The sequence below is a fragment of the Chenopodium quinoa genome, unplaced genomic scaffold (genome assembly GCF_001683475.1).
Source record: "Chenopodium quinoa cultivar QQ74 unplaced genomic scaffold, ASM168347v1, whole genome shotgun sequence".
Classification (NCBI taxonomy): Eukaryota; Viridiplantae; Streptophyta; class Magnoliopsida; order Caryophyllales; family Amaranthaceae; genus Chenopodium; species Chenopodium quinoa.
This window is the reverse complement of record NW_018743292.1, coordinates 2241376-2361596: the sequence shown is the minus strand read 5'-3', so window position 1 is coordinate 2361596 and position 120221 is coordinate 2241376. Positions and strand designations below refer to the sequence as shown.

Below are 120221 nucleotides of genomic sequence, written 5' to 3'. Positions count from 1 at the left end.
AGTTCCCTGAAGAAAGGCATTGTTGATGTCGAGTTGCCTAATCGACCATCCACTTGAGACTGCTAGAGAGAGTAGCAATCGAACAGTAGCTGGTTTTATCACTGGACTAAACGTCTCCAAGAAATCAATACCCGGACGTTGCAAAAATCCTTTGGCTACAAGACGAGCCTTATACCGTTCAACATCACCGTTGGCTGTATATTTAACCCGATATACCCACTTGCAACCTACTAAATTGGGTGTGTCAGTTGGTAGAACAAGGACCCACGTTTGATTGTTTATGAGAGCATCAAATTCAGCTTGCATTGCAGCTCTCCATTGCGGGTTTTTGAGTGCTTGGGTGATAGTTGTAGGTTCAGTATGAGGGCTGGTTGTAGTGGTAGGATAAGCATATTTTTTTGTTGGGTTTGACAATATTGTTTTGGAGACGAGTGACAATGGTACGAGATGGAGGAGGGGCAGTAGGTTCGGGTTCAGAATGAGTGTCGGATAATGGGGTATTTGGTGATGTGATATTGAAAGAAGATGAGGAGTTTGGTATAGTTGGGGAGGCAGACGAGGGTGCAGATGAAGATGATTGTGTGTGCAGAGAGGTTGAGGGAGTAGGAGTAGGGGAGTGAGGAGGAGTAGTGTCTTCAACTGTAGGTTGAATGTGGCAGGAGGGTGAAAAAGGAAGATTTATACTTACCCATTCCTCAATAGTGGAGGATTTTGTGCAAGATGAAGAGTTGCTAAGAGAAGGAAAAGGGAATACATCCTCAACGAATTTAACATGACGAGATGTATAAATTCGATTGGTTGGAGGATGTAAACAATAGTAGGCACTTTGTGTGGAAGAATAGCCTAAGAAAACACATGGTAAGGATTTGGGGTCTAGCTTGTGTGAAGTGTAGGGTTTAAGCCACGGATAGCAAAGACAACCAAAAGCACGAAGCTTATGATAATTAGGTGGAAAACCGAATAGCTTATGATAAGGAGAGGTGTTATGTAAAGTCTTGGTGGGTAGACGATTGATTAGATAGGTGGCAGTGGCCAAGGCATGAGGCCACAATGTGAGGGGTAACGAAGCATGAGAAAGAAGGGCTAAGCCGGTTTCAACAATGTGAAGGTGTCGACGTTCGGCATAGCCATTATGTTCCGGAGTATGAGGAGGGGAAGTGAGATGTGAAATTCCATTTGAGGATAAATAATGTGTGAGTTTTTCAAATTCACCACCATTATCGGAAAAAAATTTTATAATCTTACGTTTAAAGAAATTCTCAACTAGAGCCCTAAAACGTAAGAAGACATTATATGTGTCCGATTTATTTTTCAGAGGATAAAACCATATGTACTTGGTATAATGATCAACAAAGATAATATAGTACTTGAATTTGTCATGGGAAAATACAGGAGAAGTCCATAGATCCGAGAAAATTAATTCCAATGGAGCATGAGACTTAAGAGTAGACGAATAAAAGGGAAGTTTGTGGCTTTTATTAATATTGCAAGCATTACAACCATTGATACAAAAATCAGAAATTGGAAGGCTAAAACTAGATTTTAAAGATTGAAGAACTTTATTAGATGGGTGACCTAAACGATGATGCCAAGAGTGTTTTGGAATGATGGTGGAAGCAAAAACACGAGGAACTCTAGGAAGCCATTCATAAACTCCGGCTTTAGTTGGACCTTGGAGGAGGGTCTTCCCCTGCAAAAGCTCCTTCACACGAAACAAAGAGGGTAAGAATTCAATAGAGGTGTTATTTTCTCGACAAAACTGAGAAATGGATAAAATATTACGGGAGATGGAGGGAACATGTAGGACATTTGAAATATTAAAAGTAGCAGAGGGAGTAGAGATAGAGAAAGAACCAGTATGATGAATAGGAAGAGTTGAACCATCTCCTATGATCAATTCCTCTGTACTATCATAGGGAGCATGAAGAGAAAGATTAGCCAAATCATTGGTGACATGATGAGAAGCACTACTGTTAAGGAGCCAAGAGTTTGATGCAGGGGACGAAGCCGTAGCAACGTTGGCTTGTGGAGCATGAAACGAAGGAGTTTGAGCCTTAGAGGGAGTGCGATTGTAGGTGGGAGTGGGAACTTGGATAGTAGGATATAGGTTCTTGAATATGGGGCAGTAAGTCAAGGAGTGTCCTTGAGTACGACACCATTGACATTTGCCAAGGAAGGGTCGTTGAGGAGAAGGTGGAGTTGGGGTTGCAGTGTTTGGCACATATGTTGATGAGGGTGGGGTGGATGTATAGGACATTGTTGGTGGTTTGGGGGAGGGGTTCTTGCGATGATGCATTGCATTCACTGAGGTAGGAAAAGAAGAGGGAGGTGAAGGTACATACACAGTGAGTTCTTTGGTAATTAGCTTTTCATGAAGTTCCTCAAAGGAGATGGGAGTATCTCGGGCATTAACTGCATCAATCACTGATCTGAATTGATCATAGTCAAGGCCACTTAGAACTTTGTCAATGAGATCTTCATTGTCCATAGATTTCCCCATAGCAGCAAGTCGATCCGAGCATTGCTTAATTGATTGCATATACTCGGTGATTGTTTGAGTAGTATGCGTGATTTGAGCAAGGTGAGCCTTGATTTGCTTGAAGTGACCACGAGAGGGATTAGCAAAGGTGGAGGCCAGGATATTCCAAGCCTCATGAGCCGAAGCAGATTGAGTGATTAGAGGCACAAGATTTTGAGAAAGAGTACCTACAAAGGCACTAAAGACCAAGCGATCTTGGCGATACCAGGTTGTGGCAGCAGGGTTTATCACAGAAGAGCTGTTCTTGGTGATTGTTTTGGGAGGAGACGGGAAGCTACCATCCACAAACTTCCATGCATCGTACCCAAGAAGAGTGGCCTGAAGGTGAGTTTTCCAGGCAACATAATTCGAGGGTGTAAGCTTGATGCAATTTTGGACATTGATTACTGTAAAAGGGGTGGCTGGGTTTTCAGTATTGGGGATGGTACCGTCATTCATGGTGATAGCGGAAGCGAGAAGTTGGATCAAAAGGCGATTGATACCATATAAGAGATATAAGAAATATGTTAATTGATTGATCTTCACAAGGCTTTTGGCAGCCATATATATAATATACAAACTTAACAAATTAAGTTAAACTATAGCCTAATCTATGCCTAAAATTATGGCTCCATTATAGGAGAATTGATTCTATCTAAAACAGAATAAGGAAAAGATAAATTCAAAATATATATACAAGATTATCTCCTAATATGTCATACTCATCTGTTAAACTCAAAGGCCACCTCTGAGAGTGAGACATTGTATTGTGTCTATGTAGCGGTTGGACAGAAACGTTCAACTGTGGCAGTAAGTCTTGTTTGGTAGATATGTTATTAGTGATCAATTTTTTCATTTACTTGATGACTCATTTGTTCTTTTGTCATTATGATTGAGTAACCATCCCTTTAACCAGTTACAATACTATTAATCAACCCTTTTTTATATCATTATAAGACCACATTAATAAACTAACATCCAAACTAAGCAAAAAGAATTTCTAACAAAAATAGAAAACCAGTCATAAAGAATAATTAATAGTTTTAAAGATTATAAGTTTTGTCTATCATACAACATAATATAACTTTAGATGGAATAGCTTGTTAACTTTGTTAGACTATCATACATATTTAATTAGTTATTTATGCATTCAATAAACATTAAATTACATATTCAAACTCCTACGCTATTTATATATTTGTAATAGCTAGAACAAGCGATGAAAACAATTACTAGTTTGATAGTAGATTAAAGGGCTAAGTTAACTCTCACTCGCTTAAGTAATAATTACCTTATTCCTTACTTTGTACTCCGTATTTATTAATAATCGATAAATAAATAATTCTCCTAAGATTGGAGTTCATCTAAGACAATGACCTTATATCCTTATTGATAATAAATACAGTAGTGATTTGAAAACGATTCTTGACCTATAAGTTGAGCAAGCATAATGAGTGTGCTTTAAAGAATGGGAAAAAGATAAATCGGATTTGAGATTTGGGAAAACTGCTGGAAGAAATGGACTAAAGAGAGTGAAGACTAAAGATGGTTACTACTTGTAAGCTGGCATGTCACATGGAACAACGTTGCTATGTCATGTGACTTCTTTTCTAACCTTTTTTTTGTCCCCTTTCCCACTCCTTAAGATACTATACCATTGCTCAATTGTATAAAAATGGTTCCACCCAAAAAGCTAACAAAAAACAATAAAACTCTCTTCGTCCGTTTTTATTTATTGTATAGAGATTTGTTTACTTTTTTAATTTTAACCATTAGTTAGATTGAGATGTGATGAAATTGACTCATACTAAATTATAAAATACAAAACTCAAATTTTACTAGAATTTGAAAATCACTTTACTCGTTTTAAATTGGTCCAACCTGAACGACCCAGCTAAATAATTCTAATTGGCAATAAGATCGATAATTACCCGATTCGAATCCGAAATCAACCTAAATAATTTTAAAAATGACTCAATTTGAACTAACATTATCAAAATCAAATCAATCAACCCGATTGTCACCTTGTATAATTCTCCTAAAATTTCGTGTAAAAGTTAATGTCACTAAAAAAAAATGAAACAACAACAAAATGAAGAATGGACAAACTGAAAAAGACAGTGAACTGCTAAACGTCGCTTCCAATTTACCAGGCGTCGCTCCCATTTTGACATGAAAGGACCATATTGCCCTTTCCATAACTTGGCCTATGTAACGCTCCACCACTTGGTTAAAAAGATTCCCGAGTATTTTAATATAATTCCCGAGCACATTCGATCCACCACTTGGTTAAAAAAATTTCTGAGCCCACCACATCCAACCCCACGACATCCAACCAAAAATTCCCGAGCCCACCACCAAAAATCCCATTTTTTTTTTAAAAAAATTTATTAAGCTTTAGTGACAGGTTTTAGACGATGGATGACGACAACAATCGTACACCGGAGGCATCGTCGGAGGATTATGTAAGTCCTCGAATTTTTTTAATTATTTTTTTGAAAAGCGTACATCCGCTTAAAATTTCCGATCCACCATGGAGGATCCATATTTTTTAGGCGGAAGTCCAATATATATATTTTTTTTGTTGATTAATTAATCAAAACGTTTTTTATTTTTTTGAACTTAATTAATCAAATTTATTAATGTAATTTTTGTATGATAATTATAATTTTATTGTGATTATTATTATTTTTGGATAATTTGAGTAATTAGTATTAGTATTATTAGTTAATATTAGTTATTTTTGTGAATTTTCTGTGTTTGTTTTTTTTATAAATTTCAGATTTTTAAGTTTATCGAGCATGAAATGTGTTGTAAGTGTCGTGAGTGAGTGTCGTGAGTATTTATATACAAAGGGTAAATACGAAATTTCAAGGAAAAAATACGAGCGACGCCTAGTAATTTAGGAGCGATGTTTAAACAACTCCCAAAAGACAAGGTGAGTAATAAACTAAGTAATAATAACAATCTAAAAGATGTGAAGGATGGCCACATTTGCCACAGAAACAAGCAAACTCTTCCATGAGCATCAATGGAAATTTCCTATGGTGCCCTTCCAGGGAGCTTGAGATATCACAATTGTGGACCACGTATACAAATATTAGGTGGAGCATTAGACAATTATAGTTAATTAATTCGTACCCAATTGACCACAATTATTGTCGAGATATGAGTAAAAGGTTCTTTGCTAAAACAGTGCATTTTTCTATTACGGACTTATGGAGTAGTATTGTACTACACTCAAGTCACTCTACTATCCAAGTGTGTACAGTGTACACTAGTGAATAGTGATGCATAAAACAGGGTGTGATAATTGATAAACACGTCTTCTTACACTTGGTAAAGCTTCGAAATTTTCACTACAAAATCAACCACGATTTTTTTATCTTCGAGTTATAAACCTTTTATCTGTTGTGAATATGAAAGAAAGAGAGCGATTTTATCATCCAAAGAAATAGGAAAATTAGTTGAATGCATTTCTTCAAAGATATATTGTATCTAGCTATCATTTAGCTATACGTAGGATATGTCAAAAGAAAAATTGTGTGCACATGCATGTATTTGTCAAAATAGCCGGGCGTTCATGTGTCTCATTATCGATCTCAAACCATCACCTGGCTCCCCCAATTTGATCATGTTTTATAACACATAGTTATATCATCTACAATGTAAAGTCAGGAAGAAAAATGGCATTATACTGAAATTTTTAGAGGTTGATCATGTCACTTAAATTTTAATAAAATGCAGTGAAAATTATATATGTACATATAACACATTGTACGCACATTGACAAAAAAAAAGATTAACTTATTATCTATTCACAAATCCATATGCATCGAAGAAGATGTTACCCAATGACCATGCGTTTCAAATGAAGTTGTATAGAAGGTTTAGTTGATAATGTTTTTCATGGAACACGAACAACTAGTGGAATTGGCGATATGAATTCGTTTCATATCCGTTAAAATACGTATCAACACTCAGTACAATTTGAAAATGCTAATCTAATCACAAAAAGAGATAAATGATGTGGGAAAATTTGATAAATTTTAATAACTTGAGACATTAATTATCATTATAACTTTGTGGGTTACCAAATGAACTCATAGTATTAATGTATCATTAATTCATCATGTGTTTAAGTCTTGAAAAAAAATATGTTATATATCTATTCTATTAACTATTATTAAAACAAAACATTGCTGACATCATCAACCCTCAAACTGTCCCACGTGTCATTTTCACATTAAAAATTTTCCCTCCAATTCTATGTGTGATGTCATCAATTATTAATGGTTTTTTTTTATTTTTATTTTTAATCTACACTTTTGATTTCAATTTAACCAAGTTTCTCTCCTAAATTATAGTTTCACATACCTAATTTGTTTGGCGTTTGATCGTTGTTTCAATTTTTTTTACTTTCCTTAAATGTAATTTAAATACTTTTGTATCTAATTCTAATCTTCATATAATATAATGCAACAGAATATAAATTACAAGAAAGATTTATTCAAATCGTGCATCATACCGGGATAACCTAGTATATACAACAAAAATTGATATGCAAAGAACACCTCCAATATAATTAGTATTTCAAACACTGTCATTTGGTGTCGTGTCAACTTGGAATAGTATTGCTCCATATCATAAGTAAATTCACAACATTCGAATATCAGTCTGTATTTCATAATCCAGTGCAACATTTATTTATAATTACAAAATAAAACGTATTTTACTCCGTGTCATTATAGCTAATTGGCATCATAATCACCACGTGTTAATTTTTGTGGCATGCGTAACAAATATCGATCAAATGGGAAGACTCCAATAAGGCAATAACATGAAAAAAGTAAGTCTACCAAATGTGCTTGCGATAGATAAACACATGTGACTCGTAGTCATTTAACTTGTGATTAAAATCGTGTTTTATATACAAGATTTTGATTCTTATTTTGTTTTCATTTAATTTAATATTTACGATATTTTTGTTTTTGATTTTGATTTTTTTTATTTTTTTAATTCGCAACACTATCTAATGATTTTGTAAAATTTTCACAAGGCCAAACATCAATTTCTCAAATCTTGACAACTATACTCGAGTAAGCAAGATCTTTCAAATGTGTTGTTAAAAAAATCAAATCAAATTTGAAAAGTACTAAAAAAATACAATAAAAATGGTTGAAAACCCATGAAAAATTCAAAAAATTACAGGTAATCGTGAAAAAGGCCGGTTGGCCCGGTTCACTCCCTCACTAACAATATTGCACGATTGTAGGGTGCCGATTAAATACCTGGGTCCCACATTCATCCAACATCACATCAGCGGGAAAATCCCAGTGGGCATTTTCGTAATTCAACTCTCAAATTTTAATTTTTGAATTAATCTCTAGTACGACGTGGACCCCACATTCGTATAATAAAATCAAACTTCCCACCTCACATCAAATCCTAACCGTCCAACACAAACAATCCGACGGCATCCAACGGCGCTTTACAAAAAAGGAGGGAAAAATCTCTGACCGTCAGATCTATCAGTTACTCCATCTCTCTTTCTTTCAAAAAATTAATTAAAAATAAATATTTAAAAAAAATTCATTTTCTTAAATTTTTTTATTTTCTCTCTCTTCTTTCTTTTATTTAGCCATATATCTAGGGTTCATCCTCTGCTTCACTCCTCACTTCTCTCTCTCTAGAATTTTTCTCTCTCTAGAATTTTCTCTCTTATCACTCTCGCATTTTCTGCGTCAATCGTTGGCGACATTCTCTGTAAGTTTTTCTACTTCGATTTTTGAATTTTTTCGTTGTTTGTTGAATTTCTGTATTTTAGTTTCAATTTGAAATGATTTTGTTTGATTTGATTGTTCATAGTTGCTCAAAATTTCTTGCATTTTGTTTGAATTCCTGCTGGTTTTTTCCTTCGATTTGTTTTCGTTTTTGTGTTGAGCTTCAACATCGAAAGTTTGAATTGGTTTGTTCGTCAATTTGTTTCTTCAAATGGCTCGCATTTGGTTTAAATCTGTTTATATTCTTATTTTTGACGAGTTTAAGCATCAGATCTCTTTGTAAAAAAAGCTTCGATGTTGATATTTGTTTGTATTATGAGGTTATAGTCATTTGGATGAATTATTGTTGAATCGGATGAGAGAAATGGCACTTGCGACCTTCAGATCAAGTAGATCGACCTTTTAATGGCGGATTTTGTAGGTAGTTTGAGCATGATATTAATTAAACATGTCGATTTATCTGGAAAATAATTAGAAGTTTGTGATTGAAGTTTTTTTAAATAATTGATTTGATGAGCTATATGACTATATCCTACACTTGTATTTTGAATATTTTAGGTTTTTATATTAGATATCTGGGACTGCAGATGTATGTATCTATGCCTGTTCATGTTTTATTGTTTGACTAATATGTATAATCAACATATTGATTAATGTCGGTTCGGAATTGATTGCAATTTGCCGAGGTTTCGTATTCCATATGTCCTGATGTAGTTGTTGCATTATTATTGATTAGGTATACTTCCTAGTAATGTTTGCTGAAATGTGATTTACTTGTTATTACAGTTCAAAGATGAGGGAAATCCTTCACATTCAAGGAGGACAATGTGGAAACCAAATTGGATCTAAGTTCTGGGAAGTTGTTTGTGCCGAACATGGTATTGACCCAACCGGAAAATACACCGGAACTTCTGATCTTCAGCTCGAGAGGGTCAATGTTTACTACAACGAGGCCTCTTGTGGTCGATTCGTTCCTCGTGCAGTGCTCATGGATCTGGAGCCTGGTACCATGGACAGTGTGAGGACTGGTCCTTATGGTCAGATCTTTCGCCCTGATAACTTTGTGTTTGGTCAGTCTGGTGCTGGAAACAACTGGGCCAAGGGACACTACACCGAGGGTGCTGAGCTCATTGATTCAGTTCTTGACGTTGTGAGGAAGGAGGCTGAGAATTGTGACTGCCTTCAAGGTATAACGCTTGTTCATTATGTCTAGTTATGTTATGAATTGCTCCAGAATAGTTGATTTTTGCTTATGCATTGGTAAACTATGAAATATGGTAAATTAGCCCTGCTCATTTTCTTGCTGTTATTCTTGTAGGTTTCCAAGTTTGCCACTCTCTCGGAGGTGGAACTGGTTCTGGAATGGGTACATTGCTTATTTCCAAGATCAGGGAAGAGTACCCTGACCGAATGATGCTTACTTTCTCGGTGTTCCCATCACCTAAGGTTTCTGATACAGTGGTTGAGCCCTACAATGCTACCCTTTCAGTTCATCAGCTTGTTGAGAATGCTGATGAGTGTATGGTACTCGATAACGAGGCTCTTTATGATATTTGCTTCAGGACTCTCAAGCTTACAACTCCTAGCTGTAAGTATACTTAAATCTATTTTTTGTTGGATAGACACTGTTGACTAGTTAATTATATTATATCAGTAGTTTTATCTTTTTTGCATGATACATTCCTAGTTGAGTTTCTATTCTATAAACTTTTCAAAGGAAATGTGATTGAATGATTGGGTGCAAACTTTTGTTTACCATTAAAATTTGTCATAGGATTGTTGCATTTTCACAAGTATGGTAAATTGGTAATTATTTTGAAATATGGAAAATGTCATCAAAATTTTAGCCTTGGCAAAGTATAGTAGAATATTGAAACTTTGATAGGGTGGCATTGCATATCAAATTTTGAATGTTTTTGAAGTTTGGCCTTTACAAACTGCCTTTTTGGATCAGCTTATGAGTTCTGTTATTTTTACACAACTTTTAAGAAATTTATTTTCATTTCGAAGTTGATTGTTGATAAAATTTCATTTTGCTCCAGTAATAACCTGGGTTTGTGTTATTGAGCTGCTCCATTGCTCCATGTCCAATGGTCAAATTATAAATTTGAGTGAATAGTCTTTTTTAATCAGAAATCGATTTCTTTCTGCTGGTTAACAGTTGATAAGGTCTATATTAATGCTGTATTGAGTGCTGACAGATTTTTTTGTTTACAGTTGGTGATCTGAATCATTTGATCTCTGCTACCATGAGTGGTGTGACCTGCTGCCTGAGGTTCCCTGGTCAATTGAACTCTGACCTCCGCAAACTTGCTGTGAATCTCATTCCCTTCCCTCGTCTTCACTTCTTCATGGTTGGATTTGCCCCACTCACCTCTCGTGGGTCTCAGCAATACCGTGCATTGACCGTCCCTGAGCTCACCCAGCAAATGTGGGATTCAAAGAACATGATGTGTGCCGCCGATCCCCGTCATGGCCGTTACCTCACTGCTTCAGCAATGTTCAGGGGTAAGATGAGCACCAAGGAAGTTGATGAGCAGATGATCAACGTCCAAAACAAAAACTCTTCTTACTTTGTTGAATGGATCCCCAACAATGTGAAGTCCAGTGTTTGTGACATTCCTCCCATTGGTCTCTCCATGGCTTCTACTTTCATTGGTAACTCCACTTCAATCCAAGAGATGTTTAGGCGTGTGAGCGAGCAGTTTACTGCTATGTTCAGGAGAAAGGCTTTCTTGCATTGGTACACTGGAGAGGGTATGGATGAGATGGAATTCACTGAGGCTGAGAGCAACATGAATGATCTTGTGTCAGAATACCAGCAGTACCAGGATGCTACTGCTGATGAGGATCTCGAGTATGACGAAGAGGAGGAAGAGGACTACCAGGTGTAGAGAGGAATTTTGCGAGCTTCTCAGTGATTTTTACAATCCTGAGGTTTGTGGTTCTGGCAGAGCTTGACTTCAATGCCGTTACCGCAAGTTGGAAAAAGCCCTGTTTTCCCCTTCCCTATTAGTTATAATATTAGCAGTTTAATTAGTAGTTTGGAGATATACTCAAATCTGCTATTCTATTGCCGAAGTTATACTTGGATTTAGAGCTGTTTGTTAGGCTCAGTGCATTTTAAATGGCATGGATATAGTTGTGTGATAAGTGATGTGTATTTTTATCATCGATTAGGACAGTTGTTTTCTGGCCATTGTATCGGGATTCAAATTTGAGGCAGTCGTTTGTAGTTTATGACCTATTTTGCAGTATTATTGCTGTTAAGAAGAGTATACAAGACTCATGTAGCGTATATGGAGTAAGTTCTCTTTTGTACAGCTGCTATCATCTTGTCTAACCTGAACCGAGCACCTATACCCTGATCCAGACTTGTACTGAAGAGGTCGGGTTGTATTCACGGGGCTAACATGTGATGGTGTACATACATTAATCATCTCAACATGCATCTGCACATGGCCGTTTGTTGTATGTTTTTGCATAGAGTTGCATCTGCACATGGCCTATATTGTAAGAAATACTTCGTACTCCATGAAACCTTTATTTGGGGTGCTCACCCCAATGTTCTCCATAGTTATTTCCATAATCAACTGTCATATCCAATTGCATTAACATTATTCCTGTAATTACTAGCATCATCACCATTTATGATGCTATCATTGTAATTGTTGAACCTAAAGTCACCCCCTGTTGATGGACACCAATGTTAGCTGCTGTGAAACAATGAAACGGCCTGCATCAGAGTGGTCTAATCGTTTCTGAACTCATCTTCATAGCCGTGCATTGCTATGGCTGAACTCATCTTCATTTTGGATGATGAATGTCATTGAGGCGTCACATTCTCCCCAATCGCAGCTTTTGGTGGTAAGATTGTAAACTCCACGGTTTCTGTCTGGAGTGCGTAAAATATTAAGTTTAATAATTTCTTTAAATACGACGGTCTTATGAATTACAGAGTACTATATATATACAAGTAGCATAGATAGTGAAAGTTTCCTAACCAAGTAAAAGGGGAAAAACAATAATGCAAATATTTTGACACAAATATTGGGTTTTTGCTACTGAATAGATGTTCGGATAATTGATGCAACATGGTAAGTTGGTAATTTGAAAGTTTTCAGTGAAGTAACGAGAAAATTGTGGAAGACGAAAAAGGAAAAAGGAAGAGGCAAGAATGCACGTGTATTGGGGGAGTAAAAGCATGCATCTAGTGACCCCAAATTCACATTATAAAGTTCATTATTCTATACCACTAGTAGTACTAACCTCACTTCCAATCTACCACCGTCCACCGACGTTTTTTGTTATTTCAATGAAATATTTTATTTTACGATATAGAGAGATAAAAAGCCGTTAACGATAACGATAAAATATACTCCGTAAAATATAATTCGATTATAATGCTGAAAATTGTCATTTAACAAAATTAATTAAGCGAGCTAATGTCTACATATATTAATGGGAAAGTTCTTATCTTATGAATTATTAAAAAGATATAATTCTCCAAAGATTAGGCTTTCTAATTTAGGGCTCGAAACCCAATGCTCGGCTTTATTTTTACATTCTTTATTACCACACCAGAGTTTCTAATGAGGATCGAACCCGATGTTTACTCTTTGACAGATTAGAGTAGCTACCATTGAATCATGAATAATTAAGAACAAAAGAATATCAACAGGCTGTTCACATGAGCAAGATGCTCTTCCAATTTTGATCTTCAATGATTGGGTTTAGCTACCTGATCCCACCATAAGACGTAATATTGGTTAATACATCTCTGTTGCCAGCTTTTCTATTAAAAACGCATACATCCATGTTCTCCAATCACCAAATCACTAGCTTATGCTAAAAATACATAATTGTCCCACGCAACTCGACAACTTATCACACTATATTACAAATGAGATAAGTCCCTACTCTCTTACATTGTATGTTAGCTAATATTTCAATAATACTAGACCCACTTCACAAAATAAATATATTTATTTTAGAGTTATTTATATGATAATTAGGATTTGCTATCAAATTATGACTAATTCGAAATTAGGCTGGTAAGACCTCAAATAAGACGGAAGTTCTCCTAACAAATAATATTGATGTGGTGATGTGTGCGCTTATGAATCAAATGTAAAATCTCTAGTTAGAAATAGCAGGGTATTACAGAGATTATAAGACTCTCTTATTGGTAATTTAAAAATTTTGTCAGTTATTTTTAATTGTATAATCTGATTTGGCAAATTTTTTTCTTTCAATTTGGATTATTACTATCTTTTCAAAAACCACAATCATTAGTTTTAGCCATTTACACAATAATTAATTTACAACTCTTTGTTTTGTCCATGTAATCTCCAAGGAACAACAATACTACCTCCGCCTCAAATTTCTAGTACAACTTTTTATTTAATAAAAATAGTGCCAAAATATACTCAACACAATGAAAAAAGAAAAGGATTTACATTCATTATTTGTAAACCAAATTATCATGACACACTAATTGTAATAAAAATTACTCAAATACCATCTACCATAAATAAAATAAGAAATTAAAATTTCTTCAAAATTATATGTTGGTCAAAGGTACTAATAGAGCTCATAGAGCCTATTACAAATTTACAATGTAACATGAAATTAGGGACAGCAAGGCCAATGTGGTAATATTGAGGAAGAGTTGACTGTTAAGGGCATTCATTATTTCATCCCTTTAAAAAGGTGGTAATGTGGCAGCTGCCAAATTCCATGTTCTTTATTCTTACTAGAAAACTAAATAGTACAAATCTTATCAGTTATCTCTAACATAGATATCCAACCAATATACTCCATTTTATCAAACAGTTCTCAAAAAGTGTATAATCATGAAACAGAGAATACTTGCCTCTAATAATATGCTCTGTTTTGCTCTGTTTTTTCTCTGTTTAATTTTACAAGAAATTCCAAGTATTGAAGCTTACAAAAATTATACAGTTGGAGATTCTTTGGGTTGGTATGATAAATCTTCCAAACCTAGTATTGATTATGAAAAATGGGTTTCTGGAAAATCTTTCTCTTTGGGTGATTTCCTCAGTAAGTTTATCATTCTTTCTCTGTTTTCCCCTGTATTTTTTTCATCATATGTTAATTTATATGGGTTCTTAATTGTTGTCTTGTTGATTTATTGAATTTATACATGATTTATCTAAAACTTCACTACATCTTAAGTGCTAATTTCATGATATTTATGTTTAATTGTGTGATTAACCTATAATTTTGTTGTTTATTTGATTCCATTTTATGTTTCATTGTTTTGTTATTGTGTGATAATGTTTCAAATCATAAGCTACAATCACATACTCTAAAAGTTTAAAACTTGTAGATCATAGAATTATGACAATAAACTTGTAGATCATAGAATGAATTGAGTTGATTTTGTGATCCCCTTATTTTTCATTTTGATGTATGAAAATACGAGAAAAGTAGTAATGTAGACCTGATTTGATCTAGCGTATAAGATGTCATCGTTAAATTTCAACTAAGGTAGTTTACTACTAATAGTCCAATAAGTACTCCGTACCTTTTAGTGATGATTGCCTCAATAACAAGCTTAACAAGCTATTTAAGTACTGGGGTTGCCATTTTATTCTTTTACCTTTTGGGTCTAAAAGTACATGTACTAATAAGTAGTAGAAGATTCAAAGCTTCAATCCACAAGCAAAGCATATGTTAATCATCTAGTTATAAAAGCCCTTTAGAAAACACGAAATAAAATACTTCGACTAAGGTTTAAGATTTAGACCATATATACTCGAAACTTTTTTTTACTGTTCCCTATTTACTGTGTTTTTAGTGAAAAAGACTAAAGAAAAAGTTTATGTAAGGTTAAAAAACTGTTTATAGAGATTAGATATTATAAAGTTTATAATTATATCTACTTAAATTATGTAGTTGTAGTAATTAATAAATAAATATAAAAAAGTAAGTGAAAGTACTTATCTTGTGAGTCTTATTGAAAACTTGACCCAGTGTCGGCATTATTAGCATATAACAACAATTGCATGTTAGGTGTCTAAGTTTCTTAGATATGGAGCATTAGAAAAATCTAAAAGTATTGCTCTAATAGGTGGATGAAGCAACCGTCACATGTAAATATAAAATTTTAACGCAATCCTATCAATATGAACATGGTGTATGTTCGCGTGCGCGCAGATTGCACAACACATATACAATATGCGTATAAACTAGTTTAAACTCGAATGTAAGGTTGAAATGTTGTATTAATTGAATTGTTATTATTTAAAGTTTGAATTTTTTGTCTGAATATTAATCATATTTTTTTAATTCAATACGTGCAGTTTTCAACACGGATAGCAATCATACGGTAATCCAAGCATTCAACTCAACAACATACACTTCATGCGATTCGCAAGGCGACGACAATGTGCAATGGTCAAGCACTGCACCAAATTCCACGGTTGTACGCCCTATAACAGTAGCTGTTCCCCTAATGAAAGAAGGTGTTTCATATTTTTTCTCAGGAGACTATGATGGAGAGCAATGTATGAATGGTCAAAAGTTTTCTATCAATGTAACTCATGGTAAAGGATTGCCTCCTAGCCTTAAGAACAACCCCGACTTCATGGTGGGTCCCGGTCCTACTCCCGCCTCAGGGGCAGATGCTGCCCCAGGGCCGGATAATCCCGACTCAGGGGATGATCAATCAGCCCCGGATACCATCATATCCTCCGATTTTAACCACCCTAAGAACGTACCGGAGGATAGTACTGGTGGTGGTGGTGGTGATGATGACAATGATGATGCTAAAAAATCCAACAATGTAGCTGCTTTTATGCCTAATTGGAAGATGTTCTTTGTTAGTTTGGTTGGTGGAATTTTGCTTCTTCTTTGATAACTTGATACATTTTAAGGAGGTTGCTAGCTTAGTGTTACCCAAATATATACGAGTACAATTTTTTTCCTACTCTTTTGCAGTTTTTCACAATATTTAATTTTCATATATTATAGTTGGTGCTTTGAACACATACTTTCATGATTCACATGTAATATATTAGTGTATCAATTTACTTGTATTTTTTATCATTAAATATGATTGATTTGTCAAATATTAATTTTGGTTCGTGCTCATTTAGATGATTGATCAAGATTCATTCATATTTGTTCAAGGGATTGAGGGGTCATTATGAAGTGGGAGCTTTCTTTCTCCTCGTAGGTAATCAGTAGTTTGAAGTAGCAAGTAGGCATCTACATTATTTATCATCAAGTAGTACTAGGTGTTGTGATAAGAATTGTATATCATTTTTGTGAGGTTGCGGAAATGAGGGATCAATCTCCCCATTCTCAAGGAGCCTTGCCTGTTAACTCGAGTTAGGGTTGATCAATGAGAAATTCCAGTCCATTCAAGCTCTATTTATCTCTAATTTAGTTTTACTTTGAAGTGAGATATCTACCGATTTGTTCACTTCACCTTAATAAAATATAGGATATTCTAAATTATTTTTAGTTACAACAATGCTTTTATAATTACGATAAGCTATACTCATTACTCAATGCATTTTAATATCCGTAGAAATTACTTAATTATGCAATATATTTAAGAACCTATTGATTTATATATCTTGCAAAAGACTACCCTACATGCAATGTAATTGTTGTAGAACTTATGTTTTGATTAATTAAATTATTTATTTTTATTTGAAGGAATATGTTTTGATTACTTGATCGATAGCTACAAGCCTACAATCCACGTAACATTTATTGGTTAGAACTTAGAATCGAACTCTTAGCCAATAGTAAAGATTAAAGGCTTGTGTATAATAGCTCGTGTCCCCCGTTTATAATGCAGTTGGTAAGGAGACACATATTATCACTCGTTTTTTCTTTTTGTGTAACAAATTAGCATTGTTGATTTCTTACTTTATAAACTGATAAGTAGGAAGAAAAAATCAAGCCTTGATCCTAATTTAATGATACGTAGATATTCTGCCTTAAAGAAGAGCCGATTATGAAGTATATTTATCTTTATGTAATATGAATAATATAAGGGGAATCTTCTTAAGTTATTAGTATATAAATAAGGAATATTGTAAATTTTTAATAGGACACAAATTTTTGCATGATCTTTTCATTTGAAAAATAACCTAATGTGTAGGGTAAATTGGTAAGAAATTTGAGTTAAACGGTAATAAATCAGGGAAAAAAAAATCTGCATCGAATTTTGGTAAATATCGTAACTTACGCAGTTATTCTTTACATTTTCTCTTAAAGTCAAATATTATAAAATCAATGAATGGTAAATACAGAAGTTTTAGGTTGAAAAATTATTATTGTAAATATAACTTGCTTCGAATATTTATGGAAACCTAAGTGTGTATGAGTATATATAAGACTAAAGAGATTGTATATATTGTGTCACAAAAAATTTTAGAACAGAAATTTTGAGAAATTCGGAGTCATTATTCAACATTTTTACAATGCTAAAAGAAGTTATGATATTTTGCTTGTTGGCTTTTGTTGCCACAAACAATGGTATTTTATTGCTATCTTTTGTCATATACTTTGCTCCTCTTTGAAAGTTTTTCACATATGATTTTTTTGGTGAGGCAATGATGAAGGAAGTAGTTAATTTTATGCAAATTATATTTGTTATATGGAGTACTAAATACTATCTCTAATTCTATAATTTATTTTATGATTGTTTATCTTTTTAATTATATTCAATTTGTATCTTTAATTATTGATATCTGTGATTGTTTGTTTAACACATACATTTACACATAAGCTATCTCTTGGTTCTTTTTGTTAGTTCATATGACTTTTATTTACATACAAATTAAATTACGAAAATTTAATAGATGAATACTACACATTGAAATAATTTTAGAAAAAAACCCATGTGAAAAGTTTTGTTTTGTACGGAGAATATAATCAACAATAGATGGTCAAATATAATACGTTAATTGATGGAGCAAGGTATGAGATAGTAGTCTGCCGATTTAAACATTGAAACTAGTATCATATTTACCTTGTGCTCTCATTAATATTGTGTTATTGTTTTGTTCATTTCTGTTCTCTTTTTTATATGCTCCATTAATATTGCATTATTTAAATAATTTAAATCTATAACTAATTTGGAATAATGTTATTCTTGATTTTTCAGTTGAAGGAAAAGTGCCGTTATTTCAGAGAAAATGGGCAGTATGCGATAATAGTTGCGCATATTTTAAGGATAAAGGATGCTATAATTATTGTGTCACAAAAGTTTAAAAAAAGCGGGTTTACAATAACTTAATGAATGGCAATGGCGTGCGAAAGTTTACATACGCAAGATTCTATTTTTTTCTCTCATGGGTTTGTATTTGATTTTTTTTCCTGCTCTTCATCTCTTTCCTCTGCACTTCTTCTCTCTCCTCTGCACTTCTTCTTTGTTCTTCAATTTCCTTCTTTTTTTACGATTATATCTTGATTTTGTAACAAAATTTTCCTATTTTGATCAATGATTCATCTTCTACAGCTAATTTCAAGGTATGTATGTTCACTTAATTTTTCACCCACTACGAAAGCCACCACTGCCGCGAGCTTGAGCCTCGTTAACAGTGATCTGACGATTGTTGAGTGTTTGGCTGTTCATTCCTTCGATCGCGGCATCAAGCTCTTCGTTCCTTGCTTCCGAAGGTAATGATGGTGACGATGCTTGTATGGTAATTGGAAGCAGTAGCAAAAATTTTGGAATCAAAATAAAATAATACTTGTCTGGTTTACTTTTGAAAAAAACAAAAAAAAACCAGTGAGATTTTGATACTTTGTTTTGCAATTTGCATACGTAGCTCAATTACTTTTGTGATAAAAAGGGTCACTTTTGTGAAAAAAGGTCACTTTTGTAAAAAAAAAAAAAAACACTTTTGTGAAAATATGGGTTACTTTTGTAATAAAAAGGGTCACTTATGTGAAAAAAAGGCCACTTTTGTAAAAAAAAGGGTCACTTTTGTGAAAATATGGATCACTTTTGTAATAAAAAGAGTCACTTTTGTAAAGAAAAATGGTCACTTTTATAAAGAAAAAGGGTCACTTTTCGCAAAAAAAGGGTAACTTTTGTGAAAATATAGGTTATTTTTATAAAAAAAGGGGGTCACTTTTGTAAAAAAAATGGTCACTTTTGTGAAAAAAAATGATCACTTTTGTGAAAATATGGGTCACTTTTGTAAAAAAAAAAGGGTCACTTTTATAAGAAAAAAGTGTCACTTTTCATAAAATGTTCGATGTACAATAAAATTATTGTAAACTGGGTGCATACAAAAGGTTTCCTTATTGTGTTGGCCTTGGTTATATACACGGTGGTGAATGCTACTACAATGGTGGCCCTTGCGGAAATTGTTGTTGTAATCCCAATTAAGCAAAGACTACAAATGTTTGCCTTGTAGTTGTTTGCAAACTAAGGAGCTAGTAATAATGATACTTATTATACTTATCTAAATAAGTTGTTTTTAGTAAGGGAATATACAATGATGAAATGGAAAATCTATCAATAATGAATTGATGTGTTTTTGTGTTCATATGACTAAATTAAACAACAAAATCTTTAAAGTTTTTCACGATTGCTAATTGATATAGTTGTTTTTGACTCTTTTCTTAAGTGAAATACAGTGATATAAGTCAATGGGGTGTTTTATAACTTGGTTATCAGCTAATGAACGCAATAACATATGATTTTTTATACACTTTCTTATTAGCTTAATGTTAATGTATATATAATGCAAATATCAAATTACTTGTTCTCTTACTTTAATATTTGGTAATAATTGTAGTTTAATAAAAATAATATAAATAATTTCATTCCATTAAAATTTATTTCGATGTTTTAACAATTAGGTGAAGAAAACATGACCTTAAGAATAAAGGGAGTAAAGAAATTAGCAAAATTATAGGCTTGCAATTGTGTTTACTGAGCTGACCTCAATTTAAATATGAAAATAAAAGGACAAAGGACAAGCTTGTACTCGTAATATTTTGAGATAAAATCGTTAACACCATTGAATTTACTTGCGATTTGTGAAACTGCTACAAAGTAGTTTTGCTATGGATTTCTCCTTACTTGATTTTCATTCCAATTTCCAACCTTGGATTTTCTTCGAGTTTTCCGAACACATTTTTTTTTTGGTTTTTATTTTGTCAATTCGTTAACATTAAGTCGAAAAGAAAAACAATCTGTCAAACCAACCAAATGAAAACAGTAATTGTTGTGTATTGCCAAACAAGAAACCCCTCTAAAGTCCAACTCAAAAAAAGCCCCAACTCCAAATTCCCAAAACCTTCTTCCTTCTCATAACTTCACTGCAAAACCATAAAACCAATACAACACCCAACTAAAAAGCTCAACCGAAAAATCAATGGCGGATTCATCGCAGTCTCCGTCCCCGGCGACGTCGACGTTGTTGTCGGCAATGGCGGCTTTATCAGACAAGGAAAGAGAAGAAATGTTGGAAAGAATGCTTACCAACTTAGCATTTTGCGACGATTCCAAGCTTCAAAGCTTACTTGCAAACCTTCTTCCTCGCGCTATCGCTTGTCTCTCCTCTCAATCAACTGCAATTCGCAACAAGGTCATCTAATTACTTGAATTTCTATTGTTTTTTCTTGAATTTTGATTTTGCTTTTAATTTTTTGTTTTGCTGATTGAATTTTATTCAAACTTTTAGTTGTTTATTGGAATTGTTTGTTTTTAATTTGAAGGTTAGGGTTTGTTATGATTAAGGATGGAAGTAATTGAATTTGGATGGAATTTGGTGTTTTTAATAAGTTAGCTTTTGTTAGTTGATGATTAAGGTTGATTTTAGTTAATAGTCGTATGATTGTGGTTGGAGGTGAACGGTGATTGATCATACTAGTAAAATGCGGTTTCTGCAATTATGCAACAAATTGTATGACATCGAGCATTTGCTTCGCTTTGAGGAGCTTACACATTTACACCTGTAGTGTGGAATTAGGATTCACTTGAGGTGATGCAAAGTACTGCAATTTCCTGAATTGAGAAAACAAGTAGTGTATTACGAAAAGTGATAACAATGTAGAGCATTTAGTTTCGCTAAGGTAAGGTCATTGGTCACGACAAGAGGATTGTCTGTATGAGACATTTGCGATGGGTCATACAAGTAAATGTTGCTCTAATGGTAGTATTGCTACTAGATTTACTGCCTAAGCAAGTTATTGGAATAGGTGTGCTTTTGTCAATGAAGCTCTTTGCATAAAAGTCTAGAGCATTTTCTATGCTTCATTGATGATGCGTAAAGCTGTTAAGTGTGTGGGGGATTGATGATTAGAAAGTGTATTCAAGAGTATACAAACATAAGAAGCTAGAAGGAGCATGATTATCTGACCTATGATATATTAATGCCCTTTTCCCACAAGAGTCTATTGGAATGCAGAGGGCTGTCATTTACACACAAAACCATCTTTGATATTCTCTATCATGAAGTGGTGACAATTGCTGTTGAATAATATAAATCTTCATAATTTTGCTTGGTTGGTAAGAGAAAGGTGAATCTTCATTCTTAGTTGGTTTCTATGTTGCTGCTGTACGAAGTAGGTACTTGAAATACTGAGTCATGTAAATAAGCGTGTGAAACATGAGGCAGGGATTGGCTTGCCATTATCTGAATTGTGGAGTATGTATTCTGAAGCTACCACTGCTCCAATGGTCCGGAACTTTTGCATCATCTACATTGAGATGGCATTTGAGCGTTCACAAATAGAGGTGTGATTTTTTTTTTTTTTTTTTACTTTGTCTGACTTTCAATGCTGAGAGGATTAATTGGCCCTCATATTTTACTCTAAGAAAACCCTTCCAAAAATTGTCACCTTGTAATGCTTCTTCACAGGTTCAGAAAAGTATGGCTCCCAATCTCTTAGTGAACATTTCAAAGCTTCCTCCTCAGCACCAAGCAATAATATTGAGAGTAGTTGTAAAGGTATTCTTCAATAAACCATCATCTTGGAGGCAAATTGTTTGTAAGTGGGAACATCTCCCCCCCCCCCCCCCCCCCCCCCCCCTCCAGCTCTGTCAACATCTTACTTTATCTACCATTGCTGGCTTCAGGTCATTGGAGAAGCCCATTCTGTTAAGATTGATGAAGAAATTGCTGCAAAATATAGTATGACGAGAGGTTCTCAGGACTCTGAAATGTTTGTTGATTTTTGCTTGCACACTGTGTTGTACCAACCTACATCTCAAAGGTCTAATCTAGCTAGCCTCCAAGGTTTTAAAATTTTGGGATTTTATTGTTCCTTTTTGATCTCTTATACTGAATTGATGTTTTATACTTTCAGTGGCGGATGTCCAGCCGGTCTTTCTATATCCCTGGCAGAACGTGTCACTGGGAAGCAACCACTAAAAAATGAGATTCTTTTGAGTAGGAAGGTGATATCAGCTTAATGCTTTATCCACTCTTCATTCTTCTGTTTCTGGCTGATATATATCTCCCGTCATTTGTTATAATTCAATTTTATACTTGGCATTATGTGCAATTGCAGATTTTTTTTAAAATAAAAAATTTAAATTTAAAATTTTCTTCTTCTTACAGTTAGGGATATTGAATGTCATTGAATCCATGGATCTTCCAGCAGATATTGTTTACCCAATATATCTAGCTGCCTCTGCAGACAGGTAAACTTACATACACAAGGTGTATATAGCTAGTGAACTAATTTCTCTTAAACATTGAATCTTTGTACGAGAGGTGTAGATCCTGATATTTTTCTGACATATGTCCATGCAAGTCAAGAGCCTATTGCTAAGAGAGGGGAGGTACTTTTGAAGAAGAAGGGATCTATGGCTGATTTAGATAATCCAACTCTTATCAAAAAGCTGTTTTTACTATTCAATGGTAAGATAGTTGTGTACTTGCATCTTCAACTCTATTTTATAGAGTAATACACTTCTCATGAATCTCATCTGCCCATATAACTCTGCCTGAGTTTATTAAACTAATTTAAGCATGATTTAGTATGATCTCTCATTGATATTGAACAAAAAATTATTCTAAAATATAAAAGAGCCATTTAAGTCTGATGCTATAAGCGTAAGCTCATTGGTTTGGTAGCAGGTATCGAGAAACTATCTACATCTTTCTACCCTAAAAGCTATGGCTGTATTCTACACTCATCCCAAATGGTTATTTAATGAGCATTACCCAAGATAAACTATCTGGTGAATATATGATGTTGCTGCAGTGTAAATACTTATTGCTAATGCTGTAGTGCATCACCTTAAAGTTATCTGGTGCAAGAATTTTTTTGAGAAGATTAGTTTTAGGAATTAGCCTAATCCATACTAATCTCTATGACATATTTTGTTTATCAGGAAATGCTGCTACTGAAACAATTGCTCCAGAGAATAAAGTTTCACCTGCATATTATCCTTTGAAGACTAGGCTGATGTCTGTATTTTGTCGGTCCATTGCAGCTGCAAATAGTTTCCCTGCTACTTTGCAGTGCATCTTTGCCTGTATATATGGTATATATGCTGTGTTCTCTTTCATTCTTGAATCAAAGCTTCTGTAAATCGTTCATCTTGTTTTCTATGTACATGTTGGATTCTAGATTCTTGGAAGAATGTACCTCGTTGTTGATGTGTATTGTGGTTAGTCTTTCTAAATTGCAGTCTTGTGTACAAATATATCCTCAAGTTTCCGGGCTTTGGGCTTGTTTGTGAGATAGCTTTTAGCTTGTCAATGTGGTCAGATTACAAATGGATATGCTTGGTAAATACTTGGGTTTTTCATTGAATGACAGGCTGGCTTTTTTAGACAAAATGAAAAGACGGTTGGTTTTAAAATAATTAGCTGGCATGTCAATTAAGAAGCCATTTTAGATATACTTAGGCTAACAACTATTTTTACCAATCATCTTTTTGATTTGCTAATATTACTCACGAAATAGAAGTTGTTAATCCATAGTCATATGGTTTTGTTTGATCTCAAGTAATTTGTTATACTTGCTGGGCCCTCGAAGAGAAATCACCTAGCATTCAAGTGAGGTTCTTTCCTATAAACATATTGTAATAGGAGTAGCCACAAACCTGGTAACCTAGTCAACTTTGTACCACTTTTTCGGTTCGGGATAATTTTTTTTCACACATATGGCATACTCTCATCAATACTTGTCTCCATATGTGTGTTTTAACACTACTCCATGATTTTAGTACACCCTTCATAGTGTTGGGGCCTACAACACTTCTCATGACTTTCATGAAATCATGAGACCTCACTAATACAAACGTAACAAAAAATATCTTTCTCCACATCACTTCTCTTGGGGATTATTTGTTGTCAAATTGCCATGTCCTTATCTTGGATGATCACACAAGATCTCCGGTTGCGCTCTCGTCACTTCCTTAGCTCCCCCTCACTTGCAACATCTTCGACTTCATCACATATTACCCTCTGCGACATTGGGCCAATTAAGGCAATCTATACTTGGCCAACATTTGTTGGGCCAGGTCATGTCCCAAGAACGGAAGAGAGGCCACTTAACATAGAGGTTCCATCCTAAAGCCATAGAGCAGTAGGAGTGTGCCAAAAACCTTGTTGGCTAGTCACCTTCATACCACTCTTCCAATGTGGGACAATTATTCTTTGCACACACTTGGGAAACTCCCACCAATGTTTACTTCAGTTCTTACAATTCGCTGTGTGTTTTAGGTCATACTGCAATGCTATTGATGTAACTCTGTTGTGAAGACTGTTGATTTCTCCTTGATGGAATAAGAATTTGTACCTGATGCTCTTTGCATAATTCTCTGTAACAGGAAATGATACCACTCCAAGACTAAAGCAGTCGGGAATGGAATTTGCTTTCTGGGTTCTAAAACATGTACGGGATATTCATATTGGTTATAAACTTTTCCCTTCAAGTTAAATGTTCATATTGCTTGCAAGATCTCACTATAATAGAATAGTACTAGTTATAGACAAGAGCCTTATTAATATTGATGTTATTTTGGATTTTGTGTTTCTTCAGTTAAAGGGAATAGCTTTTGTTTTGTTAGCCATTTAATTCCATTAATGCAGCTCCTGAGTCCTGACCGTAGAGTTAGGACCACAGAGTTATGCTAACTATTGCTAAGAGCTCTAGTGTTTTGTGAACTGATAAGTCCCTTTTGTTAGTTATGTTCTCTTCCTTGGTCTGAACAACTGACATGCATGCTTCTTAGGAGATGTTTCAGTTGCAGACTTGCAGCCCACTTGCTGGTTCTGCATAGCTCATATGCTGTGATTGTCCCTACTTGGGCTACCATCATTTTACCATATTCATTGATTGAAAATAAAAAATTTATGGGGCGCTTGGTTCGTAGATTTTAGGTATGAGGTATAGGTTTAGATTTTAGGTATGAGGTATAGGTTTAGATTTTAGGTATGAGGTATAGGTTTAGAATGGGTATGAGGTATAAGTCCCTAATGTTTGTTTAAGAAATTTTCACTTTTGAAACCCATACCTCAAACCCACAAGGTTCAGGGTTTAGAAACCAAGGGGAAAGCTGAAGGTGGGTATAACTCATACCACACCTCTAGATATAAATAAAAAAAATTTACATTCCCTAAGTTCCTAACAAAAATCAAACACAAGGTATTTAGAATTGAGTTTCAACCCCATACCAGCTTGTAATTTTAAACCCATACCACTTTGTGAACCAAACACCCCCTTACTCCCTTAGTATGACAACACGTACGTTTTTATATGTGCTCTTGCCTGTTTTTTCCCACTTGTTAATACCTAGTGAATGACTGTAATGTAACAAATGTGATGAAAAGGAGTACAGGTGGAGCATGGAAGAATAATAGTTGGTATTAAGATGGCTGGGGTGCTGCAATTGGAGAATGGAGATTTACTGCAGTACTTACTCTGTATAAATAATCATAGATTTTGGTAGAGGGTGATCCTATTCCAACATAGTGGCAGGTGCAGCTACAAGAATAGCAAAACTGGGTGATTGAATTTGGGTGACAATCATAGATTTGGAAAGTGGTTGATGATAAGACACCTAGAAAATTATAAATCTATAGTGACCTGTCTGGAGTCCATGAAGGAGCTGGAAGAGCTCCCATGGTGTTTTTGAGAACTGATGCTGAAATAGTGGACTTGGAGTCTTGATGATTTCATATGCACATGGGATATTGATTTAATAATTCAATGTTGGACAACAATTTTAATGATGTTTTTTTTTATTTATTTTTTATTTTTCTTTTTAATACTTTAAGTTAGTCAGCTGCAACTTACAGATGTCAGGACTCAGACCCAAGGAATGTACTAACAGAAAGTGATTTACTCTTATGCTCTTGAAATGCTCCTCCTTCCATTTACATATATCACTCTTGGGGGCCCTTCTATTGACTTGTTTGTGTAAATAATATAGTGTATTCATTTACTCCCAACTGAGATGATATCTCAATATCTCGAAATACTAAAGGGCTATTATGCTGTAGCTTTTTAAGTCCTGCATACCGTCTTATCTGGATATAGTTTATTCATTTACTCCCAACTGAGATGATATCTCAATATCTCGAAATACTAAAGGGCTTTTATGCTGTAGCTTTTTAAGTCCTGCATACCGTCTTATCTGGATGACTATAACTCAATCCAATGTACGAGTGCCTTGACTATAACTCAATCCAATGTAGACTACAACATGTTTTTATTATTTCATGCTCCTGTCTGTGTTCAGGCAAGAATGGATCAACTTAAGCTTATGGGCCCTCTCATATTGACTGGAATTCTGAAGTCTCTTGACGGGACAAACAATCGAGAAGCAGGTATAGTTCAATATTTTGAACTTTTTATTATCTGTATTTCAAGTAGTTTAACTTTGTCGTTTAATGGAGGCATAGTTTACCCATACTCAAATGTATGTTGTGTTTTTTTAGATTCTATATCTCGGGAGACCAGGACATTTGCGTATCAAGCAATTGGAATGCTTGCTCAGCGCATGCCTCAGCTTTTCAGGTGATCTCTTACAACATTCCTCCATTCCCCTTATTATTATTCTCTCCTTGGTTCTTTGGTATGAATTAGTCTCTCCTATCTTTGGTTTAACTGAAACTATGGCACCAAATTTTTTTACACTACTAATTTGGGGTGAATAAGAATCTCCCTTACTCTCATGAACATGTGCTCACAAGTTCACTCAAGTTTTTACAAAAAACTCAAAATACTCAACTTTTAAAATAAATCGTGACAACCTAAGGCCCTTCATAATCTCATATAGACTTATGAATCCTATGTTACCTAAGTATCCTAATTGCAATAAAACACAATCTTTTTTGTCACATGTAAAATCTTATTTTTAATGAATAAGGGAAGCCATGCAGCTTCCTTAAATTTTGTCTTACTTAAAATAAAATCCTACGTCTCATATAATTTGGGATTACATTTATTTGATAATATTAAACTAAATGTGAAAATACCCTGAATACCCTTAATATCAATATCACTCCTCCTCAGTGCTCATATCATAGCTGTTTTCTTACAGGGATAAGATAGACATGGCTGTTCGTCTTTTCGATGCTTTGAAATCTGAGTCTCAGCTTCTTCGATTGGTCATTCAAGAGGCTACAAGCTCCCTTGCCTCTGCCTATAAGGTGATCCTTGTTCCCCCTTTGTTCCTAGCTTTGAGGCTTTCGACATTACACTATTGCCAATTTACTTATTTTTATTAATCTTCTGCATGAACCAATTGTAATTTGGTGGTACTTCTTAGTTCTTAGGTATCTTGGTTGTAGATACTTCTGGAGGATGGGGGGGGGGGCTTTCTTGGCAATATTCTTGTCTTGTTATCGTGAACAACTTCTTTATTTTATTTGAATGTTTTCAAGTGGCTTGATGATCTCTATTGCTTTGGTAATGTTCATGAGAGCTCCATAGGTATGATATTTTCTCGGACTTCTTGTTTCTGGGCCCAGTATTTTTTCTCACTAAATTCTTCTTCTGAGCATCAGGGAGCATCTTCCAGCATATTAAAAGATTTAGAGCAACTCTTGCTCGATAACTCACAAGTGGTAATTTAATATTTTTTGTTTGTACTTCTTTCTATAATTGTTTTTCTCCTTGTCATTTTTGAATCTCAATCTCTCACCTATATGCTTTTCAAATATGTTTTGAAGGACAAAAGTGAGGTGCGATTTTGTGCTGTGAGGTGGGCGACATCATTGTTTGATTTGCAGCACTGTCCTAGCCGTTTTTTATGTATGGTTGCAGCAGCTGACCCAAAGTTGGATATACGGTACTTGTAGCTTTCAATTGTAATAGATATCTAAATCATGTATTCATGAGTATATTCGTTGTTTGTCAACTTTTTGAATTTTTAAAAATCTGCTCATTGTAAATTTTGATTTTTTTTTCCCTGCCAGAGTACACCTTGTCCTCTTGTTGTACTGTAAAATCTTTGTGCAGTTATATAAATAAATATTTGTTATATAATCATCATCTGTTCAATGTCCATCTGAGTATTGTGCTCTTGTGTTCTCACTAGCAGGTTCTCACTAGCTATTTGTGCTCTTGTTGTGATGATACACATCCCAACATACATAATACAATTTCCTTTTTAGCATACTCTACATTAATATTTTAGTACTATGGATCACATGCACACACATAGATACACGCACCACATTTGTTTTTAATGTTATCACACTTTTGTTCCCATCCAACAAGATATTATCTCCTAAAAGGACCATGAAGGCTATGTAGTTGCGTTGTTTCTTATTGAAAGTGTAAATAATTTTTATGACAGGATCGGTTTACTATTATAAGCGGAGGATTTTTCATAGGGAAACTCTTTAAGTATATGTATATTACAGTAATTACTCAGTGATGTGAGGTAGGCATTTGTATGTTAGAGAATGGAGGGTATAAAACTGTGATTGAGGAAGCTCTCGTTTATTCAATTTGGTTCAGCTCTGAACTTGGAAATCGGAAAATAAAAGCATGTCTGGACCAAAAGTGTACTGTACTTTATTCTTGCATTTACGAAAGAGGAAAGAAATCATCAATTTAAGTTGATGTGGCTATATTTTTCCATTTAGTTAATCTGCCCACCCTTGTTTCTGTGTTAATATTAAACTTAGCATGCCTAAGCTGAGTATGACTGTATAAATATTAAACTCTGTTTAAGTTAATGTAGCACTAGCTCGATTCCAATGAATTAAGATCAATGAGATCAGTATAGATTTGCAACTGTAATCAAGCTGAGTTCACGTATGACATTCTGTTTATGTATAGTTTTGTAAGTAAATGGTAATGTTTATGCTTTAATGTATCCGTACAATATTGTATTTTGTATTTAGGGATTGAGGAGGATAAAACAAGCTCTAGACAAGGACTAAATGAATGTAGGATGAACCTAAACAAAGCTTAAAACTGTTATGAAAAATGAAGTATTTATGAACAATAATAAACAAGTTGTTCTACAACAAAATGAAGACCATCCTTGGTAGCATACAGACCAGCCTTTGTTGGCTAATGTTTGTGACATATACTTATTTACTTTCTCTATGGATTTGCTTACGTAGTCATCCAAGTGTTTCTTTCATATTTTGTAACATAAAGTTCCATTATGTCATAGAATTTGAAGTGAAGAGGCACTCCTCAATGGTTCTTAGATGGCTGTTGGGAAATATTTATGGCTTTAGTTTTGCTTCCAGAGGGATAAATCTATTTTATTATATGAAACAACAATTAGATATCCAGCTTATGCCTATGCAGCGCACATTAAATTGTTTTAAGGCCAAGTACCTTACTGGTTGAGATACTGAGTGTCAGGATAGAGAAAAGCTGTTGAAGTGATGTTGTCCACTGTTTACTTATTACTAAATTTTAGGTCGCAGAAGCAAAAGTGCTAGATATCATTAGTTCAATTATTTCTGCTCTTTCTACTCTGATTTTGTCGTTTATTTATGTCCCTTTGATTCTATGCTCTCACTTGTAGGGAAATGGCAACTCAGGGGCTGTTCCCTGATGAAGGAAGATCCATTAGCCAAAAGATAGATCTTAAATATCCCAGAGTTAGAGACATGTTGGATTGTATCATCAAGCACCAACCAAAAGTGTTAGAAGTTGCAGATATAGAAATGAGGGAGCAACTCCTTTTTCCCTCCAAGACATATGATGCCATGATTAAATTTCTTTTGAAGTGCTTTGAGTCTGACATGCTACAAGATGACTCAAAGACAGCTGAATTCCAGCCTATTGTGGAAGCATTGTGCTCTCTTATTGAACATGCTATGGCTATTGAAGGTTCTGCTGAGCTGCATGCTAATGCTTCCAAGGCTTTGATTGAAATAGCAGCTTACTTTCCCGAGGTATCTATATTGGTCAATCAACTACTCTATGCCTTTTTTGCCTGCTCATTTTCTCCCTCTTTGCTCAAATGTTTTGCCTTGTGAATTAGGTCTTGGCATTACGGTATGCCTCAAAAATTAATTGGTTGAAGCAATTACTGAGGCATGTAGACTTTGATACGCGTGAATCTGCTGCTCGTTTGCTTGGAATAGCTTCGTCAGCTTGTCCTATTGCTGTGTCATCTTCCCTGATAAGTGAATTGACTGCTGTTATTACTCCTACTAGTGGACCACATAAAACGAGGTTTGCTCATTTATATTAGTGATTAAGTCGAGGTTTAGTATATATTTACTGATTGCTAGGTTGATTTGGTTTCAGATTTGAAATGCAGCATGGGGCTTTATGTGCTATAGGGTTTGTTACTGCTGATTGTCTATCTAGAGCACCTGAGGTTTGTGAGGTTCCACTCTTTGTCATTGTTTTGTTAGTCATTAGAGTTGTTAGTTGTTAGGTTATCAGGAGCCAATGTGCCATATTCTGTATGAGAAGTGAGCACTGAGAAGAGTTGGAGTTTGACACCTGGGAAACAATGAACTGATCATACCTGAGAAACAATGAACTGAACTAAATGAAATTCTTTTTAACCCTTTGTTGTTACTTGCTTTGTCTCTCCAATTCGCTATCTTTAATTGTCATCAATTTTGAAAATTCTTCCTGAAATTTGTTGCCGTTTGATGAGGCTGGGGGCTTTATTGCTGTAGGCCTATAGTTTGAGTTAGAAAGATTAAAATAATTGTCATATAACATAATCTCTTTGGTTCTAGACTCACTGCTGTCATTCTCACACAACCCTCCCTCCCACTCTTAAAAAATCATGTCACCAGCGGCACATGCCAGCTTTACACTTTTTTTACAGCTGTCATTTATCCAGCAATTACCTTCTCCTGTCACCAGAGGTTTTTCCACTTTCAGAGGGCTAAATTCTTCATGGCCTATGATACGGGGTAATTTGGGAGGTTGCTCTCAGTCACATATATCTTGCTTTGTTGAATTGTGAGGGTCTTTTTTGTCTATTTGCTGTAATAAATCTGATTTTTCTGTCAGCTCAGCATGGGGTTTATGATGGTTTCAAAGCTAATTCTTTTTCTATGATTGAAAGACACTTGTATTCTTACATGGTAGGTGCCAGAAGCAGTACTTCAGGATACTGTAAAAAGCCTGGTTGATATTGTTAACCTTGAAACTGCTACAGTGGCTTCTATCGCAATGCAAGCACTTGGACATATTGGATTACGTGTAGCATTGCCATCACTTGTTAATGATTCTGGTCCTGGTAAAGTACATTCTGATGGTTTCCTTAGTTAATTATGTTGTGCCTTCTTGAAACATATTTTAACAAGTAGTTGCTGACGAAAATTCTTGTAGCGTCTGTGTTGACTGTTCTGCGGGAAAAGCTGGGCAAACTTCTTGCTGGAGATGATACAAAAGCAATAAAGAAAATTGCTATATCTCTGGGGCATATATCCATGAAGGAAGGCTCACCTTCTAGTTATAATGTTGCTCTAGAACTTATATTTGGTCTCTGTCGTTCAAAGGTACGTGTTATGATTTCTTCGGGTCGTGTTTTTCCGATGAACTCGTTAGCTTAGGTTAATGATCTGTTGTTTGAAACTTTATGGCTTCACAGGCTGAGGATGTTCTATTTGCTGCCGGGGAGGCTCTTGCATTTGCTTGGGGTGCTGTTCCTGTGGATGCTGATGTTATTTTAAAAACCAACTATACCTCACTTTCAATGACTTCAAATTTTCTTCTGGAAGATGTTTCTTCTTCTTGGTTGAAAAAAAATTACAATGATGAGAATGAATCCAATAAGGATGCTCGAGATATGGCCCGAGATTTAATTACCAAAAAAATATTTGACACTCTTTTGTACAGCAGCAGGAAAGAGGAGCGCTGTGCTGGGACTGTCTGGTTGTTGTCATTGACCATGTATTGTGGCCGTCATCATACGATTCAAAAATTGCTTCCAGACATTCAGGTTTGCAAGTGTGTTTATTCCTGTAGTTAAAAGTCTGAAGTATGCACCTGTATATGTTAGCTTTGTGTCCTCATGTTGTGTGCTTCTTTTTTTTCCTTCTTAAAACGGATACAATTAAGGTGCTTTTTCTTTCAAAATTAAAAAGGACCAGTTCAAATATACCATCAGATTTCACTTTGGGCTCTTGGTGCTATTACTTTTTGTCTTATTCAAGCAATAACATTATACCATAAATTGAAAAAATTTCAGGGTTGATCACACCCATGAAACGAAGTCACCCACCTCTAATATGTTTGAATTCGTATAATGAGTGGGCTTGACATTTGTGTTAGTGTGTGTGTCACGTGTAGGTATATGTGAGCGCACATGTATATGTTTGCACATAACCACCTTTAGAGTAATTTTTCCTTGTTGGATGCATGTGGAGTGTTGACCTGTGTTTCATTTGAAGTACTACCTGAAATGCCTTCATATCTTTATTACTTCTGTGCGAGTCTTAGTTTGAGAAATTGAGCATCAAGTTCCCCTCTTCAAGAATCATGACTTGATGTCTGTAAATGTTGGTGTAAGTATGACTTATGTTTTTAATTTATGGTTAGGGCATTTTGCGCTGAAGTTCCTTTGTAAATTGGATAAGGTGTGTCCAACATGGAAAATATATTATGTGGTTCTATGCCACCAGATATAAAATCTTGGTTCTTGCAGCTGACCCTGTCATATTGGGGTAAGGCTTTGGTGGTTGTTTGTTCTATGCCAGGGAAAATATATGTCATAGGTGGCTCTCCAAGAGTATCTAATATGTCTACATCTATATTGTGGTGGGGTTTTGTTGAGAAAACTATGTATATTTAATGAAAGTATTGTGTTGTCATAATGTTTATATAAACGAGGAAAGGAAATGTAATGATTTATAGAGGCAAGGAGCAAGGAGGTAATATACTAATGGCTGGGTACATTCCAAATAAGCAAATGAGTAATTGGAACAAATTAAAATGAAAACATGGGTAAGGCTATGTGAGATGGAGGGAGTAATAAAAATGTGAGTCAACTATTACTTGTGTGCATCCCCATCCCTTCTGTTCTTAGCTTCATGTAACTCTTGTTTGATCTGAAAAACGTGTTCAAACTGGGTCTCTGATTCAGCCTGTATACTTTGGACGTCTATATACAACTGAAACTCACCATATCCTTGTAGAGAATATTTCTCAAGGCTGAAAGTATACTACTGTAGACCTTTTGCCTACCTGGTTGTGGAGATCATTTTTTTCTTAAAATTTTTATTTGGGTGGTGGGGGTTTGGGATCTTATTTTTTTCATTTGCCGATTACAGGAAGCCTTCTCACATTTATTGGGCGAGCAAAATGAACTTGTTCAGGAGTTAGCGTCACAAGGAATGAGTCTTGTTTATGAACTTGGTGATGATTTAATGAAGAAGAGCTTAGTGAATGCACTTGTTGGCACTTTGACTGGTTCAGGGAAGAGAAAGAGAGCTGTCAAGGTAAATGTGCTTCTTGTTTCTATGATTCATGTATTTTGGTGTTGGTATTTGCACAAATTAATTAGTTTTATCTTTTTACTTCTGTTTGGATCCTCTAGCTGGTAGAGGATTCAGAAGTCTTTCAAGAGGGAACTATTGGTGATAGTCCCAGTGGTGGAAAATTGAGCACATATAAGGAGCTGTGCAACATGGCAAATGAGATGGGCCAGCCAGACCTTATATATAAGTTCATGGACCTTGCTAATTATCAGGCAGCTCTAAATTCTAAGAGAGGAGCTGCCTTTGGATTTTCTAGGATAGCAAAACATGCTGGCGATGCTCTTCAACCTCATCTCCGTTTGTTGATTCCAAGGCTGGTACGCTATCAGTATGATCCTGATAAAAATGTCCAGGTAAGCACTAAGCAGTCCTAACTTATGACTTGTAAATTCTTTTGGTGCTTTTGTAAGTAATGTTCAGCTTTATTCTGGATTTAGTTTAATATTATTGACAATATTATGCTGTCCAAAATTATTATTATTATTACTACCTCTGGTTTTTATTTGTTGCAACAAAGAGTAATATTTGTGAGACATAAAAAATTCATTTGTTGCAACAAATAAAAACCGGAGGTTGTATTATTTTTTATCATACTCTCATTATTGGCCTTGCATGTGTTGATTCTGTTCATGTTAGGATTCAATGGCACACATATGGAAGTCGCTTGTCGTTGATTCGAAGAAAACAATTGATGAACACTTCGATCTTATTCTAGATGATTTATTGGCTCAGTGTGGTTCTAGGCTTTGGCGCTCTCGTGAGTCTTCATGTCTTGCACTTGCAGATATTATTCAGGGACGCAGGTTTGATTATGTAAGTAACTAATCATTATATGTTGATGAGAAATCCTGCTATGATTTTGTGCATTGTATGATTTTTGTAGTTAGTATCTTTTGGGATCTTGGGGTAGGAAAGTGTTGCATGCCATACTTGGACTAAGCCATTTTCTGAGTGTAAGACTAATCTTTTGTGGAGGTGGGTTTCCTCTTCTCCTTGCCTGGTGGACCTTTTTATAGCTTAATTAAAGAGGAAAAATGTCAAGAATTTTGATGATGGTAAAAGCTTCATAGCCTACAAGTATTGTAATGCAACTTCCACCTACTTGGGATGATAATAGATAAAGAGAAAATATTTTATACCGGCCAGTCATGGTGAACATGATGTATTTGTGTGTGACCTTATGTTGTAGGCTGCAATGGCAATAATTTCACACTTTCCCAAAATAGCATGAGTTGCAATAGTTGTGAAACGCTGGAAAATGTTTTGGTTGAATATGAATTTCAAGATGCATGTTTTTCTGCATTTACCACTTGTCTGCCACAAAATTATTTAGAAAAATACAACGTAATTATTTCACTCAATATCGTGGATCCTGTGTGGAAGATAACAGTCTTTTGAGTAGAGTCTCTTTGTGTTGATGTATACTGCAGCGTGTACATGTGTGTCACTTACATATGGCCACACGTGTGTGTGTGTGGCAGTTGCACTATGCAGGTGTGATGCTTTCCCGAATATGTCTCTGAAATAAAGACTTGCTCACACTTTTACAAAAGCGCTCTTTTGTAGGTTTTTTTGGAGATAATCTCTCGAGTAGTTTTAGATTAGTTAGAGGTAAGACTGCATTAATTAGGGCCTCTCTTGCCTCATAGGAATATATTGTTGCTGTTATGTACCTTTTTGAGTGTGATTTTTGTACTTATATTAGGGGTTAGGGTTTCTGTTAATATTTCATATGGGTACTCCTAAAGAGGAAGGGTGATGGGTTGAAAGACAGGGAAGAGCAAGAATTAGTGTGATGTTAAAGAGAAATTATTTGACAAAGATGGCTTGTGTAATACCTTAAAAATTGCATGCATAGCCGCATACCTGGTGGTGTTGATATCTCTTTTCTTTGTATTCACATTAGAGGGTCTGCATTGTGAAATAATATAAAAGCAGTTACATGATGCAAAGGCTGTTGCATTATCGATTTTCAACTTGCCTTTTATGTGATGGTCTGTTGCTTTTTGCATCAGTGCAGTCCATCTCTATTACATTTATTGATACTCTTTATTGTCCCCCCACTGCGAAAAACATATGACTCTTATTTTGGACATTACAAATCTCTAGAGGCTCTTTGCGGTCCTGGAAGTATATTTTCAAGTACTCTGTATAGGTTATAAAATTGATTAATATCATAGGAATTTTTTACTCTGTAATAGCTGTTAGGTAACCATTGTCATTATCACCAAAGTATGACTGCCTGTGTTTTTTTCTTTTTTTCTTTTTTTTTTTTTTTTTGGATTTTGTGATTTGCAACAGATTTTCATCTAGACATTTGATCTTTGACTTGATTTTCACATAACCTTTAATCAGATTATGTTAACATCAAAGTATGTTGACAATATGTTAACATCACAATTTGGTTTTGATTGTTGATTTTAAATTGCGCTTATTGGTGTCCTATATTTATGTTTTCGCTAGTTTGTAGGACTTGGTCCTTTGTGTTTCTTCACTTTCTTGGGGTCTTCAGATCCATCTTTGGAAATAGTGATAACTAGCATCGTATTTGACATTGTCACATTGATCTTAAATGCAACATTTTTTTCAGATTGGGAAGCACCTTAAAAAGCTCTGGATGGCTGCATTCCGTGCTATGGATGATATAAAGGAGACAGTCAGGAATTCTGGTGATAAGTTATGTCGTGCTGTCAGCTCCCTCACTATAAGGCTCTGTGATGTTTCACTCACTGATAAATCTGAAACTAGCCAAGCTATGGATATTGTGCTGCCACTTCTCTTAGCAGAAGGGATTATGAGTAAAGTTGATAGCATACGCAAGGCATCTATTGGATTGGTTATGAAGCTTGCAAAGGTTAGCAAGAAAAAAATGTTCCTGTCAAAATTTTCTATTCACATAGTACATGCAAAAATTATGGATGGTTTTGTTCCAAACCTACTACTTTGATGGTTAAATTCTTGTTCTGTATTGTATACTTGTTAGCTGTTTCGCAAGGGTAATGAGTGATACAATAAGTGGTTAAGCTTTGATCAATCTCAGGGTGCAGGAATTGCTATCCGTCCACATTTGGCTGATTTAGTGACTTGCATGCTGGAGAGTTTGTCAAGTCTGGAAGATCAAGGACTCAATTATGTTGAGGTATCGTGAATATTTTCTTTTTATGGCATTTCTCTTATTCTGAAGCCAGTATGACCGATGCTTGTTTCTCTCTACCATAGCTGCATGCGGCAAGCATCGGATTACAGAAAGATAAGCTTGAAAATTTACGGATTTCAATTGCAAAAGGCTCTGCAATGTGGGAAACTCTTGAGCTATGCATTGACGTAGTAGATGAGCCATCATTAGATCTTTTGGTTCCTCGGCTTGCTCAGTTGGTCAGATCTGGGGTTGGTCTCAATACTAGGTATGAAATTTAACTTGGGTACATACTTAACTACCTTTTCATAACTATACGCAATTTATACAATAATATATAATTATTAGCGAGGTTAGTCATTTTGCTTGTGAATTGAATTGTACCATACCTGACAGATTGCTGAAATATATCTATCTTATGGTGAAAGTGACTTAGTTTCTAATTTAACCCTTTTTTACTGATAACTCACTCTTTTCTTTTTTTGATTTCAAGGGTCGGTGTAGCATCTTTTATTACCTTACTGGTACAAAGAGTCAATCTTGAGATTAAACCCTTCACAGGAACGCTGCTGAGGCTTTTGTTCCCTGCTGTCATTGAGGAAAGAAGCGCATCTGCAAAGCGTGCCTTTGCCAGTGCTTTCGCCATGGCCCTGAAGTATTCAACGCCTACTCAGGCTCAACAATTTATTGAGGAAGTGGCTGCACTACATGCAGGTGACAGGAATGCTCAGGTGTCTTGTGCTGTTCTACTAAAAAGTTGCGCGTCGTTAGCTGCTGATGTCTTGAGTGGTTATCATGTGACAATATTACCCGTGATTTTCATTTCAAGGTCTGGATCTGGATACAAGGCATTTATAACGATTTTTATTATTATATGCTTAATAATGCATCTTTTTCTTGTCACTCAAAGTCATCGAATATTATTGTAGAGTTGACTGCCTAAAAACAGTTTCATAGATCACATATACAGTCTTGTTTTTATTTCTCTTGTAGCTGGCTAGTAATATAAGATTCCTTCAAATAAATCCTAGATCCGCCATCACTATGGCATCCCTGGCAAAATTTTAGGGTACTCTCTCTTAGGATCGTGTATAGTCTTCTTTTGATACATTTTGAAATATATAAAGGAGTATCAGGCCGTATTTGGCTCACCTTAGTTTGCTTATTTAAGTAAGGATTAGATTCAAATCTTCTCTGCTCCCAAGTTTATCTGGAGGGGTAAGGCTCCAAAGCTTTTTATGGACAACAGTTTTGAAATTGAGTACGCTGGATAATTTGCAGTTCCAGCAACGACTTTGAGCTTTGACCCCCTAATGTTTGCTTGTTCTTTGTGCTTGGCTTGACACCAACAGTCCTTTAAAATGTTAAAACAAATGTTGAGGAATAAAAAAAGATAGAAGTTATGGTAGTAATGATATCAGGTGTGAAACTAGCCAAGCTGGCAAAGCTCAAATGTAACTGTTGGGGTAAAAGCTTCATTACTTAATCATGTACGGCTGTGGAGCCTAGGTCAGGCTCTCATTTTTCTTCTCAATTCTGATGTAATGACTTAGTTTATGAACTATGACGACAAGAGCTGTAATGATATCATCTTGTATATGTATGTTGGATTCATGCCATATGGGTGTCACAGGGTGTGTTTCCTGTGAGTTTTATTTATTAATTGGGGTCATCAGATATGATAACTGCATTGCAATTAATTAATGACCTTTTTGGGTACTTTCCATCCTACCTCAGGAGTCTGGAGTATTGTTTGTTTAAAAAGAATTGAGTTGACATAGTCTGATTGCATTCAAACTAATCTCAAATTTGCAGATTTGAGGACGATAAGCATGTGTCTTGCTTATTTGAAGAGGTGTGGGAAGAAAATACTAGTGGTGATAACGTCACTCTTCAATTGTATTTGGGAGAGATAGTTTCACTTATTACAGATAGCATCACTTCATCATCTTGGAACTCCAAACGAAAGGTAGAAACTCTTCATTTTGACATCAATGACTTCGTGTGGCTAAATCACCAGATATACTGGTAGATTATGTTATTGATTTTTTTTTAATTCATATGAACTACTTTGGTCGACAACAGGCAGCACAAGCAATTACTAAACTTAGTGAGACATTGCATGAATCGCTTTCCACTCATTGTCAAGTTCTACTGAACTCGTTGCTGAAGGAGATTCCTGGTCGACTGTGGGAGGTTTAATTTTCTGCCTATAAGTTCTTTCCTAGAGTCTTCATGCTGAAGATATTCCAACTTAAATGATGTTTAATTGAACTTGAATCTGCGACAGGGAAAGGATGCTCTTCTAAATGCATTAGCTGCCCTTTGCACATCTTGCCACAATGTTATTTCTTCTGCCAATCCATCAGCTGCTAATGATGTCCTAAGTGTGGTTACCACTGCATGCACTAAGAAGCAGAAGAAATTTCAAGAAGCAGCTCTATGTGCTTTAGATCAGGTAATTCTTATATGCAGCTTCTTAACTAAGTGAATGTAATTACTCTTTCACGGATTTTTATCCTATTTCCACAACTTAGAGGAAAAAAGGGAACCATTTAGTAATTAAGACAATCAATTTGAGTGATTCCAACACGGAATAGTCACCTTGAAGAAAAGGGTGTACATGTTTTTTAATGGATGGATTATAGGATTGGTGGTGGAAGCTGGAGCTTATTATCGTGATAATATGAATGAGGGACTGTTAATTTGATAAGAATGAGAGGCAAGTTCACCCAAAGGATGAGCTATCCAGATAAAATTGTAGCAATCACTGTTTGTAGTTACTTTTCAGCTCTCGGCTCAATTGGAGCCTAGGTTAGGCTCTCATCCCATTGTTGTCCCTAATAAATGTTGTTTTCTCCAATCTTATCAGTTGACTTCCAATAGTGTTTCAGCCACCTGTCTTTGATGACAAATTAACAATCTATGATTCATCCTTTAGAAAAGTTCTTGGTGCAATTCCTTCTCTGGCCTCAGCATAGTTAAACACGGAACATATCGATCTTAGAATCTCGATCTTGAATATCCAGTGTTTACATGCTCCTGTGGAGTACTAGACTTGGCTTTGCAACTCTTTCCCTAGCTGTTTTTTAATCAAACTATCCTTCAGTCTTATTGTGTTTCTTAATTTTTTTTTTTTTTTGCTAATTAATGCTACAGTATAGCTTCACGGGAGTACTGGGCACTTCCTTGAACTTAAAACTGTATCCTCAAAATTGTTCTTCCACTCCCATGTCTCCTTCAAGACTTTCATGACTCTTATGCTTTTTCTTAAGACTTCAAATATTGATTTGGTTTATCTTAAACCTTCTTACAGTGTGCCTCAAATTCCTGATTCCCTCCTGTCTATATCGTTATACAAAACTCTGGCTACTAATCATCACTAGACGCCACCATGTAATCATGAATTAGCTACTGGAGACTTCTGCTATGCTTAGAAAAATTTTCTATGAATTTGTGCTATTCTCACTGAAGTAGTAAAGTCCATGTTTAGTATGCGCTGCATTCTTGTGCATGATTGACTGTTTGTGCTGTCTATGGGTCTGTTCCTACATCGGAAACTACCCTAAACTGCTGTTTTGTGTGCACTGCATATACGTGCTCTGCCATTACTATATGGTAGATTATTACTATCTAGAAAGCTAAAGAAGACGAGCTAAATTTTTCTACAAGGAAAAGGAACTCCTGCGATTTGAAAATTTTCTAAGAACATTTTGTAGAATATTTTCGTTGGTGTTTGCAAGGGGACTATTAATACAAGTTATCCATTGAGATACAATATTAACAATTGTCCTCTTCTTTTGTAGGTTATCAAGGCTTTCGATTCACCAGAGTTCTTTAATGCTGTTTTCCCATTGTTATGTGAGATGTTTGATCCAGCTGCAGGAGATAAATGTACACAAGAACCATCAGGAAGCACTTCCCTTAAATCAGGTAGCATGTGAAGTGTTATTTATGGAGCATTTAACTTCTCAAATTATGGACTGCATATATATTACAGCATAATAGAATTTTAGACCTCAATTGAGTGTTAACTGTTAAGTGAGAGTTGTACAGATAAACATAAGAGAATTCTCTGGTGTATCTCCTCAGCCTTGTTTGTTCATGTGCCGTTCACGGTGCTTGGACCTCGTGCATTGAGTGGTTACTTTTGATTTGTTGTTTTGTTTTTCATCATTTTACACCATTTCATTTGAAAGGAGTGTCGAATCTGAAAATACTTAGATGCTTTTGTCACAGAATCATGTTGTCAATCATCATATTTTTGTCCAATCAAATCCTTATTAAATAGTTCAACTGAATTCTAACTCCAAATAAGAGACATGTAACCTGTCAATCTGAGCCCATAATTTAGTGTTATCTTCCAAATGGAATACTCTTGGTGTCTTGGGATCTCAACTTTTAAATGACTGATGTCACATGAACAATAACCTTTAACAGCTGACATCAATGTAATCTAGATGGATTCAGGACTTTAAAATATTTTGGATGTCAGAAACGAAAGTGGGTTTCAGTTAATATGCTTTAATATAAAGGTCTGAAAGGTATGTGTGGGTTTTAAGTTTTCATAAACTAAGGTAGGTGTGCACGTAATACAGGGGTTTATTCGGCAACATTGTATACATTATAGCCAGCCAGTTTGCTCTTATTGCGTAGGCTCATTGTTTTACTTGTACGGTTGTACCCAGTGCCAACAGAGTATCATCTTCATCTGGAGTTGTTGAGTATTCTCAGTCTCACCCACAAACTACTCAAATTTTCTTCTTCAGAACTTCTGTAACTCTTTGCATGCTTGCTAGTCCGTACAGCTTACCCAAATTCCAAGCGTTAAGTTTTCACCTAGGTCTATATAGAGTCATGAATGTTCGATTGTTAAGAATGACAATTAACACACAAGCTGTTTGGCTTTTTATTGTCATACACTTTGGTCCACTAACCCCATTTTGCTCCAATCACCATGAGCTGACTGCCCTAGTGAAGACCCTTTTTGGGGTCACAGACTTACAGGTGCCTCACTTACCTACATCTGATATTTGCTTTTTCTTAAAGACATCTTAGCATATGTAGTCTCTCCAAGTCTTTTGGTCTTTTGGAAACAATTTCTCTTTTGGTTTTAACTGATTAGGAATGGTATAAGGCCTGCACATATATGGATCTCTGAACCTTCCATCAATAATGTTGAGTCTGTATAATACTATAATCTTTGTTGCCTGTCTATGCTTTCTTGTCACAAATTCTATGATTTCATATTTCAAGCTCATTCATAGGGAAACACTGTTCAATAGCTGTTGACTTGCTAGATTAACAGTGCTTGGTTTCAACTAACTTATTGAAATGGAAAATGCATTAAGTGTTAACTCTGTTCATCTTAGAGATGCCTAAAGAAGTAGAAATTTTATGAGCTTAGATGCCGAATCTCATCCCGGCGACCCTCAGATCATCTATAAAGTTAGTAATGGGAATCCACTCTTTTCCCATATTTTTATCTTCCCTTGCTCGATAATGAGACCTAGTTGACTATATATCCTTTAACCAGGTGTAATGCAAATTGTTTGAGGTTGTTACCTTCCCTTTTTAAAATCCCCTGCAGGAGGCTTGAGAAAATTTGATATTATATGGAGTGCAGAAATATTTTTATCATGCTATGTTTTTTGATAAATCTGAAAGCTCTTGATAGTTGTTACATGTATGGTCTGGCTGTTGCAGGTTCTGATAAGGAAAAAGATAGTTATGTGCCACGTAGTAAAATTTTAGATTGCACCACGTCTTGCATAAGTGTTGCTCCTATTATTGATGTTCTTCAACAAAAGCACAACTTGATGTTGCTGTTATCCCATGCCTTATCACCTGCATTTCCGTGGACAGGTAATTTGACGTATGATTTGATTGCTGATCTATGAGATAAGTTATTGCCATCGGTTTTTGCTAACACTCTTGTTATGAACAGTCAAAGTGTCGGCATTTATTACCATAAAGAAGCTATGTTCAAAGTTAAAAGCTACTGTATGTGGTTCCACCCTAGAAGATCCTTTACTTGCTGGTGCAGTGGCATTAATCAATGAGGTTCAAACAAAATTTAATTAATTAACACTGCTTACTGTCGTTCTATATTTACCTTTGGATTGTGACCTCTTTGTTGCTTCTTCAGTTATTCATCAGTGCATCTGGCAAAATTGTGGATTGTATTAGCAATGTTAAGATCGCACAGGTACGTGGTTGCTTTTGCCATATGTAGTTTGTTTTGCCGGAGAACTTAACATTTGCGAATAAATGCATCATTCTAAGGAATAATTATAAATTGAAATTCTGTTGCTAATTTAACAATACAACTGATTGGAGTCAGCTAATCCATGAAGGATTTTGGATAATAACTCGTTTTCTCACGATAGTGGGGGAACAAGGGTTATATCTCATCTTATTGCAAACTGCAATCTGCTTTGGTAGTAACTTTTTTAGCCTTCAAATTGTATTCACAATCTAACAAGGTGTCTTTATACTATTCAACTAGGTTCATGTTGCTGCTGCTGAGTGTTTGCTGGAAGTGATTGAAGTCTATGGAGCTATTAAACCAGCGTCTGCAGTAGATGAAGGGTTTAAAGAAAATCTAGCTCAGTTGTGTGAAAATGAAAAAAATGAACTGGCAAAATCATTGTTGAAAAACTGTATAGTCCACCTTGAGAAGTTGTAAGCAGTCCCGCATTGATAAATCATGAAATTTTGGATTGCTGTTAACTATTAAAGCAGGAACGAGCTGTGAGTTCATAAATTTATCCAGATGCTAGTTGAATTTGTACAAAGGAAACGCATAGATTACGAGTCAGCTCAAACGTTATTGCACTAGTAATTAGCTGGTGTATGGGCTCTCTTCTCTCAGCTCCGCATATGTTGTTGATACAAGGTTTTTATACAAGTTCAACATTACAGGACACTAAATTGTGTATCTCTTACAACAGTTTGGAGCAAGTATTACAACATATATTACTGTCTTTCATCACTCTCCCCATTGTATATATAAGTTTATTTTAACAAAACTAAAGTGAAGTTAAAAAAAAGTTTGTAATGCAACTTGATAATCTAGAATATTTTCTATCTTTCCCTCACTTTGGTCAATTACAACTTTTGTGTCCCTCTCTCTAGATTATGAAAAAGCCTATGATTTCGCTTCGATTACAATCTGCATTTAATACTTCCTCTATTTCTCACGTTATTAATTTGTTGAATTTTCAACATTCAGCCAAAATCGCTGCAATTTCAAAGATGTTATTTGCCATGAAGTTGTTTCTTGCACTGCAAGGCTACATATACATTATACAATAAGTTTTGTATGAGGCGGACTTATATTAATTTATTGTAAAATCGTCAATTTGAGGGTAAGTTTAACAATTTTTATAGTAACTTTAATTACTTGAAGGGTAATTTTGTAACGAGTTTGATTATATTTTAATGTGTAATATTCTAATGGATACATGATATGAAGGCTAATATGATTAATCTAATACAGTACATTTAAAGTGTATTTTTAAGGTACTTTTGTAGTATGTTCAGGTAACTTTAACCCGTCTTACAATAAGTTAATGAAAGTCCACCTTAATCTATTTAAAATGAAATCAAGAATTTGTGCAACAAATAACCATTGAATATGAAAATGGTATAAATTTAGTAGTTTAGTACAAAACACGCGTTATTAATGTCTATTTATTTTCAAGCTTTCCTTTTTAGCTTTTTTTAAGAAAAATGAAATCTTTCCTTTTTTTTTAGCTTGTTATTTTATTTGGACGATTTACCAAAATATGGTTAATTTGAAACTTATTTACCATTTTCCGTCACTAAACTTATTTACAAAATTGTTGTTCATGTAGGCTCGGAAATACGTTTGGGTGTATTTAATATTTATAAAGACAAACCGCTACTTCAGATAGCGGTTTTAGTATCAGAACTGCTATTCAAAGTAGCAGTTTTCTTTAGTACTCTACAAAGCAACAAACTACTCTGTTGAATGCATTAAAATTAAAACAAAAAAAAACATAAAAATAAAAAAATAAAAACCACGACAATCCTCTCCATCTCCACCAGACCACCACGCACATCACGTCGCTGGTCGTGATCGACGTCCTTCTGCGCACCAGCGGCCGACCCAATTCACGTTGCCACCACAAATTGATGAATAAAATGGTATTTTGATATTTAACTCCAAATTGAAAAGCCACTATCACTACTTCACCTATTTTGGAAGTGGATGAGTCAAAATTTGAAACACCATCGCCATTACATTGTAAAAAACATCGTTAGAGTAGGAGACATGTAAATTATTTTGCTTCATCGGAACTCATTTTGGTAAATTGGAACATTTGTAATACTTACTTTAGTCAATCCAATGTTAAATTTAGGACATTCAAGCAATTTTATTTTTTCACATTCGTAAAAAAAAAAAAAGACATGTAACAACATCTAGTTTTTTTTTTTTTTTTTTTTTTTTGACGAGGTAGGTTTATTTTATTATATTTTGTCTTAGTTTAATCAAATTTTTTGCTTGAGTAAATATTTTTTATACCAACTTGTTTCGGTAAAAACAATGGGACCTTCGGCAGGTCCTTGGGATGAGTGGAGATAAAGCCCAATTCGAGTGATGACCGAATTGGGGATTTCCTGCACAGTTAAACAAACGTAAACTGGCCTCGGGGGTTGTGCCGAGGAAGACTCCTCCGATGCCGAAGTCAGTACGAGTGTAAAAGGGAGAGAGAATTGCTATGCAAGAGTCTTTGTTGCTTGAGGCAATGTGAGTGAATGAAAGTAAGTGAGGCAAAATGAGAGTTTATATACCTTACTCCAATTAAATGGATTGGGCTTAATCAATTAGTTGTAGCTGCCATCTGATTGGGCCCCATTGACTTGGACTTGGCATATGTATTAGAGGGCTGAACCTTACAAATTTTTAACTAGACTCTAGTGTATGTAGCTTTCCCTACCCCCCCTTTCTATACTACGTCGTTTTATCAAGCAGCTATTTTTGCATAATTTTTTTCCTTCCCTTCTTTACCTTCTATTCAAATAAGTACTGTATATAAATATTTTTATAGGCTTCATTTTCTCTCTCATTTCTTTCACCAATTTCATTTTCTCTCTCCTCTTTTTCACCAATTTCATTTTCTCTCTCCTGGTTTTTTTTTTTTATTTATTGTTTTTCAATTTTCTCTCTCTTCTTTCATGGAGATCAATATAAGTAATTCTTACTTTTAATGATAATTAGTCAATTGTTTTGATAATGCTTTGTTTTACAATTGTAATTGGATGATTATAATGATCTGATTTCATAGTTTTTGTTGTATTGACTTTAATTTTGATAATGCTTTGGTTTTGTTATTGTTGTTATTAGTTGATTAATAATTTAGTTTGTATTGTTCATCTAATTCGGGGTTTTTTTTTTGTATTTTTGATTGTTGTTTATTCCAGTTTTGTGCGTTTCGTATAAGTATATATTGTTGTTTTAATTTTGCTATTCGATTATTTTTACTAGTTTTGTGCGTCATAAAAAAATAATCTTAGTTAAAATAATGATCACTTCTGTAACAGTAAATGTTCATTTATATTTAATGTATTTTTTATGTATTAAAATACTTGTATAAGTTTATTGTAGTTGTATTTGAATACTTATGTTGTACATGTGAATTTCAATTATTTTCATTGTTTTATAAATGCTCATATACATTTTAACTAGTGAATATATTTTATATTTGTTCTGTTGTAATAATGTTCATTTATGTAATTATAAATGTTCATTTATATATATACTTGTGTTTATGGAATTATATGTTGTACATGTGACTTTTTTTTCATGATTATCACTATTTTGTAGTTTCAGAAATAATGTTCAGTTATATGACGATAGATGATTATTTATGTTTTACATTTGGTAATTCAACTGTAATTTCTATTATCTTCCAAAAATGTAAAAATTCCTATAAATGCTCAAATGGCTCTAATATTTATAAGAATATCTTTAACCTTTTGTTATTAGGATCTTGCTAGCGAGCCCCGGGGCGTTAGATAAGGTTAAATTATATTGGTTGAAATAGTATTAAGTTAGGAATTCATGACAAAATCATGCGTCGTTCGGTGCAATTAATGTTAATTTTACTCTAATATTTGCACTTTAATTCTCTTATCTAACGCCCCGGGGGCGCTCATTAGCTTTTGCCTTATTATTAAGTACTATTCTTCTTATTGAATATTAATTTTTTTTAAAGTCTTCTATAAGTGAATATTTTAGTATTTGTAATTGAGCATTTAGTTTTTAAAAATGATCATTAAGTTTTTGTAAAGAATCATTTAGCTTTTGTGAATGATCAAAATTGATTAACATAATACTTTACATAAAATCCGCAATTTTCATATAAAATTGTAAGAATTATTCTATAAACAAATAATATCTACTCCGTATCAAACTTTAAACGTATAAAATTAAATAGTTAATCACATAGAGTAATTCTGTTAACAAATAATATCTACGAAGTATAAGTTTTATCAACCAGCTATGGACATATATCCATCCATAAGTGAACATATTATATTATGCCTTTGCAAATCTTCTTGATGCTATTCTATTATTCTTAGACTCATGTTTTTTCTTCAGTAGCATTAGTTGAGCAGTGTATTGCAATTTGCATCCCCAACCTTGTGATTTAGCCTACATGTTAATGAAAATGAATTGTTATTAAAATAAACAGTACATTGAGTGTTATATAATTGAACATTATGTGCTACAAAATTGAACACTAAATACTATAACTTGTTTATTAAATTTTACTTAAAATGTTAGCTTTAAAGGCACAAACCTAGATTTTCGACTTATTGTTCTCTTTTTGCCCAGCTTTTTAAGAAATTTTAAAGTTGAATTGATGGTTTATATATACTTCATTTTTTTATGATAAGAATGTATAAGTATAACTAAGCGTTATATTTATGAACATTTAGTTATCTATATTTGAACATACTTTTTTAATTATGTATGAATGTGTGTCTTGAGTTTGTTAAAAAAAAAGTGTATCTTGAGTTGTACGTAGGTATACTATCTTCTTTTCACTTAAAATGGTACTTCCTCCGTTTTTCTTTTATTGCACCATAAGGACTTTTACACTATTCACTTTATCTTCTTTGACCATCTTTTGTGATTTATCCTTTAGGAAAAACATAGTCATGTGGGATCTAGTTACATTCGTCTTGAAATCTACTTTTCAAATATCAATTTTTAATAATTTTCACAAAAGTATAATTAAAGATATTAATAGCCAAAATAATGCATTGACAAGCGTGAAACACTTTATACTAATAAATGTTCATATATTACAATCCAGCTTATGGTGCAATAAAAAAAAGAACGGAGGAAGTATAAAAATTACAATCCAGCTTTGTTTGTTATGCATTTTATAAATGTTCATATATGTGTGTAGAAATGTTCATTATATTTTAAAATCATGAACACATTAATAAATGTAAAAGCAGATATATAAACTATTAATTAACATTTAAATGAATGGTATTTCAAGTTTTGTATGCATTCATAATATTTTATACTAATCATTAGCACATATTTAAAAAAAAAATCAAATTAGAATATGTTAATGAATACATATTAACATGTAATTATAGGTAAATACGTGAATAATTTCATTATATGGAAATGAACGTATAGTGCTTTGTAATTGTTCAATTTACCTATGCATTCGAGATATTATTTTTTCAACTGCAACACTCGATGCTTGTATATCTTTTAAAAGTGTTGGATCTACAATAGGACATTTTTTCTCACTTTTTTTTTTCTTTTTCTAATTTTATGTAGAGGTGTTTCATCATCACTGTTTTTACATTATATATTTATTTATAAATAATTTTTTTGAAGAAATATTTGTAAATTTTAAAAGTTCGAGTAAATATATATTTACATTTCTGAAGAATCATTGTTTTTCTTCTCTGAAATAGATTTTTCCGAACCGAAAATTAAATTGAAACAAGTATATGTTAATATTACTAATTATTTGCCTCAAAAAAAAATATTACTAATTATTCGAAATTAAATAGTCGCTTTGAAATTGATCAATAATTAACATAAACACTTACATTGATACATTTTCAGCGATTGAACTATCAATTTGTTTCTCGGAACACAATCACAAACAAATTCTCAAAAAATTAGGGTTTGTATTTATATCTATTTTTTTTTTTTGCTATAAACATGAACATTAATACTTACTCTTTTGATTTCCGCTTGTTTTTTTTTTTTTTTTTTTTGGTGAAATTTGCTTCAATTGTTTGATTTCGTCTATGAAATCTGCCATTGTTGAAGTTTTAGAGCTTTAGATGCGAGAGAAAATGGAGAGAGAAAATGAAAAGAGATTGAGATGAAATGAAAGTTTTTGTTTTTTTTTTTTTTTTTTTTGTGTGTGTGGGGTAAGGGAGTTTACTGACAGTTTTTTTTACTTAGGATAGTAGGGTGTATTGTGGCCTTTGTGGGGAGTAATGGTACGCTGTGTTTTGTGGGGGTGTAGGGATAGTTCCCTACCATAGGGTCTAGCCATAAATAATTAGGTTGAACCTTGCCTTTTGGGCTTTAATTTGTTTTCATTTATGGACTAGGCCCAAATACAAGTTATTTGGACCCGAAACACCAACTTATATAAAGAAATAGTTTACTCCGTATACTTTAGCATTATTCAAAGATGAAGGGATTATATTTTAGCATTATTTAAAGAAATCACTTAAGACAAAACGAAAAAATTTAAAAAAAGAAAGCGAATTTTCAGATCCCTTATGCTAACCTAAAATCCCAAAACAAAGAAGCCTAAAACCCTCGTCTTCCTTCGTAAAATTTCATTCATTGTTTTTCAGGTTATATGTAATTGATTTCTCTGTCTCATTCATTCTTTTTAGGGTTTAAATTTGATTTTTGCATCAGCAGTTTGATTGAAATTGCAAGATGAAAATGCGGGAAAATAAGGGAGGTGCGAAAGCAGAAAGCGGAAGCTCTTCCAGAAGTGGTTTGGAATTAAATGGCAAACAATTGGATTTTCGCTCTATTATGAAGGAAGTTGAACTTCTTGGTAAATTCCCCTCTAATTTCTTTCAATTTTTGTTGCTTAATTTTTGATAAATGCTATGAATGTGCCATAATCTTAGGTATTGAATCTAAAGATTTCAGTTTTGTGTTGTTATTTGCTTAATAATATATGATATTTGGGGTAAAGCTTACAACTTTATATCTTCAATGTTATAATTATATGTGCTTCGTATTACTGAGTAGTAAATTTGCAGAATTTGGGAATTGAGACTATTGGGGGAACTGCAATTTAGCTTTAGTGGTACGATACAACCGGTTGTACAATAGAAATTACCGAAGGGAATAGTGGAAGTGGGACTATAGAGTCCCCTTCCTCTTTCGAGTTCCAATTAGACTTTAAATTTAACCAACCAATGAGCCTATTTTATTTACATCTTAGAAGTTGGAATTGAATTCCCACATTGGTTAACATTCTACCAAGATTGTTTCATACGAGTTTTTACAGTCTCTAATACATGTCTTAATCATCAATTTCATATGCGTAATATTTGGAAGTACTCGTAATTGATATTGTAAAATTTTCCGTTATTAAGAATCTAACAATATCCCACATGATTACTTAATTTGTTATATGAGTACTCGGTAGATTAGTGGGATTTGTGATCAGATTTTCTTGTTTGATCCCAAAATATGCTAGGAAGCAATCTTCAAGAGACTAAGTGAGTACCAACCAAGACCTTATATTTTTGCATTTGGATGATTATTTTATTCTGCTTGGGTAATGAAGTACCTTGTCTCTAGTTTGCTGTGTCTCCAAATATAATTTTAGGGGATGGGGGAATGCAGGATGCAGTATATGTGCTCCTTGCACTTGCAAACTTCCTAACTGCTGTGAATTTTAGCTTCTGTATTTATCTATGGTTATGTGATATGGTTGTGAGCTGTTTTCGAATGTATTACTAGTGATCAATTAAACTTTATGTCATTGCAGGATCCTCTGATATGACATGGAAAGAGAGGAAGGATTTGCAGAATAAGAAGGTCGTTTCATTGGGTGGAAAGGTAGGCACTGCTGACATACCTTATGTTTGGATTTTGATCTGAAAATTTTGATTGAATCTGCTGATAAACAATCATTATGTATTTATGTGTTAAAGGCTCCCAAGACACAGAGACTACCACTAAGTGTAGCGCGGCCAATGATGAAGAATCAAAAGAAAAAAGAAGAGAAGATGTTGCAACAGGTGGTGATTTCAGAGATGGACTTAAATTTGTTTGAAACTTGCTAGATTCTGAATGTAAAGTGGAAACTTGCTGATAAAACCTTTTTGCAGGAGTTACTACTCGGACATTGTGGGGAAAGCCTTATCAAAAGGACTAAAAGACCTGAAGAGAAGCGCAGGCCTGAAGATGGAGTGCTGAGATCAAGTGAAGGACGTTTCCGAAATGGAGTTCTTGATGTCAAACATTTATTAAAATCCGCTCCACCTCCAAGGAATGATGATCATGGTCCTCCTATGCCTAGTAAAGGGAGGAAAAAGAAGGGTGGCAAAAGAAAGGGTGGCAAAAAGAAAGGTGGTGGTGGGAAAAAGCGCCACTAAAAGGATTATTGAGCGGAAATAAACCTCAAGGGCATAAAATATACTACTATGTACAATAGAAGCAGCCAAAGCATATTTGACTGAGAAATGATATCCTTACATGATCAGAAATCTTTCTATGTACACTGTGAGTAGCATCTTCAACGCTTAGCTCAAAATTTTCATCCACGGCTGTTTTAGAGGTTGTAACTTGTTAGCCAGTGCTGATCATATCATCAACTCAATTGTTTATTGCTCAATCATGCTTGCTTTTAGTAAGTTGATGTGTAGAATTGTGGATGGTAATGTGGCGATTGGATTTTTGTCAAACAATACTGTTAACCCCTACAAAATTGTATCCCTCCAATTGTGCCTATTCAATTCTTGGAGTATACGAGGATTGGCGTATATACTCCGTACTGTATTTGAGTTGCTTAATACGTAGTACATGGTTTGTTCTCACTTAGCTTCGTCTATGTATGATCAATTGTTCACTGTATGAGTTACAGTAGTTTATAAGAACAAACACATTTGGAAGTTCTCCTCTCGATGCTCCGTACTATACCAGCACTAATGTCTATTAAGTTACAAATTGACAAACGAGTCTTTTGACAAAACACGAAGTTATTGTTTGCCCTTTGCCCCTTTCTTATGCAACGTATAATTGGAATGGTTGTCTAGTTGTCTTTGTTTTATTGCTGGCACTGAGGAGGGCAATCAAGTCACTTCTCACTTGTAACGATTTTGTTGATTCAGTTCGGGTCATTCTATAGTGATTTGTTAACTTAATCTGATTTCGGAATGTCAAATTGGTTATTGGAACCATTTCTTGCAATTCTGGACTTAAATACAACATGTTCCAAAATGGCCCTAGAATTGAATCACACACTTTCTCGGGACTTTATTGGTTGGACTATTATTGTTTCAAACCAATTTTTATGACCCCAATAAACAACCATCACATTCAATTTAAATTTGGAAAATAATTTCAAAATTGATCTAAAAACATGGATTATAGCCTTTAGTGTTAGATTTTTTTTTTTTTTAACCTATTCTGCCCTGAAAAGGAAGATGTTAGAATGTTTTCTATGGACCCTACGACATCTCAATGTACTATTTGAGTGGTTGGAATCATCGGCTTTTTCGATCCTTCAAATTAACGGTGTAGCCAATTACATACAAGCCCCCTTCATCAACTCATGACCACTACAAGCTTTTATGTATGCAATTAGTGAATGTATTTGATTCTAAACAACATTATATGATTATAAAAAAGTAAAAATCAATCTCTATCATCTCTTGAATTCTCGACATTGAGATTGATCTGATTTCGTGTATTATAGCGTTGAGAGTATTATTTGCTTAACAATATAATTCTTCCTGTTTTCTTCTTTAAAAAAAAAGTATATAAAAAAAAAGGAAGAATACATTTTTAAGACTTTACATCTAATACAAAGTGTTAATTACAGGGTAGTTTAGTAAAAGTGGTAACCAAACCATAAATCTTAGATAAACCCTAAAAAAGCATGATCTATTTAGAAGGTTCTAGTTGCTTTGCTTTACTTCTAGCGAAGACCAGTGCTCAATTATAATAACCACAACAAAACCCTTGATTTCTACTTCTAAACCCCAATTTTCTCTCTCCTCCATTTTTTCTAGGTAATTTGCAGACTTTGAGAAATATGGCAAAGCGGCTTATTCCCACTTTCAATCGCATTTTGATTGAGAAAATTACTGCTCCCGCCAAAACTAATACTGGAATTTTGCTCCCAGAATCTTCTAGCAAGGTCTGATTAAATCCCTTTGTTTTCTATTTAATTGAATTTTATTAGCTGTTTTTTTTGTTGATTATAGTGTATAAGTTGAATTCTAATCTGGGTTAGTTGCATTTTTACATATATTTTGTTGCTTTGATCTAATTGATATATATATTCTATGAATCTATGATATTGGTTAATAAGCTGTTTTTTTGATGATTATAGTTTATGAATTGAACTCAAATCTGGGTTAGTTGCATTTTTGCATAAAGTTTGTTGCTTTTGATCTATTTAATGCCCAAACTATGTATTTTATGAATCTGTGATTTTGGTTAATTGCATTTTTGTTTATCAATATATTTTTTTTCTAAATGAATGCTGCTAATATTTTGGTTGCAAATGCCAAAATTGTAAATTTTTTATTTTTCTTTATTTTTATTTTAATGTATTAACTTTGGAGGGTATTAGGGTTTTAATTAATTCTATGATATTTGTCGGTCAATACTACTGTATAATTTAGTTTGCTTAAAAATGGATTGCTTATGGTTATTTTGATGCAGCTCAACTCTGGGAAAGTAATTGCCGTGGGCCCCGGGAGTCGTACCAGTGACGGGAAACTAATCCCTGTGAGTGTGAAGGAGGGAGATACTGTTCTATTGCCTGAATATGGTGGCTCTGAATTTAAGCTTGAAGATAAGACGTGAGTTTTGTTTTATGGTTGATTATATCTATTAGTGTACTTAGGAAGCTAAAATAAGAGTAATTTTGTGATTGATTTTGTTTGGAATAAACTCTGATCTTTAAAGTTTTCAAATGTGCTTCTAAAAAAGTGTGAAAGTTTAAATTGCTGCCAAAGGATCCAGAATTTATTACCAAGTTTAATCATTGCAAGATACAGTATTACCTTGACAAACTTAATTGCTGATAAATCAAAGAAATGATGACCAATTTTAGAATGGTAGTGTTTTGTTAGAAGAATTAACTAGTGTTATTGTTCTTCCTATACTATATGGTTTACATGTGGTTTAGGGGTTTCATATGGATTTTCAATTGTAGAGTCTTTTCGTATTGTACAGCAACCATGTTAGGTTAGTGCACTTAGGGAGATTTCAATAAATTTTTTCTTGCGGTGTTGTTTCTGGTAAAGTAGTAAAACTATGGATTTTGGTGCTGCTCAATTGTGCTTCAATGAGTGAAAAGGCTCCCGTCTTTACAAAGATAGTTGTGCGTCGCTTGTAGTATGAACTATACATAATCATGCTGTTTATATCCATTATTATTCCTTGGGAATTGTTAAATAATCCAACCTATGCAGAAAAATTAGTTATGGACTTGTGGCGGTATAGCATATGGTTATAATAATATTTTAGGTGATGTACTTCAACAAACCGTGGTGGTATTAGTATATTGCAACAAGCTGTGACTTATTGGGGCCTGATTTTTCATTGATCAATTGTTGATGCATATAAAAAAACTTAGCAAAAATGACATTTACATTTGAATTGGAATAGAGGTGATGTATAAAAAGATTTACTGGTTATTTTTTGCTTCCCCATTTGATCTGCACCATTCTTGTTGTAATGTTATGGTGTCCTGGGGTTCCAAGGATGTCATTTTTAGTTTATCAAGCCGTGTAGAAATTATACAGCACCCATGCTAGGGAAGTGTGCTGTATGGGATGCTGGTGCTGTTAAATTACCCTTCGTTGAGTCTAAAGGCTCCTATCCTTACAACGCATAATATTTGCATTAGTGTTGATGATACTTGGTGAAATTCTTTTGGAATTGCTGATCAGTCTAATTATGGAACTATGGAGTAGGGGTGGTGGTAGCTTGTATGTTTATGAGTCCTTATGATGGCATATGCTGTATATGGTATTATTGTGGTGGTGATTTTTTTTGCAGTTATACTTCACTTTAATGGCTGTGGTAGACCATTTGTATTAGTATATCAGATGATTTTAAAATTCTAATTATTGGGATATACAAGTACAAAGTTTATTAATACTTGGGGATTGTTTTTTCATTGCTTTAATTTGACTTGGATTGTTGAGGCATGTTGTCTGTCACTGTTTGTGAGTTGGTATTTTGTATGTTTTAGTTCATAATATATGATATAATGCATGTCTTGATACAATGGTTGAGTATCATGCGTGTGATTATATTAGGGATGACAAATGTATCATTATTTATGTTTGTAACTGTTGTTGCTTGTGCTCCTCTTGCAGGTATCATCTGTACCGGGAAGATGACATTCTTGGAACTCTACATGATTGAGTGTGATTCAGTACGATCTTCAGGCCATTTTTAGGAGCTTCCCCCCACCCCCAAAAAAAAAAAAAATATACTAATAAAAAACCCCAGAAAGGGGTCAAAGAGGTCAATTGATGAGGTAGAAATACTCTCCTTCTGTAACAATACCAGAACCAAAATTGGTGATTAAATTGCAAATTTTGGGAATATTTTCATGTTATTATTAATTTGACAATTTCTGATCACTGTTATGGAATTAGTATGGTTTGGTTTCGCCTTTTGCTTGTTGATCATAGCAATACATTCTTGAAGTTAGAGATGCAGGGGTTCTTTTGAACGTAATGGCTTCTTAGAGTTCCATGACTTGTCGGTCGTAGCAGCCTTCACCAAAATTAGTGGTGTCTTAACAGACTTCATTAATCATGATCTATTTGATTAATAAAATTTCCTCAAATAATCAACATCAAATATTCAATGCGAGATTATTGCCTTCGTCCAATCCCTTAAGCTTGGACAAAGCTCTAATCAAGCAGCAGAGAGGAGTGCTGTGGAGTATTGACTAATGTCTAGTCTATTGATGTTGTCAATTGTCATGCCTTAAGAAGCCATGCAAGGTTGCAACAGTGATATACAGATGTACTTATCAATCTAACTTGATCCAATTTGTTAATAATTTTTACATATATTTTCATATGTAAAAGTCAAATAGTTGCAATTAATCTGACATAAAAAGAGTAATAGTTCGTAACTATAAAATTTGAGTGCAATTATAGTCCTGTATTAGCAGCAAATATTTTAGCTACGAGCCGACATGAAAAATTGGAATAACTTCCGATGTGTTTACAGCACTTGCCACAGCAGTCAGGGGACTAAATCTTCAGATGCCAATAGTTGCTTGTACACAGTAGAAAGTCCACCTAAAAAAATTCGACTATCGTCACCAAATATAAGCCTAGATGATCCTCCAAAGCAATATCTATACTGAAAATGGACAGACATTGCTGTCAAATCATCTTAGATCTAGGTATTACTTCATGTTAATTGGAAAATGGGCAACAGCGAAAACCATTGAGCCAGTTAACAACTCAAGATGAGTTTAAGAAGTTTTCCATATCTTCTCTGCTTAGCTCTTCATGCACCTAGAATAAGAAACCAGAGTTCATCAGCAACTATACAGTATACAATATACTCAACAAATAAAGTTTAGTTATTTATTCATCTAAAATTTCCTTCTTGGGTTGAGGAAGGGGTTGGGCAGGAGAAAAATGTACAGTGTCAGCCTAGATATGATACATACAAGTTTCTGATAAATCTTCTGGAAGGCGTCACAGAACTTCTCTGCCTCAGCCGGGCCAACCTATCAAGAAATGAAAATTTATTAAACAGCCAGACTAAGAACAGGACATTGTAAGTGCTAACTGTTAACCAAATAAGGAAGTATATATCAGAAATCAAGACATGTCTTATTGCAACAAGATAAATCCATTTCATTCCAAGACTAATTTTAACATTAACTAATTTTAACATTGCTGGTCTGATTTTATTAAGGTCTGATCTGATCTGATTCAATAATTTGACTAAACTTTGACTGCATTTTAATACTAATCTATAAAGAAAAACATTATCAAAATGGATCTTATTAGATTAATCTCATTATGAACTTTTCAAATATATAATTTTCATAATTTTTTTTTAATACGCAATTAACGATATTTAGCAATAAGTAAATGATAATTAAAAGTTCTGATTTGATCTGAATGTTCATTTTCTGGTCTGATCTGATCTGAATTTATTAAGAAATAAGTAATAAGTATCTGAAACAAGTTGAAGAGAACAAGTCCTAACACTACAGTATCATCAAATATCAGCATATGACAGCTCATCTAAGTAATGACCTCTGTCCCCGCATCCCTAAAACAAGTTAACATATACTTTTTGCACGGAGATAATGACGAGATAGATGTGAAGAGTGAAAAAAAGCTGGCGATGTGGCCTACTGAAAAGGCGATGTTGACATCTTTATGTGCCATCCCAGAATTGAAGGTATTTTGCTCAGGTGCAAAGCGAGTACATGACAACCTCTATGTGCCAAACAATAGAAATGCAGTTCCGGAAATCTTTGAAAAAAAAGTACACTAGCCCGGTGAAAGAGTCAGATAAGATACTGATGCCAAATCTAACTTATCTAAAAATTTGCCACTAGATAAGCAAAACAGATGAGAAGTTCCATCATCTCAACACAATTGGCATGTGAAGCCACTAAAGAGGAAATGGAGCTACAATAAAAATTTAGGAGCAAACAATAAAGGAGCCTATCCGTGGGCAGTTCACTGCACAAGATGAAGCCTCCCAAACTAATTAAACCATCATAGCTCTATAACTTGATGGTTCTCCAACAATATAGCAGGGCAAGACTCAAAAGATCACCAATTAGTGTGAAAAAAACACAAACAGACACTTGTCATCTAGATTGATTTGAAAAAGCTCAAGTTCATGTTGGTGTTTGAAAGAATCTCACAGGCATCCACACATTAACCTAGTGAAAGATCTTAACGGACTTCCAGGTCTTCCACAACTAAACAAGTCCTACACACTTTGAAGGATATCGGTGAAATATTTCAAGAATGGTTGAAGGAAGGATCCCAGTAGACGGGCACATGGCCACATTCAATCCTTATATGACACCAAAAATACACTTTTAATGGCATTGGTAAAAAATCTCAAGAAATAGTTGAAGGAAGGATCCTAGGCTGAGACAAACATATGGAAGTACAATTAAGTCATTTGATCCTTATATGACACCAGATATATAATCACCTCCTGTTTGATGGCTATAAAGTCAATAACCATGCCTGTGAAAGTTGGGGAAAAATCTTGGTAGAATCCTACTGTCACCCAACAACATTAAATGGCATTATACAGTAGATTAGTAGACACAGACTAGCAGCTTGATTTCCATGAAAAATACCATAAGTCATTAGAGAAAAAGTTATTAAGTATCCAAATTACTAACACTCATGCTCTCAGGATTGAAGAAGTTAATGATGGTTATTCAGTCCAAATAAGACAGCACTCCATCCAAAACCAAATTAAAAAGCCACTTCCAATGAGGTATTCCAAGGGATAGTTGCAATTCTTGATGGGAGTTGAAGATGGTTCTCCTCAAGATGCCTAAATGTCTTTGAGACCATTAATGACAGTAGACTACAAATTTATAAGAAAACACTTCCAATAAGGCGATGTTTGGCCACCCTCCCAATCCACACAAAAGTGACCAAACTGGAACTTAAAGAGGTTTGATTAGATTCATAACTGCATCCATTTTTGTCCCAACAATTTCAAACAAGTCCTTTTCAACTTTACCTTCCAAACTTATATGATCAGTAACTTTCCCATACTTATTGTGGGTAAAATATAAACACACTGCACTTCTAAACACCTAGACTAAACCACAATTCAATGAAATGGCTACTATTATAGATAATATGATCAAAAGGAAGCCAAGAAAAATCGGTAAACTGATGGCATACCTTTGATGTAGAAACTCGCGATCCTTTGATGAGGATAACTAAATGCTAGTATAACTCATAATAATCTTATCTCTGGGGGAATATGAAGATTCTATTTTCATATGAGGCGTTACTTTACCTATCATAATATTACCTATTTGTACCCATGAGCCATGACCTCAATCTAACAATTCCATTTTTGTCTGAATTGCAAAGTAAATGAACATTTATACGTGGTATTTCGCTAGTGGCCTTTTCCGGACCCTTGACTTGTCACGTATGACTGAATTTCACAAAAATGTAAATATTCCCAATTTCCCATACACAAGACGCTCACTAATAAATACTGCATCTTTGAATGTCCCCTTTTACTCCACCATTCCAACTCCATCCAATAAATAAGGTCTGAGGATCATCATGGATAGATACTGAAGCCTTAAAGATTTACAGAGCTACAAGGTAGGGAAGAAGAGCTTGGAGAATATGAGGCTGGCATTTGCTAAATTAGAGCCTATATCATAATATCAATTCAGGCGTGAATGAAGATGCACATTTAGTACATACAATACAATCATGTGATTTGGTTGATAAATATTCCTGAACTTGGATACTATTACAACTAAATTTTTGGTTGTTGCCCAAGAAAGAATAAAACATTTAATATTTTCGACAAGCACAAGATTAGTAATCCTAGCATCTAGAATTCAAACCATGACTGCAAGTGGCTTCCTTGATAGACTCTTACACATGGACTTTACATTGATGAGATCCAAAAGAGCTAATAAAATCAATCAGCTCACATAGATATTGGTACTTACTTATTAGTACACACCAGCAAAGAATCACATGGCAACATACTCCAGAGTAGTAATGAATTCCCAAAGAAAAGAATATATTAAAATAAATTGCGAACAAAAAAAGTGCCCCTTTACGATAATACGCTAGGCTTAAATATAAATAACCATTTAGCTTTACCTATCAATCTATCATGCACTAACAGTACCATGATACAAAAGAACTACATGTTTGCTCACCTTTTTCTCTGCGGTAGATCTTAATTTATCCCAGAAGACATCTGTTACAATAAGTGGGAAAAATTCAAAACAGTTTGGCAAAATAGGTTCAATTAAAAGAGCAAGGTAATCACCGAATAACATCATCTAGCTTTTTACACATTTGAAGAGCAGCTAAATTATCAAAGAGAAGTGGACATATCTAAAGCCTCGTAGAATTCCAAAATACAAAGTAGAAAACAAGGTCAAAATGTTGGTATACAAATTTCGCATGAAATGTTTCAAGTTGTCAATAGGAAGATATGTTAAAATTACTTTTGTCAAAACAATTAATGCTTATTTGTGTCTTCTTATAATGAAAACAAAAGATACATTAATTATTGATGCGATAAGGAGAAAAGGGAGTGAGGAACAACTTATGAAAGCAAAGACACCCTAAGCATCTACAGATTTCACTCAAGCCATCAAAGGACCTGTCAAGCACTCAATAAACAATTATTTAATACCACTATTGGGCAATACCTTGGTTCTTGGGTTCTTGCTCTCCCCGAGCATCTTGCCACTCTGATACCTGAAGAGAAAATATGATTACATGAAGAAAACAAGCGAATTACAAAAATATCATTAAGCAAAATTATAGAAATAAAATTAAGTGAGACCACCTCCTCACTCCTTTCTGGTTGTGAGGTTGATTGCCCCGACGATTCTGAGTCCGCTTGCTTTATCACACAAGATTACAACATTAATCAGATGCAAAACAAGTAAAAGGAAAGACAAAAACAACACTTCTTAAGTTACTCCACAATATTTTCAATCAAATTTACTTCACAAAAGCCAATGAATTTCTATCTAAATTATGATCATAGACAAGCTTAATCACCCAAATATCAACAGAATAGAAACCAAGGAAACATTTTTATACTCCAACCATCTAAAAAATAATTCACATTGTCCCAAACTCTATAGTTAAAACATGAGATGATCTCTTACAAGATCTTTATATAGTTTTGACCTCCCGATGTGATAACTCATACCGGACATCCAATGTTCATACATGAAACTATAACAAAGTGAGTGCATACATATCAACTAAATACACATAGGCGTTTCATGTAAACATTTTCCCGATTTGCAAAGTTGATTTTTCTTTTTTTCTAATCCAACATTTCCTGCAAATTCAATAGACATTAAGTAACTAAACACAATTAAACTACTTACAAAAATCAACAAAAAAAAAAAAAAAAAGAAAAAAAAAACAAAATTCTCACATATAATTGCAGCAAAAGAAATTCGTTTTTTTACACTTCCCATAAAAATAAAATAAAATCATAGTATAAAACTACAGAAATTGAAGCTAGGGACAAATCCCATCAATCAGAATTACCGAAGCGAAAACCCCAACAAGAAAATCAAGTATAAAGCCCAAAATCAAGCAAGAAGAAAAAATTAAATTGAACAGAATGTAAGAAAATTCTAGGGTTTAACAGTGAGAAGAAGAAGAGAGAGAAATTACATAGTAATCTGGAGTTCGGACAACAGGGAAGAGGAGAAGGAGGCGTTGAAATTCACGCTCATCCATGCTGCTTGCAACTTTGGATCGATCTTTGGTTATGGAGTTGTTGTTTTGCAAATCGTTGATCAAATATCAATCAATATTAAATTATTGAGGGTTTACAATAACAAGGTCTCAACTTTGAAGTAGCGAAGTACAATAACAAGGTCTCAACTTTTTTTTTTTTTTTTTTTTTAATTTAAGAATAACAAGGTCTCAACTTAGTCACTTCACTAATGTGTAATAGGTTTACAAGAAACGAAGTACAACATGTCATCTAGTTAGCCGGTTAAAGTAGGTACCAAGAGTTAGAGAATAAATCTTGTTCCTATTGAATCTCATATACTTCCTCCGTTTTTTATTTTTTATTACATCATAGGGGTTTTGGAGGCAAAATTTGGTAGTGGGAAAAAGTAAGAGAGAGAAACGTAAAAATACAAAATTGTCCATGTAATGTAAGATAAAATAAAAAGTAAGTGTGAAAAAGTAAGGGTATGTTGGGTATTTGCAGTGTGAACATAGATATTTTTTATCCTAAAAAGGAAATGATGCAATAATAAGTAAACTTCCTAAAGTAGTAAGTGATGCGATAAAAAAAGAACGGAGGAAGTAGATAAACATGAATTTATGATTCACTCAAATTAGATTTGTTTTGATAGATTTTAGACGTTTTTATATGTGGTAAGAAATACGAAATACTTATGATACGAAGAAGCTAGAAAGACTAAGTTCAATGTATGCCTTTTTTAAAGTCTAATCATTTATATAAAAATGTTATGGATTTTTATTATATTTTTTTTACGGGAAAAAAAAAGTTATGGATTAAATATATGATTAGTTTTGTTTGGGTCATTTTTTTTTTTTTTTTTTTTTTTTTGTTGTTGTTGTTTAAAGAGCCACAAGAGCGGAGGTGAGAATTAATCAAAGGATCTCCTGAAATCGGGAGTGAAGTTCTAACCACTTAAACTATCCCTCACTCTCAAGTGAATTTTTGTATACCAATATTATAAGGAGGAATGGAGGATATTCAAGTTGATATCCTTGATAAACTCATTTGACAAGGAGAGGTTATATTCATAAAATCTATATTGAGCCCTCCCTTCGGCTTTTTATAAGTGCCTTACTTTTCAAAAGAGGTCGTTTTATGTCGAATGATAAAACCAATAATATTTACCTTTGTACGTGCTTTCTTATAGCCATTGACATTCCCTCGATTCTACCTTTCAATTGAATTGAAATCTTTTGTATAGAATTAATTAGACCTTGAATCATGCATTAGTGAGCAAAATGTTAATAAGAGAAAAATGAGGATTCCACCCCTTTATGTCAATACGTACAATTGTTAGCTACATATACATTTTATGGAAACATTTTGTTTTAGGTGCATAACTTAAGTACTTGATAGAATGTTTACCCAGGAAAAATACCAAAAGTTAATGGGGATAAAAGGCAGAGTTAGCAACACTACAGCTGAAATCAAAAGAAACAACAAATAAAGGACAGTAAATAGATAAGTAGCAACGTCTTGTAGGTGCTTGTTGGGATCTTTATTTGTTATCTTCCCACACCGACTTCTACTTGATACTCTTGACAATCCAAAGTAGAGGCTGCGCATGAGCTCTTGCTAATGTGAAAACATTACGCGATGATAACGACTTCATTGGTGTGATTTTGGATATCCGATTAGGAAATGGATGTTTTGGAACAACTGGCATTATTGGCGAAAATTGAAACCTTGTACCCAATGCGGGCTTCAAAGAAAAGCGGAAAATCAACTAAGCTGAGTTTCGAAATGCATATAAACCCATGATAAAAGGGCATGATTTAATTTTTTTAAAAAAACCTAGCTGCTTTAATGAGCCAATTTGGAATGCTTACCCCAACAAAAGAAAGTGAAGTTGATCCAGAGACATTATTGCGTTAGACAATACCTTCCTTGACAACACTGAAAAATTAAAACAGAAGTCATTATTAATTCATTGTTATATAGATTTAATCACATTAATTATATAAAGTTATTAGAGATAATTATTCGGATTAAAATAATAATAACGTACCTCGTCCCAGTTATAATCATCGGCCTCTTCCATCTCTATCTTCGACTACGTACAAAACCCAAACAGATAGAGCTAGGGTTGAAGATAGATGTGCCCTTTCTCTTTTTTTTTTTTTTTTTTTTTTTGAAAGAATAGCCTAATAATTCCTAATAAATAAAGGGTCCGAGTCGAGAGCACGCCGGATAGTATATTTTATTAGGCGTATATGGATAGGCTTAATCAATTTATTGTCGATATCAGCTAAACCTGACTTGACCCGTGACTCGAAAATGACCCAAAACCCCACTTATAAAATTTCATTATTGTTTTAAAAAAAAAAGTAGCTGCCGACTGCCGTGAAAGGGGTGGGGCTAGGGTGGTCGGCGCCAGATTTGGTGGGTCAAATCTCACTTTTCGATCAAATATCCCTTACAAAAAGAGGAGAAAAAAAAAAAAAAAACCATTTTGGGTCCTCCCTTGCCACTTTTTTTTTTTTTTTTTTTTTTTTTTAAAAAAGGACCTTTGTGACAAAAAAGTGAGCATAAAAGGTCGTTGTGACAAATTTTCCAAATCATGCATTAGTGAGCAAAATGTTATAATCAAGAGAAAAATGAGGATTCCTTCCCTTTATGTCAATACGTACTATTGTTTGCTACATTATATGGAAACATGCGTTTTAGCCTTTTAGGTGCATATATGTTTGCTTGCGAACAGTTTTTTAAAGATGTGCAAAGGCAAACACCGGAAAATAATTTAAATTTGTATATACAAACCCAAAGTAGTTATTTGCTCTGAAAGTGGAAATTAGTCAAGATACGCTACATAAAATTGCACTTTTTCCAATCATCAATTGTTAAGTGGGATGTATCCCAATGGTCTACACAAGGCATGGTATATGAGGTTGTTTGATATCTTTAGAATCAAACTTAATGGGGAATGCACTAGAGGCTTGACCCCTTTAATCAATGTGTATACAAAAATAAGAAATAAAAGAGACGCGAATTATAGCCTCTTTAAACTTTATCTTTAATACCATCAGAGCAGAGGCCATTACACTGCTGCAGATGTAAGTTCATCATATCTTACAGCATTACAGGTATCATATGTTGCTCGGCCTAATGCGATAGCAGTTTTAGAACCAGAAAGGCGACCCAAATGCTTGCAGATGAACTCTCCAGCAGAGAGCAGCTTCTCCAGGTCTACATTAGTAGTGATGCCAAGTCCATGAAGCATGTATACCACATCTTCAGTGGCAACGTTTCCTGATGCTCCCTTTGCATAAGGGCATCCACCAAGTCCTGCTACTGAGGAATCGAGTGTGCTGATTCCCATCTGTTTGGAAAGAAAAATTATCGACATAAGAATTTAACAAGCAACTGATAAGAAAATTCTCACACCCACCCACATCCCCCAAACAAAGTAAGCTCAAGTGTGTTCGAATAAATTCAGATATGGGAATAGGTAGGATATGATGATAAGGAAAATTTGAGTGTAAAAAAAGAAAGCCTAAGTCTTACCGAAATCAAACCCGTCAAACATTATGCAGTAGTAAACAAATACAAATCTAAACTCACCTGCAGAGACACCAAAATGTTTGGAAGAGACTGTCCATAGGTATCATGGAAATGCACAGCAAGCTTGTCAACAGGAACAACGGCCATTACAGCTTCGAGCATGGGAATAACAGTGCCTATAAAAAACGGAAGAGCACAAATGACAAATGAGAATTGAAGATCATCCAAGTCTATATAACAATTAAGCAAACTTGGAAAACTATGTGCTCAGTTTTTTTTTTTTTTTTTTGGTTAAACTGTTCATATATACATGCTGCATATACAAAGTTGTCAATGGAGGTGTAGAAAGCTACATCACTTTGACACTTCGTTATCTCTTATCTACCCTTAATGGACACATCGACACATTTTTTTTTTTTTTTTTTTTAGATTAACGAATTCTTACTTAACACTTCATAATTTACCCAAATACCTCATACATCATGAACCACGTATTCATAGAAATAATAGTGACAAGAAAGGAAAGATGAGAATATTACGGACTACAGATCAGAATATCAACTAGAAAAGCGGTCAACTTAAAGTGTGTCAATGTGTATGTATCTGTAACGTGAAAAGTACATGCCATAGTCTTACTAATGTTGTGTTCCCACACCCGTGTCCAATTTTAGGATAGTGTCCCATGTTCAAAATTTTTTGCCCTGACGTGTTTGACACTTGGATTTGTACCAATACCGAATACTCGCACCCATGTTTAAATTATACAGGTTGAAAATTAAAAAATTAAAAAAAAAATTAATAAATAAATATATATCAAAGATCGACACCTTTCTTTTCACACCAGACTATAACAGAGGCCAAGATATTAAGTTATGCCAATACATTACACAAAATAAGCTTAATTTCATTTTAAAAAAAAAAAAAAAAAAAAAAAACCTTCATGCAACGGAAAAGCATTCTCCATAAGGTAGCTCAAGAAGAGAAGGATAGATTGGATAACAACATTACCTGGTGTACCAGTGCCGATAGTATCACCAAGAGAGATTTCATAGCAGCCCATGTCATACAGTTCCTTAGCCACATATGCCACCTTTGCAGGAGGAATCGGCCCTTCAACTGGGCACCCAACAATACACGATACATACCTACACAATTATTTTCACAGTTAACATAATCGATTAGCAATATATTTGGTAATCCGTCACAAATCCAGTGAGCATGTCTAGCAGAAGAATGATCTTTCGAATCAGAAGAAGTGAGGCAAAGTGGATAGTATTTTAAGTTTACTATGGTGATGGAAATTGATAGCATAGGTAAACATGTCAATATTTTACATATATTGACATACACATCGGAAAAGAATTCAAATTTTCAGACAAAAAGTGTATGGGTGTAGAGCATTACCCACGAACTGGAATTGAAAGTTTTTTAGCTGCTGCAACAACAGCTCGATAACGAACAAGACTTTCATCAATGCTACAGTTTATATTTGACTTTGAGAAGGATTCTGAAGCGGATGCAAAAACAGCAATATCCTTGGCACCAGCTGCTATAGCTGCTTCAAACCCCTAGATATAAAATTTAAGAAACAGATTAGTAAAGCTATCCATGTCCATTACTATTAAGTACAGATGACAAACACAATGAAACTCACTAACTTTTAAATTCGGGGTCAACACAAGAAGACGAGCAGCATCCACATGATAGACTGCTTTCATAACATCTTTTGCATCTGAGAGCTGCAAAATAAAAGGTTTGCCTGAGGTGCCTGCAAATTTTGCAATATAACATAGAAGTAAAAATCAGTTAGAAAAAGGTTAATACCTGAGGTACCCATTTGGGCGAAACAAAACTTGTTGCCTCAACGACGGATAATCCAGCAGATACTAGTCTTTGGATCAATTCAACCTTTATATGGGTAGGCACCATGTTCTTCTCATTTTGAAGTCCATCCCTTGGACCAACCTCCACAATTTTAACATGATTGGGCATGCCGGTTACAACCTGCAATAATGTTTGAATGCCACAAAAATAAGCCGAAAATCATAGACCAAATCCACATCTCACAGAAGCGCGGGCATCAAAAACCACAACATCCCAAAATACCCAATTACCTTACTCCTTTTGACACCAGTGCACTTGTCATGATTTCCATCTGTCGTATGATTTCTACCCAGACTTAAGCTCCTCCAGCTGAAAGAATTACCATGAGTTTCCCTAGATTTCCTTCCCCAAAGAAAAGCTTCTCCCATATAATCTTCTGTATCCTCACTGCAACATTTCAAAAAGCAAATCAAATGAGAAAATCCTCCCAGAAAAACATTTGATATGAGATAAGATTATAAAAGAGCCCGAAGCTCACTGACCTACAGCTATTTGATGTGCTGCACCTGTTTCCTTCAATCCATCGAGCTCCCATGCCCATATCCTCTCCTCGGGGTCGACAAGAACCAGATGAAAACCTTCTATCAAGACTGCCCATGCTAGGCAACTTGTCAAAACTGAGGGGTTCCTCCAAACTTGACATTCTGAAAGTAAATGTGGGAAAGGAAAAAACAAATATATAAACAAATTACTCTATCGATACTTCAATAAAGCCATGTTCAACTTGTTAGCATCTTGGCTATAGGCTACAAACCTCACATACCACAAGCATTATAAGAGGTGTATCAACTTTGTCAAAGCAAAAGAATCAGCTAATTATAATCAATCAGAAGAAATCGAATAATGCCAACAGATGCAACATAAAAAAAAAAGGACCAGAATCACTTCATCACCCAATATTATACTGTAGTTTTGTTAACTTGTTGAGAAAAAGGTGAGTCAACTACCATTTACATTGCACACTCCATGTGCATGAACCAACACAGCACTCTTCATTCTGCCTGTTTTTGTTTAAAATTTGTTTGTTCTTGCGAATATGATCAGATTGCTCATGCTATTTTTCTCACTATTCATTACATTTCAAATGGTCACACTCTACACTATAAAAGCATTTGCCTCCATAAGTTTAGCTTCCCATGAGGGAAGTCAGGAGTTCGACCTCGACTAGAAGACTAATTTTGTTCATGTTTACTTATACGAGATTGTCAAAATAACATGTATGGATGTACCTATCACTCTATCAGACTCTTCCTAAGTTCCTATAATATTGATAGCAAATAGACAAAATAAGAACAATTTTCGCCACACCCCATTTCATAGCATTTTACAGCTGAAATTTAAATGGCTTACATATATACCATGCCACAAGTCAATATTATCAGTTTGCTACAGCATAAGCGCATTCAAAAAAAGACTTAATTTCTACCATCAATTCATTTCCATTTTATGCCAAACTTAGAAACAATCAACTTAAATGTTCTCTAATATAGCTAGTTCCACTTAAAGCAGATAAACTTCGCATTTTCAGCAAAAATCCAAGAATTCGCCAAAATGTATAGTATATTAAAACAAATTTAGCCCCAAATTTAATCAACTACTACTTAATAGATGTGCCAACACTTCAAACATTGACATTAATTCAAACCCAATAACTATATGTAAAAGTAATACTCAGCTATCTGCCTATCCAAAATTAAAAGAAAAATAACTTCAAAATTTAAGCAAAGCTTATTAAAATTTAAAAATAATAATAAAATATTAAAAAAAAAAAAAAAAGAGCAGAAAAATGTAATTACGTCCTCAAATTGCTGAATTATAACACCAATTTAACCAAAAACAAAGAGAAAAATTATTTCCCCAATTTGTTAACCTAATTTTCTCAATCCTCTGTTCCCAATCAAACAAACAGAGGAATAGGTACCCATCAAGATATCAACCAAAAAAATCAAAAACCCATAAAAATTAAACCAAAAACACACCTGAAATTGAGATAAAATCCCTGAAATTTCCTTGAAAATTGAACAGAAAACCCTAAATCTTCTGGAAAATAAGGGGAATTTTTTTTCCTCCTCTGCTTTTTTTTTTTCCCTCTAAAAATTAAATAATAGTGAATAATTTTATGGGTAGTTGAGGAATTGAAGAAAAATTAATTTAAAAAATAATTTGGAAAAGTGGAATACTACAACATGTAAAGAAAGCTAGTTGCTCATAAATCGTTCTTGGTGTTTGGTGTAGAAAATGAAATATAGAGAGAGAAAAAAAATGTGTGTTGATTGTTGAATGATTTTGGGGAATTTGATTATATGCTTCTTGTGGCAGTAAAATACTTTGTCCCAATTTAAAGGTTTCTTAAAATTGTTTTTATAAAATTAAAAAATCAACGATTGCCGACCAAAATAATTAAAAAGGGAGGGAAATTGGTGGGTGGGTAGTTTTCAGTTGGAAGTTGGTCAATTTCCATGCATTCTTTTTGCTCTTTTTAGGTCAATTACTCTTACATATACTGTATTAATATTATTAATTTTCAAAAATATATATATTAATATTATTATTATATTATGTGACTCTTGCTCTCTTGACTGTTTTGAGTGCATTTTTTATTTTTTACCCCTTTTGGGTTTTTCTAGGAAATTACCTAGCACTTTGAAATTTTGCATTAATATTAATAAAGGAATTTGGCAAATTTGCATGTAAATGCATATTTGATATTTCTTAAATTTGACACATCGAGCAAAGAAATTTTGTTAGACGAAAGAAATTCCTCCTCACAAGGGGAATTTTGGAGGAATTTCTATTGTATTAGAAGAAAGAAAAGTAAACAGACTTGAACTATTGCAAATATTAATTGAATAATATTCAAATTGTCAATTAATAAATGACTTACATTAGCAATCCAGTTTGTTGCGTGATTTGTCCTTCGTTAAATATGATGAATACTTGCCACTTTGATGTAACACTGTAGAAATAATATATACTATTAATCCACGAAAAGAGAGAGGGTGTGGGGAATATATATGATACAAAGATAGTGAATTTTGTTAACTATGTTAAGGTTTATCCATATATATTGAAATTAACTTTTTCTTATCAAAAAACAAATAAAAAAAATAAAAATTTAACTTTTGACTAGAACTCTCAAGTCAAAATGCATCTACTTTATTCAAGTTCATTATGTTTTGGAAACAAGACCATATTAAAGCTTCATAAAGCCTAGATAACATAGTACATACTCCATGCATAGTCCATACTTTTAACAAGGAAAATAATCAAAGTGTGTATGACATTGACCACTAACCAGCTGGTTGTAGGCTGTAGTAGTAGTAGACTAGTAGTAGATGACCAAATAAAGTTGGTGCAATGTGCACATCTTCATTAAATGAACTACAAGCAAGGATCATTTTCTTACTAGCATTTAGACAATCTTGATCCTTCTGACGATAGCACGTATACTCTAAATATTTTAGGACTGTCTATTAGGATGAATTGCCTGAAGTAATAATAAAAAGCGTTAGGACCAACTTAGTGAGTAGAATTTTAAAAACTTTTTAGGTACTAAAACTAAATGAGCTTATTTCTCATTCTTTTGATGGACATATATAGCTTTAGAATTTATATCAATTATTTTTTCAAGGAGCTATATATATAGCTATAGGTCATTAGTGAGATACTTTGAATTTTGTTCTAGAAACATTGATAATTCAATCAACTTCATCCAGTAAAAGGAAATTAGTTGGCCTATTTACAACATCATCTTTGAAGTGGAAATAGATATGGAATTGTGATTGGTCATCAGGAAAAAAAATAAACTGCTAGTCTTTTTGAGTTTAAAAAGACAATAAAGTATTTAATACGACTAATATGATCACAACTACGCATTAATCGTTGACTAATATGCTAGACTTTAAAGTGTGACAAGCGTGAATCTCTCATTTCGAATAGTGAGTGGGAGGTGGTCATCTCTCATTGCTATAGGGAGGCTAACCGAGCTACTGATTGGTTAGCAAACTACGACGTCATTGCAGAGGGTATTTTTTTAAGCGATCCCTTAAGGATCTTCATGTTATTTTATTGGAGGATTTGAGTGGGGTGGCATGGCATAGATTGGTTTCGGAGTAGTCTTGCAGTTCTTTGAATAAGCCTTTTAAGGCATTAGCTGTATTGTAGTTGTTTTTCTTTTGTTTGCGTTTGTTTTCCTCTTGTTTTGGGGCTTTGCCCTTCTTGGTCAAAAAAAAAAAAAAGTCAATGACTCCTAAGTATTTATGATCAAAAATACGCATTCATCGTTGACTACTACAATTACTTTTTTTCAATAGTAAATATTTCTTAGAACATACATGGTATACCAACCCGCCACCCGACAACCCCATTGTCATTCACACAATAGGAAATAACTAAAAAATTCAAAATTTACTCTTGACTTAAAGTAAAAAGGCAAAAGGTAACGAATACCCAATAAACATTAGATAAGACAACTAAAAATGAAAATATTAAATTACAATATAAATTAATTACAGCGACCAACACTTGATTTTAAGATGAATTCTCAAATTAATATTTTAAATGCTTGTCAAAAGCCGGTTAGCAAGATCCAAAGTAAAAGTAACCGAAGTAAGCAAAAACGTATTTTGCTCAAGCGTGGGGTTCTGTACTTATGTTCTGAAAAGCTTAAACCCTAACAATGGAAAGAGTAAAGGAAGATGAAGATGATATTGTTTGTTTGGATGAATCATTCTTCATTAATGACAAGTATTTTTCCCCCCTCTCTCTATCTCTCCAAACTAACTATCAACTGATATCGCTAAATGTTTAATCAATTATTTTGATTTTGTTTTTTAATTTTGATTTTGCAGTTACCAATTAACCACTTTTACATTCGGGTCTCAAGTTCTTGAGCTATTCTGCCTTAATTCAGCTTCAAGTGAGTAAATTTATTTTCAATTGTTAATTTTATCAAATGGGTTTTCTGGGGTCGAGTAAATTCACTTCCAATACTTAGTTTTATCAAATGAGTTTTCTGGGGTTTTGCAATTACTTATTTAATAAGTACTTATTTGATGTTGTTCAATTCACTTTTGTGCTGTAATTAGCTGCAATTGCACATAATTTTATTTGTATAATATTTGATTTCTTGAACTATTTTGCCTTCATCCAACCTCAAGCAAGTATATATACTTTCAATTGTTGGTTTAATGAAATGTGTTTTCTGGGATTTGGCAAGTAAATTACCATTTTGATGTTGAATTAAATATATGTGCTGACAATAAACTGCAATTAAGCATTGATATATATATATATATATATATATATATATATATATATATATTGAAGATTATAGCTTGTGAGAAACATATTACCAATTCTTAAATCTACAATGGAGAAGTAATACTGAAAATTTATATGTTTTGGAGCAGCTGATTTTGATCTGACAGGCCAGTTGGTGTGGCCAGGAGCTGTGTTATTAAATGAATACTTGTCCAAAAATGCCGAGATGCTTCAAGGACTATCTGTCATCGAGTTAGGCTCTGGTGTTGGTATGCCCAATTCTTTGATTGCAACTATCTTCTTTTAGTAGGAATGTAGGGTAGTAGAACTTTGTATACATGAATTGGAAAATATCTTCACCGTGTTTATAATGAATTGTAAGATGAGACTATGAATCTTGTTGCATTTGTTGTGATTGAAGAACCAATAGCTTTTACCTTATGAACTTCCATTCAATTAAAATATGTTAGTTTGTTATTTGCTACATATGTTTACCCTAATTCTCTGCTCTTCAGCTGTTTGCCTGTTTCGGTGGGCACAACAATGACATTGACTTGAGCTTGGTAATGTAATTTTTTGTGAAAAGAAAACCAAATGTGCCAACAATTTCTTAAACAATGCTCATACAACCGTTAATAAATTATGGTTGTGTAAATGATCACGATTCAAGATATTGAACATCTTATCATTTCGAGGCATTTGATGGAATAATGAAAAGAGGTTATCCGTTAAGAAGTTTGTTAATCTGCATAAAAGCCACCAGGCCAATAGGCCATGCCCTTGATAGGTTGATGGTTAAGAGCTTTTTAAAATTTTGTATTAACTTTTATTTGCGAAAGGAATTTATGCTATTCCCATGCTTAGAGATTAATCAGATATATTGCAGGTTGTCAGAAATCTATAATTTGTCTCATATTTATTCATTTTCTTTTACATCTGAAAGCTAAATGCGTAAGCAACTATCTACTCTTTATATTTATACCTTTTGTACTGTTTTCTAAATATTTCAAATTTCAACCCCAATATCACAGGTGTCACTGGAGTACTCTGTAGTAAATTTTGCAAGAAAGTTGTGATGACTGACCACAATGATGAAGTTCTCAAGGCAAAGTCATATTAATAGTTTATTGATGGAGATTTAGAAGCTTTAACCTTGGTAGCCTAAAAGTTTGTGTTATCTCGTCATGCAGATTCTAAAGAAAAATATAGATCTACATGCATCTTCTGAGAGTTACCCTTGCCCTGGTATGTAACAGAGACTTGGAGTAGCAGTTTGTGGAATGAGATATATCAGTGAACTGATGTGCTTCTATAATTACCTACTTTCAGATTCGGGGGCAGAGAAACTAGAATGGGCAAATTCTGACCAGAGAAATGAAATTGTGCAAAGATATCCTGAAGGATTTGATCTGGTTCTTGGAGCTGATATCTATATCCTATTCTTTTTCTTATTTGATCGCAAACCTTGCATATTAAAATCATGCAATGGTTAATAATTTCTTATTTGTTTAAAGGTGTTGATGTGGTATGTTTCAATCAGCTTATGTCGCTAAATAGGCTGAGAGACTGTTGATATGTGCAACTGATTGAGTTATGCTTTGATGTAAGTCATCAATGTCATGTCCCATAGCTTAATTTTATGACTATTCTCTTATAAAAGTTTTCAGTCATTACTCTTGCCTTATTTTTTTCGCGGGCACATGGTTGAAGGCCTTAACAATCTATAAGCTTCCAACAATCCAGTATTCCCTTGCTTTTCGATACAGTCAAGAGTCTTCTTCAAATCAGAGGAAAAGGAAGATGCAGATTCATTCTGGGTTATGTTTCTCGTGCCAAAGTGTGAGTAACTTCCTTATATTCTTGTGCATGCATACAACACAAAAATATTTTAAGCCATGTAGTTTGAATTGATCTCTCCGCAAAGAGTCTATAGTGTTGAGAAAATATTTGTTGGTGATTCATTTTCCTCTTCATGCTAAGCTTTTCATTAAACTTTGAGGTCTACCTAATGCTAGTTACTAGATGCAGAGGCATATAATACTGTAAATTGATATGAACTTATAATGAAACTAGTTATTATTGGTACCTTTTGGTTATCTCCCTTTTTTTCATAACTTGAGCTCAGCGAAAGAAGAGATAAAGGGCCTTTATGGAGAATGTGGTTAGAACTAAGAACACCATAGCCCACATAACAAATGCAAATATAGTAGAATATTTTGTAGAAATGATTAAATAATATTACAAACCACTCTTTTTTACCCCCCTTGTGTTTTCTGGATAATTATATGATGTTTTTTAGGCTAATTTCCCATATATAGATGAAGAAAGAAAATGATATAGACTAACAATGACTCTCTTAAGTCAACTACTCCAAAAGGAAATTATATGAATAAATTGGGATAGTAGTATCTGGTGTCTAAACTCTAAAGGTATTGTCTTTCGTTTTAAGCTGGAACTTTAGAGTATGTTCAAATGACTTAAGGTCTTCCTATGGAAGTACATGTGAGTTGTGAACTTGTGATCCTACAAAGCCCTTTTTGCTCACATCTTTTACCTTTACCCAGAATGGATCAGATGGTTCTTGATGAGGCCCGGGGACATGGCTTGTCCACAAAGGAAGTTGCTGGGACTCGTTCAATTGTTGGGAACTTGGAAGGGGTCATTTATGAGATTACCCTTTAGTAGATTTTACAATCCGACATTGTTTCAAAAGAATATAGAGGATGTCAAGAAGTCACAGCATTTCAAGTTTAGTTTTGAAGGAGCTTCAGCTTCAGATCCTAGACCAGATACAGCTTTCAGATAAGATAGTAAGCAAGAAGGTGCAGCTTGAGGTAACGACAAATTGACTATTTTCTTGACATAGGGATATATAGATAGTATTGTGAAACTCCTTTTGGTACTGTTAATTTTCTACATAAACAAGAAAACTATTTTATTGACTAAATGAAGAGATGTAAAAAAAAAAAAAAGGTTATTTTTGACATCGATGTTATCTACTCCGTATGTTTTTTACCTGAACTCCACTGCTGTCCTGCTGTGATTCTTATTGTTGCATCATAGTACCATCTTCAGAAGTTTTGTGAAGATGGAGTTCATCAATCATTCTATATCTTTCTAGAAGTAGATTCATAAATAGAAATAGCTCTTATATGCCGCTTATGAATGAAAAATCACTTTCTTAGTGACAATGTTGATTGGTATGAGCATAGCATGCATATGGAAATAGGCAAATAGCTGCTTTCTGTCGTTTTAGCTGTCATTTAAGTAAGATTTATGTAAGTGTGGGTGAAGCGAATGAAACATTCTCAGGGTTGGTGTCTGATAACCCGTACTACACAGTTCTTGAACTAAGATTAGGTGTTAAACCCAAATGTGTCCTGTCCTTTAGGCTTAAGTAGTGAGGACTAGAGCCGTTCTAAAAGCAGCAGTCTCTAATTCGGTCTGGGTCTGAAAATTCAACCCGAACCAATCAAAGTCGCTAAGAGAACTGTAAACCTACCTACCCTACATGGACCCTGCACGGCTGCACCTTAACGCGAACCAGACCACATTCTCAAATTCAAGCTATACAGTATACACATTGAAAATATCCTAAAAAGCATCAATTCTAGCCCTAAGAACCCACTTGGCCACTAGGACCAAAAGTGTGTTTTTATCTCATATAACTCCAAATCATTGATCTACAACTTGTCCGGCTGTCCCTACTAATGTGCACAACCTAACTTCAACAATTAACTACGGAGCAGTGTTTCTTTTTTTAAAATTTTTTGGGTGAAAAGACCCATATACCCTTTCCCACTATTTCTTGATTTCTTCCACTCATTTTCACATAATTGCAAACTCCTTGTTTTTATTTCATTTTGTAGGAATTGGGGTTTGATTGGAATTTGTAATGATAGAATGGATAATTTGATTAATTTCCATATTTGTTTAGGTTGAGTGGAATTTTAGGTGAGATTGGGGTGAATAATTCAACACCCTCTACCTACTCTACTCCCAAGTCCCAACAATACTATACTAAATGTTTTGTCCATTTTGCCATTAATGAATAAAGAGAGGAAGAGTTAGGTAAGGGGGTGTTCAAGTAACTTGTACTTCATATCATCATTCATGAATGTCAATTTTGATCAACGGCGGAATAATTGGGATTAGTGAGATAATTGGCACTCTATTAATGATTGGATGATAACGCGAATTGCAATTTTAATAATTGGGTAACTTGTATTATCAATTTATCAATCATGATTAAAGGACATACTATGTTCTCCATAGTCCATATTCAATATTAAGTACAAGTATATAACAAGCTTTGATTCCCTACATTTTGTGAATGTCGTACTATCACTGAGTATGAATTTTGCAAATAACAAGTGATTATGGTGACTAATATAAGACTCATTAATGTACGAGTACCCCGACATCAATACTCTCACCGTCTAATCCCCAAACTCACCCTCGACTTTCCCAACAAAATCCTCTCGCCGGAAACCACCCTGCACCACCACCACCAACTAAGTTAATATTTGACCATCCAATCAAAAAATCTAGTCAAAATTCTTCAGTAAGTGGCCCCCTTCAGAAGAAAAGAAGAGAAGAAGAAGAATAACACTACTTTCCAGGAAGCAAGAAGAAGCCATCAAACTTTGTACCCATTCATGCATCAGCATCCCTTACACTGTCTTGCTGGCTGCTACACCTAATCTCTCATTTATTTTATTATTAGTAGTTTTAATTATTAATCCTTAATTTCTTCACATGCTCATAATTTCTCTTAACCACCCTCACTAATCCACCATTATCCAATCCTCGTGTCATTCTTTAGTCTTGAGAGAAGACGAGCCTAATTCTAATCCGCAAATAATCACCCCTCAAAACCAAAAACCCACATCCATTCATGGATCAACAATAGAAAGAAAAGAAATGTTTCGTCTCATTCTTTTCCTCTTTCTCTCTCTTCTTTCTCTTCTTCCTTCATCAGCTCAAAACACATCATGTCCTTTGAATTTCACCATACTTCAAACTCTAGTTCGAGACGCTGACGTAAAATCATCAAACAATGTCGCAGCCAACTGTGGATACATCGCCGAAGGACTCCGGCTCGTCCTCTCCCAATACCTCCGAACCACCGGCTCATTCTACCCACCACTTAGCTCGTCCGAGTCATGCTGGAACTCGTACGACTCAGTCGTTGACTCGTTCCTACCAAACTTCAAGGTTCGAACCTCTTGTGGGTTCAAAACTCAGTGGATTTCCGAAGGTTGTTTGAACATCTCGACTCAGTCCGAGTTCGAAAAACACGTTCCTCAATCCGCTTTAAACGACGCCGTTTCGAACTGTAATCAATCTCTGGCAAATGGGTCTCCTTGTGCTTCGTGTCTCACGAGTCTTACTACTCTGCAAGCTTCGTATCTCAAATCGAAGGACCCTTTTAATGGTAATATCTCTGATTGTACTAATCTTCCATTGATTTATGCTGGTGCTGTGATTAATCAATTTGGACCGTCTGATCCTGGAACTGCTAAGTGTTTGTTTTCGCTGGATATTTCTTCGTCCAAAAATGGTAGCAATTGGAAGAAGAAATTGTTGATTTCGTTGATTATAGTTGTGGGTTTTATTGGGTTGTGCTCTGTTTTTGGTGGGGTTTATATGTATTTGAGGTTGAAGAAGAGGAGAGAGAAGATTGCTGCGAAAAACAGGTGGATTAGTCGGGTCGGGTCTGGAACCGGGCCGAATCTTTCGTCGATTGGGGGGAGTACCCATTTGATGAAATTCGGGTTTGATGAGATTAAACGGGCTACCAAGAACTTTCACCGCGATAATTTGATTGGTAGAGGTGGATACGGAAATGTGTACAAGGGTTTACTGCCTGATGGTGCTGAGATTGCTGTTAAGAGGTTTAAGAATTGTTCGGCTGCAGGAGATGCGAGTTTTACACACGAAGTCGAGGTGATTGCGAGTATTAGGCATGTTAATCTTGTGGAATTGAGAGGATATTGTGTTGCTACTACTAATTTAGAGGGTCATCAGAGGTTGATTGTGTGTGATTTGATGCATAATGGTAGTTTACATGATCATTTGTATGGGAATGCGTTGGAGAGGAAGCTAAGTTGGCCAGTTAGACAAAGAATCGCGCTAGGAATGGCTAGGGGATTAGCTTATTTACACTATGGAGCACAGCCTTCGATCATTCATCGTGATATTAAAGCTAGTAACATACTTTTGGATGATAATTTTGAGGCTAAAGTCGCGGATTTTGGCCTTGCTAAGTTCAACCCCGAAGGTTTCTCACATTTGAGTACTAGGGTGGCTGGGACTATGGGATATGTTGCCCCGGAATATGCCCTTTATGGGCAATTAACCGAGAGGAGCGATGTTTTTAGCTTTGGTGTTGTGTTATTAGAGCTGCTGAGTGGTAAGAAAGCTATATTATCGGTACCTGATGGGCAAGGGCAGCCATCATTGGTGACTGATTGGGCTTGGTCATTGGTTAGGAAAGGGCATGCTTTGGATGTCATAGAAGAAGGGATGCCGGAGTTAGGACCGGATTCAGTAATGGAGAAATATGTATTGACGGCGGTTTTATGTTCACATCCTCAGTTGTATGCTAGGCCTACAATGGATCAAGTTGTTAAGATTTTGGAGACTGATATGCAAGTTCCTTCTATTCCAGAAAGGCCAATTTCTTTCAATGCAGAGCTTGAGGATATCGAAAGGTCTGCTAGTAGTAGTGGCTCCGGCCAATTGTCGACTTCCGGTGGGTTTCAATCGTATTCATGGGACATGTAGATTTTGCTAGCCATAATGGGCAAGAGGAAGTAGAAGATCCTGCAACAAGCTTGAGATAATTTGTTGCTGTAATATATTCTTTCTAGTTTATTTGAAAATTTTGACCCCTTGTATTTGAAGTACACCTTGATTGTATAGGCATGCCCTTTTCTTTTTCAATTATTATTTTTTTGAAGTGGGGGATTTAGGTTAAACATAGTATCTTAAGTAGGAAATAATAGGAATGGATTGTATATACTAGAGGTCTAGGGTAATATGGAAGTTTAAAATTTAGCTCACTTGGTTCATGTGAAATTATATTGGCTCAATTTGGCAAACTTGATGGATGTAATGCATGTAATTTTCAAGTTTATATGCTCTCATCGGTCTAGAATTGAAGGTATAATTTAATTGCATAATGTAACAAGTACAACCATATATGGTGAAGTTTTTTCTTCATTATTCTCTTATCATCTTACAAATATTGTGAACTAAAACCATTACATAAGTTGTTACAAGTGTGCAATTGATGGAATTTGTCTTCCTTGTACCAACTCACAATATTATGTCTCTTTTTTTTTTTACTCTATTTTTCTTATAAAAAAACAAAACATATACTGTGAATAGCTTAAAAGTCAAACCATTGTATTAGATCGAAAAGAATAAATTATTTTTCATTTTTTCCATAAAATAAAGGGAGAACTATGACTTTGTCGACTATATATTCAATGACTTCGATTGTTTATGTTTCCAATGCTTGGTTTATGCACTCAAATGCATAATTTGTACACTAAGCTATGCACCAACTTGAAACACAACAACCCAATTAACATCACGCGTTTAACTATCAAAAAAACATATGAGTAAAGCATAGTACCAAAAATATACTCAGTAGATAAAAGTACACACACTTTAAACTAAAGTATAAAAACATAACGTTCAAACCTAAATACGGAGTACTTCGTATTGAGTAATTGTGTATATGAAGATTATGAACCTATAATTCAAATCCCAAAACATACATGTAGTATAGTTTAAACCCAAAAAAAATGTTGTTTTTTACCGAGTGCACCTGACTGTAGAGACCTCAAAACAACACCCGACCCGATCTGAAATCGACTCGAAAAATATTCGATTTAGATTTTGACTCGCGTGGGCACAATAATTTAGCTGACTTAACTTTAAAAATTGACCCGACTCGACCCGACTTCACCAAATTCGATCCGAACATCCGAATTGACACCTCTACGCCCCGAGTTCAGCGTTCTTATTTTTCCTTTCACATCTTTGAATTCTAGTGTTTTATGCTCGAAATATTGTTGTAAACTGCTAATTCCAGTTTCGTGTCGTGTATTCTCAAATTTCCATGGACAGTGTCCTTCTTCAACCCCATCAACAGCTACTTCCCCCACAAAGTTTGATGAACCCACTTTCTCTCTCCTCAAAACTTAAGCTTAAACCCAGAACCCTCTTCTCCAAATGTCTTCCATTCCGCCTTTTCTGTGCTACTTCCCAGAATTTAGAGAACCCCATTACAGAAATTCAACCTCCCAACGGTAAAGCTAGTGCTAATTCGAAATTTAACTTGCAAAATCTTAAACAAAATTGGTTGTCTTCTCTTTCAAATAATGAAAAAATTGATGGAAATGGTGGGTTTGATTGGATAATTGGTATCGACCCAGATGTTTCTGGTGCTTTAGCCCTTTTGAAATACGATAATTCTGTCTGTATTTCTGCCAAGGTAATCAAATTGGGGTAATTTCTAGCATTATTTGATTGATTATTCAATTGGGTAGATTTTTGTAATTATTTTTTTGCGCTAAGTTGTTCAATTTAGGTAATTTTTGACGCGTTTAATTGTTTTATCAGCTGGGTAATATTCTGTTTTCTTTGAATTATTGATTTTTATGCTGTGGTTTTAGATTCTACTGTTATTATTGTGGATTTGTGGGAGATGAGGTTGATACCACTCTATTTCTTGTACTCTTCTATGTTGTTGGGAGAGGTTTCTTTCCAATTGGGGCCTCAGACTTGATTAGTCGGAGTCTAGTAGGCTATGGATTACCGGGTGAGGTACCCTTGAGGCCTCAAAGTGTATTAACCTTCTGCAAAGTGGATGAAAGTGGCTGGCTGATTTATCTTTAAAAGTGGCATGTTATAATGTTATATATAGGATGGTTTTACTAATATAAGAATGATTAAGAGCAGGTGGTAGTTTCACTAAGAAAGTGAAAAAATCGAATTAGATTATCGTTTCCAGACGAAGGAAATATTTCATTCATTACTTGGAGGTGGTAGTAGCAATGTAGAAAACTGAACTAGAGACAACTAACCATTACTGTATTCTGAAAAAAGTGAATCTTTCTGCATGTAGTATGACTTATCTGTAGTTTGCGAACTAATTAGTGAATAATTACTCTTCCTGTAATGTAAATGAAAACTGAGACTTTGGTGTAATATCGAAAAAACTTATCAGGCTCTTTGAATTTTATGATGATCGCTGTCTAAGTTTTGTTGAAGTTAAAGTTGAGCTTTTGGTTACTTTACTTGGTTTGTGCATGCTCTTTAGTTTATATCAAATGTTTACTAGCATTGTTGTTAAACTATTCCAGGTTTTTGATTCCCCATTTGTGCAAATATCAGTTGGGAAAACACGCCGTAAAAGATTAGATGCGAAGTCTATTGTTCAGTTGTTGCAGAGTTTTGATGCTCCAAAAGGTATCATGTCTTGCCTTGGCCCATGATGACTAGGGCCTCTATCCAGATAACCATATGACATTTTTTGCTTTTGTTTTTCTTTTGGGTTTAATGATGTACAATCAAAAGGCAGTCTCTTTTTTGCAAATTATCGAACCAATTATTGTGGAATTATATTATTTGCATGATAACGTTGCAGTTACCATGACATTCTGTTTTAGCTGCATGTTTGGGTCAAATCTATGATCATTTAGTTTGTGGTCATATAATTGTCTATGGTTCATATTCATTCCTCTTCATGAAAAGCACTTTGTGGTGAAGAGCATTTTAAATGCACATTATTATCCTGGCGTGTAGAAGCACAACTGAACTAACACAGTCAATTGAAGGGAGAGTGAGGGGAAGGGGAAGGAGAGAAGTGAGCAAGAAGGGAAGAACTCACTCTCTCCCGACTCCATCCCTAAATAATAGGCCAGTGGTGATTGAAGGTCATTAAGGAATCTGGCTGAAATACCATGATTGTCCTTATTTGTGTAAGTTTTTACGTCTTTACCATGCCAGAAGATAGTCTTTCCTTGAGGTTATCATTAGCATTAAGGGTAGTATGGAAAGTTATATGCTTTCCAAACTAAAATTTGAAAGAGGGAGTATGATGCTTTCTCTTGCTCTCAAGATTTGCCTGCTGCTGTTGTCGCTCTAGCTCAGTTGCTCTTGCCATCCACATGTTATATTTCCCCATTTCATCTAATATATGATAGTAATGACTATGAATAACTACATGCAGCAAGATGCATACACATTTGTTAATGGAGCTATAGATAGTTCTAGTTTTTTTCTCTATCCTGTCTAAAATATGTATCTCAGTCTTGTACATTTGTTTTTCTTGACATAGTGATTCGTGGTGTTGCTTTTTACTTGGCCTTCTATCCATCCACCCCTTTACCTGCCATCTGCTCTCTTCATTCTGAACTTGATCTCTCTTCTTGCAGGTACTACTGCATATTTGGAGCAATCTATACCATTTCCCCGAGATGGAAAACTGGTGATTGCTGCTTTAAGTTTTTACTTCTGTCTTTTTGTTTGTGATACTTGACTGCCTACGTGTGTAATTTAGAACATGTTATTTAGCCTATTTCATACCTTCAATATATTGCAATTCACATAACATATTGCTTTTAAAAACATATTAAATTTGCATTGTTATAATGTTATGTCATTTATATTGTAACCCAAAAGTTATAACAGTCATTACCTCGTCTTCCTAATGAACAAGAGTGTAATATCTACTGAGTACTATTTGATAGCTCTAATACTGGCAGATTGTTGTCTTTTTTGTAAGATTTAGGGTTGGTGGAGTGGAGGATTTGGCTATGGGTTATGGATCGGAGTATTGGTTGCTTCTGGGTTCTCTGTTGTTCCTGTGCCGTCTAGTTCATGGAAAAGGGAATTTGAACTTGCTCGAAGCACCTCAAGTAAGGTGTGCCCAACTGTTATACAATATGATAAATGGAGCAACTTTGTACAAGTGTGTTAATCTAGCATATTCCCCACTGGATGAACATATTGTATTGTGTTTGAACATTTGCAGGATGATAGCAGGGAGCTTGCAGCACGTATATTCCCTGATTTAAGTTCTATGCTGAAAAGGAAGAAGGACCACGGTACTAATAAAGTCTTTAAATTACTATTTTTCTAGCATTTTTCTTAAGTTCTTAAAAGATGCATTACTTATGTTACTCGGACTCTTCATTTCACCTCACGTACCCGTGTCGGACCCTTGACACTTGGACATGGGTGGGGCACTTGGACACTTCATTTTAGTTCAAAGTCATTGAAATTTTTCACAAAATAGCAGGGTCGGACATTTGGACACGTGTCCGTGTCGGACATGGGTACCCGAATCCAAGTAACAAAACTTCATTTGTAGACATGGAAACTTTGTCGTTTCCCCTATGAATTAAACTGATGCTGATATGTATATGCTCCATTAGCCCATTCTTAGCCATCTTATGAAATACTAGTATTTTCAGCCAAATTGTATAGCTTGCCCGTTCAGCTAATTAGGAACCAGTGACTAACTTGGTTTTGAGAAAGATGCCCTCTTTTCTTCATCTTAGATAATATTTGGCACGATACACTGGTCCTGGTATATTTGTCAATTGTGCAAAACAAACTTAGTCGACTTTTTCTAAATTTTGCGCTTGGTATAGGATACTTGTGTTGAACTAATGCTTCCTTCCTTAATGAAATATTACAGAAATGATTCCTAAGTTTCTCTTTATCACTTGCTCACCCACAAGCCAATCACTGTATCAGAAATTTCCACTGACTTTAGGTGGCATTCTTTCTCTTTGGTTTTAAGAATGTCGCTGCATGTTATTGCTTGGTGTAGCTTAATTATACTATTGGTGTTTCCAGGTCGAGCTGAGGCTCTACTCATTGCTGCCTATGGAAAAGGTCATAAGACAAAGGCAGATGAATTGTGCATGTCAGACGACACTCCTGAAGTATTGACCAAGCTGTGTTGCTGCAATACGGAACAACAGTGATGCTTTCTTTGACATCAAGAGTGCAGATTTTTGTTTCTTTGAGGCATTTATGAAGTCGTGAACATTTGCCTCATCATATTTGCTACAGCTGCGCCTGGCATATTAGAGTAATTATTCATTAATGAAATTCCTTCTAGCTTTGTAAATACACCTGATTAGATGTAAGCATTTCGGAGTTGTCATAATTTCTACTAAATTCTTATTGAGTTTTATTTGGGCTGATCAAAATCCAAATTCATGTGTCGTTCAATCCTACTTTCTGCGTGGTCATTGCTTGGGTAACTTCAATTACGTGGACAAGTAAACCTCAAATGTACAGCAAGTATCTTCTAGATTTTTAGCAGAAAAGCTCTACTTTGTAAGCCTTCTAAGAGACTTGGATTAGCTATAGTAAAAAGAGCTGGTAGCCTGGTAATGAAGAACATCAGATGATACACCGGACATAAACATCCACCGGATTTCCTTGACATGTACCTCCTCTGGCCCTCCCTCGCCTATAAGCTTCAAACTCGATATCTTGTAGTATTAACTTTGAAAGTTATAGAATACAAGCTTTTGAAAGAAAACTTTTTTTTCAATGAGAAAAACCCTAATGAATCAGAACCTCTCACAAGTCGGTCAACGCTTGAGAGTAGAGAGGGATGTAAAGGACCTTAGTCCCAAACTCATCTTGTAACTTTGAGGTTACAAGTTCGAGCCCCAACATTTACACATGCTTGAGATTAGAAGGATTTCCTAGTCTCTTTTATCTACTCTCAAGCATTGACCTGTATAACCGGATTGAATAATCCGTTCTAGTTTCTAGTTTTGGTTCGGTAAAGTACTAAAGTCCGTCTCTTTCCCAATAAAAATAAATACTCTGTAACATTCTTTTGGATGTCAAGCAGTCAACTATTTTAGCTAGTTAAAACACTGAAGGATGGTACCTAGAAAGTCGAGATAAAATATATTATATTTTCTCTCCACGCCCAAAGAAGACTCGGATTAAAACTTTAACAACGAGGCTCATTATCTACGTAGTATATATATTTTCATACTTAATTTTAATTATCCTCGACGAGCATCTCCCAGGGACAGGCCAGCCAGGTAGTCAGTCAGTTAGAACTACATGTCTCCCTTTGGCACGACCGTACAACTCCGTGCTAAATAACACTCGTATTTGTCAAAAAACGAAGTATCCCCGTACATTATAATTGCTGCTACTTCGTAATTATTGAGTGCATATAATTTGCACTAAATTTTTAAATTTTATAATCAAAATTACCAACGTTTTTCATAACAGTTTAATTAGTATCTAGCATTAAGAAATGTCATATGATGTTTCTATCATATGCCAATTGCCAGCCATGTGTTGGACCATTTTATATTATAAGTTGTATGTTGTTTTAAAACAATTCTATTTACAGTATTTGATCTGTGATGTCTGTCACATATTCTATGCTAGATCTACATTAGATTAGGTTTGATTTCCAAACATATACTTGTACTATACATTATTAATCTAAAATAAAACGAAATGGTGGAGATCGATAGAGGACAGGGAAGATTAGAGATCGGGTTAGAAATTAAAGTGGTTGTATGTAGATCTATATACTACGAAGTAATATGCAACCTGATTAAAGAGTGTGCTTTTATAATGCTAATAATGTGTTTTTATTATGTAATACGGAGTAGTATTTTTTATTTATTTTTAATAATAAAATAATATGTGATAATTTTTATGATGTTTGTGCTTGTTTCTGATTGTTATTTATGTGTTATAATAATTTATGCTAGTATATAGATGTGCTTTTATTTATTACAAATGTGCATTTACTATAATGTTAGTGCCTTTGTTCAACATCTTTTGTTACAATAAAAATACTAAAACTAGCTTGGTTGTATGTAAAGCTACACATAACGGGATGTATGCTCTAATTTGTAGGGTTGGGACATTGTGATTGCTAATTATACCGAGTTAAAAATCAACCTAAATTTAATATAAATTAAATTTTTCTAACTTATTAAGATGGCTCATAATCATTTTGGGAAATTTCATATGATGCTAACATGATATATATGCCAACCATGTGTTGGACTATGTAGTATTATTGGTTGTATGTTATTTTAAAAGTGGACTATTTGTGTGATCATGGCACATATTCTATTGAGATCTAGATTAGATGACAGGTTCTATCTTAGTCTAAAATAAAATGAAATAGTGGAGAGAGAGTCAGAGAGAGAGGGGACATCAGAGATACAAGTATATTGTATATAACTATTTTTAAAGTTATTTTAGTAAAATTATGGTCATCGACCTTCGTAGGAAGAGTTGGGACATTATGACTGATGATTAATACTAAGTCAAAATTCAACCTAGAATTAATTTGTTTTAAGTTTGATCAAAATCATTTTGGGATAATAGAATCTTTAGCTTTTCTTGGTTTTCACTTTGCGTTCTACTATGTATGTTTTATCTTGTTTTTTGTCCACTTTTATTGTATCATTTCAACTTTGGTGGATGGTTTTTTTATAATGAAGATTCATGACATTCATGCTAGTCGACCCCGAATCATTTTGGACAACGAATTTGTTGTACGTTGTGGTTGTTGTTTTTAAGTTTGCTATCCAAAACCCATTTTTTTTTTTTTTTTTTTTTACATTAACAAAATCTCCAAACCCTTTTTGTTTTACATAAACAAAACCTCCAAACCCTTTTTAATTTTTTACATAAACAAGCCTAATTTTATTTGAAATCCAGCAACTTGAAAATTCTAGGCTCTTTTTACCTAACCTACTCGAAAACTAATTCTTTTAAAGTAATGTAATGGAAATACAAGAATATATTTTCTTGTAAAAATAAATTAAACCTTCAATTATTAGTAGTTGGTTTTGGCATGGTTTTTGTTAGATTCGGGCAGTTGGACTTGCACGTTTAATTTTAGTTATGAATGACTAAGTTCATAGTGATTTTTATATCTCGATTCCTGAAAATTACGAGTATATTAATGCACAAATTAAACATTGAAAATAAAGAAACTGTCTCAAATCATATATATATATTACTCAAACCCGAAATCACCCTATTACTCACAATTTATTCAAATTTGTATCATCAAATTCAAACCATATTAGGCTAACCAGTTTGACATGTCTAATTGCAATGATAAATTCGCCAATCCTAACACAAAGAGCAGTACATGCAGATGTTACATGTACCTTCAGAAATTACCGTAAAATCACTAATAATAATGCCCTATCACATCATACTACTCGTACAATAAGTACGCATACTACCTCAACTCCGTTACTTTTTAGTTGCAACAAAGGGTATTTTTTGTGAGATATAAAAAATTCCTTTGTTGCAACTAAAAAGTAATTGGGCTAGTAATAAATTAAAATGTTCTAGGCATTTTGATGATCAATTCTTCATCAATAAGTTCATCAATAAATGAATAATCATCATCATCATCTCCCAAATCTTTCTCACTATCTTCATTTCTTTGCCTCTTTTCACCTGCATGTTGCTTCGTTGTAGAGGATGATGACGACGATGAAGAAGAAGATGACCAACTCCCAACTTCATGTGGGAAGTTAAGTCTGGCTTTGCAGCCTCTTAACTCGAATGCTGCCCGATCATAAGCTCGGGCAGCATCTCTGTCCGTGTTATACGTACCAAGCCAAATTCTGTAGCCTTTACGATTAGGGTCTCTAATTTCCGCCGCAAATCTACCCCATGGTCTTCTCCTCACCCCTATATAGTTCCCGCGTAGTTTATGACTATTAGTAGCATTATCTTTAGTAGCTACCACTTTTCGTGGTTTGCTACAGAACACGTGAAAGGTTTCTTCGTAATCAATTCCTTCATCGAGTGATGATTGAATGTACTCTAGGAGAGGGTCATTGTCTGAATGAGTAGTACGACAATGACCCTCGTTATTGTTGAATGAAATTGTGAAAGAGGAAGCCCTAATATTATTGTTTGGAGGACATAGTTGTGTAGTGAATGAAGATGAGCTTAAGTTGAGGTTGGTCGGAGATGATGAGGTATTATGATGATCACCAACTTCATCGTTGAAGAGGTGATTCTCTATTAGTTGTAGGGCTGAGATTGTGTCTTGATTTAATGGTTCCATGATGAATGAGACACCGTCGTCTTCTAAGAGATAGACGTACTATCAGATGCTTTTACGAGTATGTGCTTTTTAGGTATATGATAACTTGGTAGCGAGAGGCTAATATGGAGAGTGATAATTAATAATCTCAATTATCTTCTCAATACAATTATCATATCAATTAGAACACCTGCTTTTATGTGCACCTAATAATTTACTTTATCGGTAAGAGTGTGTTGTTTAACTATCGGAATAATAACATGTACTTAGAAACGAGAGAGAGGGTGGTGGATATCTGGAAGCTTAAAGGTTTAATTTGAAAATGGGGTATATATAGAAATTTAAGAAGAAAAAACCTCATGAGCTAAAAAGTGTTGACTCTCAGGAGAGTCAACATGAAATTCCTTATTGACTTTGTATTGCCTGGTTGTTCAACAACGGAATTTGTATTATAATAAGTTATTCAATGTACAAAGTTTACTGAAATATAGTTACTCGGTCTATAAAATGGATATAGGTTGAATTTCTCCTCTTGAAATATTATAATGTGTAATATAAGAGCCGAAAATTATTTAAGCCATTTCACTTGAGTAGGGTGTTGTTTTTTTTATCAATTAGTGATTATTGATTTTAAATAAAGTACGTATGTGTACTTTGGGGGCATATAATGCGGGAAAAGTATTGGCGCATAGCACCTATGTACTTAGAAAGTGTATAGGATGGCACTGGTTTTCTAGTGGTACAATTCAAAGTACAAAACGTACGTACCACTTTGATTAAATGTACGAATGTGATTTCAGTGGTACATTTTCGGAGTATTAAATGTACCACTAGCACAGTTAAGGGGAATATTCAAGTTTTCTAATGCCTGATAAATTACGCTTCTGCCCTCCTATACACTTCGTTTGTCAATAGGTAGTATACGCTGATATGCACTCCATTATGTGTATACGCGGGTGTCACATGTAATGTAAGTGGATGGCAAAGCAATGCGCAAGCTAGCTGCTAGTTGTACAATTTAAATTGTCCATCACTGAATAATGTAACGTCATTTTATTAGGCATCCGAGGGTGAGATTAATTAGCGAAATTTTAACTGTGAAACAAGTGAATTAATCTCAAATAAAAAGACTATGTAAATTAATTGTTGCATTGTTATACTTGTTGAATAATTTAGAGTATTGTAGACATTATTCATGTTGTTTGGTTAATTTGCTTAGGCTAAAGTGTTGAAAATTAATTAAGCCAAGAATGAGAGCAAGGGTTATCTCGGTATATAAAAGTGGTCCTCCGCCTGATAGTCCACCCGGTGGAGCGCTCGGCAGGGCGGGCCTCCGCTCGATAGGGCGCGAGAGCGAAGAAAGATTAAACGATGTTAGCCGCCCGGCAAGGCCACCGTCGCCTGGCAGGGCACGAGAGCACCCAGATCTATCTGGGTTGCTTGGTTTCTCTCGCCTAGGCAAAGGCTCGCCCGACAGGGCGCGGGGTGTTTCTGACGGTTATCTTTGTTGTTTGCTTGGTATTTTGCTCTTAATATATATGATTGTTCATATGATGAAAAACACACATTCAAGAAAACTGAATATTGTTCTTCTTGAAAAACCTTTTGCAAGTTAATTTTCATCATCCAAATTCACAAAAGTTTATTTACATTGTATTGTAATCATCATGACCTTCGTTGTATCTCCTGAGTAAATTTTTGTGATACCCGGTTGTAGTATAGGGTCGAAATTATACTTTTGGAAAAGTGATTCCGTTGACACCTCGAAGTCTCTTTTCTGATTTTCCTTTTCATTGTTCTTTGTGACCCTTGTAAACACAAAATCCCCAACAATACTTGTACAAAGTACTTGTATTTATTTAATGATTTTGTTTCTTAAATTCACAACATTCAATCATGTAACAGATCAGAGTACTTTAATTTGTATAATTAAAATACATACTTCGTATATATAATTGGATTATATTATCCCAGATCTATACTAGATTATTAAGAGTATTATAGTTTGATTTAGTCATCTTAGATTCCTCCCTATTTATTTATGATTAAAAATCTTATATACATCTATTGTATATAAGTTTTTGCCTAAACATGTCCTATTGACCCGTAAAAACAGGTTGTAGCTTGCAATAATAGGTTTAGAACGTTCCAAGAAATTCTTTTTCTTTAATTTCACAAGGTGAGGGGGCTAATTAGAAAATAAATAAACTAAAAGAGTAATCTATGCAATAAAACTCCCTCACTATTTTTTTTTTCCTTTTTCTTTTTTTTACCATGCAAATAATAAGAGATCGAGGAAATAGAAAAACAAACCTTAGCTCAAAAATTAGCTTCAATACTAAAGTTCTAAATAAAAATAGATACGGAGTAAATAAAATTCTTTAATGTTTATACACCCCACTACCTTTTCTAATAATTAAGGGCTTGTTTTACATCCCTCTCAGTTTTTTCATTTTGTTAATTTTGCGAGTCATATGACTTAGGTAGAATTATGAGCTAAAAATGAATCATATCCGTAAAAATCATGTTGATTTTGTAAAATGACAACAAAAAACTAGAAACTGTCTTTTGTGATATTCACTTTTTTTGTTTTCAGATTTCTAAAAATAAAAAAATTAAAAAAAATGATAACAAATTAGTCCTAAGCTAATCTAATAATCTTTCTTCACAAATCACGAATTATATTCCTTACATTAACAGGGTATACTCTAGATTTATTAGTTAGATAATACTAAGAGGAGGGAATAGAACTACAAGTTGTCATGATTATTCTAAGACAAAGTCAACTACCCTTTCGAAAATATTTTAGCCTCAAATAATTTGGTACCTAGTATTGATCAATAAGAAGAAATTAGCAGATTAAATGTATAATTTAAAAATATACATACAAGTATTTTTCATCAGGTGAAAAAAATGGGCTTACGTACTAAACTCAATTATATGTGATTTATTATCAATGCTGGAAATTTCTATCGTAGCTAACAATGATCATTGTATTAGTACTAATTAATCTACTACGAAATACTAGTTAAGTAATTTCAATCAGATTAAGGACAAAATTATTGAATATCTAGAATAAGGACAAAATTTAATTATATTTTTGGCTTGACTTTTAATTCAATCCAAGGCATCTAAATAAATTTGACAGTATTGTTAAAACTTAATCAATGCTTGCGTTAGCTTGAATTTGTCTGCCTCAAACGTATGCTGACTTGCTTGAAATGTGTTACAACATGTATAATACATTATATATTAGCTTGATTTTTTTTACAGATTCAACCAAATACTAGATTTACTCCGTAACTAAATACTATGTACGTATACTACATACATAGTAGTAGAAATAATGATATGTAATTTATTAGGTTTTAAAACTATTCATGTTTATTGACTTCGATATTTTTGATAGGCAACAGATAATACAATTGTATACATCTTTCGTTTATTAATACTTGCAACAATTTGATCTTTGCACTATTTATATTTTGACTATCTCTATATTCTTGTGGGATCATTGTAGACTTGTGTCTTAATGTACATTATATAATTCCAAAATATCAATTTTTATAACTTTACTATCGAGAACAAATAAAATACTACTCCGCATATATATCTAAAAGTGAGAATTATACTCCATGTGTTCCACAAATATTGCAACAAGAATGAAATTATGCATCCCAAAACACATTTTATATGTTAAAATATATAATTATTTTATTGATCAAAATATATATATATATATAATTATATAAGAGTAAAAATTATAAAAAGTTGATATCGTGAAACGAATCTAACAAGACCCCACGTGACTATATTTTACTTTACGTATAAATCATAATTTATGGTCAAATAAGCATGATAAATAATGTAAAAATCCAGTTGTTACAATATAACTAGAGCGATGGAAGCATATAAAGTTTTGCAAGTGTTAAAAACAAGAAAAAGCACACAAAAAATCTATACTGGATCATAAACTATTAAATTTCCGTAGCTGATATTTATACGCCAATCCCTACAGCAATGCCATAAACTATTAAATTTCCGTAGCTGATATTTATACGCCAATCCCTACAGCAATGCCATAAACTATTAAATTTCCGTAGCTGATATTTACAAGGAATTGAGTTGAAATTCCATTATATAGTTCGTACCTTCTCTTATAAATACCACTCAGCAATGCCATAATTAAGTGATAAACGGGCTGGTCCACACCCGTCACAAGTAGAGGTGGACAGCGTGTCGTACTGGGCCATCGCGGGCCGTGCCTAAATCTTGGCGGGCTGTGTCGAGCAGGGCCACCATTTGGCACACCTCAGCCCACGGCACGACCCACGTGTCCGACGTGCTGTGTTGGATCGCCCATACTTTTTTTTAAAAAAAAATAAAAATCGATATATTTTTTTTTGAAAAACTTTAAAAATGGATTTACTATTTAAATAATTTTATTAATTTATATTTATGTTTGCAATTATTATATTATTATATTATTATTGTTCTTTTTATTTCTATTATTCTTATTTTTATTATTATTTATGTTATTTATTATTATATATTATTTATGTTGGAAAGAGCCGTTTGAAGCAGCGAATTATAGCCGTTTTGCACAGGCTGTGACGTGTAGGGCCGTGCTGCGGGCCGAATTACCGTGCCGCTCGCGGGTTCGTACCGTGCTCGTGCTGATTTTTCAAAATTGTGTTCACGGCACGACCCACTTCTCGATCATCGTGCCGTGCCACTCTCGTGCTAGGCCCGTGCCACCCGCGGGCCGGCCATGCCCAGCTCTAGTACTCACAATTGTCCACTATACAAGTGCAAAGAGGTTCTACCTCAAAACCATATGGCAATTGGAGGTTTGGCCCTTTAGCCTTATAAAGTGTTTGACTCTTTCAACTTTTATGAATGTGGAACACTTACATGTGTTATTTGATAGATATATTTCAACACTTCCCCTCACATGTAAGGTCTCTTTAACTCATGGATCACATAATCCTATTCAATTTGGCCCAGAATACTTAATGCCATTAAAGGTCCCAAACCATGGGCCTGGCAATACGCTCAAGCCATTAAAGGTCCCAAACCGTGGGTCTGGCTCTGATACCATGTTAAATACGGGTCTAGGCCAAACCCGCAAACCAAGAGAGAGACTACTTCACAAGTCCAAAGGATGTTTGTACCATCCCAAAACCATATGCAATAGGATGAGTAACCTCTTAGCCTTATAAAATGATTTAACTCTCTCTTCTTTTCTCAATGTGGAACACTTACATGTGTTATTTGATAGGATATACTTCAACATTAAGTTAATTTTTGTCCAAGGTTACTTCTTTGTGTCATTAAGATATGCTAAATTGGGGCCTAACTCCCCCTCGTTTACATAAACAACAACAACAACAACAAATTAAAGCCTCAGTCCCAAAATAATTTGTGGTCACCTTATCCCCTCTTAGGCCTCGCTTGCATCAATAAAAAAAAAAAAAAAAAAAAAAAAAAAAAAAAAAAAAAAAAGCTATGCTAAATTTGAAGGCCACACAAATCGAAATCGGTCAATTTTAGATATTTTAGGACCTGGTGTCGAATATTCAAGTGATAAGGGATGCATCTCAAAGTCATACTTCCTCCGTTTTTTTTAGTTGACAACTAACTTTCTATTATCACTTGCCAATGCACTATTTTAACTATTGATATCTCTTATTATCGATATTGTAAAATTATAAAAAGTGGATATTAATAAAAATATACATTGAGACGATTCAAAGAAGATCTCACATGACTATGCTTTATCGTAGCTACAGATCAAGTTAGTCAAAGTGTAGTTTGTAAATAATGCAAAAATCAAATGGTGTCAACTAGAAAAAAAAAAGAAAAAAAAAACTGAGGAAGTATAATATTGTTTCGAACCAAAAACTGAGAAAGAGTAGGTAACCGGCTAAATTGACAATTTAAAAGGAAAATGAACTGTTTCAACCACCCAAATGGCATCCCGGGATCTCCTGGGGTTCATGGGAAGGTTCCCGACCTCTTTTCTTCCCGAGCTCAAAAAAGTCAAACTTTGTTCAAAATTAAAAGCTATAATTCACGTTTCGGACTAATTTTAGGAAAAAAATTCAAAATTGAAGCGGATATGAGAAGCATCTCCTGAGGTCATATAAGTTGATTTGGAACCATATCAAACCTACCAAAAGATCTACAAAGTACCTAGAATGAGTTTGGTTCAAGAATAGTAATGCTTAAAATTATGGGTCTATAATACTAATTTTCATTAATATGAATTTAATTTTCTGAACTATAGTTATTTATAATTAAATTACTGAACTATAGTTATAATTTAAATAAATACAAGTATTTATTTAGGCATATTTGAGTTGAGTTACTTGAGTACATACATATAAGGTTTTTTAGGCTTTGCTGTATTTTAATTAAAGATTTTAACCATTTTCCGTATAAAATTTTTCTTATTTAATTAATACATTGAATTTAAGAAAAAGGGTTGATTTTCAATTATTCCAGATCTCCGCCTCAATATAAATATATAATACGCTAAATTACTTAGAGGTCACTGACCCATCAAGCCCATCATCATGTCAAGCGTTCGTTGAAGATAATATTTTTAACATTATTTTAAAAGAATCTTACGATAATTTAATTGTTCAACACAAAATCGAATATAAATGATAAAACGGTAAACAAAATGCAAAACAAAAATTCATTTATTGAATAGTGTGGATGACAAAATGTCAAAATATACATACACATGATTTTTTTTCTTATAAAGGTTAAACTTAGACCATATATTTCTTCTAGAATATAGTGATTATTACAAATCATTAAAAATATTATTATGAAAGCACTAGAATTATAATTTTAACCAATAATAGTGACAACGGTCAAATTTATACCTCAAAAATCCAAGATTACAAAATAATTAAATTAATTTAGGCAATTTGAAGATTAATTGGTCGTCATCATCATAAGAACAATAATTATTTTCTAATTCTCTTTCACCATTATCAATTCTTTGCCTTTTCTCACCTAAGCGTTGCACTTGATCAATTGTTCGTTTAGTAGAAGAAGACCAACACTCAACTTCATGAGGGAAATTGAGTCTAGCTTTATGACCTCGTATATCGAAAGCTGCCCGATCGTAAGCTCGGGCAGCTTCGATGGCCGTGTTATACGTACCAAGCCATATCCTATAGCCTTTACGGCTAGGATCTCGAATTTCCGAGGCAAATCTGCCCCACGGCCTTCTTCTCACCCCGATATAATTACCACTATTATTATGTCGTCGGTCTTCTTTATGCCCAACTTTACGTGGTTCGATGCAGAATGCTCGAAAGGTCTCATCATAATCAATTCCTTCCTCATCAAGCGATGAGTAGATGTATTGTAGTCGAGTATCATCAAGACAATGACTTTTAGTAGTAGTAAAGGAAATGTTGAAGGTTGTAACTTGTGTGTTACTTTGTAAAAATTGGCCGGTAAATGATGATGACGATGATGATGATGATGATTTTGAGCTAAGCTCGGTTGTTGTGGAGGTTCGCGGTGAGATTAGGTCGTCGAATAGGTGGTTTTCGAGAGTTGTAAGGCGGTGGCCGTGTCCGGTGCTAATGACTCCATTGCTAAGTTATTTGTAGGGTTAATGATTTTTTTTTTCCCTTAGTGATTTATAGAGAGAACTAGTGCTAAAAAGGAGGGAGGTCTTGGAAGAAAAAGGTTAGGGCGTTGAGGTTTATATAGAGCTACGTATTCTTGCTTATCATTAAACTTTATCAAATAATACAATCTATTCAAAGCTGAATATTATTATTTTAATCATTTGGTCAACAATTATCATGGTTTACTTAGATACCTTACTCGGTCAAAAAGGGAAGAATGATGATTTTCACATAGCTAGGTTGTTAGTTTGTTACTGAATTAGTACATTGTTTAATATTTAAGGGTTTGGTTATATTCACCTTATTTTCACCTATATTATGTCTTAATCATGTTGGATAAGATAAATTCAAGAAAAATAAATTTTGATAAGTGTTACTGAACTACAGAATACAAATTGCAACTAAAATACATAGTATATGGTCTAATAAGTAGTTCAATTATATATGTTTAAATAAATACTGAAAATCAAGTAAATAGAACATAGTCACATACCTTTATTGAATATAAAGCCACACAATATATTAATGGTGAAAAATATTACTCGTATTATATTGTTTGTAGAATTGTAGAGAGGACAAAGAGCCATGATGTAGTAAACCTTTTAATACTTCCTTCATCGTTAAAAGTTTTTCTTATTTGAATAGTCATTTAGAAAAAGAGAAGATTAGAACGGAAATTTGTGATGAGCCTATACTATAGGCTTAAGGTTAAAGTGAATCAATTCTATGTAATAATAGATTAATTAGTTTAAGCTTTAAGATCTTTAACTACTCTATACAATTATTCTGCAAAATCTCAATCTTCGAAATCTTAATTTGCACCCCCTTTGGAAAAGGGAAAAACATAAATTAAAGTACTCTGTTATTTTAGTAAAATTATAAGTTTAATTATCTGAATTAGGATAAATTGAAAAACATGAAGCAGATTATGAAAAGTCCAAGTCAAAAATAACATGAACGAAATATTATTTATTTTAATGACCATCATAACGGCAGTGAAAAGCTAAGGAAATACGAAGTATATATACTCCTCATTAAGAAATTGGAGTGAAGTTACTTGTTGACTTTTGACTATCTTGTTACTACAACTGAATTACTGATGTAGGGTCCTTTGAAAATGTAATACGAAGTAGTATCTTTTTTATTGAACCCTCTATTTTCTTGATTCTTACTCATCTCGATTTTAAAGAGATAGATTTCAAATATAGCTCGAAATAGAGTTTATTGCACCATACGGCATATACAAGGACACAAGGTAACAACCAGTTGTGCATAGAAGATTAACCACACAATATAGGCCGGGTAAGAATAAGTATTGTTTGGGTCCAATTCAGCCAATCTAATTGGGCCAAGTCCAGATAACTTAAGTCAAGCCCAAAGCAAGGTTCAACCCTCCAAAAACATGCTAAGGTTATATTAAGCCCAGTCAAGGTGGTCAGTCCATCTAACCACATGGGCCCAATTCTCCTCATCTGAGTCCAGGTATAAAAGTCATAAATTTCATCATTTCACATTCATGCAACAAAAGCCTCAAGCACTAAATCTCTTGCATAGCATTTCCTCTCAATTGAACTGACTTTAGCATCGGAGGGGCCTTCCTCGACAACCACCCCCGAGGGTAGTTTACTTGTTCTTTGTTGTGCAGGAAATCCTCAGCTCCAGTGTTTTTCGGGCCGAGACCAGTCTTATCCACTTTAAAAGGGCCTGCTTAAGGTCCCATTATTTTCATACCGAAACAAGTATAGAGTTATGAATTGAAATAAACTTGATAGTGTAAGACTAAACAATTGTCAATGGTCAGCCAAAGAGCATTTCGGTTAGAGGCACATTATTTGATCGCAAATCTTTACTCTTACACCTAATTAACTAATCAAGCTAAGCTAATTCAATAATTTTATGGTGTAATGTAGCAAAAATAAGACAAAACAAGAACATTAATTGATAAAGTGTAGTAAAGAATTGATTTAATGAGTAATGACGTATGATGGAGAATATCCAAATTTTAATTTGATAATCTTAATAATAAATTAATACTTGAATAAATAAGTGAAAAAATTGATTCTAATAATCTCACCTTTAGCCGGTTCGCTATTAATAATTCCACCTTTGAATTATTATTTAATAATCCCACCTTTATACGGGATCTTCTTCTATTGGTCCCTAACTTGTTGGTAACCGGTTTTGATAGGTTAAAATGCCACGTGTCGTTTTATAATTGGTTGAAAAATAAAAATATTTAAAAAATTAAAAAATGGAAAAAAAAATAAATCCACCAACCGTGAAACCCTAACCCTTACCCTAGCCCCACCGAAAACCGGCCGGCCTCCACCATGAACCCCCGAAAACGGCCGGCCGGAATCAACAACCACCCCACCGATCAAATCCACCACCAAAATCAACCCCTGACCCAAATCCACACTCGAAACCACCACAACCACCATAGCCAAATACCCCCGGAACTCCACCGAAAACCGCCATAAACTCCCGATACTCCGCTGAAAATCACCGTAAACCCCCGAAACTCCCCCGAAAACACCGATACACCCCCAAAACTCCACAGAAAACCCCCTCTGACTGCTCTCGAAGTTTTTTTTTTATTGAAAATCAGGGTGGTTTTAGGGGAGAGCTGGGTCGGTTTTTGTTAGGAGGGGGTGGAAATGGGTGTTCCAGCGGTAGAAATGAGGGTTCCGGCGGTGGGGATGGGGGTTCCAGCGGTGAGGATGGGGAGGAGCCGAGGAGGGGCTGCCGGAGGTTAGGGGGCTAGGTGGTCGTTGACTTGTTGAGGAATTTTTTTTTTTTTTTACCAAATTTTTTTTTTACCAAATTTTTTTTAGTTTTTTATGTATATTTTGACCAATTATTTAGTGCCACGTGTCACTTAAATTAAAAAAAAATGTTTACCCAATGTATAGGTTACCGGTCATAAGGGGCCAATAGATGAAGATCCCCTATAAAGATGGGATTATTAAATAATAATCTAAAGGTGGGATTATTAACAGCGAACCGACTAAAGGTGAAATTATTAGAAGCAATTTTTCCTAAATAAATAAAATAACTAAATAAATAAATGTTTTAAAAAAACTAAATATATAAATAATAAATAAAAAGTGAGTATAGTATCCACCTGGTGTAGGTCAATCAACAATACTCGTTCAAAACACACACACACACAAAAAAAAAAAAAAAAAAAAAAAAAGAGAGAGAGAGAGAGAAGAGAAAAGGTCAATCAACAATATCTTACGCATTTAGGACAATTTATAATTTGTACTCCTATTTATGAAACGAATTGAAGCATTTACTGGTCTAGGTTCTATATTGACTTCCAACTTTCCAAACTTCTAAACTACCTTCATTCAACCTTGAAGCCTCTCTCCAATCATTGACCGAATCAATTGCTTGCACTTTATTGACTTTCTCAGGCTAAAACATTGACTTCACATGATCATTATACACACCTAATGGCTAATAATACTACTTTGTAAAAATGATAGTTTCTCTATCTCTAAATTAATAGAGCTCGCAATCTCTAATAAGACACGAGAACACGACCGAATTACTGACATGGCTTAAACATGAAGTTACTAAGAGAAAACATGAAGTCGACATGACACGAAACCAACCTGAATACGACCTGTTTTTTTTTATAAGGTGGTCAAATTATACAATTTTCCTAGCATTTACATAATATAGATTTTATGAACAACACGAAATTGACACGAGATTAAATACGAATACAACACAACTTTTTGCCAGCTCTACTCTATATACTATATATGGAGCAGTGTCCCATTCAAATCATTTATGTAATAAATATATAATTTATAATGAAATGATTTAATATTATTGTAATTTTGCATATCCATTTTGTCACAGGACTCACAACTCGCAACGAATTATACGCTTCAGCTAAAAAAAAATTGGTTTAATATATAATCAATATAATGGAAATGGGGGGTTAAGTTTGTTAAATGTTTGACTCACTAAATTTAAAAGTAGCCAACATAAATGGAACTTGTCTTTCGTTTAAATATTGCATCACGTTTTATCCGTTGTCAAAATAAATAAATAAATAAAATAAAATTTGCATCATTTCGATTTTTTACATTATTTTTTATATAAATTTATTATTTAGGTGTAAAAAGGATAATATAAAGTAAACACTATTATTTTAAACCTTTTTCCTATTTTCTATCTAGGGTTCCCAAAACTCAAAGTGTGCTTGAATTAACACAGTACACTAACTAGTTTAAAATCCGTGCTATGCACGATTTTACAATAATATTTCATTATTCGTTTATTAGAAATTGTTCAAAACGAAATCATTATAATTTAAAATAAAAAATAAAAAAAAATACAATAATAAGCATTGTGATATACCATAAGATCAAGGGTAATGCTATACGTAGCCCGTAGGGCTACAAATAAGCATTAATTACCTTTCCTTATTTGATATTAGTTTATTATTGCATGACAAAATCACGCGCAAATCAGTGTAATTAATAAATATATATTATAATATTTTCCACTATTAACTTCTTATACATAGCTCTTAGGGTTATATATATCATTTTATGTGAGATGGAAGGAGTTATAATATATTAGTATTCGTCGTATGAAAGCATACTATTGTTCTTAATTAAAAAAAAAAAAAATTATTCATGTTATTCTTGTTGATAACAAAAAAAAAAAAATAATGATGTTTTTTGATAATATCCTAAGTAGTATTTTATAAATTATGAAACATTTCTTAATCTTTGCCACTATATTTTTTAATTTTATTTAAATTATTATTGTTGGGCATCATTCCCTAAATATAAAGTCAAAACTTAACAAACTTTTTTCAATAGAAAAAAAAATAGTAACAAATTTTTTTAGTGGGAAAATTTTTTATGACGTGATGACACGTGTACTTAGGGGATAATTATGGGGATTATTTTAGTATATAAGTATAGATTGTTAGTATATAAGTATAGATTGTTAGGCAATAACAAACTCTTTAATTTGTTGATTGTGTAATTGCATGTTCTTATATCAATAGCAAGGAGACCAAACCAGCAATTTGTCGCACAAAATAAACATTTGCAATTAAGTAAGGTATGTAAATTAAAATTTGAAACACAAATAGAAAAAGAAAAAATAAATTTAAACATACTCCGTATTTTTAAACAACGCTTTTTTGGTGTGGCCAGCCACATTATGCGGCAAGCTGACACGCACCAAACACTGACCGGATAACCCCTAACCGACCTAGTAACCCCGGCTATACCTAGCCAGTCACATATAAAAATGTGTGATTTTTAAATTGTTACTCCGCATACAAGTATATATGCGCACTTAGGAATAATTAAGGCCAGGTGTACCATGTCATAAATAGGAATAGAAATTAATTGCTTATGTATAATGTATGGAATATATGAGTAAGTAAATGTGATGAGAAGGTGCTCCGATGGAGGTATTAGGGTGCACAATAGATTAATAATACTTCGTATAATTTATAAAGTGTATGGTTCAACTACTAAATCGTTTGATACAGGACCTACGAGTATGTAAACAAACTATATATTGCCTTCAATAAATATATTATACCAAGTACATACAAGTATCCGCACTTTCAAGAATACATAAAAAAAAAAATTCAAATCAAAATATTTCTCTCTAGATCAAACACAACCTTTATAAAACAACCAACTTAATTTCTATAAAAATAGAGTAATTATTAGAAAATGTTTTTTTACAAATAAATGAAAGGCCAAATAAACGTATTTGTCCACTCTTTGCTTTCCTACTTATAAGTTTAAGCACGTTTAGTTTTATAGATAAACTTACGACAAAGACACTAAAAAGATTTTTCTATCTCTATTTCAGTTGTAATCATTCGTACTTCAATTTTGTTTTTTTCCTAAAATTCTTTTGTGATATTGTCAAAAAATCAACGTCGACGTGTGTATTTTATTTTTGGTCAATAATGTCAATTGAACTGATAGACACTTCACTGGTTAGAATTCTATTTTTTTAAAACTAATTTTCCTAATAGGATTAATTTTATTTTTTTTGACGGATAATAGGATTATTAATTTAATATAAGGAAATCAACTCAATAATATGGAAATTAGCCTAAATATAATGATTTATTGATTTGGTTCATCACCTATATCCGGTTTGTATAATAACTGAATTCTCACTCACGTTAGAAGTAGACCAAGTAGTACATACTTCATTACTTCATACTGGCTATAGTCTACAATTCTTGACTATAATTTATACAAACGTATAAGAAAAGAAAACAGTATCAGTTGAAAATTGTTAGTGTCATTTCATATGTATTTTATACGAATAAATCAATAATTTTCATATACTACACAATTAATTATTCTAGTTTAATTAATTCAGACAAGAATATGGCATTAAGTTTTTGTAATAAACTGATGAAGAGAAAAGCTCTAAATGCTATAATCACTATTATATTAGACTATTCATAATCATATTTACTTTATTATAATATATATATATATATATATATATATATATATATATATATATATATATATTTTGAAGTGAATAATAAGATCATAAATAAGGTAAATTATACATGTCCTTAACGGTAATTGAAGCTTTTAGTGTACTGTGTGTATTCTATGTATCTATCAATAATTCAACATGCAAACAATTAGACATATTCAAAAGAAAACCCCTTCATCCTCCTTCCGCTACCATTGCAATAGTATAATGTCATCATAGTAAGCAAATGTTCCTTTAGATAATTTAATTTACAAACATATTCGTATATTGTATATAACATCCTTATGATATGTAAAATTATACCTAAAAAGTGGGATAGAGAATTTGAAATAAAGTGAGTTCTCTATGTACAAGTTCATGCACTAGTGATCACGGGCATAAATTTGGGAAATGGGCACTACAAACTCTCATGATACATGGGATGTGTCAAAGTATATGATTTTGACCAAAATTATTTGCCTTATTATTTTCCAGCATTGAAGCCATAATACCAGGAATTTAACAATTTCACAGTTCACACTCCACTAACAAATCACCCAAGTACATATTTATTTTTTATTTACTCATCTTACTTCACTAATAAATATTTTATTCACATTTTTTTAACACTAGTTTGTATGTAATTGGCTCAAACTTTTATTTAACACAAAGTATATAATATCCTCCCTCTAATTCAGGAACTTATGTTTTCATTTGAAATTTCAAAATTTCATGCACTATACTATACTTCTATATATATGTATAACTTTGCACATATTTTGATTAATTGAATTTCGTTCCTAACCATATAAACTCACAATTACTAGCAAAATGGAAAGTATTTCTCCAAACACAGATGATTTCTACTCTTACTACACGAGTGCACCAACTAGTCCTAGGAGATACAACCGTGTAAATGATTTTTTCTTTCTTAGCATGCCTACTAGCCCCTCAAGGAATTCATCTAGGTTCAAGTCAGGATCGATAACACCCGTGATATCCGAAAATTACTCTCCTTACGCCGATTTTGAATTTGAGGGGAGTAAGAGGTTTGATCCCTATGAGAATAAAGGGTTTGAAAAGAGTGGAGATCTTTCTATAGCGTATGCTGATGAGTTGTTTTGTGATGGGAAAATGGTTCCCTTAAGGCTCCCACCACGAGCCCACGACACGAGGGTTGATAAAAGACGTGGTAATCATTCAACTGCCTCGTCCCCAGGGGGGAGAAGCTCTAAGCTCAAGGTGCCTTTCTTGAGGCAAAGGAGCTTGTGGAATGATGGGTTTGATCCATTCTTAGCTGCTTTGAACAAGGTTAAGGAAGAAAAAGATATCATGGGCTCAAGTGAAAAGAAGGCCCAGCTTAGGCGGTCCAAGTCACTCTCACCATTTAGAAGGCCCACTGGGTCAGCAAGATGGGATACCCAAAAACAAAAAAAAGTGATCCTATGCCCAAAGAAAGATCATTTTGGGCCTTTTGGCCCATTCAATCCAAATGACTTTGGGCCCATCCAAGAATTCAAAGAAAAAATGGGAAAATCTGAGTCTTTAGAGTCTAGGAAGCAGAGGATAAAGAAATACTTACTAAAGAATGCATCCTTTGGGAAGAATGTAAATGGGGAAAAGAAACAACATAAAACTCCTTTGTTGCTGAGGAAGATGCATAATTCTCAGATATTTGGCTCGAAAAACTCGAACGCGATATTCAGGATATCTAGAGGAATGAAGAGTTTGGTGAAACACAGAGCAAGAATATTCTATTGCTTGGCAAAGGGTTTTGGTATTAAAGGCACAACAAAGATGAGTTAGATATTCAGCATATAGCCTTTTTTGTGCTTATAAGCCTTAATGCCATCAAAAATTGAATTGTTGTCCTTTTTATGTGGTTGTAACGATTTTTTGCACAGCTACGTACACTGCATCATATATTGCGTCGTATAAATTATAGTATTGCTTCCTATTATCATCAGTTTCCACAGCCTTATGTGCGGTAAATAATGCATAGTCGAGTGCAATATGTTCATCAATCACGTATGCAGTATGAGGTTGAAATGTTGAATGTTTACCAACAAAGGTGATTCATTAGCGGTTAGAAAGTTTATCATTGGTGTAATGTATATTAAGTTTATAAATTCAGTATGGAATGGTGGATGGGAGTTTTTAATTAAGGTTGTTTCAGTGGCTGTGGAAAATTTGATTTGGCTTCCTAAATCGTTTGAATTCAGTGCGTTTTTAATTAAAGGGGATAGATTGAAGTGCTCAAGAGGTTTTATAATCAACTCCTGGCTGATAATTTATTGGATGCAAATGAGCAAAAGTATGAGCCGCCGCATTGGCTTCTGTGTTAATGTGCTTGAAAGTTGAAACTAACAAAATCAAAGGACTCTACTAACAGGATAATTTCTCTACTGACAATTACTCTTAACCATGCACTATTTAATGCGCCTGATATACAGTAACTGATGGTAACTTGGGTTATCAAAACTTAGGTAGACTCAGTGTATCAGCTCTAGGGAAAACCAGAGCAACTGACACTGCGATAGTGGTGTTTGAAACCGGGTGGCCATCAGGTGGCAAAGAGACTGCCACAGCTGACAATACTGCGTCATTTGGAATTTAAGTCCTGATCAACAGCCACAATATTATGGCCAACTGAACTTCGGTTGATCCTTTTATTTTGTGATACTCTCAAAGTCTCAATTCATCTCGTTATAAAACACCTATACGAGTATATAATGTACTAGTATTACCCCAGCTCATTATAATGGTCACGCTTTTGGCTTATCTTTGTCTCAATATGAATTCTACACTTATTTTCCTACCATTTATACCAATAATCAGGGTCCAACATGCTATCTCATTCAATTACACCAAAGAAGAAAATAGATAAAAATTATCGACCCAAAAAAAATTTCAGACAAAAAATATCACAAGTGTGTGCTGCAACAAAGTATTATAATGCAAAGTAACAGAATTCCTTGTTTAACATGATAGCACATAAGAGTTTGAGATACTTGTGGCAAGACATATTTGGCAAAATATAATGATAATGAGCAATTAAGGTAAAGAAGTAGAGGTTGAATGCAGCAAGCTGTTTCAACTAGTCCCATTCTCAGCATTTCCCATACACTCATAGGTCTATATGTCCATCCTCTGCTACTCAGTTTGAAGTCTTTATTCTATCTTCCAACTTATACCCACGCGGTTCATTAGCCACCGATGACATCTCTGATGCACCACTATCAGAGCTGAAGCTGCTACAGCTGCTTGATTCATCTTTCACTAGACATGTATTAGATTATTAGGTGAGGAAGGTGCCCCATCAATCAAGTTATAGTTGATTTCTTCTACTGCCCCTGCATGTACATCAGAGCTGACACTGTTACAGCTGCTTGATTCACCTTTCAGTTGAAGTTTAGCTAGGATAGATGCCTGATAATTCAACTTAAAATTCACTTCTTCTTCTGCCCCTACATGTACATGAGCTTACGTGAGTGCTCGTTACGTAGCAAACTAAACATACAAAATTACAACGGTAGCCATCAAATTACAACATGCACATTAGCAGACAGAAACAACATAAGCCAATGACCCAACCCTTGCTTGTGATTACATGATTTAATTTGGTTTAGTGATACTAAGAGGTGGAACTAGAATCAATCTTTCTTCTGCCCCTGCATGCACATCAGCTTATGAACAAACTTAACTTACAGAATCATAACATAAACCCTTGTTATATATTACATGATTCGGTATAGTTATACATACTAAGAGGTGGAAATACAATCAATTAATTAATTGCTTCCATTACCAGGCCAATTGATTGATATGAGAGGTAGTGTAATACCTGTATTATTTACCCTTCCCAACCCAATGACGCTAATGACAATGATAATGATAACGATTACATACACTAATTTCCATTACATATTATATGCAACTTTTGATTGAGGTATAGTGTGATTACATGATTTGGTATAGTGATACTAAGAGGTGGAACTAGAATCAATTAATCGTTTCCATTACCAATACCGATACCAACACCAACATTTTATACCTTTGATTGAAAGAAGAGAGAGGGTTTTATCAGCATAAGCATCTCTAAACAACCCGATGATGCAGACTGAGCGGCGTCCAGTGCAGCTTGGTATGTACCAATACAGCCAGTATCTTCATCAACAGCAGTAAATGTAATGTAGTAATGAGATAGCGTAAATGAAAATTGGCCCTTATCATCCACACTAATTTGAATTTGCTCCCTACAAATTAATAAATGATCGAGTCAATAATAATCTAATATATATATATATATATATATATATAGATAAAGTAGTCATTTTTGGAGAGCATTCGGCGTGCCACATAAGCAAAGGTATATTTTCGACCAATTAAAAATTAGATTTTTATTTTATTTTGGAATTAAAAAATTCGTTTGCCACCTAAACAAAAGTGACGAATGAGATTTAACAATTTTGCCACGTAAGTAAAAACAACGAATATTGATTTATTAATATTTAATTTATTTAAAAAACTAAAAATTATCTTTTAAAATAATCATCTTTAGATATAGGATTTATATACCTACTATTATAAGATAAATTTTGATAGTGTTTATGATAAGAAATAAAAATTATTTCTTTATTATAATTAAATTAAAATTTGTGATACCTACCATTATAAATTGACACATCATACGACACCAACAAAATTTTGTATCAATACAAAATCAAACCAAAGAAATTTTGTGTCATTAATTTTGTGTCAGTTTTATTAGGTCATCAATGGTTGGGTAATTCTTAACCTAATTTTTAAAAACTCATGTTTTAAATATATATTTGTGATTATTGCTTAAATTGTGCTTATTTGGGTTACTTAATGATTATATGTTTATGTTTTGTTTACTGAATTTTGTTTTTACATGCAGATCTAATTTAATAGAGAATTATATTCGAGCAAAAATCTTTGGAATATCAAAGTACGAGTTTCTCGCCTGATGATCCTATTGAATGAGGAGGTATTATATCTTTATAAATCATTTACATTTATTTAATCTTTTAATGAAACTTTTAGATTTTATCAATTAATTTTATGATTAAATCAATTTTTTTTGTGATTTAGGTAGCTTAATTAAGTCATAAAATTAACTTAATCTTTTATTTTTAATTACAGGGTGATTACGTTCATGCCTCAATTAAAGTCAATTTTATTCTACAATTTTGTTCAAAATTGATTGAAGGAAAAAATTTACTTCATTAGATACTTTTCAGTCGTTACAAATAAGAAGCAATATCGCACGCATTGTCAGCGACAATAAAATATATGATTCAATTTTTCAAAATACTATTGTTTGGGCAATTGGGGACAATGAAAAAATTCCAATGCATAGATTTAATTTTGTACGATTACAGCTTTTAGATTAATTTCACAACAATTATTCGCTTTCTGGTAAATATTTTAATTTATTTTATAAGACTATAAAGATTAATTTTATATAAATTTATTTTTGATAACATGTTCTATTTATCCTTTTATTAGATGGAAGAGATATCGGTGTGAACAAAGATATATGTATGAGATATCGTTGTGAACAAAGAGGCCGATTAGCCGATATAATATGATATGATATGATTCAAAAAAGATTAACCAAACCTTGTGCTTGTTATACTGATCAATTACTTTAAGGGCTAATTCTGCTTTAGGTACCACATCAACAAACGTCATAGCACCATAACGGCCAAATTGGTACTCTGGTTCATCAAATTCACCGATTAAATACTTAATTGTATATCATACATCATTAACAATTTTGAAGGAAAAAGAAAAGTGTTAAGGTTGCATTTAAGGTGACATTCAACTAAGAAATCGATTATCGCAGAGTAAGTGAAGTGATGTTTCGCTTGTGAAATCAATTCAAGGCCATCAATTCAACTTGAATAAAGCAGGCATTAGAAACATCAATTACAACATCTTTGAACTTGTTCATAATTTCAATGTAATTCATGGCATGCCATTCACGATTCTTAGTAGAAAGATTTAATTTCTGGAACAAATTCTTCAAAATCTTCAACTCCTTCTCATCAAACTTCCTTCCCGTTTCCGAGTATTCAATATTATCATCCACGTATTTCATCCAGAAATCATCAAATCCGTCTTTTTATTTCCACACTATCACGAAACCCTAATTGTTTTCTCCAACAAAATTTTATCGAGTCTAAACCTAATTTTTTGTGTTTTTTAAACCGAAACCAAATTTTATTGGCTTTCCCGCTCATTTTTATAGTAGATGAAAATTGGTCGGTTTTTAATGATCTACCCGGAGTAGTGTAATTTGGAATTGATCATGTAATTTAATAATGTGTGTCAATGTTGTAGTCATTTTATTAAAATTGGACCGATGTGACTGTGAATTATTTTTAAACGCTAAAATTAATTTAAATTATTTTTTCTTATTTTAGGAATTCATTTTAAATTTTTAATTATTTTTTTCAAATTAATTTAAATTTAGTTTTATTAATAATAAAAAAAAATAGAAAATCAAATTAAACTTTTTCAGGAAATTATTAAATTTAGGAAAAATACACTTTAATAATGTAACACCCCAATAATTCTCTCTTCAAAACCTGTATTAACCTGTAATAACTTGTGGTAACCTGTAAATACTTTTAATAACCTGTGAGAGAATTACTGGTGTGCTACAGCCACGTGTTAAAACGTTAAGGCTAGTTTCATAAATCAGCAGCGGAAAACTAATTTAGTTTTAAAAGAAAATGTAAGTTTCAAAACTAATAATCAAAACCAAATTTAAACTTACAAGTTGGAACCATAACGGCCCTTATTCAAGCCCAGTAAAACAGAGAGTAAATGGAATTAGAACCAAAATAAAATTCGATTTATGATATAAAATAAGCTAAGTGAATAACCAACGCTCCACTCAAATCCCATCACCCTGATGCAAATCAGTTTATGCAAAAACCTGTGGTTAATCTGCTCCCCAATTTTACAAGTGTAAGAATTGGATCATTACAGGGTCATTGAAGGCGAACGCCATGACCAAGATAAACACACAAAAGCACGTCATCAGCAACGCTGAGTACATACAAGCTACGAAACACAGTAAAGAGCCTTAGCATGATACTAACAAGCATTCCATACACTCAATATAACCATTGACTCGAACACATGATTCAATTGTTACTTATTACAAGGTTTTTATTTAAGTAGCATTGACCACTTCATTAATTGATTGGATTAAGCAATAGACCGGGTTGTCCCCCTGTGCTCCATTCCGGAACATTAAATAAGAAAACCCTATGCCTCCTTTCGGAAGACATTAATAAACATCTAATGGCAGACGGGCGCGACTCCGTGACCATAGCTAGTATGAGATCTCATCTAACTCATTATAATTTTTAGAGAATTTAAAACAAGAGACTCGTAGATCAGACGGCCTCTCGACTCCGTGGCCATAGCTAGTGTGAGATCTCATCTAACTCATTATAATTTTTAGAGAATTTAAAACAAGAGACTCGTAGATCAAACGGCCTCTGAAAAGTACACGGCTAATACCCCGTGAACCCCAACCCCTATTTGTCATTATTCTAGATGTGCACAAATCCAGAATTTTATTGCTCATCCTTCTTGCACTTTACGTGATTTACCAGTTTAGATTAGGTGATGACTCGCATGCAATCAACACAACCAATCATACATCAATCATACAAATCATTCAAGTTTCCAATTCAATTCTTAATTTATTAGTGACAAACAACATGTATTATTGCATCCTTTAACTACCTCGGTGTATAAACACCTTAAATGCATAAGGCACCTCATATCCACAATCTTGTCTTATAAGACTTTAACTCTTCCTTTACTCATTCCATTTCAATACAAATGAATAAGTAATTAAAATGATTCATTCCATATATCCTTGTATTTTTGCCTCTAAGCTCACTTTGCAAATTATTGCATAAATAATGCTCATAAGGAAAATCAATGCAAATTTTCTCATACACAAATTAAACCAATCATCACATTTATCATCAATCAACTCATTACCAAACAATGTCAACCAATCCACAAGTTCCCTAGCATGATTCTAGGTTTTTTTTCCAAGTCCCTAAACATGCTCCTAGAATCAAGTTTCTCGTATTCTTATACGTACCTTAACTAAATCACCTTTCCAACTAGCCACGATGCTAGAAATTACTCAACTTAAAGTCTCCTACAATACCAAATACATAAACTCAATTACTTCCTTGATTACACAAATTTCTAGCAACTTTTAAACACTTTAAACCTTCTCTAATAAGCCGAAATTTTGGTTTAAAACCTTTAAAACTCTTTCTTTAAGTGGGTAATTAAAACCACAAAGTAAAAACTCATTCATGGTGTTTATATAAAAATTCCAGCACACTTTTTAAAATTTAAACCCCCCAAATAAATCTGAAAATTATTTTTAAAACATTAAACCTTCGTCAAAAATCAAAAACTGTCCAAAAACCCTATTTAGAGGCTGATTTTGGCCACGAGAGGGTGGTGCTCACTACCTTAGGTATTGAGTTATGATTAGAACGTTGTTTACACACGGAAAACACTATTTTTTGTAAAAATCGGACGAGTTACAATATCAGTGTGATTAAAACGGGATTAAAAATAATTAAGAACGGAGATCGGAATTTGATTACCTAAAATTCGTTTTTATGTTTAATAAATCTTTATAAATTCAATAGGAATGAAATCCTTAATTTAATTGATTATTAGAACCCTAAAAATCAACACTTTAATAGTTAAAACCCTAACTTTTAATACTTTATAAAAATCATAATTTAAAACACTTTACAATATGAAATTTATAATCTTTAATCATTAAAACACAATTGTAAAACATACTAATCACGTTTCAATAATTAAAATCTAAAATCCATATTATATAATTATAGAAATAATAATTAAAACAAGAGGGGAGATAAGGGTGGCTCACGGTGGGGTGGTTGCCGGCGATTTTTGGGCAGCCGGAGGTGGCTCGCCGGCGGGATGTTGGAGGCGGAAGCAAGGTGGTGCAAGGTGGCGTGAGGTGGGGGTTTGTTTCTCTCAAAACCCTCACGTACAGCATCATAAAAAAAATAAAAGAATAAGAAAAGAAGGAAAAGAAAAGAAAATAAAATTAAGGAAAAAAGAAAAAAAAAGATTACTTACCCCAAAATCTGATTTTTGATCTCTTGTGTGGGAAAATTTTGGGATATTGAGAGGTATTTATAGGGTAGGGAATAAAGACTAGGGTTGGGTTTAAAAAAAAAATAGGCTTTAGTTATGAAATATTTTACCCACAAAGGTTCAAATAAAAGAATTGAGCTTACTTAAATAAAATGGGTTGGTCCACAAGGAGTATGTAAGGATTGTTTACATACTATTATTTAAACGAGCTCAAACGATTAATAAACGTTTAGCCCAAAATAAATTATACTTTTATAAAACTCAATAATTTAAATACTTTAGCCCTTTAAATATTTAATTAAAATACTTGAGTATTTTAAAAATATATTTTATAATTAATTAAATAATTTATAAAATACATAAAAAATACGAGGTATTACAAATAATCCCAACTTTGCCCAAATTACTTTGAATAATCTCAACTATCGATTATTCTGCAACAATCCTAACTTTCATATCTGTTTTCTTCTAACAATCCCAAACAGGTCAACAACTTATTAGTGTAGGTCATTTGACATGTGTCGACATGTGAATGGCCCGAAAAAAATTCAAAAAAACAATTTCTTTTAAAAAAAAAAAGAAAAACGAAGCAACCCCCTACCTAGCCTTGACAACCACCTCTTCCCCCCTACCACATCACTGAAAAACACCCTCCTTCCACACTCACTTGACCAGAACATCTGACAGGCTAAGTCGTATCACCTAATCAAAAGAATTACCTAAGTCCTCTAGCTAAAGCAGAAAAGGAAGTAGGGTTTGTTAGAAATTTGTACTCTTTTATCAAAAATCGGCCTTTTTATTAATTGTACGTGTGTGTTCTTTTATACACTGTATTTTTTATTCACAGGCACTGGGTTACAAGTTTGATATTTAATATCTCTGCAAATTGTTGTTTGCTAGAAGAAAGATTAGTTTCATGATCAGGGATTTCTAGTGACCGTGCTTTTTTACAACACGCGAGTACTTCGTACATTCTCTCACATCTAGAAACAGAAGCAGGATAGAGTAGCAAAACTTTTAAGTAATCTCAATCTAAAGTGTTAGGGTTGGTAAGTGCATAACGGAAGCACATTAAAGAGGTAGAGATTAATTAAATAATAGGAGATAGATGAAGGCAAGATAAGTAGTAAAAATTGACACACAATATTTAATGTGGGAAAAATCATCAAAAAAAAACCCACGAACGACAAGCGCTGAAATAATCCACTATATGAAAATAGGAGAGTAGTATTACAAGAGAACTCTTACTATAGGATTGTGTGTATGTAGAAAGGCTAGTGTATGGTATGGCTTCTTATGTGTATGTCTTGATTGAATGGCGATGACCTATATTTATAGGTGTAGATGGAGTTTGGAAGAAATGGCCGGAAGATTCAAGAAATTCCTCCATCATTCTTGTATTCATAATATTCTAGAATGCTCACGAGCCATGTATTCTAGTAGCTTCCAATCTCAAGAGTTCTCTAGAACAATAAAGTAGACAATTCTAGAGAAAATATGGGCAAGGACTATCCTTGCTTGTTTTTTTCGGAAACATCTAGAATATGCATAAAACACTCTAGCAAAATAATGGGCTTATAAAATTTGGGCCACACCCAACATAAAGAATTGTAATAACATGGCTGATCAACTCAGTATGATAAAACTAACAACTGTTATTCATTCATCACTGTAAAAGGTTCTGATAGCTACAAAAGATTTATGGTATGTCGCTATTTATAGTACATCAAATTCGCATCCATACAGATGCAATGCGGCATGGAATGAAGTTTGCTAGAGTAGCCATTCGCTACCCCCCTATAAACTCATCCATGAAAAATTTTGGTGGGAATAAAATTGTAGGCTGAAAAGATGATACTTATCACAGTAAATGCTAGCCTGTTTCTGCATGTTCTCACAGCTTTCGCATAGCATAAAAAATAAATTCATAGCAACTACTGATATGGTTAGCATACTTGTGAGCTGCTTCGGTTGTTTTGATCTGACGCCTAGAGGAAAGCAAATTTTCTAAGATATGTTCACTACTCCAAAATCTCCCTAGGCCACACACTCTTCCAAGTAGCAATTTCATCGTTCGTGTGAAGCTTTCTTATACCTCCATAAAATCCATCACCTTCATTTCCTTCTTCTCTGTGATCCTTCCTGTTAACAATTGTCCTTCTCCACCGTGATCCAGGTGTATATTGATTAAACTCGAGCACAACAGTGTCTGCTTGCAACCAAAGAAGTGTGTCAAATGACTAAACCGAACATAGTGGACGCAAACCTCACATCTGTTAGAATATGCTGAAACTAAAGACAGAACCTCGGGATTAGTCAATTCATTAGAGTTTCTAGTTGTCAAGACGCGTATCCATGTATTTATGGACTCCAAATTAAGCATGGAAGGAAAGCACAAACTTACCAAGATTAGATTAATTTGGACTTTTAAACTTTATCCAAATAACTGATGCTTCTATGCCCTAGAGGTATAGGTTTTTGAGGTGATTAAATGGTCCAACACTCTCCAACCAGGAAAAAATGGTGGAAAGATGTGAAACAACATAAAAGAAGATAAAACAAAAGGACAAATGGGTAAACTTGATAAGAAATCATTATGCAACCATTGTTGTCAAAAGGCGAAAAACATGAGAAATCCACCCAAGTGGGGATCCGATGCAACCAAACAGAGCCTAAAGGAAGAGGACATCAGTTGCTTTCAGTATGCCTGGCAATAAATATTCTCTTGAAACAAGAGGTCAGGCCATTTCCGGAGAAAACTAAGACACATAGACAGCAATATGTCCTGGGGACCAATGACTCGGAAAGAAGATGACCCATATGCTTGATGACCATTACAAAAATAAGATTCAAGGAGCAACTTATGGCATTTAACACACCCTCCAACCAGAAGATCATCACTCCCTCCGTGTCTAATGAATAGACCACATTTCAATTTATAGCTATACCAATAAACTCCACATCAGGCTACATTTATATACTTGAAAATTTTATTTTCTCATATTAATACCCGAAATGATGCCCCTAATTAGGATCTTCAAAATCAGTTACATTGATATGGGGGAGATGTTCAAATGTAAAAAGTTTCTAACTCAAATTCTTAGAAAGATTCCCAATTGGCCTTTTTTTTTATAAATTAGTATTGCGTATGGTATATGCAGTAGAAAAATGAAATGCTAATTAGTAACCGAAACCCCATATATTTTAAATTGGGGAAGAGCACAAGGGATGAAATCCCATGCAGAAATTCTAGTTCACGTTACTTGCAGTATGCTTAAAGTAAAGATTCAGTGATTACAGGCATTAATTTACTCACCGCTACTATGACATCGGCAATAATTCTCATTTCCATCACATGACTCCAAGTGGCCAACCACACCATACCACCATCCTGCGATAAATATGCCGAACACTTTTGTTAACTTAAAAATTATTAGACGTCTAAGTTAGTTATCTTCAACCAATGATTTGTTAAATATGCATAAAATACAATAAGAAGAATGATTCAAGTATCAGCCAGAACACTGCAAAAGATCCAAAACTAAGCTTAATTATATGGGACAGAGAAAGTATTCATTAACAAAAAGTGCATCAGCAATTTAGTCCTAAGTACGATTTTAAAATAAGCAATTAGGCCTAAAATATGTTCTGTTTTCAGTATCCATTAAGAAAGGACCAGAGGATCTCATGGCCTCATGCGAATATGGAATTATACATAAACATTGTTCAATGTAGTTAATTAAAAGCAGCTTTAGCATCTGCCCCTGTTGACAGAATCGACCACCAATAGAATTCATAGTTCCAGTATTTCAGCCACATAAAAATACACATTAGTGCACACTAATCATAACACCCCTCTTGGCCATCCAAAGATACAAAACAACTCCTACACCGTTTGGATAATTTGGAAGGTCATTACACATTTACTCCACTTAAGAAAATTATTTATACTCAACCTGTTTCTGAATAATAAGCCACCTTTCTTATTTAGATCATCCCAAAATTATAGGTTACTCTCTAAGTTTATTAAGTTAAATCTTATGTTTCCGTATATTAAACTTAACAATCCCATTCACTCAGAATTTCACAGAGAAACTAATATAAATCGAAGCTTTACTACATACATCTTCATGTTTGTCTGGAGGGGTATTGTTATGTAATTTTTCATGAATTCCGTATTGCTACTACTACAAGTACTACCTTTTCACGTCAAGGAAAGTCTCAGCAGGCCAGCTACAATAAACAAGTTGCAAAACTTTTATTGTTAGACTTGCAAACCTAATTACAGCCAATCAAGAGAAAGATCTAAAAAAAATAAGTCAAACCAACCTGTATCTAGTATCCAGCTGCACAAATTAAATAAATAATCACACGACTACCATAATGACACCCAATTAATTAGATTGTGGAACGTACCGTAAGGGAATTCTTTATTCCGTCTCCACTGGATCTCTATGTGATCTCCAGGGTGTAGATCATTTAAGCAATCAGATGCATGAAGATCATGTGGTGGAGTATCCACTGGTGCTGCCCTTAGCCTTTCCCATTGAATACCACTCTCTATCGCCACTGCCCTTCTCCCATGGGGCGGATATCTGCAACCATAAGTTCGTTTAAACACACATAATTCGACCATAAAATATGTGTATGGTGTTCTTTAAATTTTCATGTACGTGTATGACTCCATTAATATAATATATGATGTTCTTCAAATTTTCCATGTAAATGCATAATTCCATTGATCAAATGTATGTTGTCCTTCCATTTTTCCATGTACAACTTGATTAATTAAAAAGTTCTCCAAATGTTCCATGTACATATATACCTGGAAGTTTTTTTTGCCTTCCATTAATGAAATGTAGTTTTTATATGGAAGAATATCTAGAATTCGAAGCTTGGATTGAATTCCTTACCTTGCCTGGAACGTGTCTGTTTGGGGATCATAGCTAAGCTCAGCATCATAGCAGGACAGCATAAAACCAAAATGACCATTCTGGCAAAACAATAGTAAAACAGAACTTTCTTCAGTTTCTAAAAGAGGAAAAATGACATATTGATCATAAAAGAAACGTCAAGCACATATTCAGGATGAATGATTGTGATCAATATACCTCACGGTTGTAAACTTGGGCAGGGAACCAGAATTTGCCACTTTCAAGAGCCAAAAACCAGGACATAACAGTATCAACCAGAGGAGAAGCAGAATCCTTATTATTAGACTTATCAAATTTTGATGCAAACCATGTCAAAGGCCATGCATACCAAATATATTTCATAAAGCCTTGTGATTTTTTCCCAGCAGAAACACTCGAATTTCGTCTAGAGGCAATAAACCATTGCCATTCGCGGGAAGCTGCAGGACCTAAAACCCTCCCCCATTTATGCTTCATGTGTCTATCCCAAAGGTGATCACTGATGCATCTCTCCCTCAATGAGCTACAAACAGCAGCCATACTACACAACCCGGCAGGCGAAAGCTTCTCAAGAATACAATCCAATGCTAGTTCAGGCAAATCCAAGACTGATAATTGCTCATTTTCATGAACATTCTCAAATTTAGAGCTAAAAGTGCCCTGTTTTATTGCCATAATAATAGATGAAAATGGAAGATCCCAAAAAACACCAAAAATTCCTTTTCTAAGAGCTTTGCAAATGGGAGAGAAAGACAACTCTTTCCAGAAGCAGAGTGGTAAAAACCTCACATCACTAGCCCAAGGTGGAAGTGGTTTTAAAGATAAGGAGTTTAGAAAGAAGAAGAAGAAGGAGATGCCAGTCACCAACAAGAAAAGCATTTAGAATGATTTGTATTTAGTAATAATAATAATGATGGATAATAATCTAATTCAAGGTATTAAAGATAAGGACACACCCAAAGCAAGGAACCCAATTGAGGCAAAAGCAATTATAAGCCAAAAATTAAATTATAGAATTTGATGAAAGGTCTTACTCTTTCTTCCTCAACACCCCCCCTAACTTTTTCTTACAAAAAATTAAATAAATTAAATGGGGTGAATGGGAAGAGGATCTTCAAACCTCACACTTCCAAGATATGGGTTTTTATTGGTTTGATAGAGCCCACCAAAACCCAAAAAATGGACCACCCTCTCAACAATCTAATCCAATCAAAATAGGTATTTTGTTTAAACACTCCTCTCTATGCAAATAATGATACGGCTTACTTTAATACAAGTGTCTAATTCTCATATATATCGTGTACTCGTACAATAATACAATTACGAGTACAAGTATACCGTGGTATCCTCTATTACACGCGCTCTCTTCTTTAGTCTAAAAAGGACAGAATAAGGTGGACATTCATTCACCTAGTTGACACCCAAAAGGTTGCTTACTTGAGCTTCTTCTTACCTTAATAATAATAATAATAAGGTTTACTACTAAAGATATCACCTTTACCTAAAAAGCTCATCAGATAATCAAAATAGATAAGGAGGAAGATGATCAACAATAATAAAAATGGTTTTTTCAATTCAACCCAAAATCAAAATGGGGTTTTTTCTATTTTATTAATCTGACACCTAGGAAGACATATAGGTCCAGATACAGAAACCCTTATCTTCAAAAAAAATTAAATAAGAATTTCAATGTAACAAGAAACAGATCTTTCTTAAGAACAAAATCCAACAAATGTAGCAAAACATAACCCAGATCTGGGTAGTTGAAACTAGTACTTATGCAGCAAAATTAGGTGTACCCAACTTCTCTAAACAAATAAAAAATGCAAAAATTGACAAAAAAAGATTGAAAATTTTTTAGGGTTAAGGTTAAAGAGGATAGATTTAATGAAGATTGCTGGTAATGTAGGTGAAGTTAAAGGGCAAAACAGGGTCCCTTTTTCACCATAATTTCAGCAATATCTTCTTCTTGTTCTTCTTCTTCACCCAAAAAACTCCATTATTATACTATAAAGCATAACTCCATCTTTTTATTTCTTTGTAATTTTGTTATTATTCATTGGGGTAATTCAACAAACAGTTGGTGGGCAAACAATTACAAAAAAGAAATACATTGATGGGGAATGGTGGGCGGTGATTCTTTACCTCGAAAGAAACAAAAACAGTCTTTCTCTCTCCTCGAATTACAAGTGGGAGAAACAACCGCGAAAACGCTGAATTTGACCGTTAGCAGATGCCGATAAAACAACTGAAAGTTGGTATTGGTAGTTGCTCTACTTGTGAAAGTGGTTGTTACCCCCGATCTTCTTGTTAAGGTGATTTTTGTTTTTATGAATTTGAATTTTACAAATTAATCAACGGTTAAATTAGTTAGCTAATATTCACTTCTTCCTAAAGAAGCAAGCCTTTAACTTGTTGGATCCCAAACGATAAATAATAAGGGATTAAAGGTGTGTGTTCAAATCACCTTTGTTTCACTACTCTGATCTTATCTTATCTAAACTAATGATATATGAATAAGTGAAAATAAGGTGAGTTGAAAAGACGTAAAAGTTTTAATAGTGACTTTAAATAGTATGAAGTGTTTGCATTAAAGAAAATTAAAATTAAAAAAAAAATAGTACGAAGTTTGAATGATAAACTAATTTAGTTGGTTAAAGTTTTGAGGGTGATGCTCAAAAAAAGTATATTGTAAAGATTGTACAATTAGAAGTAACACGATATTTACAATGATCATTAGGAATTGTAAAACAAGGTTTCAAAGAATTAATACCTTTTTTAAAAAAAATAAAAAGAAGATTCAAAGAATTAGTACCTTTCCAAAGAGAAAATTGCTAATATTTAGAGAACACTTTAAGAAGATATCACGCAGCACCATTATGATAATCATATTTTGATTCGTTATAAAATCCCACATAAGTGACCTAACATACTAGTGTTTCAAATTTAGACACATAATTATGTAAATTTGAGGATAAAAAAAGCTTAAAATATGATTCTCCTTTTTTTTATTACCACCAATGAAAGCAAGTCAATTGGAATCTAATTACAAAAACATCATTATCAGAAAATTACAATTGATTCAAAGTTTC

The 120221-nt window shown here is 33.9% G+C and overlaps 11 protein-coding genes, 1 long non-coding RNA gene and 2 pseudogenes across 14 annotated transcripts; 8 read left to right on the top strand and 6 right to left on the bottom strand.

The window, feature by feature from the left end:
• The first annotated feature begins 8127 nt into the window (after positions 1 to 8127).
• On the top strand, positions 8128 to 11609 carry LOC110736327 (tubulin beta-5 chain-like). The gene is made up of 4 exons (XM_021916526.1): positions 8128 to 8284; positions 9088 to 9488; positions 9620 to 9889; positions 10519 to 11609. The coding sequence occupies exons 2-4, from the start codon at positions 9095 to 9097 to the stop codon at positions 11193 to 11195; spliced, it is 1341 nt and encodes a 446-aa protein (XP_021772218.1). The 5' UTR covers positions 8128 to 8284; positions 9088 to 9094; the 3' UTR covers positions 11196 to 11609.
• Positions 11610 to 14026: 2417 nt separating this feature from the next.
• On the top strand, positions 14027 to 16397 carry LOC110736326 (blue copper protein-like). Its single transcript, XM_021916525.1, has 2 exons — positions 14027 to 14364; positions 15630 to 16397. The coding sequence occupies exons 1-2, from the start codon at positions 14157 to 14159 to the stop codon at positions 16181 to 16183; spliced, it is 762 nt and encodes a 253-aa protein (XP_021772217.1). The 5' UTR covers positions 14027 to 14156; the 3' UTR covers positions 16184 to 16397.
• A 4042-nt stretch (positions 16398 to 20439) lies between these two features.
• LOC110736325 (proteasome-associated protein ECM29 homolog) lies at positions 20440 to 44429 on the top strand. Its single transcript, XM_021916524.1, has 35 exons — positions 20440 to 20891; positions 21875 to 22042; positions 22167 to 22256; positions 22385 to 22521; positions 22615 to 22705; positions 22869 to 22951; positions 23065 to 23171; positions 23648 to 23800; positions 25094 to 25158; positions 27008 to 27095; positions 27207 to 27285; positions 27812 to 27920; positions 28278 to 28337; positions 28443 to 28561; positions 30266 to 30638; positions 30728 to 30921; positions 30997 to 31069; positions 31801 to 31951; positions 32044 to 32213; positions 32306 to 32656; positions 33987 to 34154; positions 34253 to 34546; positions 34830 to 35006; positions 36784 to 37047; positions 37234 to 37332; positions 37413 to 37597; positions 37823 to 38158; positions 39145 to 39298; positions 39415 to 39525; positions 39620 to 39787; positions 41136 to 41262; positions 43036 to 43194; positions 43277 to 43392; positions 43478 to 43537; positions 43838 to 44429. The coding sequence occupies exons 1-35, from the start codon at positions 20679 to 20681 to the stop codon at positions 44015 to 44017; spliced, it is 5472 nt and encodes a 1823-aa protein (XP_021772216.1). The 5' UTR covers positions 20440 to 20678; the 3' UTR covers positions 44018 to 44429.
• A 5170-nt stretch (positions 44430 to 49599) lies between these two features.
• On the top strand, positions 49600 to 52422 carry LOC110736320. Its single transcript, XM_021916521.1, has 4 exons — positions 49600 to 50423; positions 51372 to 51442; positions 51538 to 51624; positions 51715 to 52422. Exons 1-4 carry the CDS (start codon positions 50300 to 50302, stop codon positions 51979 to 51981), a joined length of 549 nt encoding a protein of 182 aa, XP_021772213.1. The 5' UTR covers positions 49600 to 50299; the 3' UTR covers positions 51982 to 52422.
• A 1080-nt stretch (positions 52423 to 53502) lies between these two features.
• LOC110736322 (10 kDa chaperonin, mitochondrial-like) lies at positions 53503 to 56242 on the top strand. The gene is made up of 3 exons (XM_021916523.1): positions 53503 to 53747; positions 54278 to 54417; positions 55945 to 56242. Exons 1-3 carry the CDS (start codon positions 53643 to 53645, stop codon positions 55991 to 55993), a joined length of 294 nt encoding a protein of 97 aa, XP_021772215.1. The 5' UTR covers positions 53503 to 53642; the 3' UTR covers positions 55994 to 56242.
• Positions 56243 to 56606: 364 nt separating this feature from the next.
• Positions 56607 to 62264, bottom strand: LOC110736321. The gene is made up of 6 exons (XM_021916522.1): positions 62005 to 62264; positions 61154 to 61210; positions 61014 to 61062; positions 60513 to 60553; positions 57267 to 57326; positions 56607 to 57108 (listed from the first exon to the last, which is right to left on the bottom strand). The coding sequence occupies exons 1-6, from the start codon at positions 62068 to 62070 to the stop codon at positions 57055 to 57057; spliced, it is 327 nt and encodes a 108-aa protein (XP_021772214.1). The 5' UTR covers positions 62071 to 62264; the 3' UTR covers positions 56607 to 57054.
• A 639-nt stretch (positions 62265 to 62903) lies between these two features.
• On the bottom strand, positions 62904 to 64568 carry LOC110736324. Its single transcript, XR_002514233.1, has 3 exons — positions 64101 to 64568; positions 63922 to 63988; positions 62904 to 63794 (listed from the first exon to the last, which is right to left on the bottom strand). It is a non-coding gene; the product is annotated as an uncharacterized LOC110736324 (long non-coding RNA).
• Positions 64569 to 64883: 315 nt separating this feature from the next.
• On the bottom strand, positions 64884 to 69814 carry LOC110736319 (hydroxymethylglutaryl-CoA lyase, mitochondrial-like). Its single transcript, XM_021916520.1, has 9 exons — positions 69457 to 69814; positions 67960 to 68121; positions 67708 to 67864; positions 67418 to 67597; positions 67252 to 67332; positions 66998 to 67161; positions 66602 to 66738; positions 65654 to 65769; positions 64884 to 65411 (listed from the first exon to the last, which is right to left on the bottom strand). Exons 2-9 carry the CDS (start codon positions 68118 to 68120, stop codon positions 65130 to 65132), a joined length of 1278 nt encoding a protein of 425 aa, XP_021772212.1. The 5' UTR covers position 68121; positions 69457 to 69814; the 3' UTR covers positions 64884 to 65129.
• A 2238-nt stretch (positions 69815 to 72052) lies between these two features.
• LOC110736318 (protein N-lysine methyltransferase METTL21A-like) lies at positions 72053 to 75841 on the top strand. Its single transcript, XM_021916519.1, has 8 exons — positions 72053 to 72223; positions 72328 to 72395; positions 72889 to 73008; positions 73771 to 73844; positions 73930 to 73984; positions 74069 to 74170; positions 74467 to 74578; positions 75304 to 75841. The coding sequence occupies exons 1-8, from the start codon at positions 72156 to 72158 to the stop codon at positions 75419 to 75421; spliced, it is 717 nt and encodes a 238-aa protein (XP_021772211.1). The 5' UTR covers positions 72053 to 72155; the 3' UTR covers positions 75422 to 75841.
• An 81-nt stretch (positions 75842 to 75922) lies between these two features.
• LOC110736317 lies at positions 75923 to 79969 on the top strand (annotated as a pseudogene).
• Positions 79970 to 80774: 805 nt separating this feature from the next.
• On the top strand, positions 80775 to 85008 carry LOC110736315. 2 transcript variants are annotated; one of them, XM_021916517.1, is made up of 7 exons: positions 80775 to 81248; positions 82120 to 82225; positions 83194 to 83246; positions 83550 to 83681; positions 83793 to 83865; positions 84462 to 84539; positions 84623 to 85008. In XM_021916517.1, the coding sequence occupies exons 1-7, from the start codon at positions 80874 to 80876 to the stop codon at positions 84751 to 84753; spliced, it is 948 nt and encodes a 315-aa protein (XP_021772209.1). In that variant the 5' UTR covers positions 80775 to 80873; the 3' UTR covers positions 84754 to 85008. The 2 variants fall into 2 exon arrangements, with proteins under 2 accessions (XP_021772209.1, XP_021772210.1); XM_021916518.1 differs by lacking the exon at positions 84462 to 84539 and having other exon boundaries at positions 80779 to 81248.
• Positions 85009 to 88127: 3119 nt separating this feature from the next.
• Positions 88128 to 88932, bottom strand: LOC110737198 (ethylene-responsive transcription factor 13-like). The gene has a single exon (XM_021917569.1). The coding sequence runs from the start codon at positions 88866 to 88868 to the stop codon at positions 88128 to 88130; it is 741 nt and encodes a 246-aa protein (XP_021773261.1). The 5' UTR covers positions 88869 to 88932.
• A 6735-nt stretch (positions 88933 to 95667) lies between these two features.
• On the bottom strand, positions 95668 to 96800 carry LOC110736316 (annotated as a pseudogene).
• A 17050-nt stretch (positions 96801 to 113850) lies between these two features.
• Positions 113851 to 119377, bottom strand: LOC110736314 (F-box protein At2g32560-like). Of its 2 annotated transcripts, none has more exons than XM_021916515.1 (5): positions 117328 to 119377; positions 117130 to 117209; positions 116633 to 116811; positions 115533 to 115607; positions 113851 to 114508 (listed from the first exon to the last, which is right to left on the bottom strand). In XM_021916515.1, the coding sequence occupies exons 1-5, from the start codon at positions 118006 to 118008 to the stop codon at positions 114306 to 114308; spliced, it is 1218 nt and encodes a 405-aa protein (XP_021772207.1). In that variant the 5' UTR covers positions 118009 to 119377; the 3' UTR covers positions 113851 to 114305. The 2 variants fall into 2 exon arrangements, with proteins under 2 accessions (XP_021772207.1, XP_021772208.1); XM_021916516.1 differs by having other exon boundaries at positions 113851 to 114425.
• Positions 119378 to 120221: the final 844 nt, after the last annotated feature.

Coding starts and splice junctions, on each gene's coding strand:
- LOC110736326 (XM_021916525.1), top strand. CDS start 14,157: ATGAAACAGAGAATACTTGCCTCTAATAATATGCTCTGTTTTGCTCTG. Junction 14,365..15,629: donor CTCTTTGGGTGATTTCCTCA/GTAAGTTTATCA, acceptor CAATACGTGCAG/TTTTCAACACGGATAGCAAT.
- LOC110736322 (XM_021916523.1), top strand. CDS start 53,643: ATGGCAAAGCGGCTTATTCCCACTTTCAATCGCATTTTGATTGAGAAA. Junction 53,748..54,277: donor TCCCAGAATCTTCTAGCAAG/GTCTGATTAAAT, acceptor ATTTTGATGCAG/CTCAACTCTGGGAAAGTAAT. Junction 54,418..55,944: donor TTTAAGCTTGAAGATAAGAC/GTGAGTTTTGTT, acceptor CTCCTCTTGCAG/GTATCATCTGTACCGGGAAG.
- LOC110736318 (XM_021916519.1), top strand. CDS start 72,156: ATGGAAAGAGTAAAGGAAGATGAAGATGATATTGTTTGTTTGGATGAA. Junction 72,224..72,327: donor TCATTCTTCATTAATGACAA/GTATTTTTCCCC, acceptor TTGATTTTGCAG/TTACCAATTAACCACTTTTA. Junction 73,009..73,770: donor CGAGTTAGGCTCTGGTGTTG/GTATGCCCAATT, acceptor CCAATATCACAG/GTGTCACTGGAGTACTCTGT.
- LOC110736325 (XM_021916524.1), top strand. CDS start 20,679: ATGGCGGATTCATCGCAGTCTCCGTCCCCGGCGACGTCGACGTTGTTG. Junction 28,562..30,265: donor GACCCAAAGTTGGATATACG/GTACTTGTAGCT, acceptor TCTCACTTGTAG/GGAAATGGCAACTCAGGGGC. Junction 37,598..37,822: donor GGGGTTGGTCTCAATACTAG/GTATGAAATTTA, acceptor TTTGATTTCAAG/GGTCGGTGTAGCATCTTTTA.
- LOC110736315 (XM_021916517.1), top strand. CDS start 80,874: ATGGACAGTGTCCTTCTTCAACCCCATCAACAGCTACTTCCCCCACAA. Junction 82,226..83,193: donor GAGTTTTGATGCTCCAAAAG/GTATCATGTCTT, acceptor CTCTTCTTGCAG/GTACTACTGCATATTTGGAG. Junction 83,682..83,792: donor CTCGAAGCACCTCAAGTAAG/GTGTGCCCAACT, acceptor GAACATTTGCAG/GATGATAGCAGGGAGCTTGC.
- LOC110736314 (XM_021916515.1), bottom strand. CDS start 118,008: ATGCTTTTCTTGTTGGTGACTGGCATCTCCTTCTTCTTCTTCTTTCTA. Junction 117,210..117,327: donor CCCAAGTTTACAACCGTGAG/GTATATTGATCA, acceptor TTGTTTTGCCAG/AATGGTCATTTTGGTTTTAT. Junction 115,608..116,632: donor GAATAAAGAATTCCCTTACG/GTACGTTCCACA, acceptor TATTTATCGCAG/GATGGTGGTATGGTGTGGTT.
- LOC110736320 (XM_021916521.1), top strand. CDS start 50,300: ATGAAAATGCGGGAAAATAAGGGAGGTGCGAAAGCAGAAAGCGGAAGC. Junction 50,424..51,371: donor GAAGGAAGTTGAACTTCTTG/GTAAATTCCCCT, acceptor ATGTCATTGCAG/GATCCTCTGATATGACATGG. Junction 51,443..51,537: donor TCGTTTCATTGGGTGGAAAG/GTAGGCACTGCT, acceptor TATGTGTTAAAG/GCTCCCAAGACACAGAGACT.
- LOC110736327 (XM_021916526.1), top strand. CDS start 9,095: ATGAGGGAAATCCTTCACATTCAAGGAGGACAATGTGGAAACCAAATT. Junction 9,489..9,619: donor GAATTGTGACTGCCTTCAAG/GTATAACGCTTG, acceptor TTATTCTTGTAG/GTTTCCAAGTTTGCCACTCT. Junction 9,890..10,518: donor CAAGCTTACAACTCCTAGCT/GTAAGTATACTT, acceptor TTTTGTTTACAG/TTGGTGATCTGAATCATTTG.
- LOC110737198 (XM_021917569.1), bottom strand. CDS start 88,868: ATGGAACCATTAAATCAAGACACAATCTCAGCCCTACAACTAATAGAG.
- LOC110736319 (XM_021916520.1), bottom strand. CDS start 68,120: ATGTCAAGTTTGGAGGAACCCCTCAGTTTTGACAAGTTGCCTAGCATG. Junction 67,865..67,959: donor AGCACATCAAATAGCTGTAG/GTCAGTGAGCTT, acceptor GAAATGTTGCAG/TGAGGATACAGAAGATTATA. Junction 65,770..66,601: donor TATCGGCACTGGTACACCAG/GTAATGTTGTTA, acceptor CGTTTTTTATAG/GCACTGTTATTCCCATGCTC.
- LOC110736321 (XM_021916522.1), bottom strand. CDS start 62,070: ATGGATGAGCGTGAATTTCAACGCCTCCTTCTCCTCTTCCCTGTTGTC. Junction 61,211..62,004: donor TCCGAACTCCAGATTACTAT/GTAATTTCTCTC, acceptor TGTGTGATAAAG/CAAGCGGACTCAGAATCGTC. Junction 61,063..61,153: donor AACCAGAAAGGAGTGAGGAG/GTGGTCTCACTT, acceptor TTTTCTCTTCAG/GTATCAGAGTGGCAAGATGC.